Source organism: Dreissena polymorpha, chromosome 3 (genome assembly GCF_020536995.1).
Source record: "Dreissena polymorpha isolate Duluth1 chromosome 3, UMN_Dpol_1.0, whole genome shotgun sequence".
NCBI classification, from domain to species: Eukaryota; Metazoa; Mollusca; class Bivalvia; order Myida; family Dreissenidae; genus Dreissena; species Dreissena polymorpha.
The window spans coordinates 141,169,844-141,314,022 of record NC_068357.1 but is presented as its reverse complement, the minus strand read 5'-3'; the positions used below and the strand labels follow the sequence as shown (position 1 = coordinate 141,314,022).

General features: G+C 33.1%; 5 protein-coding genes and 1 non-coding gene across 6 annotated transcripts; 4 read left to right on the top strand and 2 right to left on the bottom strand.

Annotated features, from left to right (window-relative positions):
• Nucleotides 1–42,539: 42,539 nt before the first annotated feature.
• Nucleotides 42,540–42,917, bottom strand: LOC127872648 (uncharacterized). The gene has a single exon (XM_052415977.1). It carries the CDS (start codon nt 42,915–42,917, stop codon nt 42,540–42,542), a length of 378 nt encoding a protein of 125 aa, XP_052271937.1.
• Nucleotides 42,918–52,474: 9,557 nt separating this feature from the next.
• LOC127871707 (protein jagged-1b-like) lies at nt 52,475–122,463 on the top strand. The gene is given in 24 exon segments (XM_052414845.1): nt 52,475–53,044; nt 73,752–73,803; nt 82,396–82,498; nt 82,893–83,041; nt 99,358–99,418; nt 100,089–100,222; nt 102,916–103,032; nt 105,726–105,811; nt 105,813–105,840; nt 106,193–106,420; nt 106,718–106,764; nt 108,418–108,591; nt 108,915–109,053; nt 109,484–109,648; nt 109,786–109,899; nt 110,592–110,705; nt 111,921–112,034; nt 112,497–112,641; nt 114,078–114,163; nt 115,536–115,774; nt 116,332–116,595; nt 117,183–117,314; nt 120,857–121,022; nt 121,390–122,463. Coding segments are annotated over 24 exon segments (3,708 nt in total). The 5' UTR covers nt 52,475–52,690; the 3' UTR covers nt 121,887–122,463.
• An 862-nt stretch (nt 122,464–123,325) lies between these two features.
• Nucleotides 123,326–126,926, top strand: LOC127871715 (uncharacterized). Its single transcript, XM_052414858.1, has 5 exons — nt 123,326–123,587; nt 123,802–124,014; nt 124,619–124,711; nt 125,048–125,127; nt 126,018–126,926. The coding sequence occupies exons 1-5, from the start codon at nt 123,494–123,496 to the stop codon at nt 126,135–126,137; spliced, it is 600 nt and encodes a 199-aa protein (XP_052270818.1). The 5' UTR covers nt 123,326–123,493; the 3' UTR covers nt 126,138–126,926.
• A 1,201-nt stretch (nt 126,927–128,127) lies between these two features.
• LOC127871719 (uncharacterized) lies at nt 128,128–132,574 on the top strand. The gene is made up of 5 exons (XM_052414862.1): nt 128,128–128,642; nt 129,340–129,516; nt 130,587–130,676; nt 130,922–131,046; nt 132,202–132,574. The coding sequence occupies exons 1-5, from the start codon at nt 128,558–128,560 to the stop codon at nt 132,253–132,255; spliced, it is 531 nt and encodes a 176-aa protein (XP_052270822.1). The 5' UTR covers nt 128,128–128,557; the 3' UTR covers nt 132,256–132,574.
• A 3,598-nt stretch (nt 132,575–136,172) lies between these two features.
• Trnay-aua (transfer RNA tyrosine (anticodon AUA)) lies at nt 136,173–136,254 on the bottom strand. Its single transcript has one exon. It is a non-coding gene; the product is annotated as a tRNA-Tyr (tRNA).
• A 1,698-nt stretch (nt 136,255–137,952) lies between these two features.
• Nucleotides 137,953–142,675, top strand: LOC127871706 (uncharacterized). The gene is made up of 5 exons (XM_052414844.1): nt 137,953–138,189; nt 138,805–138,981; nt 140,356–140,445; nt 141,230–141,354; nt 142,150–142,675. The coding sequence occupies exons 1-5, from the start codon at nt 138,105–138,107 to the stop codon at nt 142,201–142,203; spliced, it is 531 nt and encodes a 176-aa protein (XP_052270804.1). The 5' UTR covers nt 137,953–138,104; the 3' UTR covers nt 142,204–142,675.
• Nucleotides 142,676–144,179: the final 1,504 nt, after the last annotated feature.

Genomic DNA, 144,179 nt, shown 5'->3' with positions numbered 1-144,179 from the left:
TAACATAATAACAAATCTTTTAATGTATATTTTTCCCCTTTCAAGTTGAATTTGCCAATTGCAGTACATAGTGAAAAACCCAGACGATTGATACAAGCCAGAAGACAAACGTGCGCACGCGTTATTTATTACCTGTGCTATCTGCAACCAGTTCATGTTTATGAGAGCGGTGATTAACAAAAAATCGGTGCATTCAAACAAATATTTTCTTATCATTTTTTTTTCTTGCATTTGAATTAAATGCTTAATATAAAGCTCATTGAGTTTTATAGAATCAAGTATATCCAGCAATATGTTGTTGATACTTTATATATTCAAATACTGAACGACACCAGGTAAGGCATGATTAATTAATTACTTTTATTTTATTATTGTTAACACAACAAATACTTATTTCTGTCTAAACTTTGAATGATATTTTATTCAGATACAGCTTACATACATATTCAAGCGATTTCGAGTGTTAATGTAGCAAGTTATAAAAATCATATAAACACCATATACGGTTCGACAAAATAGGTATGATATGCATTACCCTTAGACATGTTACTTTTGCATAGTCCTCATCCTATTAATACACGATTTAAAATGAATGGCACTCGGTATACCGAACAGAATATTTATTCACGTACTATGTTTTTGCTGGGTTTTTACTGTCGAAAATAAATCAAGGCATTTACGTTGACTGGTATGAAAACACAACATTACGATTTACGATTTTCGCATTTAAATGAAAACATTTTGTAATCTTGTTTGGATAACAAGATTATCACGGCCTTTCTTTACATTGTTAGGTGGTGATTGGACTGAATTTCCTAATACCGACGACTATTTGCACACGTGCTGCGTAATACGGAATGTTCATCTCGCATCGCTTTCCATGTGTTAATGGCAAAAGACTTACTATTGCTCACGCTTAAACATCGCGTGTTGCTTCAGGGCATTTGTGTTCTATGTTCGAAAAAACCCGAACCAAACACATTATTCCAATTGCAAGACCTAGTAAAACACAATTTATTTGACAAAGATTTTTATCATCAACTCTCATAATGCATGCTATTTATGCTATAATAACAGAAAAGAAAGCATGACTATTTTGTTTATAGGCCTTTCTATGATATCGTTTTGAAGTCGAAAGTGACAATTGTTAAAACCAGGTTTGAAAATACTTTATCTAATAATACATTTGTTTGATTGGAATTGGTTGATTCCATCTACTTTCTTCATTCCATTTTGGTGCATTTAAATTACTTAATTTAAATATCAAACGCATACTTTGATAATTAATGATATATTGGTATGTCCACTTAGTTGACTAAAAAACAAAAGCATTTTAAAACAAAGTATGTATTCAACATTGTGGGCGATAAGAGGGAAATTATTGAAAGCAGTTTTCATTTGTCGACGGATGTAGCAGAATTATGATCAAAAGAAATTCCCACGTGAATAATATACAGTTTATTCATATTTCGTATTTAGCGCGACATTGTTAATGTTGTTGTCCACTTTATTCAAGCATTCTATCCGCGCCAACATATTTATAACAGTAGTTATGAGTATGTACCTGCGGTTACATGTATGCATATAATTCCAGTAATACATCATTTGTCATGGGAAAGGACTGTCGTCATAAACCTATAACCGCGGTACACTTTTTAATATGTCTTTTATTAAGCGCATACGTAAGAAAAAGGTAAGTTTGCGAATGATAAATCAATTTACATATATATATGTCTGCTTCTGTTCGATCAATGCAAATACTTAATGTTTTGAAGTTTAAACTAAGAACGAACAAGGTGCCATGTTGTTGATCAATTATATTGCTAGCAGGTAGGTGGGTGGGTGTTCGCAGACTGCATACTTAGAAAGTGTAAACATTTATCAACTAGATCATTTCGCGGAGAATTGAAGGCTATTATACGATGAACCTGAATAGCAATTGTTTTGCTAAATTGTCTATGGTGAATAGAATCCCAATGAGTTGTTACACCGTAGTGAAATACTTACTAATCAGCGCAGATTCATTAGGCAATTATGAGGAATCAACCGTGCAAGCAATAGGATTTAATGGGTATATAATAATTTCCCATTTTAAATGGATAATATAATACACGTTTAAACGTTAACGTTATTATTATAAATTAAATTGCATACGCTAAAGTCATACAAAAGTATTCAATGACATACCGGTAGAATGTATGACAAAGTACTGACCAAATACACGAAGTACTGATGATTTGTTTGCAGTAGCGATATTGTATATAAACGCAATAATATCAATCGTAAACACACATTTAAAGCTAATAAATGCACATATCTGGTAATTTGATTTGATTTATCGAGTTTCAAATTAGGACAATACACATTGTAAACGTTACTAGAGTAAGGGCGTTCAGTTTGATGCTCCTGAAAAGCAGTGTATATTTTCTTATCTGTAAAATATAAATGGTAGGGCATATCTACTATTGCGTCCCCCAAGGCTCCTGTGTTGGACCAGTGATTTTCACTCTGTATATATCGGCCCTCAAAAAGGTGGTTCAGACGTATCCAGCTGATCTGTATGGCTATGCAGACGACCACAAAATTGCCTTCAAGATTCAGGCAGGAAATCATGAAAATGAAGCATACGTTCTACAACAACTTGATAAGTGTCTCGATGATATATAAACTGAATGACAACTTTCAAGCTGAAAATGAACCAATCAAAAACAGAAATCATTTTATAAGGAACAAGGCAACAATTATTTAAAATGTCCATATCAAGTGTGAGTGTTGGAGGATGCATGGTTAAGTTAGTAGACCGTGTGAGAGATCTTGGTGTTACAATGACCAACACTCTTAACCTTGACCTTCACATCACGAAGAAGTGCCAAATTGCCCAAATGCAATTGTGTAATTTAAAAGCTATACGCAGGCATTTGACACAGAAGTCAGCGGAGATGTTAGTGCACGGTCTTGTGCACTCCCATATTGACTTTTGCAATGGTTTATTCACCGATCTACCAGCATATCAAATTCAAAAGCTTCAGTGGACTCAAAATCATGCCGCAAGAATGGTCCTGAATACGTCATTTGATCAACCAAGTACTGAACTCATGAAACAACTCCACTAGCTACCAGTAAAAGCTAGACTCATGTACAAAGTCCTGGTTATGGTATTTCGTGTTGTCCATGGTTATGCTCCTGGTTACGTGCAAGAAATGTTTGCCCCAGCAAGCAGTCGGTATAGACTTAGATCCCAAATTGACTGTAATCTTTTTATTCCCAGGAGGCAAACTAAGATGGCGGATAGATCTTTAGCTGCTGTTGGCCCGAAGTGTTAGAACAATCTACCAAGCCACTTAAAAATCATTGACAATGAGGGCTGTTTTAGATCAAGACTTCAAACTCATTTGTTCAATCTTTTTCACGGATAACAAATGTGCAGTGTTTGTGAAGCGCAATAGAATATTTTTATAATAGTTTTTGCGCTATATAAGTGACAAGTATTTGTATATATTTGCATTTACAAAGAAAGAATGTTATTAAGTGACAGTCAACTGATTGACAAAATGAAATCCGTTGTTTCTAACTAATTTACATAAAAAGAAGACATATATTTTCACCAGATACGTATATCTTTAAGTGAATACGTTCGGCTCTAGGGTGTTTGTTCTTCGTTACTTTGGTAATATTTTACTGAACACAGAATATTGTGTGTATCATAAGATGAAACGATAACGCAACATCAACTTTCTCAAAGGTGCCCCAAGTGAATAACAGCTTTGTGGAATGTTTGCTTTCAATACCTATTTTATTCAGTTCCGAGTACTACAATCTTGAAGTGAAACTCCGAGCTAAACACGAACACCGTACGTGAGGCTGAATGGGTGTATTCATGTTAGAGCATTTAACAATATGCAAATTTGCTTTTCAGGTTAACATTTACGTCATTTCTTACAAAAACACAAACAGTTGAAACCAACCTTACTTAAACACAGTCATCCTCTGTACACTTATGCCGCCCAATCATACATCTTAAAATTTCGTTTGTCAGATCAAAGAATATGACGTTGCTGTGATCTGAAAACAGCAGAACATTCATTTACAGATATTAAAGACAATAGTGTAGTGATAAATTCAATATATAAGAAAAGCGAAGTTAAGGTAGAGACAGCTAATGGACGGGCAATGTAGAACCTGGTGTCATAATTTGTCAGACTTCTGCAAATTGTCTGTTGCATAAACAACTTATAAGTTTTATTGACTTTCAGATGATGGATATGAGAGTAAATATGAATGAAATTATCAACTCTCTGATTTTACGATGCATGTTGTCTGCAGCATCCTAAAGGAGGTCGAAGTGCATCCAGAAATATTGTTTTGTTTTTACATTTTAATATGTAAGGAATTGTCAATACGATAAGATATAGAAAAATATTTTTGTCTAATCATTTACTATAACAGTTACGTGAATTATGAATTTACAAAAAGGATAAATGGATGACCCAATTTTGTAGAAAAAAATGTACGTTACGTGTTCCGACGGATAGTGGTTTCATAAATATGTTTTTCAAATTTTGTGATCATGTAAGCCAATATTGAAACTTACTTGTAATAAATATATTTTGATGCATTTTTAAGTATTAACTATAATTTTTCTTTTTATAAGTTAACTGAACGACGTGTTTTTAAAAAGATGCAAAATATGTTAATAATAGACAGGGGTAAAACTGGTAACTCGATTGAGGGGCCACAACGAGGCAACTCTGTCGTATTAGAAAAAAAAGCAACTAAGATCTCTAAGAAAATGATTATTAAATTTGCAGAATATTTGATCGCCGTGGACATGCAGCCTAGCAGCAGAACTATTCATCTGCTTGATAAAGTGGGCGTATCAGACCTCAGTGATACCAACGTATCTGCACAGACGCAGCCTTTATCAATATATTCGACAATTGATATTTTTTGTTGGGGCTATCTTGTTTAACCAATTATAAACAGGTTGGGATACCGTCGAAAAAGCGGGGTATATTTTTCAGTGCACATGTCTGTATATCAGCTAGGACAAGAATATTTTGTTCTGCGTTCACGATTTTAAAATCAAAAGACGTTAGACAGTATTTTCAAAATCTAAAGCAATAATGCAGATAAAGACCGTCATTTTATTAGATCTCATAATACGTATATGTTATTTATTGTGTCAACAAAAATTGTATGACGATCAGTTAGTATATTATGATAATCCTCCTTTCTATGATTAATGTGCAAGGTTTAAAGAGACAAGTTCAGAAAAAAAATATGGAAACAAAACAACGGGAGTTCGTAGAACACATATATTTTACATAGTTTGGTTTATGGTTGCCACGAAATCATTTGTAACTATACAAAACGCAGATTTTTCTTCATGTAGAAGTATAAGTAAACGTCTGTCAATAATATGTATTTTCTAAATAAAATAACGAAAATTCTTCAAAATAACAATAATGTATTTTTTACAACTGAAATTATCAACAGCAACGCATTGAAAACGACGTGTCGGAGACAACGTTTTAGTACGAAACATACACTTTTTGTTCAAGGTGAGTTAATCTAGACCAATACATTTTCTTGATAAACGAAAAGTAATTATAAGATTTCAAAACAAATAAAATACATATATTCCTTTTGTTTCAACGATATAATAAAGGCAAGTAATTAATGAACACTACAGATGCTTAATCTAGATACATACGAGCTTTCAATTAATTGTATACGTTAATAATGTCATCAGTGCGTTGATTTGTTTTTAGAGTTTTGAATGTTGATTGTTTGTAAATATTTGGCCCACATTTAAATGAAACAAAAATCTTCTTCATGCAAATATCGGTTTTAAACTTCTGACACCATGAAAGGAAATGTGGAAAATTTAAACTCATATGTATTATCTGAAAACATATTGATTGAAAAACATTTGATCATAAAGGACAAAAAGTATTTTAACAAAACATTTTTATGTTTTCAATATGAATTAAAACCAATTAATTCGTGCTATGTTGAAGTCCTGTTTTTAAACGGATCTAATCTGCAATGTATGTATTGACCGTTCCAAATAGGTGCTTGGATTTTAAATAATGTTTATCTTATTATGTGTTTTAGACATTTATTATGTTGTAAAGTCTAGTGAATACTAGGGAAAGAAAAAAATCGACTATTTTTTTTGCATAGTGTTGAATCCTTTACCTATATTTGTGTTTTTTAAATAACGAGAGTTTTTATAATTGTATCTGGAGACTATCTTGTTTGTTATAAAACTGGCTATATTTAACATTGCTATAATTGAAAGCCAAACACATGATCTGGACAGTATTTATTGCTACATTCATAAACTGAAATAACAAAAATTCTCTGTTTTCAACACATGCATTGGTAACAAATCATATATTGATCTGTCCACAGTATGATTTGCAACACTATTAAACGGAAGTAAAATCATCGAATGCAGCACAACACGGATGGAATTTGAACATAATGCGCGATAATTGGAACTATAATGTGATCAGTTTGTGAATCTAGTATACAGATTGTTGTAGCTAATTGATCAGACATTTAATACGACCAATATAAACAATCAATGCAATAATATATTTTTATTCAGAACTTGTTTCTTGAGTCTTTGTGTCTTCGTTATATTTATGCGTGCGGATGCGTTATTTACTTTTAATAACCACTTAACTTTTTGAAAGCACGATGGTAATGGAAAAAAGTATTAATTTAAGCTTATTTTAATCGATAAGACAAAGCCTTCTTAGTCAATTAGACACAAAACGCATATATAAACAAAACGCCGACGAATGAAGAGGACGGGATAGCAAGCTTAAAAACGAAAGTAGTGAACAATTTAAATCTTAATATAAAGATCAAGCGTAAGTATGTATTTATGTTAACAGGTGTTTCACGTACATTTACACTTTATAATTTATGTAAGCTCAATTGCATTGAAAGCCTTAGGCTTATTGGTGTTGTCTTTACTCCGGTTCTTGTGCATAACCAGTACTCGGGGTCTGAAGAGAAGATTGACTACGCCATCGCGTTTCATGTTGTTGTCAAAACAAATCTACAGGTGTAGCACGTCTTATACACATACATTGTATCTCATCTATGGGCATATCACCATAACGATACCCGATTTGTTCAAGTATGCATAGTCAAATAGTTTATAATATCACGTGTTTATTATAACTATATGTTATATATGCATCGTGGTATATATATCGTGCTAATTTAAAAGCAGATTGATGAATCAATTCGTCAATAAAGAAATTGAAAGTGTGTAGGTATGTATTTGAAGGTAAATTATCAAAATTATGCATTCAAAAAGGCAAAACCATACAAACACAGTTCTCACTACATATTTGACGATGGCGACAAGTTTCTAATACTCTTCAGTTTTAATAGCAGTGCCAGACGAATGCATTATCCATGTTTTCACATCACCCTAGAAATTATCAGACGCCATGGTAGATGGGTGTTCACATACTGCAAACTCTGAAAGTATACACATTTATCAACTAGATAATTTCGCAGAATTATACACTCGGGTGATTATGTAATAACGGAACATCTGGGTTGAAATAATGAAAAACAATCTATTTCATACGCAAGATTGTTTGTCCACGGTGCATTAAATCTCAATGGCATGTTACGCCGTTGTAGAAAAATTATTAGCGTTAAAAGGTGAATCAGGTATAGTTCCAAGAGTGTTTGCATGGGATTTTAATGATTTCATATGTTATTTGCATACAGGAAACCGACATAAACTCAGTCAACTTGAATACTAATACCATGATAATAATTGTTTTCATTAGAGCCATACTTATACTTATTAATATAACTTTTATCAGGATTATTATTGCAACAGAATTAATCTAACGCCGCTCGTAAATATAACAACATCCATAACAACATGAACACAGCAAGATAACTGTCTGTAGTATTGACTAACATTTTGTACAGATAAGAACCAACCGCAGCAAAGTCTTTATGTGCCTTTAAAAATATAAAACGCGTATGTCATGATGCTGTTTTTAGTTATGCACTTTATTAATTAAAGGTTATTGTATAAGACGTGGTAGAAAGAAAACATAAAAAGCATCAAACAAACAACAACAACGACAACAACAGTTAATAAATTGGTGCAATTTTAATCCGATATAAACGTTTTAAACTTTTCCTCCGAAAAAACTTTCATAACGAACTATATATGCGTGTTGTTTCGCAACACTGGAACGAAAACCAAGGTATACACCTCAAAAGACGCCCATGAACATACACTCGATTGTCTAAAATCCCATTTGCATCTTGTGTTATTGTTGGCTTGTTGGATAATCTTTATACAGTTTATCCACCGTAAGTACACAGTATTTAATTCCTGATAATCGATACAAAACATGTCACAGTATATATGTCATTCGCCAGAATTTTGTGAGCAGCGCCATTATATATTATTACTATGCACAAGTTGTGCTTGATTTTAACATTAAATAAACTTAGTGCTAAAAATGAAGAACATGACAACAGTGACTATCGTTTATTAAATGATCCTTCAAATTTGGTTCGCGTTCGAAGTAAATATTCCTAATTAAAAGAAGCGATGCGCGTATATATTGTGTAAACTGTTTACTCAGTTGTTTTAATATTGAGATGATATTGAATGCATTTTAATTCATTTTTTGGGGGTAAGATTTCTTATTAAATGAGTAATGGCATACTAGAACACACTTTATTACTTCAGGACATTCAAGTTCTCGAACAGATGGTCTTTAGAGCATATGGCGAAGACGGTAGACATAATGTTAGGGAAGCATGTGGAGATATATTAAAACATATAAAGACGGATAACTGCCATTAAAAGTCACTAAGATCTACAAATCTAAAATATATCTCTTCCATCGATTATTGTTTTTGACTGTCTTTTTACATCTGTCACTATGAGTGAATCAAGCATATAAATCACGGTTGCGAACACATAGTGTACATATCATATCCGATACTGTTGACACTATGAGCATGTGTCTGACCCGGAAATAAATACTCAGACCCATTATCAATAAATAAACATGTGTATTTATAGATTTTTGCTCAGACGTTATTTGGATAAATTTACTGTATCTCGCCATAAAAAATGTCATAAACCTATATCGAAACTTCTGATATTAAATTGTCCTTTTGATAGTTCTGTTTATACACAAAAAATTTAATTGAATTACCAATTATTAAACGTGAAAAGTATTTTTTTCTTTTTGTTCTTTTTTAGATATCAGATTGAGAAAAGAATCTAGGCACGCATTTAAACAAGAATTTATCATCGGTAAATACGCTTTCATTGTTCATCGGATTTGCATGCAACTTGCATGCCTGGAAATAATATTTTATCATGATCAGATATATTTCTTGTTGTTAACACTTTCTCTTAAAAATGGGTAAGCCTAGATGAAATTTTGGAATTTATTCATTTGGCCGATGTAAATATTTGCAACATAACTTGGCTTGTATAAACTCTATAAATCTGAAAAAAAACAGAAATTGAATTTTCGCTCAAATTATGGGTATCTTTTTTGGACGTTTGATTAATGACTCAAGTGTAACAATTTGTCAAACCCGTTATGTACGAAGTCTGTTCACAATCATCATATATTCATTTAATTGGCTTAACAATGATTCATACATCGCCTCACATGCTAAATGACGAAATGCGGTTTATTATAAACCCTAAGTACCAATAGTATGTGTAATTGTTCATTTTGTATATAAAAGCGAAGAAGGAGCGTTTAATTCTTTTTATTCAAGTATGAATTGGTCAATTTTGATGATTTTGTATCTTCAAGACAAGAATACTTCATAATAATGGTGGTCTTGGAGAGCAGATGATGCATTAAAAAATCGACATATCTTTTAAACTTTGGAACATGAATTTGACATATGTTCAAATAAAGTAATGTTTAATAATGCTATGCTCAGGCAGTTCCTTGGCGGGTATCCCAGACTTTTAAATCCCTTTTCGTGTATTTTGGATGCCTTACTTATAGAGAATAATAGGTTGGTGACGTGGATGGAGAATGTTTATCTGGCAAGTCGGAGGAATTTTCGGCTCACCCGATCAGATCCTCCGACGAGCCAGATAACCATTCTCCATCCACGTCACCAACCTATTATTCTATTTATCCTGTCACATTTACAACATTCGTTGAAACGTTTCTAAAATATCTAGTTTTCGAGTAATGTGTGTTTACATATTTAATATGGGAAAAACACGCGCGAACAAAAACAGAGTGACGTCACGTCATGCAAAGCGCTTAGGCTAGCTTCCATCTTGTTAAACAACACAGAAATCGAGTTACCGGTAATCGTTATTAATTCAATACACACAGACGAAATTATGCTGTTTAAATATCAATGTTTAAACAAACAGTACTTAACATGTATTTGGTATTTTTTAATAAAACAAAGTATATTTTATTAATAGAAAATAGTAAAGGCATGCGCATGCGCTGAGAGCAACTGACGGATATTCGAGGTCACGTGGTCATCTAGCCTAATATTTTTGGGGATATTAGGCTACCTGGTTATCGGGCTGATTTAAAGGCATATGACAGGATAAATGTGTATACTTGTTAGGTTTATTATTGGCGTCGCCCTGGAGGGCGTCGACTAGTATGTAATGCATTTTTTTTTCGCTTATGGGAGGAGAAGTTATTTTACTGATCAATGTATATATTTTTGTTCTAAGAATATCATGTATAGTGGTGATTTTTTGTGTAAATAAGTGTAAATAAGTACTGCATTTGTGCCTATTACATTTATTATAACATCTATTGCCAAAAATGCAAAGCTAATTGTTTTAATTAATAACTGATCCACAACTGATCACAGGGGAAAGTTCACAGGGAAAGGCAAAAACGCGAAACTTTCTGGTTTTGTATAAAAACAAATGATGTTTTGTATAAAAACAAAACATAATCAAAATATATTTATTTTGTGGCTTTTCTTATTTGCTTATTTAGTGGAGAATTAATGTAGTACGATATTTGACGACCTATCGCGCAAGCAAGTTTATTGGAAGGCGTAGTGGTACGAAAACGTACAATGTATTAGTTTATTAATAGACATATAATAACGATCGCTATACACAACTTCACCAAATAGCAGTACATAAGTGAATGTCAGCCGGAATAGCTCAGTTGGGAGAGCGTTAAACTGAAGTTGTTTACGCAACAGTCATCTAAAGGCCCCCTGTTCAAGCCCGGGTTCCGGCACGAACGGAACAGTTCGGCGGCTGACAATTATTTTCCGTCAGGTTAATAAATATAATAAAGCTTTATTTTAAGTAGACATTTTAAAATCCATTTTACTACAATTGAACATTTTTATTAAAATTAATGGATGCAACGTGGTGACAACGTTAATTAAAATTTCTTACATCACTTAAATATCTTATACAAAATAAACGTGATTTTATATTAACAAATAAATGCAAACAACACATTCTATTATCCATGTATTTTTATGGTTGTCTATCATAGGCCTTTCCCTACCACATATAGAGCGCGAAGCGCGACACGTATTATTGATTGTAACAATGAGTCGCGATAAAGGAAGCAGCCGCTTATCAAGGAGGAGCTGTGTCCCAGCAAACCGTTTCCCTAGAGTCAAGCACTCCTCGGAGTTTTTTTAAGAACCACATATAGAGCGCGAAGAGCGACACGTATTACTCTCTAGGTGGTATGGGCCCTTTAGCATTATCCGACCATAACGTCCATAGTTATCTTCCTTAAAATTTTAGAAATTTTGAAATCCTTGTTCGAAGTCCAACATTTCATCCGATTGTTCCCAAACTTACACAGGTTTTTTTTTATCAATGAGGACCCAACCCAAACTCTATATGAGCAATATCGGACCATAATTCCAGAATTATGTCTCTTTGAATTTAAAAATAAAAGTGAAAAACTGCCTGGTTAGGTGATTATGTAAACATTTTTCATCAGATTCTTTCCAAACTTACAGTGTCTTCATATCAATGAGCATTTTTACCTCATTTAAAATGAGAAACATCGGGACAATAAGTCCAGAATGTTTTTCTATTAAATTTGACATAATAAACAATTTTCACTTGTTTAAAAGATTTCACAACTTTCGTCTGAATCTTTCCAAACATGTTAAGTGTTTTTATATCAGTATTACTCGAACCCTATTGAAAATGATGAATATCGGAGCAATAAATCTATAATGACCTTTTACTGAATTTCAAAGTATTGTGAAATGCAGCTTCTTTATACAGTTTACAGTTTTCATTCAATTTTATTTTTCAAAGTTTTACAGTGTTTTCATATCAATGAGTACTCAACCCCTATCGTAAATGAGCAACGTAAGAATAAGTTCAGAATCATTTCCCCTTGAAGTTGAGAAAAATATGAAATTACGCTTACAAGATGAAGCAGATTTTTTAAAACCTACACAGTTCTGTTCCATAAATGAAAACTGCACACGGATACCAGTAAAAAAAGGAAACCAGTGTAAATAAAATGAACCATGCAATATTTGGGAGTTACAACACAAAATCATAGATAATGGTTATTTAGGAGTTATAACTCAACATCATAAATAATGGTTATTTGGGGGTTATAACACAAATCATAGATAATGGTCATACCAGTATCTTTTTCTATTTTGTTTAATTAATCGGCCAATATATTAATATTTACAGAAGAAAAAAAATCGTTCCATGTAACTTCATTGAGTGCCTTTAACACTGAAATTTCCGACGCCCTTTGATGCTTTGCATCAATACTTATCTTGTCACTTTCTTTGAAAGAGGAATCTGTGTTGTAATGGTTATATGTATCTGGGTAACTCATGCACGTGGTGTTTCACACAATTATATGCTACAAACGGATTTCGCATAATTTAAATGATTCAGGCAGAAACAACAAACAATTAATCAGTTTTTAGCACTGTCATGACATAACATCCGTTGCCATTCGTGTTATAAGCAAACACATATTTCTGTTATTATACCTTGACATTAAAGCACTTCAATTATGTCTAAAAAATAACTTACTTTTGAAAATAAAGTTTGGTGGGATACTATCTGAATAATTACTATTTAAATAAACGCATGTTATATCAATGCACATAAGATTCATTTTCTAAGACGATAGCACATAATTTATATGATATCACAGGATGCTTCAAAAATAATTTATTTCCTAAGAAATAAAACCGTTGAACACCAACAAACAAAAACACACCGATATTGATAATGAAGCATTTCTCGTAATACTCTGCATTACTAGAGGTCACGATGCTGTACTGCCTTGGAACAATTTGTCGTTTGCAGCTAATTAATATCGATTTTTTGAATGATGTTAAAGACGTATTGAAACCAATTGGATTTTCATTGAACTGCCCATATCTGAAAGCGGCAGCTGAACAGATAAGACCAGTTAATTTGCAACAAGCAGATTCCAGAAGACAACGCCGCGGGTCACCTTGGTTTCATCATCTGATTATGGTGTGAACAGATTTCAGTAATTTTCTTTCTTGTTTTTCATTAAGTTGCGGCACACAACGTCCAACCAGACAAGTGTGTCGTGAAATACACATTTTATTTGCCTTATTTTGATACTGATCTGTTTCCGATAAATATTTTTTTAAGTGAGACCTTGAATGCACAATTTTAAAATTCGATTTAAATCGAATGGTTTACAGTTGAACTCACTGAATTATAATGACTTGTGGAGAATAGTTTCCTAAATAAGCTTTACAGGTGTTGTGGACATTTGCATTTTCTTAGTCGTGTCAGTAAAATATTAAATGACTTTTAACAAAACAACATTGTGAGGATACTAAGTGGTATTAAAATGATATTGCGCACAATGTATACAATTTTGCAATAAGCTAAAACATTTCTGTATCAACGAATAATTCTTCAACTTCACTGTTCTAAATAAGGAATACAAATGATAAAAAGGTTTAAATCAACGCTAGCAAATACTACATTTTGATTATTACATTTTATAAGATATGCATCCTATTTCTTAATTCTGATTGATATTAGATTAATCGACAGCCGAATATGTTAAACATCGATTATTCTCTGTGTTTTTGTTGCCGCTAGCTGTTATCAGTTTTCGAAGAAAATGAAATCCTGGTTAGTATTCGTTTTGCAGTATGACTTAACCTGAACGCTTTGTATTGTTTAAAGAGATAGGTTTGATAGTTTTCAAAAAAGACTTTCCATTTAAATAAAAGAATCCAACTTGAATATATAGAGTCATATATACATATGTAATTGGTATGTTTTTTTTAGTTTCAACACATTTATTCGGATATGTATACTATTGCCGTATAAGCTGATTGCAAATGGAACCACCATTTCATAAAAAATGTTGTTCAAGTTGAACTTAAGGTTTATGTCAATTTAATAGGTTTTGTTTTGTGAGTATGAATTGGTTTTGTTTGAAATCCGATCTTTAAGTGATTTAATGTTTTGTATCGATAAAGGCGGTGGTGCAAGTTTACATGTTCAGTTATTTTTAGTGTTGTGTTTAATGCATTTTCCTGTGTTGTCAAAAAAGTTGTCAGTTGCATTTAAAAAAATACAAGCGGATAGTATCAATAACTGCGCGCTTGCTTATAATTAGTAAGTAACTTTTTTACGCAACAGAATGAGGCTTATAATATTCGAATCGTTATTTGTTCGTCTTTACATCCGCTTGTCTGTCCTTCCGTCCCATCTCTATGAATGGTATTGCATTTCCGCTTAATGTGTAAGCATATTGTTGACAAATGATAAGTTTCTCTCGTGTCCAAATTGTTCTTAAGTTTTCTGTAAAAGCATGTATTTGCTTACCTAGTTCAAAGAGATGCATACATTGATGCGCATTATAAGTGAAGAAGCGGATCAAATTTTAAACCTTCAAAACTGTTATTGTATGGTGTTAGATTTTGTTAGCTGATACATAACTGAAACCGACGGAAGGATTAAAGGTACCATTTCAAAGATTTTGAAAGTATAGAGCTTTGTCGTTAAATGCTTTTAATTGATAAATTTAAAAACCGGACTTAAATAGCTCCAGTAATAAAAACAATTATACAATTAAAGAAAGAAAAAAGTAAACCTCAACTAGGCTCAAACTACTGACCATTGGAGTTAAAGTCTAGCGCTTAAACCACTAGGCCAACCGTGCTCATAATACTCATATGAGTGATGTTTAAAAAACTCTATATACGCAATCTTCGTAGTGTCACAAACAATAACAACAGAATTCTCCAGAGCATTTTATCGTTTCGCGTATGTAACGCTTTATAATTTTCAGGTTTTGAAATAATAAAAAATCCATAAAATAGATACTTTAGAGCAAGGTAAATGATCAGTGTTACTATCTACAATGAACATTTTTGCGAATCTGACACATGTTTTTCCTTTTTTTTCATTTTACCAAAACGTGAGACGGTCCATTTACGACGTGATTTTGGACATTTCGAAAATGAAACAATCGTAAGCTCAATATTTTTTATGCTCCCCCCAAAAATTTGGGGGTAGCATATAGTTAAAGTCGCCGCTTCGTCTGTCCGTCCGTGTGTCCGTGTGTCTGTGCGTCCGTGCGTCCGTGTGTCCGTCCGTGCACAATTTTTGTCCGGGCTATTTCTCAGCAACTAATGACCGGAATTCAATAAAACTTTATGGGAAGCTTCACTACCAAGAGGAGATGTGCATATTATCAGCGGGTTCTGGTCGGATGATTTTTCACAGAGTTATGGCTCTTTGAAAATTTCCATTAACTGTACATATAGTGCAATTCTTGTCCGGGCTATTTCTCAGCAACTTATGACCGGAATTCAATGAAACTTTATGGGAAGCTTCACTACCAAGAGGAGATGTGCATATAATCAGCGGGTTCTGGTCGGATGATTTTTCACAGAGTTATGGCCCTTTGAAATTTTCCATTAACTGTACATATAGTGCAATTCTTGTCCGGGCTATTTCTCAGCAACTAATGACCGGAATTCAATGAAACTTTATGGGAAGCTTCACTACCAAGAGGAGATGTGCATATTATCAGCGGGTTCTGGTCGGATGATTTTTCACAGAGTAATGGCCCTTTGAAATTTTATATAAAAAATTCTTGTCCCCCCAACTACTGTGCCCTCAAGACGTTTCCTTTTATCTGAATATATAGTGCAATATTGTGACAAAAAATCCTTTGGGGAGCATCACCCGTCTCCGACGGTTTCTTGTTTAAGAATAAAATGTATGCAATAATGTGTTACCTTATGTCAAATAATTTCTTAGTTAGTAACTTGTATTTCAACGATCCCGAAAATATCCTTACACATTAGACTATTTAAAATGCCTCCGTGAGTCACATTGAAAGCACTTGGGGATCAAACGTTCAATTTCTATGTATTCACGTTTCTGTTATTTTCTAAACAGATAAGTCGATTTCAAATCCTCAGTGTGTTATGGAAGGTCCATGGTGTTGCATTTGCGTATCTTTATATGCCTTGACCATAAAGAGATAGAATGAAGAGTCGAACAGCTAAAATGATTGCATTAATAATTATATATATCTATTACCATACACTATTATTGGATATATTTTCACATAGAACGAATATTAAACAATGATTTACGTTGATCCTCACAAGAATATGATCCCGTGTTTTATTTAATTTGTCTGCGTGTATGTCATGTCGTTTTGTCATGTGCCGTATTGTTTGGACACTTGTTTGAGATAGAGAATAAATAAACTTGTATGTGTGTTGAAATGTGTTTCCTGTTTATTTAACTGTTTTGCTGGTTTATATATTGAACAAACTGATTGCATGTTAAAAGTGTGATTCATACAAAACAACGAACAATAAAGCTGTTTTTACGATTGAAATGACATTACTCCCGCTATAGCTCCTGTAATAAAATCAACAATTATTAATGTTATCATATGGTGTATGGCATGTCTGACAAACATTAAATTTTATTAGCACGAACAATCGTCTGGGGTGGGATGTCACTTTGCAGTATCTGAAATACTTGTAAAATAAACTAGGAACAAATGATATAAAGATTCCTGATCCGGATATCCTGCGAGATGCTATCATAAGAATCCAGTTGTACATTATTCGTGCATCGTACAAGTAATACAATTTTTTAACAATTCTAAATAACTTTATTTTAAATTTACATTTACGCATGAAAATGAATATGTGCGGTATTTTCCAATAGATTTTGTAAAATGTGTTTTCGATAATAAAAAAAGCCGCGCAATAATTAACACATATCAGCATACTGTTTTTATTTTTAACGTCGAATCATTAAAAAAAAATGATGGCAAGTTTATCTTTGCAAAGTGCTCCACTTGAATTTATTGCTATTCATTGTCAAAAATGTGACATTTATCTAGATTTATATTCCTTTTTTCATATCGCATACTGGTAAAGAATTTGTGTAAACCTGTAATAAAACTTTTGCACTTGAGATTCAGCTTAAAACCGAATTTCTAAAATCACTTAAGTTTTCAACCCGAAAAGGACAACAGTTTTACATTAATTATTCACAGCGGTAAAAGACGCACACAGAGTGTAATTTAAATAATTTTAATGCAATGCATACAGCCGAATTTTGATAATGTAAAGTGATTATCCTTCTTTCCGTCTTTTTCAATTGATTATTTCATGGTTCGTGCGGAAAAAAAGTTAATGTGGCGATTTGTCCGCCAGTGATGCTTGAACGTATTTGAATTAAGCGTGCATTTATATTTATAAACATAATTAATTTTACTATACTCCACTGCAACCTGAACTTACCCATTCTTAATCAGCTTTATATTTTCAAAATTAACGCCACACTCTCTACAACACTTTTTTTAAAGACGATCATCCTGAATAAACATGCAAGTACGATGCCATGCGCCATTTCAAACAGTGTGTAGAAGCCGGATTTATAAAGAATAATAGGTTGGTGACGGGGATGGAGAATGGTAATCTGGCAAGTCGGAGGAATTTATCGGGTGAGCCGAACCAACCTATTATTCTATTAATCCTGTCACATTTTCAGCATTCGTTGAAATGTTTCTAAAATATCTAGATTTCGAGTATTTTGTGTTTAAATATTAAATATGGGAAAACCCACGGGCGAGCAAAAACATTGTGACGTCACGTCATGCAAAGCGCTTAGGCTAGCTTCCATCTTGTTAAACAACGCAGAAATCGAGTTAATCGTTATTAACTCAATACAAAAAGACGAAATTATGCTCTTTAAATAATAATGTTTAAACAAACAGTACTTTACATGTATTTGGTATTTTTTAATAGAGAAAAATACAGTTTATTAATAGACAATAGTTAAGGCATGCGCCTGCGCTAAGAGCAACTTACGGATATTCGAGGTCACGTGGTAAACTTACCTAATATATTTTGGGATATTAGGTTACCTGGTTATCGGGATGGTTTAAAGGCATGTGACAGGATAAAACTGTATTTTTAATCTAAATGCACGGGAAGAGGACAATTACAACGAGCGAGGCATTGTATAGGGGAGATAGCCATGGGTTATGGTTAGGTTAGGGTTATGGTTAGGGGTCGGGTAAGGGTTAAGGTATGGGTTAAGGTTAACCCTAACCCAAACCCGACCCCTATCCCTAACTCTTACCCTTACCCTAACCCTCTAACCCCCATGCTTCCCCTAACTAAATACACTGATGATTTCGTAATGACTGGTCTTATTCTGCTAAGTACATATTCTCGTAGAAGAACTGACGCAAAATAATATCAGATTCTGCAAGTTGCACGTTGTCGTTAATAAAACTAGTACTTGTAAAATAAGTTTTCCTGAGATCGTCCGTTTACATACGATTTATAAAGCATTGCATGCATGTATGAGTTAAACGTTTTTTCTTGTTAGAAATTTATTCCATCATATTAATGTGATCGTGCATTCATAAGACTTCATTGCTTTGGAGATTACTTAGACACGTGCACCGTTATTATTTGTAAAATATGTATGTTCGTGTAAAGCGACTTATTTTCTGTAATCCGTGATATCTTATCATTCTTGCGCGCAATCATTTGCGACAATTGAATGCAGATATACGTACATAACGTTTGCCAGTATGACCTGATAGAAATATTTTCCATTTATACGAACAGATGAGTAACAGGGACGTGAAGAGTATTTCTTCTGACAAAGTCTAGACAAACAATTGATATCCCTCATTAAAATGAGAGTTTTAATTCGTGAAAAGTGTTATTTCAAACTGGACTTGACGGAGAAATCTAAACTCAACTTTCTGTCTCAAACAAAATATATTGAGAATAAACGTATATTAAACACCCAATTTTGAATGAGACATATGCACAATATAGTCATACTTTTAGTGACGCTTTCCGATACAGAATCTTGAGTGTCTTCCACCAATTGCATAACTGTTTAAAACCTGCTAATAATTATATTATGAAAGCCCTTATAACAAACGCAACGTTGGATTCACGAAGACTTCAGTGTTATTGTTAATTTAAAAAATGATAAAAAAACTAAACAACCGTATTACAAATAGTGTCTTTGTCAATCCATAGTCATAAGGTATTTCTAAATATAACGCTCATGTTAAACGCATAAACAATTACATTCATAAGACTTATTTTTCAACTATTAATATCCATGTTATTTTTTTTAAGTACTAATTTATAATTGAATTATATGTCATTAAAACTATGGGACAAACGCCTATAATAAGTGCAGATTTATAGTTGATCTACGTATTGATAATTTGAAGTTAACGTATATTATAATACGTAATATGTAAAAATTAACCTAATGCACAAAGAATAGTCTTTTGCATAATACCTATCAATTGACTGTTTAATTTATCCTTTTAATCATATGCTTGTAAATGTAAGCACCCGTCATACACTTAATAAACCTATACATTTTCGGGCGATGGGACTGTTATATAGAACATGAGTTGCATGGTTATTGCCCATGATAATACAAAGATTTATCGTTGAAAACTACCGTGAACGAAATTGTGGAATCATCAATCCACAATTACCAAGTACTATATGACCCGATATTTCATTTTTGATATATCTGTCTTGACCAATATATATATATTTATAAATGTGCAATCAATTTTATTAAATACAGTTTTTGTCACAAACCAATATGACGTTTATTGTAAGAAAATGTAATCTGCCATTTTACAAGACAGAAGACTTAAAAGTTATCGTTAAGCGTTATTCGATTGAAACAATTAATTTATATCAATAAAAAATTGTATTATATTTAAGAGAACAATTTATGATTTCATCAGATTCAAGAGCCTTTTAAAATATTAATTATTTACTTTGGAATGTAAATGCTACCAGAATGCATTCGTTAATTAGATTCGTTGAAAAGTATAGAGTTGCTTCTTCATTCTGTGTTAGCGCATTACATTATTGTTTTGTTATAGTAACGTAATTAATCAGTTGTTATGGAGATAATGTTGCTCTCATGACTTTTATAGTTGTTGCCATTGAACTAGATTGATAGAGCGGGTCTTTTTTCAACGTAGAGAATTGATATCTGCCTTAATCGTAATAGAAGTTATGACCCGTACTACAATTCGTCTATCAAATCAGGGTCGTACATACTACACATGTGAATATAATCGAAGGTCTCATGTGGAACAAAAGCGACACAATCCCTTTAAATATATTTCACTTTGGATGCTATTTTGAATATATATTTACACGTATTTGCATCGATCACGATAAATGAAATTTCTTAGCTTATTTAATATTAAAACACGAGTGGCTCGTGAAGCTGACTTTTTGGGAAGCTTAACTTGTCTTTCTCTGGATGCAATCGTTGGCAGCTAATAAATAATGCGCGCCTTAATGCTATTAGAAGCGTAGTCTAACACATTGGGGTTTTATTGAATCATCGTTATCGTAGAGTTGAAGGAAAGTGACAAATACGGGCTAATTGGTTTTCATCAAGCATACCAATGCATTATGTCTTCACATAACTCTATGTGAGGACAGTGAGTATAAGACCGTAAACGTTCTAGCAGACCTAATGAGGGATATATCAAATATGATATACACATTATTATAGAAATAATATATTTGATATATTCTACAAACTCAAGTTGACTTTCTTTACATTACTAAAGACAAGTCTGAGCAAAACAATATTCAAAAATTGACGTATGTCGTCTTGTATTGAAAGGTTTAGTTTTCTTAGTCATAACATTGAATTAAAATAATCTAAATGATGGCTTTTCTTTTCTATTTCCGTCAGTTATTTTGTATATTGCTTTTCTTTTACTTCATTTTAAAATAGAAATCTTTTTACATTTTCCGAATTGTTACACTCCACTGAGCTTGACATGCTTCATTTGAATATAATCGCTCAGAGAAAACATATTAAATTTAACTACTTTGATCAATATGCCCTGCTATTGCATAATGTCTTAATTTGTAAAGTACTTTTCCCACAATAAAACTGAAGCGTTTTAATACTTCCAGACTTTGCAAACTATGTTAAGCAAACAGCCTTTACATATTTATCTAAATTATCTTGAACAGATATTTGAACAGTGGAAAATTCGTATTCGAAACAAGTATTTAAATGACTGTGCTAATCATGTCACATGGTTTGTGTGTGTTTATTTGACTACTTCTCTCTTCCTGATAATTTAAATTGTATGCTTTAACCTGTATTTGTTCATATTTTGATCTCTTAATGAAAATTAAAATACTTATTCGTGTAACTAAATCGAATAATATCTATTTAACATACTGTGGCGTTTTATTTGGTGGTATTTCCTCAGCAGAAATGAGTATTACTCCAAATAAGAACGTCATTTCATCATATTACAATAATTAATCTGGTGCAATCTCAAACAATACCAAAACATGAGTTGACCAATTATATACACACAAATATATATATTTACATTAATTGTTTTAAAAGCCAGTTATAGAGCTGAATAGAGAAAGCTAATGAATTAGTTACAAACTGATTCCAGAAAACAAGGCCGCAAGTAAAAGTTTCATCATTTGATTAATGTGTGATTGGAAGTTAGCTATGTTTTAACTATTTTAATGCAATGCTTGAAGAGCAATTCATTTTCTAAATTATTTTGGTAGATCAAACGTTTAAAACTAAGACAATGAGAAAACATGAAAGGTTCTGTTAAACCGAATACATGTTCACATGTTTTTTTAAGTAAAGAGCGGGACATGAAAGAAGTTGCTTTAATTAATTTGATATTTTTGCACAGCGTTGTTTAGTTTCAATTTTGTGACTAAAAAACAATAACACAATTTGTTTTAAACGCCAAGTTAAAGGGATCTTTTCACGGATCGGTAAATTGACAAAATTGAAAAAAATTGTTTCAGATTTGCAAATTTTCGTTTTAGTTATGATATTTGTGAGGAAATAGTATTACTGAACATTTACCATAGTCTAATATAGACAATATATGCATCTTTTGACGATTTAAAAACCTAAAAATTATAAAGCGTTGCAACGCGAAACGATTGAATAATTTGGAGAGTTCTGTTGTTGTCGTTTAAATTTACGAAACTACGAAGATTGCTTATTTAAGGTATAAAATACGTCCTGCGTGAACACTCGGCAGAATAGCCGAGAGGGCTAATGCGTTTTTACTCCAGGACTCCGGGGGTCACTGGTTCGAGCCCCGGTGCGAGTTACATTTTTTTCCCTTTTTTAATTTTATTCTTGATTTTTCACTGGAGCCTTTAAGATCAAATGTTTACATGTATCAAAATAAAGAGCATTTAATGACTAACTTCAAAATATGCCAAAATCTGTGAAAAGGCCCCTTTAAAGCTTTCTACATCTTAGACCACCTATCACATAAAATATGTCGTTAAAATATATATTTTCTCTTTAGATTGTTGAAAAAAAATATGATTATAAGCTATTTCATGCTTTTATCCTTCCACACGTATGATGTGATTTTAAAAGAACAACCTCAATTAACAAGCAATTGCGGCTGCAGCAGCGTTGAGAAAAAGGCTAAAGGAACTGTAGTTTTCAAACTACATGCACTGATAATTTAATAATTACTGATCTTATTCTGCTAAATACACAAATCTCGTAAACGACCTGACGAATTATAATATCAGAGTCTGCAGATTGCGAACACTCGCCTGTTACATGGAGTTTGTTCAGTGCTTTTTACGAAATGAACCCTTGGACGTAAACTTTCGGTTATTGGGAGATTGGAGGACAACCGATTGACGGACAACGACTACCCGTTGAAATCCTGTAAGACCAAACAAGAAATCTTGCATGTTTATTTCTAAGCTAAATTTTACTATTTTGCATAACCGGATTTCACCAAAGCAGTTTCGTTGTTCGACATCCAATTGACCTAAAAAGCACATAAAATATTATACCATTGCAAACACATTTATTCACTGAATATTTAACATTTTATTTTGACTAGACTGTCTTAATTGTTCCCCGGTTTGGACTTGTGGCCATGGTTTCCGTACTCATCTTGTTGATCACAACTTCGATCTAACAGGTCGTCGAGCAAATTATGCATTTTAGGACAACCTACCAGCAAACAGTTAAAGCCACAAAGGCTAACTTTAAAATAATATGCCCAACTGAGGCTAACTTCAAATTTAAAACTATCCTAAAAGGCTAGCTTCAAATTTAAAGCAACAGAATTTCAGTTAATGCCACAAACACTAGCTTGAAAATAATATGACAAAACTGAGGCTAACTTCAAATAAAAAACTATCACAAAAGGCTAACTTCATATATACGGCAACTGAATTTTAATTACTCAAATTAGACCAATATTAGCTAAATTGCAGAATGATAGTTTAATCCGTGGCTGACCCTGGAAGCAGGCATCAATGCCAATTTAAACTATTAGAATATCAACTTACGTATAAAAAAGTAATGTTGTGAGGTCGCTGGTCGCTGTCCGCCGCACAAGTAGGAACCATCACTTTGGTGTAAGCGTGTATGTGGGAACCACGACGTTCCAACTCCATGAGCATAAAATAATGGTAGTTTTCAAACTACATGCACTGATAATTTAATAATTACTGATCTTATTCTGCTAAATACACAAATCTCGTAAACGACCTGACGAATTATAATATCAGAGTCTGCAGATTGCGAACACTCGCCTGCACCATGGAGTTTGTTCAGTGCTTTTTACGAAATGAACCCTTGGACGTAAACTTTCTGTAATTTTTACAAGCCTTTTTAGATAACAAAATAAGTGTTTAGCGTATCCATTTTCAAACGATTAATAAAACAAAGCATAGCTACGAAACAGCAAAACGTTTATTCATCGGCTTTTATTGTTTTCTATATTACTGACACACGTGCAATGTAGTTATGTTGGTGTCATTTTACTTTTTTGACTGCAATCTGTGTCAACGTATCGTCATTGCGTGCAACCATTTGCGACTATTGAATGCATACATGAATACCTAACGTCATTATGAACTAAAAAGAAATATCTTCTCATTAATACCAACATATGAGTATTAAACAGTATTGAGATTGACGGCGTCTAGACATACAATCGATATGTACATGTATCATTAAAACGAGTTTTAGTCGTTGAAAAATATGCTTTCGAATTCCCTTGACACACATATCTAAACTCAAGATTTTGTCCAAAAGTAAGATATTGAGGATAATGGTATGTTGACATAACATGACTGTTGAAAATCAAACTGAACGTGTGATATGGGCACGATAGGTTCATACTTTTTGTGACGCTGTCCGATACGTCATCTTTATTGTATTTCATCAATCTCAAAATCACTCACACACGCTGATATAATATGACATTGAATTGAATTAAACAATGTGGGATACATGATGACCGCTGTCATAAAACACGAAGTTAATTTCTCAAATTAATGTGCAAAGGTTTTCAACAAAACAACCGTTTACAAATAGTTTCCGTGTAAAATATCCATTAGTCTGTGGGATTTCCATATATAATACTTATGTCAAACGCATTATCCACACTATGAAGAAGCATAATTTTCAAACATTTGATATCCAAGTTAAGGGGTGTTGCTGCAGTTTTGATGATTTTTTTCCATCTAATAACTTTTGATCAAATTTTTTATTCAAGTACTACATACAAATACTAAATGAAAAATGCAATAAAAACATAGGGTCACCGGCTTTGTTTGGATTTTATTCACCATTATATAATATGTACTTTTTCATTAAAACTGAAAAATCTCTAATTGCATAATAATGATTAAAAACCTATGAAATTGGAAACATGTAGAGATTATATAAGCTAATATATATCATATACCATTTAAGTAAACCACAAACAACCAAAAAAATGGAGAACACAAATTAAATTTTAAGAAATTTAATTTTTATAATTTTTATGTCACCCATAAAACGTCATTTTTTTACTGTTTTTACCACAAAAATGGAATTTAAAGTTCTATCTAATAACTTTTTGCGAAACTTCTCAAATATGTTCATCTATGTATTGTTATCATGAAACAAAAATAAAAAAAGGGGGTCACAGCACTTTTAACAGAGATTTTTTGTTTTAACTATCCCTACCGTCTACGTCAAATTTTATAAAAAAATACATCAATTAGGCAAAACCCATGTAACGGTACATAGATTGTAAGAAATATGCATAAACATAAACATTAGAAATTGTTTACAATCTTAACTGGGATCACAACAGCTTACCAAAAGACATTAATAAAAAACAATATGTAATCACAAACATAATACCATACAGTATCAAACTCGACCTTAATCATTAATAACTTACATGTACTTGTTCACAGATTTCGGCTTGTTTTGAAGTCTGTGATTAAATGCTTTAAATTGATAAATTTAAACGACATAACTAAAAAGCTCCAGTATAAAACAATAATGAAATTAAAGAAATAAAAAAAAGTAAAAAAGAAAGTTTACCCCACCTGGGATCGAACCACTGACAATTGAATTATGAACCAACTCGGCCATTTCTGATGATACTGATAACAAAAATATTGAGTTGTGATAATAGCATCATCGGTGTTGCTATAAATATATTCTCGGTTAAATAAACTGCCGCAACACCCCTTAATTATTTCTTTTGAAGTAAAAGAACCAGTCATCAATCATCAAAACAATGGCACAAAAGCATATACTAATCGCACATTTACTTGTTCGTAAACGTATTTCTACTTTCGAGCAACGTGCATATTAAATATTTAAATGACTTTAATTTGTCAATATTTTATGCTTATATATGCACGTCCCATTCGTACACGTTGCAAACCTTAACGTGTTTGAGCAATGCGACGATTATTTAGAACATGTGTTTTAATTTGTTTCTGATGATGTTTTGTTGAAAAATACCATGCAACATGGCGGAAACATTCAACCACGCTTTTTGAGTATTATATGATCCGAATATTTCATTTTAAAATATGTGTCAGTGATGCGCCGTTCATACAATTGCAACGAAATGAATTAAATGTTTTCGTAAAAACTATAACGTTCATAATTTATTTTACAAGTTATTTTACAACTCAATTTCGAAGACGGATCGGTTAATTGCTGAGCAATGTTCTTGAAATCAGAAACAACAATTTTATGGCATAAGCATCCGTTGACAAAGAAGCCTTTTTAAGTGCCCAATCTTCTAAGCGTAACAAAGCCTTATTTCATTAAAACTGGCCATTCATATCAACTAAATAATATGTCTCCCACCTTCAGTTTAAGAGAATAACTCTAGATTTCATCATGATCAAAGCGCCTTATAAATATTAATTATTCCCTTGGGTATGTTAATGCTTCCGAAATGCAAGCATTAATTAGATTTGTTGAAAATGACTACAGCTTACATTTAATATTGCTCATTTAATGTCTGCAAATACTGAGTTACCGCATTCCATTATTGTTTTGTTATTTAACGTAATTAATGAGTTTTTATGGAGATATTGTAGCTCCAACGATATTTATAGTTGCTGTCATTGAAATATATCGATAGAGCGCGACACTTGGCAGCTTTGGACATTTGCTCTCTGCTTTAAGCGTAATATAAGTTATGACACGTACTACTGTGAATGAATGCATTTTATACTACAGTTTGTGAAATTTTGAAAAAAGAATTGTTTCCGCTTGAACAAAAATTATAATTTCACATTTTTGTTGACTGGTATTCTATGTAATTAAATTATAATAAAGCAGTTAATGTATGTATAGCAAACATCTTATTATGTTGTGAGAATTGTGGAATTCTCCAGACACCACCTGTAACGAAGCTACGGACACCTGAGCCAACACATTATATCCAATTACATAATGATTAAAGAGCATAGATACACGCGAGTTTCTAAGATAAATATGACAAATGGCCCAATCAATTTTGTGCGATATAAATCTCTCTTACGTTTTCAAAGTTCTGAAAACATACTGAGGACACCGAGATGTGTTCGAAATCTACTTAGTTCATCAAAACGATTATTTAGCATAAGCATGTACTAACATCTTATGTAATTTAATGCGTCGATCCAAATGCATTCTACATGGTCAAAATGTGATGTATTGCTAAAATGATTCACTGTTTTATAAATAAATGCACATCCTCATAAACACGCATTCAAAGTTATACTTCGAAAGGCAAAGTATATGCCAGTGTAAATTGCTTTTCAAAGCAAATCACTTGTATCGAAATGCAATAAATACGTTAAATGCAAACTTGCTTTTTTGAAATGTTTTATGTTATGCACCTTAGCCATACCGTTTGAATGCATAGACTCTGGCGACATGAAGATGTGAAGATAATCGAAGCTCTCTTGTGGAATAAAGGTGACACCTTTTGATACATTTCAATACGGAGGGTCTACTTAGTATGTGTATCGTTCACGATTAGTTCAATTTCTTAACTAATCCATTATTGAAAAAAAACGAGTAGCTCTTGAAGCTGGCTTTTCTGAAAAGCTTCAAATGTCTGTCTTTGCATGTCATCGTTGGTAGCTAATTAATCATGTCCGCCTTAATGCTATTAAAGGCCTATTGTAACAAATTGGTTTTTAATTGAATCATCGTTATCGGGGAGTTGCAGGAGAATTGATTACGATGGCTAATCGGTTTAAAACAGACAGAAGGATACTATTATGCCTTCTAATTCAACTGCATTATACAGCGAGTAGAACGTAAACGGTAAAGCAGATGCAATAAAGGATATTTGTTAAATATGATGTCTACGCATTATTATAGAAACATCATGTTTGATAAAATTTATAACCTCGAGATAAGTTATTTTTTCAGTCAGTTCCAATATTCCTTGCAGATGCGTATTTGCAGAATGAATGATGTTTTTAGTGTATTTTTCGTATGTTCCGTATTTTCTTTACTGGCAAATTTAGAAATGATTATTTACCACGTTGTCACTTTCCTTTGAGCGTTTCACGCTCCATTTGAATAAAATAATTCAGAGAAAATATGTTTAACTTATTTACTTTTCCCACAATCGAACTTATGATTTTAATACGATTAGAGTCTGCAGAATAACTACATCCACCTGCAAAAACATGGCTGCAGAGAAGTTCTGTGTAGAAGGTAGCACTAAATATTTATTTATCTTTATCATCTGACAAATCTATTAAAACAGTACAAAAATCTTTTTACCAATTGAAACAAGACTTTTGCCGAGCAATATATGTCCCCTACCGACTTCACCATTGTCAGAATATTTTTTTTAATTGTTGCCATAACAACCAGAATTTTTGACGTAGGAACAAAATGAAATGACGTGCATAATGTCCATATTGCCATCTATCCATGTTTCAAGTTTTATGAAAAATATGAAGAACTTTAAAAGTTATCACAGGATCCAAAAAAGTGTGACAGACTCAGACAGACGCACAGAGAGCAAACTATAAGTATACAACTCAACATTAAACATATTTTTTTTAAACATGACAACATCTTTAATATTTTGATGTTCACTTTTTTATGGTGTCTAGAAAATGTACAACTGAAACTAAGGTGGGTGTTTATATATATCACATCTATCAAATGATTCCCCTTCTTTTTTATTGCATTATCAATGTACGGATCAGTTTTTATTTGCAAGTTGCATCACATTTTATTGCAAAGAAAACGAGGAACTGTAAAAAAGACATAAACAACTCTATGGCAATAGATCTACTGCACGAATTTATTGCGCACTGAACTCTGTACTAGCCCTTCTGAGATATAAAAATGTTACGAAGGCACCCTTTGATCAACAAAAATACGTTACATAGTGTTTAAGTGTTATTTAATAGCAAATATATTCAAACGATAGGAAATTTTGTTTTAAAAAAGTCTGATAAATGTAACTAACATTGCTCTGATGATGTATCTGTAGAGTTCGAAAATGGTTTTGATTCGTCAAAAAAGTGGATGTGACATCTATATGGTATGGAAGCGTATATGGTACATCCTTATGCTGTGATTATGTCAACAATCTATGACGGCATGATATGAAAAAAGTGCCAAAATAACTCATCGTGTCGACTAAAACTATGATGGCAAGTCATTTTCACAAGAGCATGACGCCAAAAATTATGTTGATTTGTCGACTTAGATCATGTCGACCAAATATTTTTACGGGAAAAGCCGGAAACATTTACGTCGAGACTTTAACTTAATGTCGTTATGTGGAGTAAAATTAAGTGGGGAAAAGCTACAAAACTATGTCGGCATACCATGTTATTTCACAGTAAGTCGATATAAATTAATTCGGCATTACCATATTATTGGGGTATACCATATACGCTTCCGTAATATGGCGATAGTGAAACCTTATCAATACTCTACAGTCACATTTTTCCAATCTTCCTGAAGTTATTTTAATTAAGTTGCCTTCCTTGAGAATTTTTTTATACGCAGCATATAAGGGAAAATGTTTTGAAACAATAAATACTTTCAATGACATGTATAAAACAAATACATTTTAGTGGTCTATCAATATGCACAAGATACACAGTTTCAAAAGAAGTGCCTGCTTCTGTAGGTAATTGATTACACAGATAACGCAATAGCATAATGTACACCAATTTAATAAATTACAATGTAATAAATACGAACAAGTTGGTCTGTTAAATTTTACGATGCGGTACACCAGAGTATTGAAGAAAGTTTGAAACACGTGGCTTACAGATTGTGATATTGTATTGAAGAAGGCTTGAAACACGTGTCTTACAGATTGTGCTATAGTATTGAAGAAAGCTTGAAACACGTGTCTTAAAGAATATGCTATAGTATTGAAGGAAGCTTGAAACACGTGTCTTACAGATTGTGCTTTAGTATTGAAGAAAGCTCGAAATACTTGTCTTGAAGATTGTGCTATAGTATTAAAGAAAGCTCCAAATACGTTTCTTACAGATTGTGCGATAGTATTGAAGAAAGCTCGAAATACTTGTCTTGAAGATTGTGCAAAAGTATTGAAGAAAACTCGAAATACGTGTCTTACAGATTTTGCTATTGTATTGAAGAAAGCTAGAAACACTTGTCGTATAGATTGTGCTGTAGTATTGAACAAAACATGAAACACGTGTCTTACATATTGTTCTATAGAAGTGAAGAAAGCTTGAAACACGTGTCTTACAGATTGTGCTATTGTATTGAAGAACGCTCGAAATACGTGTCTTACAGGTTGTGCTATACAAAGCACTACATGATTATTTTGGAAACAAAGCAAGTACATTTTGATAATAAAAATATGATAATAAAATATATGTTTCTTGTAATGCTCATCGAAGATGCGAAACAAAAACGCTTTTGCTATTATGTTTTTATATCACATTTCACACACGTTTACCGTTCGAAAATAGCTTTATTACAGCAGTTTAAAAACTATAATATAATTAACTTTACATATAAACCAATAATTCATCCTCAACTTTATGAAGTTGATAAAACATCGAATCTCCTTTTAATTTTATTTTGTTATATACTTTCAATAAATACACTAAATGATTGTGATACGCCTACACGCCTTCATGCTGATACGCCTGTTTGATTACAAAACACATGGCTCCCACTTTTTCACGGATTTCTGGCACAAGCTATCTACGATAATGCACTCATTATAGGGTCGGACAGATTAGCTTGTGTTATTGTGCTACGTGCAAACATGATAAATAAAGTTCCAGAAACATTATCAAAAGATAAACACTTGTAACATAAACCATGTTAATTTGATATTTTAATGGATATTGACAATAGCCTATTCAATGAAAGTCAAGACACCAGACACAACATTAAACTTTGTAAATGAGACATTGGCGGGTCTCCGCCATGCAACAGTCAATGAACAGCTTTCCAATTTTTGTCATGTATACTTTTTTATAAAAAAAATGAAAAAAGTTATTATTTATATGGACGTTCGAATCTAGAGCTTTTTTGTTTCAGCAATACGACCCATAGTAAATTAATGGCATCACAAAATCATGAAGGAATTAATAGATTTCATACCATACAAAATGTTACTTCGAAAGAGTCATACAACAATTATTCCGGTCAGAATTAAATGCAATTTTATTAAGCTCATTTATTATGTTTATCATTAAAAAATGTAATTTCATCTGATGCAGTGGAAATAGATATACACGAAGTGAACATGAAGCTGCACCAGCAGGAGATAAACCAACTCAAAACTCAAAAAATACTCAAATCGTATCGTTATAGGAACGTATTGCCAAATAAAGGCACACTAGTAATATGTAGACAACTACACACAAACACGAACACAATTTTAGGTCACCGAATTTGAAAGATTAATGCCAAGCATTGAGGGTTACATCCTGTTTTAAGCAGCTATATATCGCACACTTGTCTCATAATCATGTATTAACATTTAAGTATACATTCACCTTTTGTAAAGGATCATTTTTGCATTAGTTTATAATGTATTGTCATAAACAAACTTATATATTTTTTCTAAATAAAGCGTCTATTTGTATCGTTGTTCTGACGTTTTGTTAATGACCATATGCAAAGACCGATGTTTTGATTATTAAACCGAAAAATAATTAGGTCGGTCACGTGACCGGTCATGTTTGGTTGCCACTGTCTAGAATAATTGTCATAATGTCTATAATGTCCATAATGGCTAAATGTGCGCAAGGGACTTCACTAACAATATTTAATTATCCATATAAGCTTCAACTCCACTACCGAAAATGTGGAGGTTACACATACCTTATATTTAGGTTATGTACACCCAAATAATTTGCCCTCAACTAAACTTCAACTCTTGTCTATATTAAAAGAAAACAGACTCTTAGGGTTATTAAATAGTTTCATTTAACAACATAAGTGGTATAAATACAATGTACATTTACCTCATGACCATTCGAATCCTATAAAAAATTCTCTTCATTCATTCTTACCGAATAATGCGTATTGAAATTCTGTATACAATAAAGAGTTCTTTTTTAATAATTTAATATTATATTATGTTTGGTTAATCTATGTATATATACAGTCCATGAATTTAGTAGTTCAATTAAAAAAAGTATTGGATTTAAAAATTACTTTTTTAACACATGTATTGCGATGCACTTTAGATTCAACTTTCATAGACAATAGTGATATCAAACGAGGAAGCAATATTTGTTTCATTATTTGAAAGTGCAACGAGTTCGTTTCTAAAAAAGTTCGTTCATAACGAGCAACGTCGCTGAAAAACAATCAGCGACCAATATCCGATACCGCAAATAAAGATTTTTTCCTCTTTTTGTTTTGCTATTTAACGATGACATAATTTTGTTTGCAGTTAATACATACCTTCTGAGTGATATTAAAGACAAAGCGGAACCGATTAGCTTTTAATTGAACTGTCGTTATCCGAAGGCAACATCTGAACTAATAATACTGGTTAATTGGTTGCAAACGAATTCCAGAAAACAACACTGACGCAGATCAACTTGTGCCATCATCTGTTGTGTCATTCGATTTCAATTATTTTGTATTGATTTTTATTTGTTTACTTATGAAATAATCCATACACTTTTGAATTTCTTTTATCAAAGAAAAATAAAACAGGAAATCTTGTAGCGAACAAAGACATACGGTTTAGCTTTACCGTTGTGTCCGTTTTCATATGTATTGCGGAACAAATCATTTGATTAACATCTTTTTCCAAAAATGTGTTATGGTTATTTCCTACAGATGTTTATTCATCACAACATCGTTGTTTTGTTAATAATGTGAAAGTGCATTGTAGTTGTTTGCGACATTTGTAAAATTCGAAATTTGCGTCGCCTGTTTATTGTTTTTGTCTGCCATACGTGCTAAAATCACAGAATGTGTGCTATCATTTGCGAACATTCACAACATAGGTTAATATGTCATTAAAAGAAAATATATCCTAAAAATATAATGGACGTAATATTTATACCCTTCTGAACAGCATGTTGTTGGACGACGTCTAGAAATGTAATTGATGTGTAGGTTAACAAAGAGATTTGTTATTCATATACAGGTGGACTTAAATGTACAGTTCACTCTCTGTTTTAAAGGAAAATAAATGGAACCGTCCAGAGTATTACTTACGTACCTCGCAACGTAACTAACACATATTACGAGATGCTTAATTAAACAACATGTAATTGTTTATGTATACTTTTTCGATGTTCATATTATTATGTTTTAATATGGAAAAGTAGCCTGTAGATATACGCATTTACATGTATGTTTTTTTTCTTTTGTAAATGACGCATGCGTAAAAAATGTTTTTAACCCTGCACTTTTTTGTGTGCTCAACAAATGCATTGTTGAGTCCGAGCGTTTGCAATATTGTGTAAACATGAATCATTTGTCGCGCCGTATATTTGATCCATTTAACTATTTTGTAATCAATATTCCTATCGACTTGCTACAATTTCAAAGAACAAAATTAAGTTTTCTGTACAATGGATTCATAGCGTTCATTCCTTACATCTGTCATTTCCATGTGACGGATTATTTGAAAAGAATCACAAAATGCAATCACTCTACATCTCAATTTAGAAAACTTTACTGGCGAAACGCTTAACATTATTCTTACATTTACACGTGATATGTTTTAAAAACAACATTCATTTGCAAATACTTTGTGTAACTGACCAATGTTTTGGAGCAACAAACTGTAACGCAAAGCGTTATCAAATTAAAACTGTTCATAACCATCAATAAAATATTTTGATTCGCACCTCCGATTTCAGTTTTAGAGAGCTGTTCTAGATTTCATCCCGATAAAAGCGCCTTATTAAATATTAAATATTCACATGAGTACTTGAATGCAGCCACAATGCAAGCTTTAATTAAATTCGATGACAATGAATACAACCGAATTTATATAATGCACATTGAAAGTCTTTTCATTTCGCGATTCCGCAATCCATTATTGCTTTGTTATTGACGGGTAATTATTCAGTTCTTATGGAGATATTATAACTCCCATGATAATTTTAGTTGTTTTCATTGAAAAAGATTGATTTGAATGTGGCTTCTTGCAGTTAAGGGATTCCTGCCTTATGCGAAGCAGAAGTTATGACTCGTAATACTCGTAATCTAGACACAAATCATGGCTCTTTTATGAAACAATTCTCTTGTTGTTGAATCACAATTTTTTATATTTCACAGTTCGATTAAGTGATTAAACAATCGTGCATATATGAAATATTTATGCACATATTTATGATTTAAGCAAACCTATCATTACGATATTTAGAACAAATAACATTTTCCCTGAACCACAGGAAACGAAGCAACAAACTCATTCTATCTAATTTCATAATAATTGTAATGTACATATATAAACGAGTATCACATATAAAGCCTATATTATATATCGTTACTATAAAAAGTAAAATCGCGAGCGGGCCGTTGTTCGTATCCGTCGGGCCAATATAAGTATTTCGGCCCGCCTAGCCATGCCGATTTTTTTTTATTTCTGAAAAAGATTAGATCGGGTGACTTATACTGAACAAAGTTGCGTCAACATTCAGTCTCAGCCAACGGTGAGGATTTAAATTAAACCACACATTTACGAAATTATTAGAAAAAAATAATGATAATATAACGTAGAATACATTTAGAATAATTCAATTATCAATTGCATCTGAAACCGAACTGTACATAAGATTTATGACAATCTTTGAGATTTATGGCAATTCATAAAAAAAATAAAAATACAAAATTTAGTAAAAGACACGCTGACCTCTATGACAACTTTAATCTTAGCAATAAAATTTCATCGATATACACTTGCATAGTTCGTTTTCCCTTTAATTAATCTAAATTCAAACCACACTATATATTGGAAACGTTGTATTGAATTCTGGCCAACGATTTACGAGATACGAAACATCGGACCTCGGACAATTCCAATAAAATTTGCTGAGGTCCGGTATTATTCCCTAAACTTTCGGACCTCGGTCCGAGACAAAATAAAATAAAATATGTAAACATTTTATTTGTATAAAATTCAGAACGAAACTATGAATATTAAAAAAAAAACGGACTGGTCTATATTCATTTTGCTTCGATATGTAATTTAACTTAAAAATAAAAACCATTCTGACTTTTTTTCATAGTTGCTGGTGATGTAACAAACTCGTAGTGCCATTCTTAGAACCAATAACATATTGGTCTTTGTTTCATGAGAAAGGCGATACAACAAGTTTTTGATTGTTTGAATTGAATTTTCTGTTTATCGAAAGCGGGGAACCACACGACCGTTACCAGGTCCGTGTCAAGATTTGATGCGAAAGTAAGCAGAAGAAGCGGCTGTTTCAACGATCAAATTACTAGTTATGTTTTTAAAAGAATCACAAAGCTGTCTTCGCTTTTAATTTTAAGTTGTATCATATGTTTAAAAAGAACAGCTTAACGTTAAGTATTTTTATTGTATTTTGTTTTAGTTATAGGAACTCATGACCGGCAAGATGTGTGTGTCTTTCGCAATGGTTGATGTAGGTACTTATTCAGTTATATGCACAAGTTTAAACAATATATCATTGTGTCAGTCTAACCTTATCTTCACATACAGAAAATACCTTGTATGTATGATTCTTAAAGCGGACTTTTAACAGATTTTGGTATGTATTGAAGTGTGTCATTAAATGCTTTATATTGATAAATGTAAACATTGGATCTAAAAAGCTCCAGTAAAAAATCAAGAATAAAATTTAACAAGAAAAAAAGTAACCCTCAATAGGGCTCGAACAAATGACCCCTGGAGTCCTGGTATAAAAGTCTTCAACTTAGACCACTCGGCCATCCGTGCTCATACAATGAGTGATGTATTTTATACTTTAAATAAGCAATCCGTGTAGTTTCACAAGATATAACGACACATTTCGCGTTGCAACGCTTTATAATTTTCCGGTTTTTAAATCGTCAAAAGATGCATATAATGGCTTTTTAGAGCATGGTAAATCTTCAATATTACTGTTTCCTCACACATATTATAACTAGAACGAAAATATGCGAATCTGAAACCACCTTTGTTTGATTTTGTCAATTTACCAAAATGTGAAAGGGTCTCTTTAAAGCTTTCAATATTAATGAAATAGACTTACGACCAGAACCTCTAAAATACAATATTGAAAACAAGAGTCGTTTGTTTAATCACCCACGTTGGATGTCGTCTTAGCTATTTTATCATTAGCGCCTAAATGCTTTTCAAGGCTTATTATAATAAATTAGGCTTTAATAGATTATGTAATATCTGAATGCTGCAAATTGACGGATAAAACTGGTAATTGGTTTCAAACAAACAGAAAAATAGGCAGTGTCTTCAAAAATCATTACATTTAGGACACCGAATATAAATGCAGGTTACTAAGCAATCCCTTCATAGTTCACGCAGATGCAAGAACAGATATGTACAAAATAACATTAACTTATTATTACTCGTGTACATTATTATTTGATTCATTTAACATATTTTAATTGCGTTGATTTAATACAGACATTGTTCCCATGTTTCTAGCATGTAACAATTAAAAATCAAAGAATCTTTATGACACGGATTTTTTTAAGATATCATATTTGGACAAAGTCTTCAATATGATACTTTTTATCGTATTGTTTCAAATTTTCGAAAGTTTTTATTTCTTGGTCGATATATATAAATGTTCTTTTATAGTGAAAGGACTTCTCTTGGAGAAATGTATTCACCATATGACTATAATCTATCATTTTAAACTTATTAAATTTATAAAGATTGATTCAAAAAACATGTTTTGCATAATGTGTTGTCTTATTCTGTGAAATACGTTACCCATTTTAGAATCAAAACGTTTTTATCCTTCCAGACTCGACTGTATGCGTATGCTCTTGCGCATTTACATAGCTTCTTAATAATGCTGTATATGTTGTAGTGGTTGTGAATTTAAATGATCCGATCATTAACATAGATAGTGGCGAAATCGGCTACAAAAATAGTTAGCAATATGTGTCATTTCACACTGGTTTTGGTTTTTTAACATCATTCATCTTCCATTTAAATGAACATGAAATGCACAAAACCGTTGTTTTTTTTAACTCGACAATCTCTTAAACACAATTAGTTCTGTTTCTTATTAATTAAATTAATCGATCTGTATCGTGCAGACGTTATAAATTGTATACTTATAAGTCTTAGTCGTAAAAAATAAATGATTTGAAACAGCTTAAACAACGGAATTAATAACAAATCTAGTCTAACATAAGCGCAATCTGCCGTTTGTCATTCTTTCAGGAAGACAAAGCGTGGAAATGTCAAGAAAACGGTATCCTTTAAATGGAATTAATTGTGAAAGATGGTGCAAAAATATTTGATAAAAATGAATTGCCTTTTTTTTTAATTACTATGTTCCTTTTTGCTAAGGAACTTTTGTGGCAGTAGCAATAATTGTTCATTTTAAAGAAAATATTGACGGATACTAATCCACCTGTTAAAAGATTATATAGAAAGGTGTTTCATATTATTTTCAGTTTCGCATCTTTAATTATGTCATCAATAACGTTCATATAAACAAGTGGATGCATGATCAAGCATAAGGTTTGCTTCAACTGTTTACGATAATTAGGTTACCAAGACATCAAGAAGCAACCTTCTGCGACCTATCATTTTTCAGCTGCATGTTCATTGATAAAGCAACTGTCTGCTCATTCATTTACTCCACCTCTGATAAACTGTTATCCTCTGCAATCATGATTTCGATCATGTGTGTGTGTGTGTTACAAAATCAGTAACAAAATAACGAACAGCTTTTCATGTGTTACCAAAGTCTCTTGCCTTATTTATATTGATCAGAACAAACATTGCATTAATTTGATTGTTTTGTAATTACAAATGGAACACTTTCAATAATATTGACACATTTTAATTTGATTCGAAATGTTTAGAGCTACTTATTTAATGTGGGCAGTGAATCTGTATTCACAAGGAAACTCTGTTAATATTGTCTTAAAACATTCTGTTCATTATGTTGCATATTCAAATGTGTTTTAAATGCTCATTTATTATCGGAAGAGTGTAATTTTAAAAGTAGTGTTTTATAAATAACATCGCTTTGTGGTGAAAGTAAATTCATTAAATAATAATGTTCTCTCGTCTTTCCATCATTAGCATACAAATGTACGTGTGTTAATTTCGTTTCATTCAATAGCCCAAAATCTTATTTAGTTTTTATTGTTACATGCTGATATTCACGTCGTAAAGTAGTAAATGTATGATGTAAAAATGGAGTCAGTTGCTATCTTACCCTCAGTGGCCCATCATCATTCGCAGTTTATTACATTTTTATGATTTTATTGGAGGATACTTTGAATTTTAAAACAATGAATCGTTTCATTGAAATATAAAACAAATAACATAAAGTGCGCTATCATTATTAACAATATATTAAGTTTCCACAGAAATATTTGATTATTGTTTTTTTGGTAAGAGATTAGACCGGGAACTCCCAAACACAGTGTGAGGTTTGTGATATTTGATTGTATTAACATTTCGTATTTATAAACAAGCACATGTGTAAAAGTGTAAGATACGCTAATCTTAAACATTACACATCTGACGAAATGTCTTGTTCATCGCGCAAAATATATCTTGAAAACAACTTGGCTGCCTGTCATTAATTAAACTATCAATTAGTCTTTATATTCAACTAACAGTTACATCAAACGACGCTTCAAAGTCTTTTGTAACACTCAAATTGTTACAAACACTCAGTTGCAAGGATAACTTATTCTCTGACGTCTATAAATATGTGCTTTAAATATATACATTATTTGATAATGTTGATCAATATATATTTCATTACTATTATAGAAAATGTCATTTTTTGTCAAATAAGTATATTATGGACCCATCCATTCTTTTTTAAATGACTCACGGGGTGGGGTGGAATTACTGTCTACACGCATTCATGTGGTTACTGATATGCCTGTCGGCTTTCGAAACAATTGACTACCAACCAAGACCAGTCTGGTAGGAGCTATCTTTGACAACACCTTAATTGTTATTTCGGAGACGTGTACGTGTATTACTGCGTACAGTGCAAATATGATGAGCGAATTATACTCATGAGTGCAATTCGTGTTAACACCTGCCAAGAAGTTCTCTGAGACCAGTGGTAAATTGCTTATACAATACAGAACAATAACTGCGGACGCAACAGTTGACATAAACGATGATATTCACATTTGAGTACTCCCCATAGAATTGTTCATAAAAACACTGTTGATTTAAATCGGTGGTATATGTATTGGTTGTTTTTTTGTTTGTTCATAGTCATATGTGATTCTATACAGATTCACATAGTCACTACTTTCGACAGGACATTTCAGTGTACGTTAATATTAACGCATATGTAACATACATTGATAAACGAATAAACACTTTCTTTATGAGCTCCATTGCTTTAATCAAACTTCTTCAAACATGTTCATATAGATACACAAATTTTAAACAACTGTGTAGCATGTCATCTACCTGACATGGAATCATTAAAATAAAAGCGCAGACGAATAACCAATATGCTGTCAATATAGATAATAAATTGAATGTACTTGTTTTATAAAAAATGCAATTAACATACGTGTAAAAAGTTTATTCATTTATCAATTTATTAATTGATGTTGCCTTAAGTTACGAATCCCGTTTGTTCTTTACATGTCAAACCTCTTGAAAGTCTACACATCTTCTCATATGTGATAATGGAATCGTTGACGTAAGTCAATCTTTCCGTCGCATCAAACATAATGCAAAGCCTCTCAATTCCCAAACACGCTTAATGCCGTAACGTTTAAATCGCGAGCACCTATCGAATGCTATATTTCAATGTGAAGAGGAACCATTATATAATACTATCTGAATTCTCGATTATCGAATTGTCAACATATTAATCTATATCAAAAAAAAATAATTGATCATGTTATTTGTAATTTTATTGACCGTAATTAATAAAAACGGATCTCATTCTGGACATGCCCATGATTGCTTAATGTCTTTTGTACATGTATATAATAAAACGTTAAATGAAAACTCGGTAGTATGAAGATGTTTTCAAGTGCATTTTGTTCTTTGCATTTGAGTTGTGTAGCTGTTCTGGATATTTCGAAATTAGTATTTTTTCGAATAGAGCAAATTCACGGTGAGGTCTCTGATAGTTCATGTTGTGCGAAACGTAACCAGTCTAGGATCGACGTAACATGTTACATGTAAGACATTATTTAAGGCGTGTTTGAAAGAATATCATTAAACCTCGCGATTTACCGGAAGTTGTACTTTAAGCCATTATACTACAGATGGTATGGGTGAAAATACATTTACATTAGGAGAAATCAGTTGAAATATAGTTTCACTTATCCAGCTTTTATCCCGATTTTCTTAGACGGTATGTTGAACTATTGTTAAATACTGGATGGAAATGTTGCTTCAACTAAGTGACTTATATTTCATATTTTTGCGTTAAAAATATGCGTAACAAAATATTTGAATGATAGAAAAACACTTTTGCATTTTAGAGATTGATTTTAAAGTTAAAGAAACTCAAACATATGAACACTTGCGTGTAAGTGTAACATGTTATGCATAATATGTAATATACGTCTGTAATTAGTTTTTCCAAACATTTCGTTGATTTTGAAATGAATATAACATGACATCGTCGGTGGTTGTATCAAACCAACATGTGGTCGGATAAAAGAAAATACTTCTTTTCTTTAACAAAATCGGCGAATCAATATTGACATGCCATCATTTGCCCTATATCTAATATAAGATAACCAGAATGATCGATAACATGACTTCTCGAGAAACAGATGTTTGTTTCAGACTAAGGTGACTTTGTTTGTTCAGGCTACAAAAAAAACCTAATCAAACTAAACATTAATTTCAGACAATCTTGATCAGTGTACAATAAAACAAGATAATACATTTGAATAAATAGAGAGAATAAACCAACCAGCGATGAAATAGCCTACTTTTTAATAACGTATGTATTTTTTTTAGTAACACACGCCTTTCCGAAGTGAGTACTGGCAAGTGAGATTCAGAAATCGGTTACAATTTTGCAATGCCATTCCATTTTAACACGGTATACAAAAATAATTAAGCTACGCTTTTGCAGGCAAGCTTAACAGCTTATTTAGCTACCTGATCATTGCAATGAGTTAATGGTTCATAATGATGTTCACTTCTAGAAAAAGCATCTATGATGCGTGTATAATCAATGCAGGGAATCACGTGGTCAGAATTGAGAAAAAAATGCGCGCCGATGCCTCGATTCGATCGAAAAATCGAGTTTTCAAACAGGTACATCTTCCTTATAACTAACTTGTTTTTAATCGGATGACGCCTATCATAGGGCCAGCCGGAAGTGGTTTCAGCGAGTATCAACCGTTTTCCTCTGGTTGGTCTGAGTGTGGATATAAGTTAAGGAATATTTCGCGATTTCCTGAACCGTCAATTGTAAGACCGTCAAGGTAAGAAAGGATTAAGAAAAGTATAGCTAAGCTATTTGATAGTTTCTATTACGTTATTTATTCATTATCTCATCCTCGCCTGTGGTCCCGCCTACCAGCTTCCTCCAGGCGTCTCGGTTCTGGGCGAGTCTTTCCAGCTGCCCCCATGTTTGGTCTATCTGCTTAACATCTTCATCAAGGTCACGGCGCCAGGTGTTTCTAGGCCGCACTCTATTTATTTTCCCTTGGGGGTTCCATATAAGGGATTACCTTGTCATATTGGATGCAGGGTGTGAAGGGTGTGGCCTAGCCACTGCCGACGTCTCTGAAGGATGTTTTCTTCAACTTGCTGCTGCTTTGTTCTTCTCCGTAATTCTTCGTTGGAGATCTTGTCTGGCCAGCGGATCTTCAGGATCTACCTGAGGCAGGTATTGATAAAGACCTGCATTTTCATTATGGTGGTGACAGTGGTCATCAGGTCTAGTAGTGGCTGGCTTCACGATGATATTGAAGAGCCTAATCTTGGTGGTGATGCCAATTTCGCTGGATTCCCAGATGTTCTTCATCTGATGGAAGGCTGCTCGTTATTACCGATGCGGATTCTGACATCTGCATCCGTTCCTGCCTGGTTGTCCGGATTGCTGCCGAGATAGGTTAAGCTGTCCACCTCCCCCAGCGCCTCGCCTTGGACTGTGATGGGTGTATTGTTGTATGCGTTGGTCTTAAATACTTTGCTCTTCCATCTCTTGATGGTGAGTCCCAGTCTAGATGAGTTTTCCTCTACCATCTTTGTCTTTTCCTGCATCTCTTGTTGGCTGTGGAAGAGAAAAGCCAGATCATCGGCAAAGTCGATGTCTGTCAACTGTTTCCAGATTGTGCACTGAATTCCATTCCGCCTCTGCTCCGTTGATAGCTTTATTAACCAGTCTATGGTCAGCATAAACAGGAAAAGTTAGAGTAAACAGCCACTTTCTCTTCGAACGCTTCCGTGAGCTGTCTGCCATGAACAATTCTGCTGTCATTCCATCATAAGACTTCCTGATGATGTCCGTTGTATTTCCTGGCACTCGGTAGTGTCTTAGAAGTCTCCAGATGGACTCCAGGTCATCACTGTCGAACACCTTTTCATAGTCGATGAAATTGACATACAGGGGCGAATTCCACTCCAGGGATTGTTCCAGAATGATGCGCAGGGTTGCGATCTGATCCTTGCAAATATATGCATTTTCAGTAATTTTTTTTTGAAATATGTATAAACATTTTAATGAATACATTTGAACTACTGTAGAATACAAGTTCAGAAGTAGTTGTTCAAAAAAATAAACGAAATGAGCGAGTTATACTTTTGAAAACTAAACATTTCGTTTGAACATCCGAAAAGCATTACTGTACAAAATAATTAAACATTATTGGAAAATCCCCCCTATTTTTTGTTGATCTGTAACACGACACATAGCCTCAATTTTGGTTTACCAAAAATGAGAGTAAAAGTGTCGGTGTGGGGGTAAACATTGGTCCTTTTAAGTTGCCGTGGGTTTAACAGAAGTTTATTAACGGTACCATTATTAAATAACTTAATATTGTATTAGGCATTCTCCGCTCATATGTATGTACTGTTTAAAAAGACAAAATGAAACGTTGGCATTAAAATCGCTATACTCGCGTTAACGATTAGTCATTGTAAAACTTCAGCTTCGTAGCAAATATTATAGTTTCTAATACTAAGACTACACATCGGTAAAGCGACATAAATCAGTGATCAAACACATCAATTTATTTTGTTTTAAATACCAATGCATTTTACGAGATATGCTGACGATGCTGCACAGACGATAAGTTTTCGAATTGTACCCTAGTTGCTTATACTCTTCATGCTGCTTTGTTCTTTGTATTACTGTTCTGCAATAACTTCTTTACTCGAAAGCCATTAAATGTGATATGCCGTTTTGTCAGTGGTATTATTATTTTAAAATGAATGACGGTGAATTGAAATGCATTGTGGAGTATGAAACACCGTATAAAATATTTACACGCCACACTCAACCACGTGATTTTTTATCATTTAAAATAATAACGTAAGCAGTAAATGCATATACACTGAAGCCGTATGTTTACCAAACGAACACCAGAAACCCTAATAACAATATGTTTTACTTCAAACATATACAAGAGTCCAACTTCCAGTCAAAGCAAATACATTACACAAACGTAAAAATAAGTTAAAAACAAACTGTCATTAAGACCGGTGATCATAGCTACATTGAAACGATCAGTGCAAAACATTTGCGGCAAGGTACAATGCGATTTTATGTAGCACTCTGAATTACGCATTTGACTAAAATAAATCACAGAACAAGTTATAAAATGTCCGATAACATAGCTTGAATATATATGTACACTATTTTTAGTTTGTCTATTCGAAAGAAGAAGTCTATTTTAATCAAAATTGGTCACGTTTAGAGTTTTCTTTTTCATATACTGTGTTTGCCTAAAACAAAAAGATTTGGATAAAAGTTAATAGATAAAGCACTACCCATGTCGTTCATATGGCGCGAATTTTGTAAAAATCAATATGAAAATTGTTTGTGTTCATAATGAAAATTGAATCGAACTTTTTACACATCTTTAGTAATTATAATCAAATAAACTGCTGCACAGAATGTTAGGGAACGTTGGAAAAAGCTACTTGTTGGATTTCTCGTTATTCTGTTGTAAATTCAATAATACTAAGTAACTTATACATTTAAAGCCAAAGTTTTATGTTGCACCTTCAATTTATATTGACACTGCACTCATGTTATTTGAAAAAAAGTAAAATTGAAACATTTTATACATTTAAAATATTTTATCTCTTAATGTATGTGTATACTCTGTTATTTATTTACATATTATTAATGTTTTTTTCCCTCAATATTGACGTTGACTCATATATGTGAATTGATTTGGTAAAGCATTCTTTAATTTATGAAATATTGCATATCCCAAAACATTTATGTTGTATAATACTTGTTTTAAAAGAGTGTGTGTTAATTTTAAAAAGAACTAAGAATTGATCATCAATATTTGATGAGTTGTTGTGTTTCACATAAATCACAATAAAAAGCTGTAACATGGGAATATATTCAATTGTGTGAAACAAAATCCATAATTAAAATGAATTGTCCTTTCGTGCTGAAAATCATAATTAAATAATTATGAATTATACATTTTAGTGAATGAACTGGCAAACAAATGCAGAGGCTTTACAATTGTGATGTTTTCTTTTATTTTTTTGCAGTTTTTCATTAAAAATTATGAATTATATTTTCTCTTATGATTTTGTTCCAGTCCCATCAAACTACTGGCCCTTTGTAATTATCAAAATAGACAACAGTTACAGATCAATTATTTCAAAATTACATTCAACCTAAGCTTTAATTTTGGGTTCCATTTGATTTTATTCCATGAATATTTCGAAAAATATGCTAACAACAAATTTCATTCTCAAATTATTTTTAAACAATGCAGCCAATCTCACTCTATACTACCCATTAGTATTAAGTCATCAGTCTAATTTCATGAGCCGTATGTCAAATGTGTTATTCTAAAAGCGTCATCTGTTTTAATGAGTTCATTAAACTGAGTAAAAACTATGAAAGCCACGTAAATACTCAAAATCAAGGAATATGTCTTTAAATATTTCGTGAAATAAGGTTGACCCATAAAAAGTCAGTTTTTATTATAGCAATGGCCAAATTTCAACGCTAGATGTGGTTTGGTAAAATAGATTTAACGAGATACAAATGCTCGTTTTTATTTGTTCTGTCTCAATATATTCCTTGTGAAATTCCCGCGACTACATCCGATCATTTTACAGGCAAACTCAAGATTGGCTTCGGGCTGCGTCGGAAGGACGACGTAGTTCTCATGAGAAAGTTTTCAGTTATTTCACGTTTTATAAAATGCCTCATAGTTCGGCTCCCTATGAAGGCATGGGCATGCGAGGCCTGAACATACATTCATCATATTGAAGTGTCATAATGGGTGAATTACTGTTATGGAGTTTGTTGAAAAATAGAAAATATTGTTTTATGTGCTTGTCTTGGAAGAGCCGTCCTTGAAAATCCTGTTTATTTAATCAGCCTGGTTATTCGTTGCAGCAGTTCCCTAGAGATGTTAGTCTTGTGAAAATATTGCATCTCAATTGTTTAATTATTTAACATAAAAGCTAATTCAATATTTCATTGTGGATACCATTTAAGAACTGATATATGAAAAATGAATTATTGAATCTTCTATACATCTAAAGGCATGGTACTGAGCTCTTATCTCGGGGATATGCATATTGCGCCATCATTAGCTCTTGACAGATTAGCTATAAAAAAAACTTATATCGCTATCTCGCCCCACATGTTGCGATACTTTTCTTTGGTTTTGATAGCGGTTTCAGTAATCTTTCACGACCATTAAAACCACATCATAGGCGATATAAATGGTTACAAATGTGTGCATCATTTACCGAGATATAACCATATCGTTTAAACATTGTGAACAATATGTGTTAATTATGAAACAACATTATACGGAGAGACAAGATTAACAGCTATTTTTATGTAACGCAAATTACAAATTTCATATGCAATGCAACAGTAAAATGAATGTATGTCTGAAGCTGGAGTCACCGTCTCAGAGAAGAGATGTCTGCGCATTTGTATATTAAGCAAAATATGGTATAGATAGGTGAACACAATGAAGCGAAAATCCCAATCGCTCATATAGGAAAGAAATGCTTCGCTTTCTAGATGTCACTCTCAATGCTGCAGTTCATATTGTATCGATATGTGTGAATACTTTATTGACATAAGATAATGTGTGCTTTGCGGAATGGTACTGACTGAAGTAATTGCAGCCCAATTGTTTCATTACTTCTTGTACACAACGTCTAAATACATTATATATACATGTACATAGCATATTAAACGTTATATGCAAATATTATGAATGAATCCATTTAGTTTTAATATCTCCTTAATATGACAATTTAATATACACTTTACACAGGCGTTTACAAAAAAGACCAAATATGTTTACGTTTTTAACAACTATTGAATGAAACCAGATTTTTTTCTAGCATTTTCTGATTGAAACATTAAAATATAGAGCCGACAATATATGTTTTACAATTGTATTGCATGTTTGTACTTGAACATGTTCTTTGTTTGATATTCTGACGCATGCGTGATTATTTGCTTTTGCATACTGCGTGTATATATTTAACGATAGGTTTAAGTATTTGTAATTAATACATACATTTAATTCTTTATTCTGTTTAGTGCTGTTCTGTATAATCTTTAACATACTGTACTGTTAACGCAATGTTTGAACATTAACCAAGTTATATCTTTACTTAAGTCTATATATTGCTCGATGTCTTCCGAAACACGTATTTACCAGCAGATATGTTCATACAAAGTATCTAATATGTACAGATATTTATGTAATTATTGAAACCCATGTTACAAGTTGGCTTGTTACTGCATTATTTCCTATCTTATTCTTCAGAATACATTTTCCTCACGGCACGTAATACAGTCTACGTGCGCACTGTGGAAACACCTACCTGTTGTTACGTGGCTTCAGACGAGTGTAATGTGGAAAGTTCACGCGTGTATTTCTTATTCCTATAACGAACGCAGTATAGATATAACCAACTTTAATTCTTATTCTTCTTAAATATGTATGAAATTGTGACTACATAATAACGTTTAAACTCTTGTAAAATAAATGGCAAATGTAAGTTCTGTTGTTACTAGATGAATGATTGCAGTTTATTATGATATTAGAATAATATAAGACAATATTATAAATATACGAAGCGTTCTCTAAACCTGTAAATGTTCTAATTGCAGGGATAATCAAAGTACTCAAAGTACTGGTGGGGCGATTTTTCGCAAATTTTGTGGTCGTTTAAACACTATACACCGTGATGCCAACCAATCACCTTCTTGAAGCAAACAAATGGAAGTAAGGAAGGATGACAGGCTGTCAACATTATATGATTTAGCTATTGGGGTTAAATGTAAATGCTGCTTTTTAAAACAAGGCATTGTCGTATTTGCCAATTAATAGCTAAACTGCGAACATATAATCCACTTACCCAGTTCCAAACTTGACATAGATTTGATACAGGCAGGCATTGCAGTAATTTTTTATAGTACAGTAAGGTCTTTGAGGATCGTTCTTGCCTAAGTGCACGGGCCTCCGTGTGTGTCAAAGTATAAAGTAAATCAATGCAGTATCAAGTAAGATACGGCAAATAGGAGTTTTTGAGCAATTGGATACTAAAGGTAAATGTCAACCAGGGGTCAAGGCAAAAAAAGTCGACAGAAAGGCATTGTCCATAGGGGTGTTCTGTCCATTAATTAAGTGAATCCATTCAATAATGGGGAAAAAAAGTATCACCCGACTCGCACCCCGGACCCCGAGTTTATCAGTCTCGTGCTCTACCGACTGAGCTAGCCGGGCGGACATGTTCGTCTCCGCAATATGTATTATTAAAAAATAAAACAATTTCCGATAGCTTTGACATCTTCTGATTGGTCAATTATTGCAACGGAATATACCAATGTACTGCATCACAGCGTTTTGTGGCGCATAAATACTAATACCATGCGACCGGAGCTATTTTGTTCGCGAATGCAGAATCTGGATGCTAAGTGGTTAAATGCAGTAACGGACTTTTTTCTTCGGTATACGTACATTGTGTTACCTATGGGGCGAATTGTAGAAGGCAATCGCCCCAAAAACTACGGTACTAAATACAAATTAGCATCAACATCGTATGCAGACATTTTCGGTTAAATAATGCCGATTTGAAGACAAAACGTTCATTTACAAGCTTTTTAAGAACAAAAACACTGACACTTTAAAATTGTCTTAACAAACTAACAATCTTCAACAAAGCTGTATATCTTGATGTAACATGATAAATAGTTGTAAAATATTATTAAATTATAGTAATATAGGGAAACTATCAGATATGCTGTTTTCAAGGGTATTTCGGCACCCATGTATTGAATTCAAAACCCTGATTAAGAGATTATTTTAATCCAATTAAATTGTACATACATTTAAAGTAATCACAATTTACATCGCCAATTGATGTATACTGAAAATGCGTTCAACAGGTTGGTTTGTAATTGGTTTAATAAAATGCGTCTGTAAGCCTTGAACCCTTTGTTCCCATGAAGTGCATTTGTGCCTCTCGTATTGCAATCCCCGTCGGATGGCAATTCCGAAACACATTGTGACGGGAGAATTATTATCTGATTTGAGACCAATGTACTCTAGATAAAAGCTAATATCTTGGGAAACCATCTGATGTTAACTGTGAGCCGGGACGAATAAACATTTCATCACAATGATTAATCGGTAATTACAGAGTAAACACCCTTAATTATGTTTACATATTGCTCTTTCGAATGAAAACTTTATACAGTATGTTAAATGGCTTGTTGCAAAATGAAATTTTATGTGACGCTGTTTATGCATGTATTTCGAATAAATTCAATGGCTTGGTTTAATTGCGCAAACAAATAATCGAATGATTAATCCAGTATTATTAATCTAAATAAAAGGTTTACAAGTTGTGGCTCAGTGGATTACACTGCAGCATCTTGTGGTACCCCCTCAGAGAAGTGAAAAGAGGGTTGATCGTTAATAGGTGTTACTGTTGTCTTTGTCATGTTATTGGTTTTTGTCCTTTGATTGGCGGGTTGGTTGATCATTTAACATGACATATCAATCAAACTCCTAAGTCATTTTTAATGGCCAATTTTGACAGTATCCTAAATAATGCTAAATTGTATTTATTATGATTTAAAGAGTTAATGCCTGTGTAACTTCAGTACTTTGTTGCAAACAAGCCTTCTTCTGCATTGTTTTACAGATTTTGATGACTTCATCTACATTGTTTTCAATACAGCGGACTTAAATACTATGTATATTTATAAAACGAAATGTCTCATGTAAGAATCATCTACCATAAAGGTTATACTATGTTAGGGTATTAATCGCATGAGGTGATTTCGTCTAATAGTCAAACATGAGTCGCAAGATGACAATCACAAAATCTCCGAAAAGAGCTATTCAATCGTGTACTAGGTATTATGAATTTCACGAAATACTTTATCTGATGTCTTTGTCCTGCTAGTTAACAATATCTAATGCTTGCATTAATAGATATTCGTGTTTATAATACATGCCATTAAAAACAATGAAGCCTTTTGGAACTATGCGATTCAAACTGTGCTAAGTGTATTGTTGAGATTCCGATAGGAATACTGTTAACTGCATTAAAGATACGATATATTTTTATTTATTGTTAAATCTTAATAATGAAAAAGACCCAAATACAAAAACTATCAGATATTTCCCCAGAAGCATAATCTAGCGAAAAATTCTTGTGCGCTAGTCGTTAATGTATAAACAAACGAAAAATTCCTGTACACTTCAAGACAATGCATGGCACATAACATAGTATGTGATCATGTAAGATGCTAATGAGCACATTTAAAATTAGATATTTAGACAAAGTAGCAGGTTCAGGTTTAACGCTTTAATAATATACAAACATTTCTCAGACGATTTTAGCACAGCCGGACCGCGGTGCCTGGACTTCAAAATAAATTTCGCGGCGCTTGATTTTCCGATTATGTCGCGGCGACGATTTACAATTTCACAAGTACTTGAAGGCTCAGATCCTAACACACAATCGCTAATCAGCTGTGTGTATACAAGGTGCTTTGATAGGACGCGAGAACAATTTACTGATAGTTGATGGTGGGTCAATTGTGATGCTGGTCCCCTAATCATGGTCGATAATGATCGATTATTACCGGTACACGTGGTGTGAGAGCAATAAACGGTATGCGCAGTTTGTTATACTTATTTTAATTGCATACGACTATTTCAGCGGTGTTTCAAAAATAAACAGTAACTGTTGTTTGTTGCGACAGTGCTTAATTGAAGTTATAATTAAAATAAATTAGAGTAAAAAGCCTTATGGGATTGCTTCCGCCAACGTTTAATGTTTTCAGGCTATTTTCTCAAAGGCGACTTAAATATGACCAACATTTAATGCATCGACATCCAATAGTTTATATGATATTAACGAAATACGCTATATACACGCAACAAAGTGCGTGTATATAGGGACATGGGGCATGGCAGAATAATAAGATCTAAAAAACGACCAGTCCCAGTGACTGGCAAATCTGCAATTACTTATATCTCGGTCAGTACTACTAATGAATCGTCGCTGTTAGCAAGTTCAACAAGTCAAAGTCAAAGATTTCAGGACGTTGCTTGGGATCCTGAGAACTCTGACCCACCAACCAAGCGATTCAAGCAGCATGCCAGTAGTTCGAAGCAGTATTTATGTACTTACCTAAACGCATTTTTTAAGTCTGTAGTGAAAGACACACAAAATGAAATCGCAAGTAAATAATGCATTGAATTGTTCGCAAAATCAGTTTATCGGTCAGATATTGTGTTGTAATAAAGATTGACCACTACAGATAAAAACATTTCAATTTGAAAGCATATAATAATGTAACTTTATAAACATATAATATACTATAAAATAAATCAATTGTTTGATAATTCTTCCGCCGTTTGTAGAAATGATGTGTTCTTTGCGCATTCGTCACATGCGCAGACCAGTGCGTTCAGTAGTCGGCACTGCTCCGTGGGTACTTGATTAGGCTGGCATGAATACAATTACAAACGAAAGATGCTTTTTTTCTTCAATATACTTTTGTATTTTAATCAGAGCGATTTAAATGATCTTATTTATAGTAATTTTAAAAATAGTGTGTATTACATACTGCATGACGGTCTTTAGTAGAATGAAAAGGGTAAAAACAGAAAATCGTGCTCGTCTTAGTTCTGCTGTATTCAATGCTCTGGTGATAGTCAATTAAGCCTGGGACTTCGGAAGAAGGTGGATGCCTGAAGCCAGGAGAAGCCTCGGAGAACAATTTTTTGAAGTTAAGATTGTATATCATTCAATCATTTTTTTTGTGTTCTAATGCCTAGTGTTATTTCGCTTGTGTTTGTTTTAAATTATAATATATAACATAAATTAAATATATTAAGGAAAAAAATAAATAAGAAAAGAAATTGAAGTGTTTTAATAGCTCCCAAGAAGTGTATATTTTGATAAAGAACATTTATGAAAGAAATCGACGTGAAAAAGGGGGGATGTCTTGACACGGTGTCTGACCCAATGCTTGGGGATATGTCTGATAAATAATTGTTATGTTAATACGATACTATATTACTGATCACCAAATCTATCTGCAATGCCATGTGAGGACTCAGACGAAATGTCCCTTTTGTTGATATATGATAATGGAATGTTAGACGCCAGCCAATGCATTCGTAGCAGCAGAAATAAAGCATGATCACTCCATACCGATACGCGGTAAAGCCGTAACGATTTAATCGAGTGCGCCTATCACATGCTCAGAAATGTCTGCGACGAACCTGCCGATCGGTCCAATCTTCTATTGCGCGGACTAATGTTACTTAAAGCTATATCTTCTCTTACCGTTATAGCGTTTTCAATAGATCAATGTACTTTGGCGGTTAATCTAATACAATTATTCAGGAAACGATATAGATTGTTAAACTTTGGCTACAAAGCCCTATATAAAAGTGTACAGTATCACGATGAAGATATTTTCATGGACTTTGTTTATTTTGTGCTTTGTATTGAAGTCATGCACATGTTCCGGATACTTCGAGATTAATGTTGTTGGAATAGAAAACATTCGCGGCGAAGTTTCTGATGGCACATGTTGTGCGTCACGTGACCATTCTAGAATTGACGGAACATGTGTTAACGCATGTAAAACTTTCTTTAAGGTGTGTTTGAAGGAATATCAGTCACCCGTGCGATTTACCGGCAGTTGTACGTTTGGTCATTACATTACAGAAATACTTGGTAACAGTACATTCCGCTTTGATGGCACCAGTGAGAATTATGGTTCATCTATCAAATTACCATTCCAATTTTCATGGACGGTGAGTGTTGCAATAATTCTAAGTTTGATTCGTTTTACTTATCTACAGTCTTACTTTGCTAGGTTTTACAATAATTATCATTCACCATTTTTTCTTTAAAATCGAAAAAATACTTGTGTTATTTAATTACTCAAACTTTTTTTATGCGATTAAGATCTTATTCAATGTTACATGACACATTGTGACTGATTGGCTATCACAAAAACACGGTTGTTTACTCATATATAAGTCTGGTATACATGTCCGTCAAATGTATCTTGATTTGAACAAAATCATATAAAAATGACATGATCTCATTTAGGAATAAACAAATCAAACTTTACATTCAAACTGTGTATGTTTAATGTGAACTTGTGTTTGTTTCTTGACATCAAATAGGCGTCCATGGCTAATGTTCGAAAAATATACGCTGTTAAACACTTAATGCCACTGTTGTGTCATTCAAAACACATTACTCTATACCTTTTGTGTTTTTGATTTAATACCATTCAGGATTGTAAAACAATATTAATATTTAAACGAAATTACAAACGATGGTGTGATATTTTGAAAAGAAAATGAAAATGAATACAACATGCAAGAACTGAGTTGTGTTTATAGTTAATATTTTATTTGAAATAGGAACTTGTTTAAAACGCAGATACTATAATATTTAAATGCATTATTCTGTTAACAATATTTACTGGTATATTAGCGTGCAAAAGCAGTCTATGTTAAAATAAACATTTTGTAGATGTGAGTTTAAAAATAAGATGCAACATTCTTAGTTGAAGTTATATGTTACATTATGCATTTTTATGAACTTCTAACAGAAAACATGCATTTTTAGTTGATGCGTATGATAATCGTTTTGAATTAATGCTTGATAATGTCGTGTTAAATCGGTGTTTAAGCCCAGTACTTAGACATTAAACAAACGCGTACATCTAATAATGAAATCAATGAAATCATAAGCACGTGTTTGTGAATGCAACAGTGTGTCCATGATACATTTTAATTTGCGTTCAAATTGTTCAAATACAGCGAAGGCTCTAAACGCGTATTTTAAATGCGTATCAATCTTTAAACAAAATTTATACTTGCCGATTCGTCCTGTTACTCAAATTGCCAATCTTCATACACACTACATAATATAAGACGAACCTTACACACGGATGCATGTTTTTCATAAGAAGCATCCAGTTATAAAGACTTTCTGTATTCACATATTTTGGAATAAAAGACCGTTGCGGTAATCAGTCTCTAATTCAAAGTCATGGATTGTATTAAATGAAAGGTTTTATAAATTATCAAGTAATTATATTTTTTGTTGGCATCTGTTTTTCGAGCAACATGTATTTTGTACTGTTTTATAAGCGTTTCGCTTCTTTATTTCATAAAATGCTCCTGTTATACATAGTTATATCGGTTATATATTCAACGACAATATTAATACTTCAGGCATTTTTGCACGATAGGCGATATTTGTAAAGAATATTTTTAAAATAAATAGCTATCTTTAATTCGGTATTAAGAAGGTAGAATGTTTTGTGCAAAAATCGTTGCAAATTTTGAAGTTCACATTAATAAATATCAAAAGAAGTGTGTACTTTCACAACATGAATCCAATAATGTTGATAAATATTTTAATACCTCTGGACACATTATTTGGAATGAATAGAAACATTTATTTGCACAGACGGACAATGACATTGTTGCGTTATGAAGTACACAACTACATGAAGTGCGTTACTGAATATTTTAAGTCATTTAGATAGTTTATTCCATTTTATCAGCCCCTCTGATAACAAATACATACAAGCAAATTCAAATACTAGTAGTTTAATGTAAATATGTTTTCGGGATTGGCATCTGTTTCCAAATGATTGCAATTAAGTTAATTTAACACACATTGAGGTTAACTCAATACAGTATGGTATTTATTAAAGGGGCCTTTTCACAGATTTTGGCATGTTTTGATGTTTGTCATTGAATGCGTTCTATTGATAAATGTAAACATTGGCTCTAAAAACCTCCAGTAAAAAATAAAGAATAAAATTTAAAAAAAGTAACCCTCAACAGGGCTCGAACCACTGACCCCTGGAGTCCTGGAGTAAACAGTCTACCACTTAAACCCCTCGACCATCCTCGTATAAGAAATCCTCGTAGTTTCACAAAATATAACGACAACAACAGAACTCTCCAAATTATTAAATCGTTTCGCGTTGCAACGCTTTATAATTTTCGGGTTTTTAAATCGTCAAAAGATGCATATAATGGCTGTATAAGAGCATGGTAAATGTTCAGTATTACTGTTTCCTCACAGATATCAAAACTAAATCGAAAATTTACGAATCTGAGACAACTTTTTAAAATGTTGTCAATTTACCAAAACGTGAAAAGGTCCCTTTAAACTTGAAATTGACTAAATGTTAATTGCTGTTCCGGATATTGATTATTGTTTTTCTATTCATTGTAACGGGTACGCTGTTTATATGAATATCATGCCATATATTACTAAATCCATTCGATTATGAAAATAAATAAGGTAGTGAAGCGGGCATTAAAACAGCGCAAATGATCAAATGTCAATGTTTGATATTAGAGCTATTGTTGCTTTTGAGATCAAATCGATTGATAAACATGTAAATGCAAATAACTATATAATGTATCGTTTAGATAGTTAAAATCTCGATTTGTATAAATTATAATAAAATATTTACCATAAGTGATTGCTTTTTTTGTCTGTTGGAACGATCTTAAACGCTAATTGGTAAAAAAAAAAACAATTGAAAAAACAACAACAATAAACACGTTTTATTCAATGCTCGATATTAGCAAGAATGTTTTAAATTTAGCGCAAATTAATCTTGAAATGGTAAAAAGCATTAAATAATCGAACATTTACTATTCCACGCCGGTAATGCGGACACTTTGATAACGGATGACACTTTGATAACAGAGAACAAAAAAAAGCCACGCGCGAAAGGTCGGTTCTTAAGCTTTTTTGCTTTTATGTTCTTTTTTGGGGGTTCTCAGAAACGGAAATTTTTTGATAGAATAATGGTATAGAAATTGAAAGTAATTCGGTTGATTATATGATAAAAAACGATACAATTCCATCGAAAATCCGCACGAATTGGATTATCAGTAAATATTTCAACCATATACAAATTCATAGAAATAAACCATAAACGTGATGACTTTTTGAATTGAAAGATCAATGTTTTTATTGATGTTTCAATATATTAAATTTTAAGTTCACTGACGCATTTTAGGAAATTCAAATTTTTAAACAGTCGGATGCCACATTTTCATGGACTCTTCTTTAGCCGGGCATGTCAGTGACAATTACACTTCTGTTCCCGATTACCCGACACTGTTTAACAGATAAAACACACTGTTTTTAAGGAACCAGAATGTCAAACTGCGTTGTTAAATAATGTTATTGTAAGCTGGAAATATTTAACTATTTCTTTTCTGACGTTAATAACAAACGATCACCGATGATTTGTTTCTTTTTATCTTATCCCTTTGGCGTATGAGCATGCTTTTGTTTTTCATGGTATATTCAATTAAGACATGACATCTTGGGGAATAAAATCTAACCAGATTGCCGTTAAGTTTCAATTCATTTTTATTATAACGATTGTTGAAATTAAAGCTTTCATACATTCACCTCGATTTCTACTTTATTGGTACTACACCTGTACTCTCGTCGGTCTACAACAGAGTTCCAAATTTGTTTTAAGTCTACGTTATCCGACCTGTCCGTTATCGGGAAATCAAGTGTCTAAACCACCATGCATACCACCTATTAAAACATGTTCTATGTTCGTTCATTTTCATTGAATATTGTCCAGAGGCGTATTCAGAATTTGTTCAGATGGGGGGGGGGGGGCTCAACTGGGGAGGGTGCGGGAGGGGTGTCCCCTCCTGTTGACAATTTTGTTTTTGAAATGGCACCTTGAAATGATGCAATTTCCTGCTATCTAATCAGCCCTTTGCATGATAAAAATGCAGTAAAACAAACAAGTACTTGAGTTCAGACATGAAGTGTGACAGACACACAGAGAGACACACACACAGGGGAAATCAAATGTCTCTCAAACCACTAAAGACAATTTGGTGGGTGGCATAATTTTATTACCAGAAATTGTTTAACAGTGTTTGGTGGGTGGACCTCCTATTTAACCTTGTTGGATATCCTACTAGGTCACCCTGATGGATGGGTGGATATTAATCAAACTTGGTTGTAATCATATTATGTATACCTTGTTGAGTCTTGTGGTTCAAAAACTGTCAAATAAGGTAAGTCATTGATAAACCTTTTAACAAAATAAAAAAACAAACATTTTAAGCAACATCTTTATTTCAAGTTCTATCAAATGTAATGTCATTTTGTAACAAAAACAATAGAAAAAAATCCATGCACATGTATGTTCTTACAACTATTTAACTTATGTTATGATATTTGTACTTTCTCAAAAATAATAATTGAGATAATTCATATATCTCTTAGTATTATCAATGGTTACAATCTACAACTCAGACACGGTGTCAGGAAGATCCATCCGCCTAGGATGCTTCCGAGCAAACTCACGTACAACATTGCACATGTTAATGACCATGTCCCTATGAATAGATAAAGTAATCGAAGATAATTAATGACTCCAAAGTTTTCAATAAATTTTGTTTTCATAAATTAAAAAGTACAATTAAAACACAATCCAATGTTATGAAAGTACCTGATAGCAGCAACAGACTCATTTTCAGTTGGTTCATTGGTTTTTTGTTTATTGTTCCAAATGGATTCAAGTGTTGCCTGTTGGCGTTTCATTTTTAAAATGATTTTGTTTCATACTAGCAAAGTTATTCTTCATATTTGAGTCCCTTTTAATTTCTATAACTATGGATGAATATCAAGGTAGTTAGCCCAATTTGTAAAAAAAACAACATTAATTGTCATTCATTACGTGTGCTGTTGAATTTCACTGGCAACAACTTGTTTCTCAAAAGGATTATCACTCTCAAGAGCTTATACCAGTAACATTCATCAAAGAAAGTTATCGAAAAATTAATGATGATTGTCCATTGCATTCGTCTAATCTCTTATATTTCTACAAATTGAAATATTGTCTTTCAAAAGTCCCATCCTTCAGCCAATCAAATAGCGGCGTTTATCACATACAATCAATGAAGCGTGTAGTTTAGCTGGCGAAGGTTAGATCGTCTGTACACATGCCTGGGGGCTAAATCACACAAATCGACAGCTGTCTATGGCATAATTAGGGGCATATGACAAGAAATGCACAAGTGGATATGTTTGAAACTTTAAGGGGCTCATATTTTTTAAATCGTATCTAGCCAGCCAGCTGGGGGGGGGGCTTTAGCCCCCTAGCCCCCACCTAAATACGCCTCTGTCACAATTTCAGCATTTGAAGAACAGTAATGCATACTATACGTTCTGTAAGATACAATCATTTGGTATTAATACTTACAAAATAAAAGTACAAGATAAAATTCGGATATCAGAATGTCCAATGTGTTGAGAGATTTCGTTATCAGACGTGTCCTTTATCGGGAATCAACGTGTTTTCAACATCATGCATACCACATTAAAAAATGCTCTATCTTCGTTTATATTTCTTGAGTTATATCAATTTCAGTATTAGAAGCACAGTAATTACTCTACATGCTGGAATAGCGGACACTATAATCCAATATTTCGAAGTATGTTAATTTTAATGAAACGTGTATTGATTATTCAGTTTATAATGTTTTTTGATAGAATTTTTGTCAATGTTTGAAAATATCTACTTTTCTTCCTTGAAATGCTTTCTTCCCAATACAAAAGAATATACCATTTATCAACTCCACCGTGTACAGTAAATCAAAAACTTATATTAAAGCTATAATTTCCTTCAAATCTGAAATATCGAAGTGTCATCCGTTTTCGAAGTATCCGAATTACCAGCGTGTATTCTGTTCATCATATGCTGATAAACAAACACACGAGTAAAACGTCGAGCTATCCCAATGAAGACATGAATAATAGAACCTAAATCATATTATAGAAAGTCAATTTATAATTCGTAATTTAATACAATGCAGCGATGTCAACACTACATCGTTTACATTAAAACGCAACTAGTTTGTATATCTAGTGACAAAGTTGTACTAAATATATTGATTAATTGCATTTTAGATGAGAAACAAATGGTTTTAAATTACTAACACAAGATCGGTTTCACGAGGAAACAAAACTAGTATGAGCTTTAATTCATTACAATACGTGCAATTCAATAACATAACGTGTCTAAATTTACATTAGTTCGGTACATGTTGTATATTGCAATTTTGTAAAGTCGAAGATGATGATAATTCAAAATAAAATATAATAAATCTTACATCAAGCTTAATAGTATCCGTTCAAAGGGAAAAATAGTATGAGCTGTAATTCATTACAATGCGTTAAATCCAAAAACATAACATGTCTAAATTCGCATTGGTTCGGTACAAGTTTTATATTGCACATTTTATTAATTTTTTTGAAGATAATGAAAATTCAAAATAAAATAGAATATATCTTACGGCAAGCTTAACAGTATATTTGTATTCCGTTCGTGTATTTAGTTTTCGTTAAGTTTTATTCAAGTGCATTCATTTAACAGTGCGGCAATAACCAGTTGGTTCTATTATAACATGGTAGCAATGTATTACAATAATTGAAACGTGAATCCTCTTATTTGAATCCACATAGTTTGATGCATTGAATCATGGAACTTTAAGAACAATACATGCGATGAACAACACATTAAGGGCAATTTAAAGCTACTTATTTAAAACCGGCTGCTTAGAAAAACGATGTAATTGAGAACATTGCTCGTGTCCATATTCGTCCGGCGCATCCGAAAACTGTTAAGAACTAATTGATCAATGATTGTCTATGACAATCGTCATGTTTGGATAAGATCAATATGTATGGTTTTCATCCTTATCATTACAAATCACTTTAAATCCAAACTTGTTTGATTCGAAACTGTGAACAAAAGACCCTTCTTGAAAATGAATAAAGGTGCAAAACAATATTACAGTTAAAAGCTTAATGATTAAAAAGACACTGACTTTAAGAGTATTTTAGAATTCATATCATGGATATGTATTCGGAGAATGTTATCAGATCTAACGAATTTAAACAAATATTTATGCAATAGGTTGTTGCATCGTACTACGTATTTATCACATGCCATACCCTTTTTCCCATGAAATATAACCATTACGAATATTTTTATCTTACACATTCGTAATATACTTTTGAAGCGTTTTCATTGGCTTAGTTTTCGTTCGATTGACCAAACGCATTTTGTTATTTTGCTGAAATTACGTTGCAACGTCAAACGACGTCACGAAATGTAAACAACATTCGGGATTTTTCATTATGTTTGCGTAAATATTTATTTATTTTGCTCATTTAAAAGCATGGGATAAAAAGATCTGACACTCGTTGTCATTTCATACCATATTTTGTTTAACTCGTCCAGGAAATTCGTTAGTAAGCTCGCCAAAGGCTCGCTTACTAACAAAATTCAACTCGTTTAATAGAAAATGGTATGATATGACAACTCGTGCCAGATCCTATATATCCTTATAATGTTTAAGTGATTATTTTATAAATGCATTGGGTTTATATTTTATATCCAAGACGAAAGTGAAGCATTTGCTGTGTAATTAAAATGATTAATAAACTTTGTCAATTTCGAAATTCTGTAAGTTTAAACATTTTTATCTATAAAATTCCATCTATCAGAAGCTCATATCTCTCTGAAGTTGTTTCAATTGTTCAAGTATTTTATCATCTTCTCTTTACAGCTGTTTTTATTTATATTTTGAAGTAAAAACAGAAGTTTGGTCAAGACGACATATATCTACACTGAAAATGTATTTTAATTGATAGACATAACGATTTACGTCAGGTGAAGGTTGTATGTGTTGAATCCTGTCTTGTTATTGATAACTGTTCTTATTGTACACATTTGAGTTCAATATTCTTTATAGTCATGTGATTATGTGAAACAACAAACGGCTTTTACGATTGTCTCTAACACTATTACTGCATTTTCATAGCGTTTTAAGGAAGTTTGCACTTAAATTACAATTTCATCAGATTTTGATTGCATTTATATAATTTATTGGCAATGAAAATATGGAAAGTGTAATTTGGTTTCGTTTAGGTCAAACGAAATGTGAATTTATTTCAGTTGAAGTTAAATTGCACTACTGCAATAGCTTACATAAGTAAGTAAGCACCCTTTTGATTGTCAACTTGCTATTGCTTCTTTTTGTTCAATGTTAATATTCTTCGTTATGAAATAGTCTGTATGTTTTATTATGGGGGATGATGGTTCCCCAAAAACGCTCTAGTTTTGTAATACGAGTTAATTGCATGAAATTATGTACGCTCCCCATAGACGCCTTAGCGAGTTCATTTAGAAGAACTAGAAGTTCTTATTCTTATGTAATTGACGATTAATTCCACCAGACGCACATATATATTATATAACCAAAGTTGAAACAAGAATTATAATAGAATCAAGATTTTTTTTCAGACTGTTATCAGACTGGAATAGTGTATTTAAGTTGAATAACTAAAGATAAAATTTGCTCAAACTTGTTTATTGAAATAATCGTTTAAAGCAAACAAACGACAAAACGGTTCAATAAATTATTACAATAACACAGAGTTGTCGACGAAAGACAGAAAACCCTTATGCTATGCGTCTTTTGGGATGTGTTCTAAATGAATCAATAATTGTTTGTTATGTTAATTTTTTATTGCAACTCCTTTACTCATAAGGTACCCTGATAACGGAATAACACACTTACTTTTACTATTCGCATTACATTTTATATCATACAAATCAGCACATTTACTTCAATTATCATAGTCATATTGTTGTTATAATGACTGTTTGAAATAGGTTTATAAATCCGTTGGATATATGTCGTACTCTTGTATTTATTTGGAAAAAAAACACAACAACAACCCTTTTATTGCAGACACTATTTTAAAACGTCATGTTGATAAAAAGTAATTCCCAATTACCTGATAATATTTTAAAAGCAACCATTCTTGTAAGATATAAAACTAAACACATATCCATCATCATAATAATTGGTTTGGAGTTGAAAAGGGTGTTTTCTGAAACTGGGCAGTTTAATCCTTATTGAGGTAAATATCCGGAACGGTAGCTAAGTTGAAATGACAACATTTAGACAGAGTATCTCTTATTTTATGTTTTTCTCTGTATTGGTGACCAGCAATCATTTTGAATTTAGGATCTAAATCTCCTACGACTCGTTAGTTGTTAAAAAATATGGTTCGCAGCTGAATAGTTGGTTTTAACCAAGACAATTTATATGAAAGTTATTCAATTTGTTATTGTATTCAACTGCAGATAACAGTTGCAATTGCACGGCGATTATCATTGTTCATATCTTAGTCTACCTTTGTGATGGACAGTTATTTTATAATTGTTCAGTTTTTAAACAAACATGTTTATATTTTCTTTATAATTAAAAACCCATGCAAAAGACAAACAATCTTACAATACAATAGGTCTGATAACTTTTAAAATTTACAGGACCTCAACAGACCTTACAAGACCTTATCCTTCTTTCACCAAACAATAGAAAACATATATTTTTAGTTTATTTGTACCATTGTGACGCTTTAAATGTTAAACAATTATAATTGCAATAAGGTGCAATATTTGACTGATTTAAGAATCGCAATAGGAGTTTGTTACGTCATCAGCAAAGATAGCAAGCTCGACTGGTTGGTTTAATCCCTTTGATTTAAAAGTTATATGACCTAAGCAAAAAGTAACATAAACAAGTCAATATTTTGTTACGAATTGCCCGTTTTATTTCTTTTTTAATCAAAGAAAAGTTTAACATATTGTTTTTGAGATCGGGCACTAGGACCGACATTTTTTATAATAATACCGTACCGTACCGCTTATTTTATCGAAAATGTCCGATCTCCGACATCCTTCGCATGGGCTGATAACAACTTTGCACTGCTCTCTGGTAGAACACCCCGAAGATACCATTATAATAGAAACTTGAAGAATTTTAATAAACATTTTAAAAAAGGAGCTTTAATCGTTTTTATAACACTTCTCATCATAGGTTACACTTGACAGATAACGCCTGAGTGCTAGCATATCCCTGCAGCACGATTATCTCTATCGCACCTCGCATGTTGCCAGGTCTGGTTGATACATACAGCGTATTTGATAGTTCTATCAGTAATCACGTAAAATAACTAAAACAACAATACGTCTTCTTTGTCCCTTAAGAACACACTCTCTTCATTTTCCTTACTGGAGGGCGAACTTATGGTATGTGGTAAAACTAGTTCAACTACTGTTGTTGTTTTTTTGCTAATTATATTAATACAATGAAGGGGTTCCTCTATAATAGCTTATTTCTGCATTGGTTAAAAACTATTTTATTGATAACATAACAACAAAATATGTCACCCGAGCACGTGGAATCTCAAATAAAAAACATATTGTCTCACAATTCTCGTCATGATGACAGATGTGGATCTGGTAAAATGCATTAGCTTGACATGCACATTGTCATTCGAAATCACACTTCAGACGTGTTGAATCGTTACAGACATTTTTAAGCGGACAAGAATACAAATATTTAATTGTTCCGGAAATTTTAAGTGGAAGTTGTTGAAAAAAATGTTAAATTGTTCTGGACATTTTCGAAGTGCAAGCGGAGATGGACCATTTTTAAATGTTATGTCAATAAATACAAGCTTTTGTTTAGCAATACCTGACATACTATTTACGTAAGATCGCACATTATATTTGCTTTAAATGTTATTATTAAATCAGATTTAGGCAGTAATACACTAATTGCAATTAATAATAAGCTGAACAATAATGCAGCACTGACACTTCTGCTTATATTGAAGTTACGTGCTCTCTATAGTGATACATATGATTGTTTAAAATTTAAAAAGTGCATTCTTAACCAAATGAATTTTACATTACATTCCTTCATAATGTACTTGCTCCAGTTAACCTCTTTAATTTTATGATGATTTATTATTTTATTTTCGAAGAGTTTTTCTCAAACAAATGAAGAATGTTTCAGATATGCGAAAGCAAGTACGTGGTCAGTCCATTTCAACAAAATATATCGTGTTATACAAGATTTCATCCATGATTTATTTCAAAGTTTTGAATGAGAATTTAATATTTTGCTACTCAATTTCACTGAAGCGTTAAAGTAAAACAGCAATATAGCATAAACACAAACTTCAGAAACTGGAGAGAAAGCGTTGTTCTTCTCTACACATTTTCTAACGGAACACCTTCCAAGATTAAAAACTGAATGAAACTGGGATCATCGCCTTGGAACGGTCAATACAACGGATTTGAGTAAAGAATTAAAATGGTATGATAGGACTAGACAAACCTAACACTAGCCCAGTATTTAATCACAACCTAACAAACAATATTAAAATCTCCGTCTGTTTAAAGGTCAATAACATATATTCAATAAAAACAAAACAAGCAAAACAAGAGAGATCGGAAAAAAGAAACACATTTTCATATTTTAAATTAATTTATTGCATCTCTTGAATACAATGAATGTCTTATCCTAGATATGTTACGATCGTTTCGACCTCGAATAAGATCGTATAAAACAAACTAATTAAAATATTTGAAATAAAATGGAACTCTTGAACACGAAGCGTTTTTTATCATGCCACCGCACTGATATCTGTCTGATGTAACGTTGCCTAACATATTTGTTATATCATGGTAAACAGGAAGTTCTTATATTAGTCGATGATAGGGGGTAAGTCGGAATCAACTATAAAGTAATCAGTTTTAGTAAAATCGAATCAGATTCAACATAACAAACAATTTGATGCCAAGATGTAAAATATTTTTAACACAAAAGGCAACACAAACAGCAAAAAACATTTTTTGTTATATTACCCGCGCGTGTTCATGACGTCATTGATAACACGTTAACACAAAAGTAATATTCTAGCGTGTTTTTTTATTATTTCTTTCAAATTGGGGACGTAGAAGTATGATAAACAGGTTACTGCCTGATCGTTTTGTAATAACTCAGGCTCGGCACAAATAAAAGAACGCCTTGCCTGATATATAACAAAAAGATCAAGCAGTAACCTGTTTTTCTCTATATATCCTTGCCTTGTACAGGTAGTTTTGAAAGCATAAACAGTGCTTTACAAATGCATAGAAATAACCTAAACGCGTCACCACCCTTAAATCTCCCATGCATCGTAAAAAAGGTGTGTGGTATGAAATATATAATTGATGCAATATCGACCACATGTCAATTAGTTATCAACCAGAAGTGTAGAATAACATGTATATTTCAAGAAAAAAACAGGGTATATTACATTTATTACTATTTGTTATAAATAGAGATATACATTATGATGCCAGAGAAAGAACATGTGTACACAACCAGTAAAAACAGAAAACATAGGGTTACAATAAAGGGATTTTCTTTTGTGCAAAGCTTAGTAAAATAAAATAATTTCAATAAAATCAACCCTTTCTCCAAGAGCGGATAGCTGCCTTTGGTTGCTTATCACTACTTGAACATGTTATACTTGCAGGTGTGGATAATAAACTAACGATTGGTAAATATGACACACGTTACGGAGTGGGATTTATTTGTGACTTAATTGTTAGATCAAAATGAAAGGTCGTTCAATATTGGTATTAAAACTAAATGGTGGTTTACAACATGAACCATATCATAGCTGTATCAATGATCTTTCTCTCAATACAACCGGTTTCTAAGCGGCTAACTTATTAAACATTTTCGAAACAACGTTTTACAAGCATTATTTTCATTTCAGTGACTATTTGTTAAAACAAAATTAAAATGTGGTTACTGAAACTTATCGTTAATTAATAATTCAACAAGAATGTGTTTTATTTCAAAATAAAAATCCCTATTAACACTTTGGAATTAGTGTACTTATCTTCCCTATAATTGTAATTTTATTTGAACAAGGAGTGCGTATCAATAGTGCGCTGTTCAATGACGATTGAAACTATGCAAATAATTATTATTTTCTTCAATGTCTGAGAATGCAACACGTGTTCAAACACGGTCTCTTATAAGTGAGAGCATTTTGCAAAGATCAATTGACAAACGAACGACTTGTTTTTGTAGACCCATGCACTGTCGTAAATGCTTACCCCAAAATGTAACTATATATATATATATTGTGTTTGTAGATTATGACCTTTCGTTTGGTTGTTTTGTTTGAGTGACTACATTTAAGAAACCTTCATTCATAAGCAATCTACGAAAAAATTATACTGTTTAACAGAATGCAAAAGTTAAACTAGTTCAAAGTTAATCGTCTATTAAATTAAATTTTTTAATGCACAGTGTATGTAGTTAGACCACAGCTTAAGTACCGACTTGGTTGAACCAAAAGCGCAAGCATCAAGTATGACAGTAGCTAAACAGAGGTCAAGCCTATTAAAAAATCGGTTGACAGCACATGTAGTAAGGTAGAAGCTGAACTGTCGAAAATGAACAGCTGAAGCAAAACCAGACATGATATCAATACCTCAGGCGAATCACTCTGGGAACTTGATGGTCAAAGGAACTGGATTGTACCTGAGGTGTTGACACTTATTGTCTATTAGAAACTAGAACAACGTTCCGCTCAGTCTTATGGCCAAAGATTTTTTCAATACACTTTGGCAATGTTGTGACTGTCATTTAGTTCGTTTGCATCAACGATCTTAAAAGATTTTAGTTATGTTTTACCAACAAAATAACGCGGAGTTGCCAGTCGCCAATGATACTTAGATTATATAATGCATGTGGGAAGTATTGATGACGAATCAATAACAATTTATATCGATCATGCTGTATTGGAACCTCCGAACTAACTCCATAACTTAACTAACATATTAATTGTAACGATACGAATTTTTCAGCTTATTGTTGAAAACGATGTGTCACATAGTGCATAAGAAAGATTTGTTTTGCATCCATTTCAATATCGTGTCTACCTTAATGAATAAACACAGACAAACTCGATGGGGAGAATGCACTAAGTTATTGCCGATTGCGTGTTTCACTAATTAGTCATGTCTTGGGTAAGCACATGCAGCCTATTTATTATTGCATAATTTCATGTAAATGACATACTAACTTCCATATACGTCCGTTGCATACGTTATATAACGTCGTTACATTTGGACACGTGATGTTGCACACGTGTCCGTCAGACATTGCACACGTCACTATTGAGTGTTTCAATGTACAAAAACATATTCACGTCAGAGGGGAAGTCGGTATGCGTTAAACAACCGCGTAGGTCACACTTACTTGTTGTCGCGGGGCCGTTAAGCTGCCGCATATATCTTTTTGTTCAGAATATTTTACGAACATTGGAAAACGCTGTGTTAGAGTTAAATAAACAAAAATAAATTGAATCTATTGGTACGTTTGTCTTTGTTAAATAATCGAGTAATCGACGGGATTTTAATCAGCCGCTAAGTAAAAACCATAACTGTTAAATTGATCATTTATTAATTCGCTGTGTTTACGCAATAACAACTGATTAAGGGGAAAATAATCACCTCCTTACGAAACTTATATTTGATACAATTTTTTAAACAAATTGTTATGTTTAAATGTCCGCATTTATCGCAATCTACCATAAAACTGTACATAACAGTCTGCATGCACGGCGCAGTTTGCACATTCTGTCTCTGGTATGTACAGGTGTGCTATAACCAATTTACTGAACAGATCAATGGTTTGTTTACGCATTTCATTGAAGCATGCCTCTCTCACATAAACCATATGCAAGGAGAAAACTGCATCTGTTGAACGGCTTAGTTGTTTTTATACTATATAATTTGTTAATCATGTTAAATTTCAACTGTATTTATACCATAGGAGAATGTAGAATATAATTGCATAAAGTAGAAATTAGTTTTGTTCGAGATAAACTTAACAAACTATTTATTATTAAAATAGTTTTTCAATTAACGTTTTTTGTTTTAGGAAATTGTGCAAATTAATCAATTTAGACACGAAAATTTGTCAAGAACTATACCGCGGTTTTGAACTAATACATATAGACGGAGCATACTTAAAAATACATTTCCACTGTATTGGTGACCAATCAATCAAATTGCACGAAAAATTCATGGCTTCAATTGCTTCATTGTATTCAATTTTCCTGACCCTTCTTGGAAGAAGCAGACACAAATTGATTTGGTAAAATAAGGCTCGCATCTGAGCAAAATAGCTTTTAAATAATACCAATCTCTGTGTTGAGTCATTTTTGTGTATTTGATTTGAATACTGCATTATTATAATTGGTGACCATACCTAAAAAAACACATATATATTAATAAATTGCATGTTGTAACATTTTTTTTAAATGTTGCCCAGCTTCAAAACACTTTGTATAATTCTCGTGCTCTGCCTTTTGGTAGTGTATAACATGACATTATTACAGAGTTTTGTAGGAAGTCATTAAACTTCGTTTTAAATAACGAGCATAATGTTTTCTAAGTACATTATTGCATCATAATTTTCACTTTACAGATTACGTCTAAGAGTGAGCCTACCACTGAAGCACGGTTATCGCTTCCACACATCACATGTTGCCAGCTCTGGATAATGCATTTTATCGCGTATTTGATAGCTTTATCAGTCATCTCGTCTAATTATTAAAAAAGACGTCTTAAAAGTCCCTGAGGTTCACTGGTGGTATCTTCAAACCTCTCGTTAACGATCTTCTTGTTTCGATGAAATATTTAATAAGATACAAAACACTTATCCTTTCGAAAATGTTAGAAAAACATACGTTACCTTTGTTATTCTGAGTGGGCGAACTAAAGGTATGCGAGTACAGTTATTTTAATAATATATCATGAAAATGTTACGGTAGTGAAAGAAATAGATTTCCCAATTACAACGCAAAATTTAAGTGTATGTTGTATTGGAAATAAAATTTCAAACTCTTTGGTCAGTGGCGCGTTATATATTTTGCATACTTTATATGTTACAGTTAATGCACATTATAAATGTTTTCATCTTTAATAGCGAATTTTTATCTATCTGAATAAAGGTTTCCACTACAAAGTTATTAAAGCGCGCAACATTAAAATTGATTACACAATGTAACTTTGACACTCGTACACGTGGAAGAATTGTTCAACCCATCTTTTCTAACGATATTCGTAATGCTGAATGACAGATGTTGGATTTTTTTTAAATGTATTAGCATGACACGCTCACTGTGTACGGAAAGCACGTTTGACATATTTTTAAAATTGTTACCAGACGAAGAAGAAGCGATACGAAAAATATTATTGCTCAAACTGTCTGTGTCATAAAACACTTAAAATTTACCTCGAGTAAACATATTATTTGCAAGACACTTCAGACATGAATGTTTACGCAGACAAAACTATACTAGTTCAGATAAATAACTGTTAAAGAAAATGCAGAAGAAAATACCGAGGGAATTTAAGAAAAATTAACATATTGAATAATTGCACTTAAAAAATTCGATCAGGCATTTTCGTGTTTTTGCAATAACTCGGCAAGTTACAGTATTTTATCGAATCTTCAAATACTAAACAGTTTAATAAAATATCCCTGATGGTATCAAATTTAAATTATATTTAATTTAAATACAACCTCGTGGTACAAGCCTTTTAACAGACATTGGAATATGTTTTGTTAAAATCTTGAAATTATGTGTGTTTTTTAAACAACATAAGCCAATCTGATTAAATCATCACTAAATAGGTCCGGAATTAACATTGTTTCTATGCGTTCTATGAAAGTTTCAGATTATTTAATTCAATATTTATTGAAATCCGGAAAGTATAAAAAGAATATGACCAATAAAAAAATATGGATAAATGTGAGTATGAACAACACAAATTCATTTTTGTATCGATAACGTAAACTGGGTCTCTGGGATACAAACTGATTTGCATATACGGAAAATAACAGTTTATAGTAGTTTCCGATTAAGCATATTTCAACATCTGTTACTTCGTTTACGTTAGGTTTCATTTAGTCAGAAGGAAACGCAATCCGGAACAACACCCCATGTAAACTCAGTCTTTTGATAATTATGTGCCTTCATATAGAGTCAACAATGCAATACGTTAAAATAAATTAATAAACATGAAATGTAACCGTAAGAATTTAGGACATTCATCATCCGTGGCGATCGATTTGTGCGTATTTAAGTTCCCAATTAACGATTGGTTAAAACCTTCATTAAGTAAATATTTATTTGATAAAAAATATGCAAATAAGAATCAACGTAATTTCAGTTTGTTTCTGTTTTTAAAACTAGGCTGATTTGCAACACTTTTTTTTCTGATGGTATGATTAAAATCGAGCTAATATTGATTTGTACTGATTTTATTCGTTGCTTTATCCAACAAGTGTGTATTTTTGTATAATATAAATGGTCTTTTGTGCTATGTGATTATTGGTTCGCCTCACTTCGTAGCATTTATTTATGTGTGGAAAATTGCCATTGTGTGTTTACTTTATTTTGATGAAATACATGGCAGGCATTTTGCACGTAGAATACGTGTAAATGCTTCAATATCATCAATTAACATATGTGGTGATTGATTTACCCTTAAATTGAACCCAAATTGCATTAAATTATATCAGCAGATTATGCCTTCGGCCCGTGTTTTATGATCAAAGCCTTCATGAAGCACCAGCATTTTCTTATTTTTTTATTTAAAAGGGTCTCCTGTTTGTTGTTAGTGCCTGGAACTCATGAATTAATCCTAACATTGTAAAGCACTTAAAACATAGGATTACGTAATATTTGTTGTCTTAAAGTATTGGTCTAACATTAAATGCATACATTTTATTATATTGATAAAACATAAATACCGTCAACAATATTACTATTGCCCAGTGAACTTTAAACTTGAAACACTAAAGTAAAATATTAACAGTTTTTTAATACATTACTTAACTTTCGTTTTAATGTCATCGTTCACATTAAAACATCTTTCAAAATATAATTAATATAACTTGATTATTCAATTAAGTTAGTTCAAATGCCTTTTCTGTAACAAAAAAGGCTTTATAGTTACATCTATAAAAAGTTGTTTAAATGCTCGATTTAAGCTCTATGTAATTACACACAATATATTTACCGTTTATTTATGCCATGTTTATAAACTATTGATAAACAATTTTTTTTAATATGAACACATATTTAAATTCACATCTTTAACTTTTTAATAAGTGACTTTCCGTTATTTTGCAAACTTTTTAGATATTAAAGAAGATATATATATATATATATATATATATATATATATATATATATATATATATATATATATATATATATATATATATATATATATATATATATATATATATATCAGAAGATGACTAACAGCTATACATTTCAAATTATATTATGTTATGGCATAATACCTATTTTCTCATGTAACTGGTCATTTGTAGTCAACTGAGTCCAGTTTGCAAAGCTTTTGGAAGTGGATCCATTGAGGCACCTACTTGGTGTATTTATTGGTGCACAAAGTGGGAGGCAATACAAAATACTCAACCATAATATGTTCATGGTACGTCAAGAAATTTGTGTTTTGATTTGCTCTGCTTGGAGGATTTAGCTTTGATCTGATTAAGATTTTATAAATGTTAACAGGTACATTAACTGCGAAAGAAATGAAAATAATGCATACATAACTGTATAAAGAATATATCAATAAAAAGATGTTAAAGTACGTATTGCATCATCATTTTCAGTAGACGGATTACGTCCCAGCATGAGTATATCTCTGTAGCACGATTATCGCTACTGCACATCGTATATTGCCAGAAAATGATCATGCATTTTATCGCTTATTCGGTAGCCTTATCAGTCATATCGTCTAATCATTGAAACGACGTCTCAAAAGTATCTGCAAGACAAAAAATCTCAATGGCTTTCATTTATGGTATCTAAATTTGCTGCGTTGACAATGTGCACAATCTTATGAGGTATTTAATACAATAATATTTTGTGTGTGAACCAAAGTTTCACCATTTATCTATGCCTCCATATAAACTTTTCCTTGCATAACCTTAATTGCTCAACCCAACATCAAAGTGAGTTTGAACACAAATTGCTAATGTGTTTGCAATTTTAACATACCAACGAAGTTGGCATATTTGGATGTGCTTTTAACGAAAACTAGTAAATGAATGAATAAATGGGGGTTATCTATAGACGTTTATTGGATAAATTATGATATTTGTCTGTCAGAACATATATCCATTTGAAAAAGCTCAAAACGTTGTCATATACAAACGCGAAATAGTAAAGACTATTTACAGTAAAGGATGCAGACTAGAAACAAGTGATGGGCAAAAGCACATTTACTTGATAAAATCTGAACAATAATAATTCAAGAAAAGCCGATCGTCCTCATACTTTTGCAAGCCATAATTTGGAAAAACATACATTTCATCGCAATGTCTGACTCTTTATTTTTTACAAATAATTTTATAATATACTAAGTTGTAAAAATACATTGTGTTCGTCAAAAAACCCTCATACATAATCTACGTGACGTGGTAAAATATATTTTATAAATCCCTTTTACCAGGAGCACGAGGTTCATTTTGTTTACTGATCGTTATTACAATAAAGTGGTACACGTGTGGATAATAGGCTAACGATTTTTAAATACAATGGAAATTAATTGTGTTGGGTAATCAAGGTATTTCGGCCAACGTGTATCGGTCTTTTTTCACAGTTGTTCATTTGTTTTTCTTGTTAATTATGAAATCTAACTTTTTAGTTATAATGCTACTCATCTTTGTTAATCCACGTTTTACTATAAATAAATTATTGTATTTGCACTTTGTTTTAACATCAATTGTATATTTTCACGGATTGCATTTTTAAACATGTATACTTTTCATGCAGTTTTACTTTTGATCAGTTTAGTCCATCAATTTTAAAACATATTCATAATATTGCCAAATGGATGTATCTGAAATATTTGGATATATGAGAACGAATACTGTTTTACTTTTGAACAGTTAACTCAAATGTTTAAAAATCCACGTAACCCCACATTGAATTATATGAAATCAAAAAGAACTAAGCCGATGTCGTATTAATTTCGGTACAAAGTATTGACTTTTTAACAACTGGTAATAACATTATCCCAATGCACCTTATATGTGTTCAAAGATATGTTATCAAACAAACTCAATATGTTACGATCTGTAACAAGTTGTTGAAATATAATGATTATCATTACTGTAGTTATGCCATACAGGCTGAAACGATTAAAGTTAGAAAAAAATGTTAACTCAATGCAACACTTTTTTATATCTTATATCTAAATAAGGGGCTTGAAGAATACATTAAAATTTCATATGTTGTTTTGTGAGAGCAGTTTCATAATGCTCTCAAATGTGAATTACAGCTTAATATTTTTAATGTTTTTCCCTTTCTACTATTGCCTGATGACGATCGGTTTCAAAATAGTCATGTGTTCAAATATCTGCTAAAAGCACATACTAAATACCATTAAAGTATCTTATATACATGTTTGTGTTCAAATTTGATTAATGTATTTGTTGTATTTTGCAGATGGCGTACACACTTATAGTCACTGCCTGGGACAAAGGTGATATTTTTCAAGGTAAGTCTTTGTTATGTTCGATTTGCACTTCTAATTAAAAATCTTCTTTGGTTAAGGTAGAATTAATAAGTTACACAAACAATGGACTCCATGTATCTTTTTCGATTTCCTTGATATAATTTTAAGCATTCACAAGTTTTCGTAGAGCCATCAATGTAATTGTCAACATATGATTTTTAAATAATCGTTTATTAAAACTAATTGTGAAATTGATATGTATGAAACATATAAGCTTATTATGGTTTTATATGCACTGGTCATTTTGAATGTGTTGTTTTAGAAAATATTATTGGGCATTAAAGTTATTAGCAACGCACACTTTACTTATGTTCGTATTATCAAGAAATCTTAAAATCATTTTAGGCTACAATGTCAACAAAAGTATTGATAGAAAATCATAATGTGCACTCAGTTTATTTAAAGTAACAAGTGATGCATCTTTCAAATCTATTACAATTGCATGTTGTCAGCCACTGAAATTTAGTACTCGTGCAAAAACACAATCAGAAGTGTGCATTGTTTCATGTTAAGTTCACAAAGCACGCCGCTAAATTGCTTATGAGAGGGTAAATGAAATACAAGTGCTTCATAGCTACGATGCGTCGTTCAGAAAAAAGCACTTCCTTCCTGATCGATGTCCAAGCTATCACTGAATAGAGCAAAACAGCGCAATCGAATTGCGGTCCGATGTTTGCCGATGCTGAAAGGCAATGAGCCATGTGCGCACATTAAGCCATAAGTCAGCTGCAATTAGGAGCGCGATGATCGTTGGAATGTTAACGTGTCCTTAGCATCCGGTCTTCAAAGTGAAGCATTTTAGTCACAGGTTGTCATCAGTGTCCTTTAACTCTGAACCAATATTTTTATGAAACACAACGACGACATAACATCAACTTTAACTTTATTGTGTGCATGATTTATTTAAGCCATTGACAATATGTTGATTTTTTAAATATGGCTAAATGGACGAGTAATTTTTTTATTCTTCTTTCATATTTACTTCAAATAATGTTCCGAACACATGTAACGAATTTGTAAATAATAAAATAACACATTGCAGGATACTCATTACATAAAATCAAACATTACATAAATTAAACCGATTATAATCGAATACATGTATACTTATATGAAACTTCATTTTAATGCTGAACTATTGTATATTTCAACACAGAACTGTTTTATAAAACCTGGTTACTTTCACATTGTTTTACAAAATATTATCCGTTGTTTTTTCGGCGAATGCCTGTTCGTGCGAATGATTTTGCAATACATAATTTTAATCATGAACATTTTGATATATCTTCAAAATCATAGTGCATGGTTTTCTTCCAAACACGCATCAATGTTTAATAAGATAGCACATGATGTCAATGAAACACGATAAAGAACAGCGTGATATCTTGATAAGGGTTGGTCAATTGCATCGACCTTCAGCGTACATGCATATCGTGTTCTTAAAAGATACCCGTTCTAGGGCACGTTGTTATACGAACATACTTTATTGCTTAATTGCCTGGAGAACAAACTTAGAATTTGATAATAAATAACCACTTTTTATTAATTTAAGATCTCCACCAGAATTTCTTTTCAAATCAAATATTATTTCAAAACATTATTTTCTCAGTTTTAAACGAACACATGAATATGACAGTTATCACTGATACAGACACGTTTATTCTAGTTGTTACAAAACTTAAAATAAGTATCAATGTGCTGTATGAACAAGTCAAATCAGACTAGTGTGGCTTTTTCTACAACGCACATTTTGATACATGAATGGATTTCCGGTTGTACGATGTTCTCTGTTGATATTCTCTAATCACTTCTTTTGAACTTTAAAATTTACTTCGATATTCATCAACGCTTTGAAACGAAACAAATATGGTAAGATCACATGAACACGCTTAAAAAAATGCCCATTTCAGTATATTTGGACCAGAATTGAATATTTAGGATACACAACCTGTTTCAGTTTTGTCAATATATGTTGTCAATATTTATTGTGATGCAATCTGGCGTGAAAATATGTGTAAATACATTAGCAGTAAAAGAGTTAACTATTTTTGGAGTGACTTTTTACTTGTTCAGATATGTGTCAGAGTCTGAACTATATGGAAGGTTATATGTATTGCATCTTCTTGTTCTTATTTATCGCGTACATTACTGATGTCTGGTCACAGGTCTAAACAAAAAACGTCGGTTTTATATATTACCATCAGAAAACTTAACATAAAGGCTCAACTGAAAGTATATGGCCATATCGACATAGTGTACCAAGTTAATCATTGGATGATCTCAAAGATGTCTGCGTATTGTTGTATGATTATTGTTCATTACCGATACCCAGACAACAGACTGGGTAAGAGTTCAGTGAGGGTTTACAAACTAACCATAATTTTAAAATTTCATTAAGTTTGAAAAGACGTTCTGAGCTTTGTGTTAACTATTTAAACACAGTATTTTGATTATGTGAACTCCGTATCGTATTTGTTCAAGGACAGTATTTTATTGATTAAAACACACACAAAACATAGCATGCATATTCAAAATACAAAATATCTTTAATTAAGTATTATGTAGAAATCCTGTGTGTTACAATATGATCAACATTGGGTCACAATAGTCATAGCAGACAATAGTAGATGTTCCAATGTAGTCTCAACATGTCCAATTGTACGGTCAGATGTAAGTAAGATTCATTATATATCAAAATACTTTTCAACAGAAACATTAAAATGCAACTGTCTATTTGTATAGTTTCGTACACGGAATAAAAGTAATCTGGTAGTGGTGCATCTTTCGATTTAATGTCCGAATCGCATGCAGAAAAAAAGACATTTGTTTAACGGCAAACTTATAATTGTCTCGGAAGTCCACTGTTTGTCATGTTGATGCGTTTTTACACAACACAAATCAATAGCTAATTAGAAGGTAAAACAAATACACTTGTTACAATGTCATGATGTGCGGTCCAGGAAAAAGCACGTCTCTCCTATTTCATTGGTGTCATATCAAGCAATTAATGCTGACCCGCGCCCACACACGTTGATTACTTATTTAACAATTGCCTATCATCAAAGCCAATGAGCAGCGTGCCTTCACTCCTTGAGCTGAAAGTCAGCAACTTTAGTACCGGATGTTGTTTGAATCATACCCAGTTCCCTACGTTTTATATATATATATATATATATATATATATATATATATATATATATATATATATATATATATATCTTTCGATTGGCTAAGTCATATCCCTGTGTTTTAAACGATGTTGGCTGCTAAGTATGTTATAACAAATCGCTTTATGCTTTGGGCGGCATAAAAATATGCATGGGCGTTTCATTTTTTATTGCCAAACTAAATAACGGATAATAGCACGCTCAATTTTTTGTGCGTAAAACAGGCAGTTTCACAAACTTATAATACAATAATGTATATCAAACAAATGCTATCCGTACGCTTCTTACCGACGGATTTTTGTGTGTAGATGATGTTGCCAGACTTTTGCAATACCAAGATAAACACTGTTATATTCTCAATTATAATATCGCATGATGTTCTTCGAAACATCAATCAAGTTGTAATAATATTAGCAAATATAACCGTTCGTCTTGATGTGCGTGTACACGATGACAAACAACGTCCTCCCTGATTAGGTTTAATCAATTGAAAAGGCCTACGGCGTGCAACCATATCTTGCTCAATTAAGTTACACTGCTAAAGCACCGAGTTAGTTGAGTAAATTGAGACTTCCTGTATAATAGATGGCGTCATTGCGTGACTGTCAAATGATGCAGTAATTTGAGCATAAATTAACACTTCTTGATTGATCTTAGATCAAATCAAACTTGCTCTCAATCAATAAGACCAGAATTGGTAATAAGAATATTTTCGGTCTTAGACTAGTGATTTGTACAACAGATGCCACTAACGACCGCAGGAAATATTTGAAAATCAAATTCAAAACACTAGAACTTTATTAGACGCTTTTATCATACTTTAAAACAAATATTTTTCGAAAAATTCTTTCAAAGATTCTGATTAACACAGATCAAAAATACGAATTAAATAACAGAACGGTAAATTGTGCTCTTTCTCGGAGAAAAGTTGATGATGCTTTTGTAAATAGATGACGCACACCTATCATCGGGAATGTTCTTAACAGAATCACAAAGGAATGGTTCACATATACTTGTGCTGTTAAATACATAAAACAAAGAATTTAATCAAAATGGGATAAAAGTATCATACATTATAAATTTTAAATCCTATTAAAGAGCACTGTTTATGTTTTTATATGCACATCTAACACTGCCATCGCTTTGTATTTTGCATTTATGTTTAAAAATACTTGTTATTGTAAATGTTAGTGTAAAGTTACAAGAACTTAATTTATATGTTTGGATACATGTTACATACGTTTTGGACGTAGCAAATAATTTGATATTCAAACTTTTTCTAAGCTTCTGCATCACTTTTATTTTAATTAGCAACATATATTTTGAAGAACAATCCGTTTTTTATTCAAAGACATTCAATGGAAAAACGTCATTTGTCCAACAATAAACGTTTCATACAGATGTTATTCATTCGATTATCCAAATGGATTTATATTGATGTTTGCCAAAACATGTGTGAAGAGGCATATATCCTACCCGGACGGAATAATATCAAAGAATAAATGGGATGATGTCACCATCTATTTAATGTAAAAATCATTGGTTCGTACGCGGACGGGATAGTGTCCAAGTTGAAAGATGCTAGCGGTAATTTCGTTCATAATTAGTGTTTACACGGTATATTCGTAAAATGCATTTGTACTTTAAACAAAAATCATATAAATAAACGCCATCAACCGTTATCAGTACCTAATACCATTTAAAACAGTAGCTCTGAACAACTAAAACAGAGTAATACGCATGTCGAATCAGTTTTTTTTTCAAATCTTTAGAACATCAGCATTTCATCTTGATTATATCCCGAATAGACTTCCTCTGAAATGGGCCAGATTTTGCAAACCTGACTCGTTTAAAATTCCTTCCAAATGGCAAACAGTATCCACCGTTATTATTCAAACGAAAATATTATTGAAGGTTATAACGATTTTTTATATACTCACTGTATATTGGATGCAGTTTTTTTCAATGTTGAGCAGATACGTATAACGCCTTTTCTTGTCATCAATAAAATATGTTTCCTCGTGACAACAAAGATGCCTCGTCTGTCCTAGGCATCGAATTGTTCGAATGAAGTATTTATTAAGATTTTTAATCTTTTTGTGTATGCGTCTAAATACCTACCATTAGCAATAAAGCGGCTTGTTATGTAAAACCATTTCATACTTGTAAAGACTAGTATCGTAAGCAAAGTGACGAAATATACGGATGGATAACGTGTTTAAATAGGTTACAAAATAAGCTGGACACTATGTTCCCACTTTACCATTATAGTGCAACATTTTTACTTTAACACGTTTGTAACGTGTCTAAAAATAGTGCAAAAAAGTCCTATATAATAAGCTAAATATTCCTGTTAAAATACCTTATCTTATGTTTAAAAAAATATGCAGTCTCATATGGTACTACTTTTCTTGGAAAAAGAGGCAAATGAGATAATAATGATCACGCGTAATAATGCTATTCAGTCAGTTTGTTCTTGCAGTTTTCGGCATCGTATTTTGTCTCAGTTCACTCAATGTCTCGTGCATGTTCCAGTTAACAACACATACTCATCAACAGCAAACGTTAAAACACGTTTTCTGTTCATAAATGTCATAACCAATATTATTTATATTAAATGAATATTCACGCCATATTCAGTCACTTCTCAGTGAAATACGATGAAGGACAGCTTCCTACATGATAAGGTAAAAGCAATCAACTGCCATCAGTGTGCCGGTACGAAGCTCTTTCTAAGTTGCATGTGATAGAGTTTGTGTTTAGGTGCATATTTAATTGACAACAAGATTTAATTTATGGACCTATTGCATGAGCAACTTGCTATGGTGTGTCATATCTTTATTAAACACGTCCGAATGATGATTAGTACTTAATCAAGCAGCAATTTCCTAATAAAATGCAAAAAAATAGAAGCACAATGAAAATGCTATATATGGTCCTAATCAACATACATAGAGGAGAGACCTTATTTTGTAAAAAAAAAAATATTATTATTCTACCCGAAAAGGTCTACATGGAGTGACGTGTACACGTAATGTTAATTAGGAATATATACTAAAAGGAGCTTTAATATATTATATCCCATTTTCATTTTCTTTACCCAATTATCTTCCACAAGAAAACGTGCCTTTTTCGACACACATTAGAAGAATTTATTTCGAAACACAAAGTCTAACACCTTGGGTGTTCATTAGTCTTAGGCAAAGAAGATTATTTGCGGTCTTAACGTATCATAATGGTTTCAACCCACAGTTTAAAATGTACACATACGGACATACAATTGAATTGGTTGTCTTTATACAAAATATACTGACGTAGCCCACCGTAATTCCATAATATCAATAATATCGGGTTATCTATTAACGCAATTCGATATCGTTCCCCGATTTAACTGCAATAGTTTGCGCCAGTACATTTACACCATGAACGATTCAACGGCCGATTTAATGATGGATAACTTAGCTTCAACAAGAAGCGCATGATTTATGCAATCAAAGTCACATTACTCTGACAAAAATATTGAAATAAAACGTCCTGGTAATATGAGCCCATAATTCAATTATTAAATAAAATAAATTGTAATTAAGTAAACTGTTGCTAAGGGAAACTCCGTAAACAAAAACTTGCGGAAAAAAAAACTTCTGGACGAAAGGACTGGCAGAAAGAACGTCGACCCAATTCTACCCCTGCCCCACACAAAAGCGTGAACATCAATAGCATTGATGTATATATCTATTATATGAGAAATTGCATGCTGACAAACATTAAAAACAAATCAATTTGTTCCGTAGTTCTCCTATGTCCCGCTGATGAGTTCACAAAGCACACAGATCAATGGCTAATTAGAAAGTAAAACAAACACAAGTGCTACGCTGTAAAGATGCGCGATCCAGCAAACAATTCTTCTTTCCTGATCGATGCTTCGTGAATCGGTCATAGGATGTCAGTGCATCCGGATCGCTTTTTCACTGTTTACCAATAAGACACTAAACCGTATGCGAACGTTGGCAACAAAAGCCTTAAATCAGATGCAATTAGATACCCGGTGATTTATAGACCACATTGGGTGCCATTTATATCCGGTTTTGAAATGAAGACAATTTATCAATCTTAATTGTTACCATAAGTTATTAGTTAATAAATTAACAAAACGTGTAATAGGGTAAACAAACGTCAGGATCACTATAACTGTTCAAATTAAATGATATGTCTATTGTGTAAGCATAATATAATACTTAATGTTTAGATTCATTCCTACCTGTTTTCGGTAAGACATAAAGTAAAACAATATTTATCTTTCTTTACAAGTTATTGGCGTGTGTTCTTTTCTGTTTCATTACTTTCGATACACTAGTAAATTTTGAAGAACAAAAAGCGCCAAATGCAACAACACGCACACTTCTGAGTAGTGCAACAACACGCACACTTCTGAGTAGTGCAACAACACGCACACTTCTGAGTAGTGCAACAACACGCACACTTCTGAGTAGTGCAACAACACGCACACTTCTGAGTAGTGATTCACTATACAGAATAGCGTCTTACTTAATTATGTTAAATTGTATTGGTTGAATCCGTGAATATATAACATGATCAATTAAGCTGCACGTGTAAGGCTTTTTGTACATGTTGACAACACGCAGAGTCCAATATTTAATTAATGGTGACATTGCGTGTCTCACTGTGCACTGAACATGGCACGGTTTGGCATGGAATTGAATAACTTAATATTCCAAACTTAATCTAAAATTCAAAAAGAAATTTGTCGTTATATAACGAGATACACCATAAGGATAAGACAATAATTTATTGCGAAAAGCACAGAGTTAAAATAAATATTTTGTTTACAAACTTACATTTGTAGCGTGGCTTTGGACAATAACTTTGGACATAAATTGTCAACATAGATTAAGTTTGTTTTACGTCATCCGCGAAAGCAAAATGGGTATCAGCCTCTGACTTTTATGGTATGGATCGCTTCTAATCATTCGCGAGCTATATCATATTTCAATGTCATCGATGTTTATTGTGAAGTTACATACGCACCATTAGCGACACAAACGTTGGGGATGACATGACACTCTTATTCAAGCATTGGTGAAAGAATGTTTACATGCCACAGGAATCTCCACATCAATACAGGTATTCCGAAGTCAACAAGAAGCTGATAAATCTTGTGTTAAAGTGTTGGTTAAACATTTACGATATGGCAATACGTACATGATCACTCAAACAACTTAAGATATACATGGCTTTGACAACGTGAAGACTTTAGTGATAGTAAATCTTTTGAAATTTACACACACTGCCCTGCCATATACATTAAACTACATCCAGACGCAATGATTCAACGTTTTATATACTTTGAATGTGTGAATTATGTTGTTATATGTATGTTTTTTGTCAGGTGACCGTCTGATAGACGTTTCTTCACATTCCGGTGTCATCCTTCCTGGCGACGCTTGGCACACCTTGACTAACAACGGGCACACCGCTACACTGATATACAAGTAAGCACAGACGTATTATACGGCATTTGCATGCATGTAGATTATATGAGCTTTAAGTTGATGTAAAAAGAGCGATAATATCATATTCCTTCTTTTACGACAAAAATGCATGTTAATGCTTGACTGTATAATAAACTTAAAACAAGTCAAATATATATGAGAATGTTATTGAAAAATAACATACTAGTAAAATATATATGTGAATGTTATTGTAAAAGAACATACTTTTAAATTTGTGATCACCGAATATATGATTATACATTGTTGCCACTGTATTTCCGTTCAAACTAATTGCAATATGTATCACACTAACAGTCCTCGTTCGCTTCGCGTCCTTTGATTCGCGCTAGTGTTTCAGAACATTGCTGATACAATGATAGTATGCACCTTACAGGATTCGAGTTGTCTGCGATACGAACTACTTCAACACCACGTGCTCCAAGTACTGTAGACCACGTGACGACAAGCTTGGGCACTACACGTGCAACGGAAACGGAGACAAGGTCTGCATGGATGGATGGCTCGGAACGGAGTGTGACATAGGTAAGAAAAAAAGAAAATATAAATTAAATTATCTTAATATACAGCTGCCTGTACGGGCATTTCTTAGGCAAATGCAGTTAACTTTCATTTGCTTTACACTGTTACAGAATTGTTTATTGATATCACAAGTGGATTATATAAATGATAAAAATGATGGTCTTAAATTACAAGATACCAATATTTCGAACATTCCATGTGTTATCTGCGAATGGATCGGATCGATAGTCTTGGAAAGTATAAAAAAGCACACTGGGATCAACTTGCGATAAACTCGGCAAACGCTATACTAACAATAAAATAGCTTAGTAATGGTTAGTGTCATTGAAATTTCGGTCGATTGAAACACTTTATTTTTTTTATTTTATATTATGCTTAACATATTTCGTGATATGGTAAGTTACCATTTATTGAAATCGAAACCATTCTATGAACATGATATTTTTGTGGTATAATGAATTTAAATTTATTATATTACGTTCAAATTCATCGATTAGAAAACAGAATTAATTGAACTTTCTTTTTTTTTTTAATCGTAATAATGTGACGGAAATTTCACATACCTTCAGCATCATTAATATGGTGTGTTCAAACCAAAGATAATGTAGTTTACAAAGCAAGCTATGATTTCATATAATATTTAGAGAAAAATATTGTTAATGATGTCATTAGAAGTATCTACACAATAAACGTATCTTTGGCCCATACCAATATCGAAACGCGTGCTTTTAAACGTTTTGGACACTGATAGGAATGTTGCCTGATTCGACTTCACTAGTAACAAAAATATTTATTTTTTGTTCGAGGAAGAATATCAGTTCATTATGCTTTACGTGCTTACATGTTAAGAAACGATATGCAATTGAGTGTTTGACAATAGAGTACACACTGTCGTGAACAATGTTATGCTCAGACTGCAGAATTAAATTGTTAGAAATATAAACATGCGACCGGACAAACAAATAAAACTTAAACTGTTATCTATGTCTGCTATAAGTTACAAAAACAGGCATATGCATATCACGATACTCCTAAGGCTACAATGTGATTGATTCAAAGACAGACCAATAAACGTTTTGTTTAAGTTCCTCAAGACTTTCATGTACATTTTTTTCACATGCATAACAAATTGTTTTTCTTCTTATATCAATGTGTTTTTGCTAAAGCTTAGACTTTAATTTCATCAAATAAAACTTTATTGGCAAAAAGTGCGCGGACTTAGAAAGCCCCAGTTGTCAACATTGCGCAGCAGGTGCATCTGTTGATGACGTGATCGTGTGCGGAATCCGCGCAATGTCGAGTTTCACCGACATTGTAATGGCGTTCTTTGAAATGCTACATTTTGCCATTAACACACTTTTCAACTTTGATTAATAGTCTTTAGACTCGTTAGATTCCCAGCTGATTAGGACCAAGAATCATTAGGGCTTCTTTGCTCAATGATTGAGTTACATCAACCAGCTGTCTTTTAGTCACGCTTAGGCCCTCTAGTTGTGTCTTATAGTCACACTGTAATTTTAACCTTCAAGTTGTGTCTTGTAGTCACACTTGGTCAGTCTATTTGTGACTTGTAGTCACGATAGTTCAAATAAGGTTAAAACCCAAAAGAAGTGTCCTTTAGGGTGACAGGTGACTAAAAGCTGTGGGATCCGACAGCCAAAGTGCAGAAATATCCTTTTACGTATCCTTTTAGTTAATGAAAAACGGTGTCTTTATGTTGCCAAATATTTGCTCATAAAATCATTATAATTATTGTCTTAACCCTAGTTATATCAATTTATTACATAATATTTTACTTTTACTGTGTTTTAATAGTTTAGCCGGTATTGTTTCATTGCTTAAGTTTTTTACAGCATTATTATTTATATCACACATATTTAGATCATTAATCCTTTAATTAATGCTGCATAATATTATCAATACCTCTTATTTTTTATCAATATTATGTACATATATATGTTTTGTACAACGCCATTGAATATAATTTTATCAAACTAAATTGATAAAAGTTAAATGCATTCTTTATTATTAATGTAATTATAAATATATGTTTCCTTCTTTAAATTGAAGAATATTTATGAATATATTTTACTACATGTATTTTTACTTAAAGCAAAATACTGTTCGGTAATGAAACTGTTTTGGCTATTTGAAACGAAGATTGCAGTTTTCATCCGGCAAAAACTTAGTTTATGTTTCCTGTAATAAGAATGGGAATAAATGTTCTTTCTTAGGGCGGCATTTCTGTATACAAACTATTGCATTAATAGTGTAATATGCCTTTCAATGGGCGAGGTGTTTGTAAAATTATCTGTCACGGGTTGAATAACAGCCCGTTTATTCGAGGGGATTGCAAATTAAGATTGCAGGCTTATCAGTATTTTGTTAAAGGAACAACATTCTTATGTTGAAACATAATGGTTTCGAGGTTGGTGATTCATTTGAGTTTAAATTGCGAGTTCAGGCTCTCATGCAATAAAAAAACAACACTATATACATTCATATGCGATTTTTTTTTCTGTTACTTTGGGTTTACACACATTTTTTTTTAACTAAATGATATGTCTTTTGTTCAGTGCTGTTGTAAAATATATCTACTATACTATTCGTTTCACAAATTAGTGAAATGAAAATTATTTTAATATTTCAGATTAAAATTACAGTTTCAAATTGTATATAAATTGTTTATGTATATGTTTGTTCTTTTGATAACGTGTGTACTATCATGGCTATGTCCAATATTTGATGATAAACTCCATTCGATTAAGCTTCGCAAATTCATATGTGTTTTTATCTCAAAGAGGCGCAGCGTGATTTAGTCAGTCGTTAGTCGTCCCTCGTGCGTCGTTTGTTGTCCTTCGCTCGTCGTCAACATTTACCTTGTGAACACACTTAAGACATTATCAACATGATACTTGGCCAGAACTTTTATCACAATTATATATCTGTAGCAGTTGAAACTGAATTAGATTTGGTAAAAACCTATAGCACAAGGTCAACTTAAAGATAGAAGATGTGAACACTTCAGAAGTCAAATGTTTTCCAAAATATAATGAACTGTTTTGTACTAATAGTTCAGCCGAGTTTTAAAATGGTTTAGTTAGGTCCGTTGAAAAAACATGGCCCTCGGGGGGATGGGGAGGTGGAGGGAAACAGTTTTCCCCATAAAGCTATTGTAAACCATATGAATTTTCTGCAAGTCACATTTTGTGTTCAATATAATTAAACTTTTTCTTTCTTAATCGACTTTGAAAAAAAAGTTCCAGACCGTTGAAAAATAGGCCCATCATGTGGTTTGAGCAGTTTTCCTTATTGCTGTAGTTAATCTTGTGAACAGTCTAGAAATCACCGTCTTTGTCCGGTCATCATGAACATCTCCCAGAACATTGTTTTCTAATGATTTCTCAGCCGAATTGGTTCATGGTTGTTGAAAAACATGACCGACAGTTTTCCTTGTATGGTTATTGTGAAAGCACTCTCGAAGTCCCTTATTTTTTAATTGAATAACATTTTATCGGAACATTTGTCTTAATAAGATCACTGCAAAATTTAATATTATTTAAATAGAAATGCTGAGGATAATTGGCAAAATGTATAATCAAATGAGTACTTACAAAAAGCAAATGCAAAGACATGCTTAATCATGTCATTTTTATTTTGAATTTAATGCGCAGCATGCACACGAAGATATAAGATAATTCTCCAGACGACTTTTAAATGCCGCGGCATTTTTTACATCCCATATTTTATCTGGCCATAAACGCGATTGTGTACGTATAAACTCAATCGCTGCAAAATACGGCTGTCTGGGAATGTTTGTGTTTACAGTTACAGCCGACGAGGAAATCGTACTTCATGAGTGCACAATACTTTTTTTCAACAGTGTTCATTAAACAATATTCCTGTTATAATAATACATTAATTGGCTTAGTGATCAAAGCTTCGCATTAAGCGGCAAGTCTATCATTCAATAAAATTGTGCTTCCAATTGTTTATATGAAGTCGACTATACAATACGATTAAGATAATAAATGTAAGTTTAATGTTTACTTGAAGAGTTTTCAAAAATCTTGTTAAGTTGTAAAATATCAAAGCGATAGAGTAAACATTTATTCCCAAGATAATATCATTCAATGTTATCACCCACATGGGTTGAAACGTACTGAGCATAATATATTGAAACATATATCAATATGTTTGTTTTAAATTAAAGAACAACAAATGCAAATAACGTTTCCACTCCGGTTAAGTCAATATTAATTATGTGCAAAAACTTAAAATGCAAGTTTTAATTGTGCGAAAAACGGAAGGGACACGCAACGGTGCCACAGGAACTTGTTTATATTTTGCAATCAGATAAAATTTAATTGTTATTTAAATGTATCATGATTCCACAAATATTGATTGTACACCTTTGTGTGTGTATCAGCAAATATTTAAGAAGATCATGGTTGGCGATCAATATAACGCAATTAAAGACTTATACGAAGAATCGCAAACCGTTCTAATTAATTTTAATGACTGCGTGGTAGATCTATGTTCTCAGGAAAAACTATTAAAACAACATTATTCCCGTTGGTTTCATTAAAATTATTAAATAATTGCATTGTTTGTAAATTTAATTTAATGCCCAAAGTAAAGATAAGTAGATTTTGATGATCAAACATTTTAGTTTCGGTATATAAAATAATGCATACAACTATGCTACACAAACGTCATAATAATAAAGCATATTATGGCAGATTTATGTTAAGCAGTAAGCATTTGCCTTTTACAAATCAGTTCAGTTGTAATCCGAAAGACATAAAAGTTTTAACCATCGTGTAAATCACATCATTTAACAATACATAACGGTTAATTCTGAGAAAACTAGTTTCGAAATATTATTTATTAAATGCCTGTAGATACGTTTAAATGGGATCCAAATGCGTACTTAATCTCGTAACTGTTTTATGAATGGGATTGTGGTTTTGTGCATGCATAGCAGACGTCGTTCTGTTTTATGAATGATCCATGTTAATCACCCACATGTAAATTTCACAAACAATAACACTGGTTCATGGACTATATATTTTAAATCTAGAAGATTTCGGTCTGTTTAATTGTGCATCATAAAGAGAGTGTCACTATGTTATATCCTTATGGTTGTGTATTAATATATAAAAATAAAATCATAAACAAAGGCTTGTTCTTGGTAAGAAGATAATTTAATGAATGTCATATCAAATGCGAATTTATTATGATTGTAAAAACTTTGATGATAAGATGTTAGACATGTGTTGGTGCAAATCTTGACGGAAACATTATAGACAGCAATTACCATCTGGAATTGCTGTCTAAATTTCAGCAAAACAAATCAAATCTCCATAAAATGTCGCAATCGGTCTTTTTATGTGTTTCACACAAATGCTTCCTGACGATGGGAATGAGAAAGGCAGCCGTCGGTTTATATAAACAATTTGTCGTATATGACGTCTGCTGATCAATTAAAGTAATTATATGTTCTTGTACATCATAAAACTTGATAGATTACTGAAGAGGAGTTCCAAATAGTATGGTCTATGAATGGCGATGCAAAGCAAACTGAGTAATATATCAGGTACCTACGCCTACAATTGAGGTAAGTGTATGGTTATTGGATTGAATCGTAAAGAAGCTAACCCCTGAGAAGTTTATCGAACTTGTTCCATTACATACAATATTAAATAAAGTGTTACATATTATTTCATAGCTGCTACTTTTGCTGCTGCTGCTGCTGCTGCTGATGATGATGGTGGTGGTGGTGGTGGTGGTGGTGGTGGTGGTGGTGGTGGTGGTGGTGGTGGTGGTGGTGGTGGTGGTGGTGGTTGTGGTGGTGGTGGTGGTAGTGGTGGTGGTGGTGGTGGTGGTGGTGGTGGTGGTGGTGGTGGTGGTGGTGGTGGTGGTGGTGGTGGTGGTGGTGGTGGTGGTGGTGGTGGTGGTGGTGGTGGTGGTGGTGGCGGTGAAGATGATGATGATGATGATGATGATGATGATGCTGATGATGATGATGATGATGATGATGATGATGATGATGATGATGATGATGATGATGGTGGTGATGAGGATGAGAATGATGGCACAGGAAAAAGGAAACGGTTACAATAAAGTTTACCGAAAATAGTTCAAGGTTCTAATGAAGATTGTTTTCGGATGTATTTTTATTTTATTTTACTATATGATCAATTTCAATAAATCAAGATAAATCTTTTTTTCTCAAATATGTCATATATTTTTTTATATCGGCAGTAACAGTCACACATAAATAAATGTGTTTATGTTTCATGCAGCTTGTGTGATCGTTTGCCAATGCTATAAACATGGTACTCATAGAACCATTGTTTACATTATCATTAGCCGAATCGCTGTTATTATGCATACCTATGCTATGTATTTTTTAACATTTTTTTTTATTTCTTTACATTGTTTTGGCATTATGTCGGTCGATTGACCGATTAAAAGAAGAGACTGATAAATCGATCATCCATTCATCGTGTACATTGAGAGTGTGAACGAAATATCAGCATATCGAACAAACGACCAACATAGCTATTTATTTAAATAATATGATAAGTTTTCAAATGTGTCTTTTTCTGTTTATTACGAAGTGGTTTTAGTACTTTTGCTGTGTGTGTGTTTGGGATACGTATCATTGAGGAAATATAAATTATTTCTTGCTAAACTATTTAATTAATTTAAGTATGTTTCCTAAGAACATGTGTTTATTCTGTATGAAAGAGATGCAAAACACGTGCATGCACGTTGAAATTATGTTTACAAATTTAATGGACGCACAAAGGTGCGCCAATAAATTGTTTATATGCAGCAATAACACAAAATAATTTTTTTATGAAATATAACGCTTGATTTCCAAAGGAATAATGTGTATTGAACTGTGTATTTTTTATAAGAACACGCATAGGTTAAAAGTGAGTTTTGTTTCATATTTGCAATTTCACATTTATAGGAACATACATTCAATCGATTCAAGAGGGATTACTTCGTTGTTGTTGTTTTTTAAGTTCCGGAATTTTCTCGATATTTTTTCAGGAAACAAGCTAAAAAATGCGATTAAAGTTGTTTTTTAACTATAAAAAATAATTTGTGTTTGTTTTTCAAATATAAATTCAAAGTATGACTAAGGCAATGATGTTTTAGATACAAATTGGAGATGATATTGTGTTTGTGTTCAACAGTCTGAAGAACCTGCACCTATATTTTCAGTTATTATTGGTTTGTTTTTATCTATTAGCCAATTGTGTTCACAGCACGGTGTGCAACCTGAAATTGAAATAATGATATAGCCACATGACTCTTTCTTTGAAGACTCATACTACAGAAGCGCTCTCTGATGACCAGGTGACCTTCTGTGTAGTAAAATATTAAATAAATGTGTAGATCAAATACTTCTAGGAGAAATAATAAGCATGCTTATTGAAATGAAACGGTGTTATAAAAATGGATAAAGCATCTGAAAATGACTAAAGTCGTTGAGTAATTCATTTTAGCTCTGACCTTACTTTGACTTTATGGTATTTGTATTGCGTAACAAGTTGTTATAAATGTTATGGTTCAAGGCTCGGCGGATATGATGTCAGTGATCTATTTCAAATCGCTTTAAAATATCACAAGATGTGTGTGAATCCGTTTCACACATTCACCTTCTTTGAGAATAAGAATGGCAGCAGTCTCTTATAATTAACTGTTTACTCTCAAATTTCGTCGATTCCCATTGTAATGTATGATTCTTAAAAGCTTGACATAGTATTACAATTGTGTTGAAAAACATTGGTTCAAGCATATCGACGAAAATTACATTAAATCAAATCTATGTGTTATGAAAGTAGTTTATGCATCCCTTTTATCGTCAATACCCGTACGAAAGTGATTATTGTATCGGAATGTAAATTTGCCCTAAATGGTTATCAAACGGAACCAATGACATTTAACTTTTAAATTATAAATGTTATGATATATCTAATGATAACTGTAATTCTTATCCAATAGGTATGCCTACATGGCTCGTAGTCATTCGTCGCAAGGACATGTTTTGATGTGCAGCTGGATATATATTTGGTATTGCTTGATACCCAAACTGAGAATACATTTCAAACTAAACCGATACAGTACAACAACGCAAATACAGATGTGCACGTGTGTATTACTACATCAAAAATACATCGTGAATAATACCTCGTCTTAACGTCGATCAACAAACATTTAAATATATTAAATTTCTTTAAAATAAATGCACATTTTTACCAATATCGATTAACTGGACGTAGCTATTATTACTTTAACAAACTCGGTCAGTGTTTACAGTTGAACATGCGGTATCTAAATGGGATGGTAAGATGAACCATCTGTTATATGTTCACAGAATGGAGCATAATTATTACTTCGCATATTGTCAGTTAACATCATGAATCGGGGAACATGTTTATGTTTAAAGATGTTATATAAGTGTTCTTCCGAATTTGTTGTGCTATTATTATACAGATATTTAAACAACCCTAATTATATTCAAAGCATTATCAAAGTGTGTCTGTATGGCCAATATATTATTAAATGCGTACAAACATTATCAAAGTGTACTTTTAATCTGATTTTAATTTATAATACTTCTAATACGTGTAATACTTTTTGTTAATGGCAGATAATTGATTATTAGTATTATATTATTTATATTGAAAATTAAATTAAATAGAAAGATTGACTATTGTTGACGGAGAGTTTAACGTTTCAAAATCCCTTTCACGGTGCCTTTATCAAGTAGAAACAGTGCTTTTTAAATTTTAACAAGACATGGCAAGTTCAAGTGATTAACGCAGACCTACAGTAAGTTCTCTTATATATGTGCACCCACATAATGCAACACAATTGTTAAATAAATCAAGAATATTATCCTTATATGCGAGAATGCACAGTTTGTTTGAGATGTGACATGATATTATAGTACATAACGGTATCATTTTCTGAAACATGAGTTCCCGAGATTTTAACATGAATACTCAGAAACATATCCGCCTTTTTTCCGATTCATGTCTGCGAGGGCTACATTTAATTAAAGCAACGTTTATTTTAAAAAAGATGCATTGTTAAAAAAACAGGTGCGCATAGATTGTTTTCGAAAGCCTCGCAGGCGCACGCATCAAATGTTGACGTTATCACGCGGAAATTAGGCTATTTAGAGTCAAATCGACAATCCAATTGTGTACTCGTCCGATTTATTTTGTATGTAAAACCTATGCTGCGTAGTTTGACGCTTAACTTAAATTTAAATTTTAAATCTCTGCATTGTAATCTCGCTATATTAAACTGCATCCACACTATACTTAATGTGTATAGTCTTGACGTTTACCTTAAAATATCGATCATATAATTTATAAGCTTATTTATCATAATATCATAATCAGCTTTCATTAACAAGCATTTCTGTAAACAAACATGTTGTAAATAAACTATTTGCATGCAACACGTTAAAAAAATGACACGTTATCAATACAACTTCTATGAATCCAAGATTTTATTTCATATTAAAACAAAATCTATTGGCTGCATCTTTCTTATTAAACAACACGGTCTTAATGCTACATTGTAATATCAGGTGTATTCTGTTTTCATTTGATTGCGTATACAAGGTGGTGAAGTTGTATGCTTATCTATCACGGTTTTAACCCTTACAGCGCTGGAACCGAATTTTAAAGGCCTTTGCAAACAGTTTGGATCCAGATGAGACGCCACAGAACGTTTGGATCCAGATGAGACGCCACAGAACGTGGCGTCTCATCAGGATCCAAACTGTTTGCTATACTGATAGTATTCTTTGAAAAAAATCTAAGAAAATGCTAATTTTATAAATTCAGCAGACGACATTTTAGCAGACGACAAATTTCCCAGCATGCAAAGGGTTAATAACGGAACAGTTGTTCGATTGGCTTAGACCTTGAGATTGCAGGCGTATGAGGCGTTTCTATAACATACAATACTCTTTATGTTTCTATAACATACAATACTCTTTATGTTTCTATAACATACAATACTCTTTATGTTTCTATAACATACAATACTCTTTATGTTTCTATAACATACAATACTCTTTATGTTTCTATAACATACAATACTCTTTATGTTTCTATAACATACTATACTCTTTATGTTTGTATCAGGGTGGTTTTATGGTTTTTATCAATTTATTTTAATCAACGCATACATGTTTACAGCCATGCACAATGTCTTCAAAACAACAGTAAAGTGGTTGATACAAGTCACTGAATGACTGAATATATTACTCAGTTCACTTAAAAGTCACCTTGCTAATCAACGATTAAGTTTTATCTGTACTGTTGGGAATTTTCATAAATGTACCATGCATATATATTGACCTTACGGCGAGATAATATTGACGAAAATTATATATAAATGTAGTTTTTGTAGTTTTCTGTAGGTTTAATCATTTGGGAAATAAAAAAACAGGAAAACAGCGCAATATATTCTCCAGAGTTAAACAAGTCTTCGATCTTCAAAACATCAATCACGGCCAAAAGTAAAGGGTTAAAGTAAAGTGTATAAATAAAAATATAGCCCAAAATATTTCTTTTAAAAAGGGCTACGTTTTCAAAAAGTTTCATGGTGTCTGGAACTATATGCTAGTATTTTGTCTGAAACAATTCGGCAGAAAATCGTTCACGTTTCATGTGCGCCATGACGATTTACACCTCACTACAGTTATTTTGACATGCTCGACTTTAGTAGAGGAAAACACCTATATATAGGATCTGGTACGAGTTGTCATATCATACTATATTTTATTAAACGAGTTCAGGAATTTTGTTAGTAAGCGAGCCTTTTGCGAGCTTACTAACGAATTTCCTGGACGAGTTTAATAAAATATGGTATGATATGACAACGAGTGTCAGATTTTTTTTATCACATGCTTTTAAATGAGCAAATTAAATAAATATTGACGCAAACATAATGATAAATCACGAATGTTGTTTACATTTCGTGACGTCATTTGAGGTTGCAACGTCATTTCAGCAAAATAACAAGATGCGATTGGTCAATAAACGAAAACTAAGCCAATGAAAACGCTTTAAAATGGTGTATTACACATGTGTAATATAAAAAAAAATATGTAATGGTTGTATAACATGGGAAACAGGGTATAGCGTGTGATAAAACCTACCTATGTTACTATTGCCAAATGCAGCTTTATCTATAAAAAAAAAACTTCAAACAACGGAATATACTTAAAAAGTATACATTATGACAACGTACTTAGATAACCGTAAACTGTTATCGTACTTGAACCACTGTTAAACACAGCCCAGTGTGTGTAACTTCAAGTACAGTATGTTATGTTATAGGCCTGTCATGGAAACTCATTAATCGGAGGTTTCCCGTGGTGACAACATTGGCCTTCTGCAAGGAATATATTTACCGAAGATTTCGATCAAAGGCTTGCAGAAACACCACCTGCGCTTAATTCAATTCTACGCTTTCATGTCAATATGTGAAACTAATCTGGCATATGTGCTAAGGACAGAAAAAAAATCTTAACTTGATTAACTTTGATATCATGGCTAAGAAATTGTATGACGATATGTTAGACAATTTCAAAATGTTTCCGGCTTTTCCCGAAAATATATTTGGTCCACATGATCTTAGTCGAAAAATCAACCAAATTTGTGGCGTCATGCTCTTTTGAAACTGACTTGCCATCATAGTTTTAGTCGACACGATGAGTTATTTTTTACGCCATAACACCTTTTTCATATCATGCCGTCATAGAATATGGTACACCCCAATAATATGGTCATGTCGGATTTGTTTATATCGACTTACTGTGAAATAACATGGTATGTCGTCATAGTTTTGTAGGTTTTTCCCTCTTAAATTTACTCGTCATAACGACATTAAAGGGATCTTTTCACGCTTTGGTAAATTGACAAAATTGAAAAAAGTTGTTTCAGATTCGCAAATTTTCATTTTAGTTATGATATTTGTGAGGAAACAGTAATACTGAACATTTACCATGGTCTAATATAGCCATTATATGCATCTTTTGACGATTTTAAAACCTAAAAATTATAAAGCGTTGCAACGCGAAACGATTGAATAATTTGGAGAGTTCTGTTTTTGTCGTTAAATTTTGTGAAACTACGAAGATTGCTTATATAAGGTATAAAATACGACAAGTATGTGTACTTGGCGGAATAGCTCAGTAGGCTAAAGCATTTTTACTTCAGGACTCTGGCAGGACTCCAGGGGTCACTGGTTCGAAACCTGCTCCGGGCAATATTCTTATCCTTTTTTAAATTTTATTCTTGATTTTTTACTGGAGCTTTTACGATCCAATGTTTACATGTATCAATATAAAGCATTTTATGAATAAGTTAAAAAATGCCAAAATCTGTGAAAAGGCCCCTTTAAGTTAAAGTCTCGACGTAAATGTTTTCGGCTTTTCACGAAAAAAAACATTTGGTTGACATGATCTAAGTCGACAAATCAACATACTTTTTGGCAACATGCTCTTGTGAAAATGACTTGCCATCATAGCTTTAGTCGACACGATGAGTTATTTTTTACGCCATGACACCTTTTTCATATCATGCCGTAATAGAATGTTGACATCATCATGGCATCAGGGTGTCCCTTATACGCTTCCATACAAAGGAGCTGGTTCCTAATTGAGAAAAGAAAATGTAATTTTCTGAAAAGTTGTATGCCCGAAAAAAAAACACTTCATGATGTGTTTATATCAAGTAATAAAATGTTTTGTTCTTCGAATCCGCAAATATTTTTTTGACAGTTCATGACGAAATGGTTGGTATTTCAGTGGGCGAGAAAGCTACAAGATTATTTATCAAAAACAAAATTGCTTTTGTTCGATGCGCTTGACAATTAGGATTGCGTTCTTATCCGTCGTTGGTTAAAGACATAAAACGCATAGTGTATAATGAGCGACATTATTTTGTTAAACCGGTTTCATTTTTTTATTTGTCTACAGAATAGGAATTGAGTCATGAACAAAGGTCTATCAATTAACGACGGAATCTATTACTCATCTGAAACAATAAATTCATATTTACTCCCCAAATATGTTGTACAGAAGGGATGCCCAATACGCTGTATATAGTTTGATGTGATGTGTATTTGCTGGTAAGCTTGGTTTATTGTTTGTTTTCCTCAAACTTACAGTATTTCAAAAGGGTATGCATACGACTAGCGTTTCTACGTAGGTTTTACCAAAAGTACTTATATGTCTTAATTGCGCGTTTATTCTTATTCTTATTCTTACATTTTGTTAAATGGTAATAATTATCCAATCGAGGTTAATACGTCACATACGTTATGTGACATGTGGTATATATTCAACTGGGCCATGCAGTGGGTATCAACTTTTTTTTAATTATTTTTATAGATTATATTAGTAATAAGTGAAGCAATATACATATGGTAAAACAAATAATATTTATTTCTTTAATGATGTATTTATGATGTATGTTAATGGACCGTTCTCGTTGGCACGTAACTGCGAGAGTCTCTTATGCCTGTAGATGAACAACAACACACAATATTTCTTCAACAAAAAGCATGTCACAGTTTACGAGAACATTGTTTATGTTAGTCCACGGCTGCTTTCCTCATTCCGATAACCAGGAAGTATGTATGCATAAAACGCATTCCCAGACAGGTTGCGACATGTTTTAGACTGTAGATTCGATTATATCAAAATCTGCAGATCTGCAGGCGGCAGACAGCGATGCCAGATGTTTAACACATGTCTAACAGCTGTTCGTGCAATATCTAGGTCATCGTATCAGAACAACTCACTGTTATTGTTGTTAATGTATTGCTAAATATCGTTAGCATTTTTTTCCGATGGTTTTTCCAAGGCATGGGCTTGAAAGGCGTTGCAGCAAGGAATCTTTGATCTTGACCTTATATAACTATTTTCTTTTAGACGGTTACCTTGACCACACAACTCGCCTGTGCTAAATGAGTTTTCAAAACAGAACCATAAAGATCTTACGAAATTGAAATAACACAAATTTCGAAGAACAGACGAAGGTCATATTAATTGGTAAAAATAATTGACAAGGAGGTAAAGTTTCTTTCATTTTTGCAAATAAAATCAATTACATATCTAGATAAAGCTAGTCGTGTGTCGATATTTACAAAATGCTCAAAATAATTACATAATATTTGAGATCGCATTGCTGTATCGAAAGCAATATTTGCAAACATGCCATTGATAAGCGTGTGTGTTTGTAGATGAAATTTTCCGTTATATATCATAGCGTGGTCAGCATAAACGAAAATAACAAATCATGTTTATGGATGCAATAATTTATTAGATCTGTTATTTTCTAAATTCACGAACACACATATGTACTATGGTTTTCGCCCACATGTTATTGTTAAATGTATGTGTTATTTATATATTATTAATGATTTTTAATGATATGTTAATATGTGATATCCTATGTGATGTCTTAGAGATTCAGCATTTTAACGGGTTCATGGACTGATATATGAAACATGCTTTTCTTCCATATATTATCTTTGTTTTTTGTGATTATTTGCATTGATAATGTACTTTTCATTTGTGTGTATTACATGATTCGCGACTTTTACATATATTTACTGTTTTAAAAGAGATCACATCACACGCTTCGAAGGCAGCCCATTCTTGTAACATCTAAACTGTTATTGTCGATTTGTTTGGTATTTGTTCTGATTGTGTTTTTCAGTTCAACTGTATTTCAGTCGTATTAAGGCGTCGTAATGTTATTCTAGTTTAGTATTTAAAACTTTTATTTAAAATTCAAGGACACAATTTTAAAATGAAATGACAAATGTATGCTTGTCTGCCTAATATACACAAAAGCACACATTCACGAACAAATGGAACCTTTGACGAATTGCAATTTTTATACGAATTAAAAAACTATGAAATTGTCGAATACAAACAATTTGCCGATGTTCCGTATTACGTCCATTAATTTTGTAAACACATTCTTAACTTGCCAGTTAAATGTGTGCTTGCTTTGCATGTAGACTAAACACGGTGAGATTTAGTCTTAAAGTAATTAAAATGAATTTCTAGAGCTGAGCAAAGAAAGCATCTCGATTTTTTTCTCCATGATATAAAGCGCAAAACTCACATATAAATATCCACAACTTTTTCACTCTACTTTGAAATTGGCAAAACTTTCAACATAAATTTAACAGGTGTTATATTGGACTTATCTACATAAAAAAAACTATATTTATAAACACGTTTTGAAAACGTTTTGCATCCTATTAAAATGCTGTTAACAATTTTTTTTTAATAATGTGGAAAATATTTATTGTAAGATCTATTAATTTTTTAGCGAATCGCTCAAAGCAAATGGTCTATGGAGCGGTCATTGCTTTTGCCGCAAAAGACTGATTCAGCTATCAATCCAGTTAACATCGTTCGATCGATTTATACAACACGAAACAATACAAAATATCCAAGGATATACATAGAAATAGCATCGTGAAAGTAAAAGAGATAAAAAATTCATTCGTTTATGCATTGCTTAAAGCCTCTGACCTTGAAATGAAATACATGTTAATCAATACATTTGCAATTTGAAAGTGTGCAAAATTGTCATTAAATCTATAGCCTAATTAGCAAGTAATTTATTATTTTTCAAACGGCACCGCTTTTAAAAACGAAAGTAGGACTTCTATACGTATACGTCCATTTCGACAAACGCAATTATTTTTAAGTTATAAAGCGCAAAAAAGACGGATTTCAACCTTGCAACCCCCAGATATATTCTAATTGGCATAGATAACATATGTGTCTTATTTATACTTTAATTAACTATGCCAAACAAGTTATGTGGATTTAAACAAGTGTGAACTTAACATAAGTGGTTCATATAATAAATATTTTTTAAAGGAACATACTTTAACATAAACATGTTTGTAATTCAATCGCAAATTGCTCAGCTTCAACAGAAAATGCAAAAATATTAACAGACAGAAGCATTCTGCAGATATTGAGTTTATACGTAAAAAATCGCCTTAATGACAAATTGAAATACAGGTGTCAAAAATGCATAAAAAAAATAATGCTGTGTAGTTGCTTATATAGTATGATGAGTCTGTTTGCTGTTGGAATATATTAAGTGTTCTGTATACGTACACAAATTCTGGTTAAATGTGTTCATCGAAGTAAAGTTACATACGGACAATCATTAAGAACAAAGAGAAATCTAAATCAAGCATCATCAACAAAACCGGTACATATATTTCAGCTATTTGCAAACCCGGATGTCATGCTATCCACGGGACCTGCGATACGCCTGGCGAGTGCAAGTGAGTAGTGTGTAACCGAAGTGCATCTGCAAGGAAATAGTGTTTTGCCTCTGCAAATAAGCAGTGTGTAACCCATATGTGTCTGCATGTAAGTCATGTGTAACCGCTATGCACGTACAAGTTAATAGCTTGTATATTTTTTACGTCAGTATTTAGTGTGTAAGCTTTCAAAGTCCGCCTTTTTGTTATGTTCACCCGTCGAATAAAACAAAAATTACACGTATTTAATGTGTTATCTCACTTATATCATATACTCCAACATTCAAACCTGTTCATTCTGAATTTTCATCTCCACATTCGAAGACTTACGAACTAAATCAACCATTATCCTTAATATAAACATGTTATAGCACGGACGTCACTCAGCCAAATTAAATCATCTTCATTCATTCATAATGAATTTTAGAATTTTGTAAAACGTGCAAGTATTCTTTTTTCATAATTAAATGAGACAGTGAATTCAGAGTGTTCTTCCTGTAATATTTCATCAATTATTATCGTTTTAATTGAGTTTTTCTTTCTTTGTTTTCTTAAGTCTATGGTGGGTTTCATAAATGTATACCACTATGCACACTTCTACTCATATTATTTGTATGAAACTAAATGTGTTTTCAATGCTCTGCGATGTTTTATAACACGGTTGCTTGACATCGGCTCTGACGGCATTCAGGTGCGGGTACGGTTGGCGGGGCCCTCTATGTGACGAGTGTTCTCCCTACCCCGGATGTCAGCACGGCACGTGCCGGAACTCACCCTGGACCTGCGACTGTGACCTCAACTGGGGCGGCATTCTCTGTGACAAAGGTATCAATTAAAATGTTTGTAAATTATAATCTTACCCTTACCCATTAAGGGTTCAACAGTTATGATTAAGTATAAACATTTACTGAACAATATCCTAACTCCCGTCTCCCACCGTTTGTTCTATTCGCTTGACAAGAAGGTACTCCTCGATTCGACTCGTTGATTGGTAGGCAATGGACCGTGTCAGAACGTGCCATCTGTAAGGATCGAACGTGAGAACCCACGTTTCGTACCCTTAGACGGAGACTACTTCATTCCGGACATTTTTGATGCGTGAATGCTTAAAAGGCGTGTCGTAGAAAACCTTGCATAAAGCTGATCCGGAACAGTATATTCCAGGGCTCAACATTAATGGTATTGCCCCTGGCAAGTAAAAGTTGGGTCCGGGCAAGTTATTTTACAATCTAGTTGTCCGTCCAGGCAAGTGCAAAAAAGAACAAAGAGCATTTAATTTAGACTTAAATTAGACTTAAATTGCTGTAATCATTTTGTTAAATGTGCCAAAAAAAAAAGGTTTTGTGGTGTATCATTTTGATCTTAATTAAAAAATATGAGGTTCACAGTTAATGTGATATTTCATGTTTGGGCAAGCGGCTTTACGTTCAGGGCAAGTAGATTTTCTAAGTACTTGCCCGGAAGGGCAAGTTGGATTTTAGGTTAATGTTGAGCCCTGTATTCTTCATGCCGAGAATTTCAAAAGAAATATAATTGGAACAGAAACGCTAGCCGGATATTCAGTCACAAAGGACGACAATCAGTACAACTTGTTGAAAATTAAAATAGTATGATTGCCTCCCTTTAATTATCTTGCGCTTGTTAAAGGCACACACCTTGAAATGAAATACATGTTAATCAATACATATAGATGCAATTTGAAAGTGTGCAAAATTGTTATTAAATCTATAGTCTACTTAGCAAGTAATTTATAACTTTGTTTTAATTTTAAAACCGAAAGTAGGATTTCTATACGTATATGTATATTTCGACAAACGCAATTATTTTTACGTTTTAAAGCTCAAAATGGACGGATTTCTACCTTGTAACCACCAGATATATTCTAATTGACATAGATAAAATTAAATTTATAGCCAAGATAGCAAGTCATTTTTTTTTCCAAACGGTACCGCTTTTAAAACCGAATGTAGGATTTCTAGACATATACGTCCATTTCGACAAACGCGATTATTTTTAAGTTTTAAAGAGCAAAAAAAGATGGATTTCTGCCTTGTAACCACCAGATATATTTCTAATTGGCATAAATAAAATATGTTTCTGATTAATCCTTAAATTTACTATGCCATGTATTTCATTTCAAGGTGTGTGGCTTAATGAATTCCTATATAAATTTTCGAATGATTAATAAAAACATATGCATTTTATAAGTGTTCATTTATATATATATATATATATATATATATATATATATATATATATATATATAGGCTAATATCCCACATAGTTAAATACAGTTAGTATTAGCCTGTCTTTCCGTGGTATCGGCCCTCTTAATGAAAATATATGAATTTTGGAAGTGAACAAATGCAAAAACACGCATGTGCTATATGTCAATATATATAGTTAAATGTGTATTCTTTGACATAACAACGAAAACTGCATTTAAATCGACCATGTTTTGACAAAATACTGGTTAGACTTAACTCCCTTTAGTAATCTGTTTCATCTACACATTGTCTCATGGTATCGTCACTTCCTGATTGGTTGTTAAGATTTGTTACAATGTGCACGTGCTTGTTCTAAAAATAGTATTTTAATGGAAAACCGAAACTCTTGCTCATTTTGTTTTTAAAATACTTTTACACTTTATTGAAAAATACGCGACATATAACACATTTGATAAAGCTACTATTAATCCATTAACAAGTTACTTACTTGTGAGTTACGTAATTTAAAAATCATAGCATCACCCTGGAATAAACATGACCTACTTTCCAATAAATACCGGAAATCATGAGAATGATCGTCGTAATAGTCATGGATAACCATCGAATACATTACAACTTCTAAAAATTGAAAAACATTAACTTTCCAGCACATCATAAAGGTTTTTTGTTAAGGGGACGATACAATGAAAAGGGCCGATACGATGAAAGTAAGGGATACTTGTGTTCAAGTTTATATTATTATAGTTCCTTTTTTCGGCTTCGCCTTTGTAAATACGTTAATCAATACGTAAATGTTTTATATAAAACGCAACCATTTACAAATGAACATTTAAAAGCCGTTGAAAAGAAAAGAGTTTATTGGATCTAGATTGATTATATTTACGCATGTGATCGATGCTTTTATAGAACTATCTCATGTTCGTTAAGGACGCTCGAGAGACATGAGCAAATTTTTGTATTCTATAGATTACATGAATTTGCAATTCATGCATTAAGAAATATTGTTGACGAAATTCGGAATAATTGAATGACCCATGCATTTAGGTAAAATATTGGATATAAAGTTGACACAATAACATATTCATATTAAGAAAGCGTTGAAAAATAATCATTAGCCATCATTTTGTTCCGCCATGGGGGATTATTTTCTATTGGCGACTCGGCTGTATTTTTTCGAACTCGAACAAGTTAAACAATTCTTTACACATTCTCATACTGCTTAACGGATAAAACCCCAAATCGACACTTTCTTATGTAAAATATACTAAAATGATTAGATATTCGTTAAAGACTTAAACAAGTGTCGCTACCATCCGTGCAAGAACAACGGGCTGTGTATGAACAGTGAGCCAGACAACTACACCTGTCACTGCAGCCTAGGATATGCCGGAAGGAACTGCCAGATTGGTACATGAAGATTAGTCGCTACTTCCTTTTTGCTTCAGTAGGAAAAGCTCTTTCCCTATCAGAAATTCTTTGTTCTTCAGTTCACAAATTTATGTTCAGCTATTTTGAATACATTTATGCATATTACAAGCTTTTGGGAAACGAACTTGTCCTATTGGTCTACAGGTATAAATTGTACTCTCAAGACAGGGGCGGCTTGCAAAAACAATTTTACAGCCGTTAATCACGGTCGCCACCTCATTTTTGCGGTGCATTGTTAAATGAGCCAATGCTACTTCCGAGGTGGGGCTAAGCATCGGCTGTTTTGAAATGTCACGAATAATTCTACAGAGTAAGTAGGTTTATATGTATTTTTTAACATATTTCGTATTTTTTTTTAAATTGGTCAATGTAGTGCGCTTCAGAGAAGATTTATTCATCCACATATGTACAGATACATATAATAACAACTATTTGGAAAGGAAATGACCTTTATACGTTGTTACATGGTGAAGTTTTAACAGAAATCGAAGTTTTTTTACTGTGTGACGAGCAATTTTCCACCCAATGAAATCTCATCATAACAACATCAAACAATGGCTCTAATATGTATACGTTGTTCCATGCATAAAAACATTGGCTTTTTGGCGATCTAATAGATATTTTCATATTTTTGCAAAAAAGATGGAGCAAATGCGAAGGAGGGGCGCAAATGACAGGAGGTGTACATTTTCAACTATTTTAATTTCCGGTGCCGACCATGCACTTTTTGTGTCGTATTCCAGGTTGAGTATCCGATCTTGATTTCTTTATTCGATCATAATGAAATGTAATCCAAAAAGTAAAGTCTTCATAATTATAAAGAAACGTGTGTTGCATAGAGATTGTGAAGATTTCTGTCATTGAATATACACGTTCTATCTGTCATTGAATATACACGTTCTATCTGTCATTGAATATACACGTTCTATCTGTCATTGAATATACACGTTCTATAAAACTGGAGAGAAACTTGAACCTTAAAAAAAGGTTAACGAGTAAAGCCGGAGCTATCCTAATGTTTCTCAGATGTGAATAGGAACAAAGACATAGTTTAGCCTATTTAATATTCGTTGACCTTTTCCTTTTAGTACATTAAGCCATTGGAATAGGGGACACAACTCGTCGCTTTAAGCCGAAATTATTTCTAGAATTGTGATAATGTACAAACACATTTATTGTAGAAAAAATATTTGTATAATGTTGATAATTTTGTTATTGGATTAATTGAATATTGCATGAAAAATATGATATCGTACAATATGGGTTTTTCAGGTTATTGACTTCTTAATTGAGTTGGTAACTTATATATTTACATCTTGGTTATCTATAAAATGTGTATATGTTCTGTTCAGATTTGGGTTTTATTAGCGTAAAATAAAAAGGAATATGAAAAAGGAACATAATCTATCAAATGAAAGTCATGTGAGGATTGATATATCGTGCATTGGCGCCACCTCATGTCCTTAACGCCACCTTCTTGGCATTAGCTCCATCTCTATTGGAAAAATACAAAATTATCTGCAAAAAGCCAATCTGTTTGTGCAGCTGAAATATGTTAAAGGCAATCGTTTGATCACGTTCGCGAATTATTCGAGTGAGAATTTGCTCGTCACACAGGCAAAAGACAGCGAAAGATAACTCGAACAGGCCACAACTTCTAAAAGGTCCTCACGTTCCGAATGTGTTGTGATTGTTTGTTTATGTACATTTGTGGATGAATTAATATTCGCGGAGTCGCACTACATTGTCCGATTTTTTAAATAATGCGAAATAAATGTTGGAAAATAATGCAAAACCTCGTCCTGAAGAATTATCCGTGAATTTTCAAAACATCCGGTCCTTAGCACCACCTCGAAGGTAGCATTGGCTCATTTATTAATGCATCGCTAAAAGAGGTTGCGCCCGTGATTAACGGTCGTCAATTGTGTATGGCGAATTTGAATTGAGTTTTTCTTGAATTTTCAAAGAGCGAAGCGGACAACGACAACGAGCGAGGCCTGGTATAGGGGAAATAACCCTGGGTTATCCTAACCCTAACCCAAACCCGACCCCTAACTCTAACCCTAACTCTTACCCTAACCCTAACCCTCTAACCTCCCCATGCGACTTACAATACCAGGCCTCGCTCGTTGTCGTTGTCCACTTCCCAAGAAAAGTTGAGGCCGTGTCATACAGGGCCTCTAGAAAGATACGCCATCTCCCTCCAAATTTTTTTTTTTTGCAGGCACACGTTATAATTTAACCCATTTATGCCTAGTGGACTCTCCCATCCTTCTAAATTGGATCAATTTATTTCCAAAATTAGGGATTTTTTGGTATATTTATTTCTATATTTAGAATATTTCTTACAGAAATTCTTTTCAGCAAACAGCGCAGACCCTGATGAGACGCCGCATCACGCGGCGTCTCATCTGGGTCTACGCTGTTTTCCAAGGCATTTTTTTCTATGCGCTAGGCATAAATGGGTTAAACATTTGATTTAGTTATATGACCTGGTTCATTATTATGATAGTATGTGTGTAAATTGTAAAAGAAAACACATGCGTTTGAGATTTTGTCACTTTTCAATGACGCAATAAAAAAAATACATTACCGTTTAACATTCTTACAAAATCCATCGTTATCGATGCAATTGACAGTTTCGTCTACATGTTAAATGTTTTATCCCACAGTCGTTGACCCATGTACAGACGACCGCTGTTTGAACGGGGGTACGTGTCAGCACGTTCCTTCCGGTTTCGTGTGCACGTGTCCTTCCGGGGTGGACTGGGGAGAGATGCGAGGAGGGTGGGTAAATGCACGTGACAGTTTCAGTAACGTTAAGAACAGATTAACATATTAACATATTTCATTGTGTAAACACAATTGCTGATAGATTCACTTACATAAATCTCTTATTGTTACTCCTGTAGGCATGAAGTCGGTATTCTGCAAATAAAAAAATATCGAAGAATCCCATTTATGTCAATTGTTTGGAATATCTAACCGCTTGATGTACTTTCCAGATAATGTAATACTGTTATAAGTTATAACCACCGTTTTCATGGAAATCACGAATCTTTAAAAGGATATACAAACACTTATGTGTTTTAATTAATACATGTACATTGATACTAATAGTTTCTCACACGTGTTCCAGACGTGGACGAATGCCTCTCCCGCCCGTGCCAGCACGGAGCCACGTGCTTGGATCGCGTGAACGGCTTCGAGTGCACGTGTTCCGCGGGCTGGCAGGGACCGCAGTGTCAGCTGGATGCAGACGAGTGCGCGGGTAGGCCGTGTGTGCACGCGCTCACGTGCAGGGACCTCGTGGGAGACTACACGTGCGAGTGTCAGATAGGCTGGACGGGGAAGAATTGTGACATAAGTGAGCGAACATCTGTTTGTTTCGTTGATTTAAATATCTGTTTTCGATATTAAAGAAATATAACTTTACATATAATTCGTAATGGTTGATATAGATTTTCTTTTAACCAAAGAGTACAATTGTAATAAGTTGTGTATTGCCTCATTAACAACTTGGAGATAATCCAGGATCCACTGCAAAGATTAATAAGAGTTCTGATTTTAAATGCTGAATGTTTATGAAATTTAGAAAGCCACAGGCAAACAACCCATTCCAGGTTTATATCTCCTTTTAAATGTTCTTTTCCTTACATTTCAGATTTAAATGACTGTCACCAGCAATGCATAAATGGCGGGACATGTTTTGTGAGTAACTTAACATTACAACCTATTGTAAGTTAAAAATATCATTAAATTTGATTTATGTAGCACTTTGTTTTGTGTCCAGAAATAAAAGACAAACAAGACACAAATTAACTTCCATTTTAAAAAAGAGCATGGTATTCTGAAAGCTCGTTACTAAAGACATGAGTCATTAGATAACAAAAATAATCTTCATATGCAGAAGTCAACACAGCAAACCGTTGTGTGCTTCTGCCTCCACGGAATGATAGGCAATAAGAATTGCACAGGTGTATATCGGTAGGTACGTATCGCGGTCTGTACGTATGTACGTATGACCCGAGTGTTTTGAACTCTTATCTTTATCATGGATCGCGCTCAGTATTTCACAATAAAACGATCTTATTAAGTACATTTTTGTGACGAAATGAATTCGGGCTTCGACGATATTTGTCAGTGTTATTGCCTTTGTGTGTTTTCTATTAAATGATATATTAACACCAGAGGTTTGTGTTTTCAACTCTTCTTAAATAATGTGTGGACATCTCTGAAACTGGATTCACCTTAATGTAAAGATGATCGTAAAGAAATAACATTTGGCTCCACCCATCTCGGCAGAATCACATCTTTGACTGATTGTTTCTACTAAAAGATATATTTCCCTTAATTTTGTGTTTCCACCTCCTCTTTACTGGGTTTATCTCACTTAAAATTTCACAGTTGAATAACCTATATGTGTATATGCTCGTTAAGAAAGGAATATAGGCTTAGACGAGTTTTGACAGAATTTTAGACCTTTACTTTTTTCAATTAAATATATTATATATAGAGAGAGTCCCACAACTCGCTAAAATGTTCACAATTTGATGTACATGATTAAAATTAAAACATTTACGTTATATATTAAGTAGAAATAATTAAATACAATTTATAAGAAAAAGCTTTTAAAATCATAAAATGCAGGTTTATCCATAGGAATAAATACAATTGTAGGAAGCATACATATAGGATCTGGCAGGAGTTGTCATATCATTCCATATTTTATTAAACGAGTTCAGGAATTTTGTTAGTTAGCGAGCCTTTGGCGAGCTTACTAACGAATTTCCTGGACAATTTTAATAAAATATGGTATGATATGACAACGAGTGTCAGATCTTTTTATCACATGCTTTTAAATGAGCAAATTAAATAAATATTGACACAAACATAATGATAAATCCCGAATGTTGGGTACATTTCGTGACGTCATTTGACGTTGCAACGTCATTTCAGCAAAATAACTAAATGCGATTGGTCAATAAACGAAAACTAAGACAATGAAAACGCTTAAAATGTTGTATTACACATGTGTAATATAAAAAATATGTAATGGTTGTATTACATGGGAAACAGGGTAGGGCATGTGATAAATAACTGGTTGCTGTTTCACCATTTAATATCATATATAGATCTATTAAGGCGGTAAGTTAACTTCGTTAAAATGTTTCCCGCGGACAAGTTTTGCTTATATAAACGGTTGACGATTACAAAGTGCATATACGTATGCCAGTAACTGACAATAGCCACATTCGAATCAGGTTGGGGAAGAATGGCATGACAATGCATCCAAAATTTCCGCACATCTATGTGACCCACCGTCCCCGTATTGACCGTCTTATATGCCCCGCCTGTTTGCAGGATAGGGTGGGTAGCTTCTTCTGTCGATGTCCGCCGGGTTTCCAGGGTGAACTATGTGAGCATGAGATCAACGAGTGCACGAGTACCCCGTGTCGTCATGGAGCCACGTGTATAGATCACGTGGCTGGGTACACGTGTCAGTGTCCCGCAGGTTTCACTGGATTCGACTGCGAAGTGAGTTGGTTTTAAGGAGACATCTTTATAATAAAATATTAAAATAAAATAATGGAATCAATATGGATTTGTTGTTTAATAGTCTGAATTTTGAAGACGTCATAGGTTCGATTCCCCAATTTCTTCTATTTAAAATATTTTTCGTTGACAAGGAATTAATACTCTATTTTTAGAATGTTGTGTGTAATTAAAAATTAAGTGAAACTTTGGCAGTTTTTATTTTATTTTCGATCATTAACAAAGGTGCATTTTTTCTCTTTATTGAAACATGTTTTGAAAGCGATATAATGTTTAGTTTGCATTTGGTTACGTACTTTTTGCAGACGGACGCTGACCCGTGTCGTCCGAATCCATGCGCGAATGGAGCCACGTGCTACACCACAGATGGGGACTACTTTTGCTACTGTGACGAGTCACACACGGGCAAAAACTGTGAGATGAGCAGGAACGTAATTGTTCAGAGTAAGTCTCAGTATTGCGTTCAGCCGGGAGTTCACTAGGACTCTACAAAAGGCGACGAATTATTTAGAAGGTAGTACATGGTTCACCTTTGGAAACCAAACACGGCATGGGCTTAACAATGATGCGAAGGCCCTGTCGCACTGCATTGAATAAGCCATTGAGAATGAGAACCGCATTCAAATGACTAAATTATTTTGTTTTACCGCCACTCAAGCGCGGAGATCGCTCCGAAATCCCAAATGCTTGCGATTGTTTCATCTAAATGTACAACAAAAACGTACATTTGGCATTTATCAATTATTCTAGTAAAAAAGACGTAAATGGATATTTTTAGACATTTCAGAAAATATTGCTTCGCGTTATGCAGCTATACATTCTTAAATAATACATAAGTATGCAATACAATAGCATGCCATAATTGTCCGGCCAGGTGTGGACAGCTGCACGCTCCTCTTACCCAGCCCTGACGGTCAGGGCGCGGCCATGCTAGTATCCTCAGGCATATGCGGCACCCACGGACTGTGCATCTCAAGGCCCGGGGGTCGTTTCGAGTGCAGGTGCACCCATGGATTTACGGGGGAATTCTGTCACGAAAGTAAGTTGTTCTTTTTGTCATCGCGCCACAATTTGCGCAATTCTGTTTTTTCCAACGGTTATCCTCCGCGAACTTATTCCACCAAATAAAAAGCCAGTTTCAATTACACCGCCTTAAAATGTTGTTGTGTTTTCCAGACGTTAATGACTGTGGGAGCGACCCGTGCCATAACGGTGGCACATGCGTGGATCTCGTGGACGCTTACCAGTGCATCTGTACAGAAGACTGGGAGGGCACACTCTGCCACATAAGTACGAATGAACATCGTTCTTCCAACCCACTTACTATTTGTGTTATGCTGTCCTATAGTTTTTAGTGAAATATATATGGTTAACAACTGAGCATAGACACTGTAATGACGTCATTCTGTTTATGTTACGATTCCTGTGGTTTTTTCCACTTTAAACAATTTAAATTTTACCAAACATTGAAAAAAGCATACAGAAAAAGACAATGTATTGACTTTGCGGTCATAGAGAAAATTAAATTATGGATGTTTTTTTTTGAGTGAAATGAGACTTGAGATTATAAGGTTTGTTCGACAAACAAACTAGTGCAACTTTAGCATATTTTAAGGACATTTTTTTTTGTCTCGGTCGAACGTCTGGTATCTTCGGGCGGCAATAAAAAATATTTTTAAAAAACCCTAAAGGATGGATTAAATACATTGGTACATCTGAGGTGTCGTTTATAACCATTCTTACATTTTTTCGATAATATGATTTGTTAAAAACATAACCGTCAGTAATTGATGCATGTTTTTCCATGTTTGATGGGCCAATTTTGAAACATGTATACAAAAAAGCAAAACAGTACGCCCTTGTGTTGTTTGCTGTTTTTTAAATCAACCATGTCTTAATATGAGCAAGAAGTCATACGCAGAACATATGACTTTACGGAAATATCGAGTTCAATCAATCCAAATGATTTCTTCCACTTTCAGACAAAGATGGATGCGCGCCCAATCCGTGCAGAAATGGCGGAAAATGCGAGGACCTCGTGTCCGGCTACGTGTGTCAGTGCACGGGAGAATGGAAGGGAAGAACGTGCGTACTCAGTAAGAATATTTTCGCAGATTATGTTGCAAATACCGTTCAAACAAAACTAAAACAAAAATTAACAAGAAACGTGTGAACTCTATTAGCATACATTAGTCGCTTGTCCTATATCCACCACCGGATTTATTCGTGCACGAGTGTCATGACATAAATACCATAATATAGAGTATTCCGAGATGGATTACGTTATCATGGTGATAAAAAAGATCAAATATGGCGAGCTTTTGTTTTTCGGGCCAAACCGGGAAAACCCTCTCAAACTCGGCACCTACCATATATTCAATTTATCCTGCTTCGTTTCCATTTCGTTAATTACGGGCAACATAGTAAACTGTGAAAATGTGTTAAACCTAAACAGAAGCTGTGCCTTTGAAGGTCCTCTTACATGAACACCATTCCTGACGGCAGATTAATTTCTTGGGGATGCTAGCTTCTTTACGCTGTTGTTTTTGTTTTCTCAAAATAGTAATCGAACACGAAGCCTTTTTAATTTCCTGTTTCATACAATAATTAATGCCTATACGTCTTCATTTTATGCATTTTAAATGGCCATGACCGACACGTTTTTAAGCCTTGATCGATTTATTTTTCAAATAAAGTAGGGCCTATCGCAGTATGTATATGTGCTTAAAATTGGTTTGCATGTTCTCAACAAAAAAGTATAGAGCCAAATTAACAACCTAAAAAATCAAGTGTAACGATGAAAATCCAGCGCAACTCTGTCACCTTTGCTTACTCAAACTTCGCGTCATTTTCGTTGTAAATGCATTGTAACCATTAACACTTTGAAATAACAATATGTTAATTCATTATTTGGTGCACACACTGATTTATATATATATAATAGTGTTTATAGTGATTTAAACCAACTCCGAGTATAACAGTCAATGAGAATGTGTCATCTTGTAAACAGGACACGTCTAAATAAAGCTGTACATCTGATGCACTTATTCAAGAGTAGGAAAAGCTGATTATGTCGTTTTATAACTTTCGTTCGCCTCAATTGACATTACCAATTTCGGATATATTTTATGTTTAAGCACGATTTTAATTTATTTGTAAAAGTCTACATTTGCTATTACTGCTTGAGGTATGTTCGATCTGTCCTTTATAGTATCAAATTCAACAACGTGGTTATCTTAATTCCTTCAAAAATATAAACCTATTACTGGACAAATACAATTTACATTTTGTATATTTTTACTCCTTTTCAGAGGAAGGTCATTGCGACATTTCAACGTGCATGAACGGAGGCACGTGTATTGACTTGGGAGACACTTTCACGTGCAAGTGTTCAAGCGGTTGGGCGGGAAACACTTGTCAACTGCGTAAGTGAACAGCGCGATTGAGCGATTGTTATAATGCTGTCATACCGCATGCAAAGGCCTAATGACAAATGTATTAACGCAGATACGGAAAATTCTTTGACAGTGTTAAAACTGGTAAGTGCGTAAACAGTTCATCACAAAATACCGTGTTTACCCAATATCACAATTCCTGTATAACTTAATTTTATCATTTAATAATTAAAACCCCTTAGCATGGAGTGAGCTTTAGACGTCCTCGTGAATTAAAGTTAGTTTATTTTATTTGTTAAAATAAACAGTTTTTGGCTAATTCTTTGACTAAATTGCAAGAGTAAGACTTTATTTACATAACTGACGCTTTAAAAAGACTCATTCGTATAAAAGAAGAATGTGGCTTTAAGATCATAAAAACATGAAACTAGGAAAACATCTTATGGCATGTTTAAATCCATGTGTACTTGAGACCGTATCACCAATTTTCAGCAACACGGAGGGCGTGTGACTCAAGCCCGTGCATGAACAATAGCACGTGCGTGAACAGCGGCGATAGTTTCACGTGCATCTGCCATCTTGGATTCGAAGGGCGCTCATGTGAAACAAATATCAACGAATGCAACCCGTTTCCATGGTAACGTGTGTGCTGTTTTGTTTGCGTTTCCTTTTTTTTGTTTTAGATATCATTATAATACGAATTCGAGAATGATTGGTTACTATATTTCATTTGTACATGATAATATATTAATATTGATACACATATTAATTGAATTCTTTTTGTATAAAAAATACTTCGATTTATAGATAAATACAATAATCCATGGACCTATACAAACTCTGTTTGTATAGGTCCCTGACTAATCATTTAAACGAGCGTTAAAAAGCATCAAACCCTTTGACTTTTTGCTTATGTAGTCCGCAGAAACGTTTAAATTGACTTCTGATTCCAAGTATTGTGTTTTGCTCACAAACATAACAGTGAATGTACCTACTGACTGCTTCCGTTAACCTACTTGCGTGAAAATTTGTTTTTTTTCTGACATAATTATAGTATTAAGGAGTATGCTCTTTTTAAGTCGCATTGCTACTGAATTCAATAAACAATTACGGCTTGTTATCTTCATTAGATGTGAAGTCTTCTGTATCAATCAAAACGAATTATGATATAACGCAAGATACAAATGCCACTTCCCAAATTATGATCGATTGATATAATTTTGTATTTATCGTTGCAACGAAAAAGAAAATAAAAATTATCAATTAGCCTATTTTACTATGTACATCATTTAATTTACACAAGAATTGTGTTCGTTTACAAATTATCAGATAAAGGATCGAGCTCGTTATCGGGTAAAACATAAGGTGAGGTTTATATGGGTTAAATTCGCAAAACGGTCATAATATTGTATTGCGCGTTACACAGATTGTGTTTTCTTGATAAATACTGAGAGGTTTTATTGAGATAACGACGCATTTAAATTATGTAGGTTGTTTAAAATGAACGCTTGAAGATAGATTGATTGGCATGTGTTCATCTCAACACGGTGAGAGGCATTTAGTAGTGCATTTGTTCGTCCGTGCGTATATACGTACAGGTACATCTCGAAACCTTATCCGGAATGTAGAATAATCATGTATCACGAACACAAATTATCCATGTGGAGTCACCTTGTAAGAAGCTGAAACGTCATGGCACAAATAAATGTCAAGGGTTAATTAGCACACATGTATATTCATCTATTTTCAAGCAATTCTAAAAAATTTAACACATTCTTACCGTATGGGAACGGCGTGTCGCGTTCAAATCTTTGTGCCAAGCCCAAATGTAGACCCTTTGTATGCGTCCATACAGATGAATACCGACGAATGCGCAATTAAACGTTAACCTGGTGCAATTGGCTACAGAAAAAGGAAAAATGCAAATATGGTTTTTGCAATATTAAGAACATTTCTTAGAAAACAGATTTTGTAGAAACAGTGGTGTCATAAGAACGAAAGTCGACAATGACGAAGTAGAAGGGAAGGAAGATAATAATAATAAGTACATTTTCAAGATAATTATGTTTCCAGTTACAACGGCGGGAGTTGTGTTGACGGCATTAATCGGTACACGTGCGTTTGTCCTACCGGCTTCTCCGGCCCCGACTGTCGAGTCAGTGAGTAGATAACGGAGCAAGTTTTATATGGCACTAAACTAATATTTTTTAAACATAGTGCGTTTTTTTCTGTCTAAGAACATAATTATACCTCGCATAAAATGGGTATTCCGGGTTATTCATGAGTCAATGTCTGTAAGTATTTTGTCGTTCGCTTGTTTATTTTGTCCACATGAAATGTAAAAAGTATTTGGATCGAACTACGTCCAGGCGATTGCATTGAAACAAAAATAGGTGGCATACGAAAATCCGTACGCATTTTTCGCGTGACATACGTTATATATTAATAAAATACTTCATATGAACAACAGAAATGAAAAGTATTGAAGGGAATTAAGATAATAAACATATTGATGTAAATAACTATTTGTTGCTTAAAATGACTTAAAAATGAAAGATAAAATTCTGGTATAAATATGACCTTTTATTGTAATCAAATGACTGATCCGTTTGTACAAATGATTTATTCTTGCGTTTTAATTACATGTGTATTGTGAAATAACTTATCCATTTCATATTTCTTACTAATGTGTGTGAATGATATGTTCATCCATATTCACAAATCATATAAGTTTAAATGACGTTTAAATTAGTATATTATTACTTGCATACGAGTAAATTTCAAATTACAATTAACATGTTTATCACAGAATTAACGACTGGCATGTTAATTCCTGCAGCTTATTCACTAATTTAATGGGGGTCTTTTACATTTACACAATGCTTGCTTGCAAATGGTTATCTACAATAGCTTATTGTAAAATTTGATTCGCAATCTTGCTTGTACAATTTAATTCGCATAAAGTCGGGGACCAAATAACTCCGTAGTTTTGTATAAACGCCTTTATTTGCCGTGTATAAGCAAGCGTTACCTCAGACTCTAACACAACGCGCTGAGCCTTATTTTTTAAACAAAAGTTAATAAGTTCAAACGTATTCCGGCACATTTTGAACAGCAAACTTATATAGATGCGGAACTTTACGCACGTTTATAAAACAAGGGTTACCTGGCCTGCCTCTGTTTTGTGCGTTTGTCAATTACCAATGCCCATTAGGCTTTAATAGTTAGCCGCCTGTTTGTTTTGGAATACACGAATATAATTACATATTTCGACATACATTTTTACAGGCATCTTATGAAACGTCGTATACTATTTATATTCTATTAGAACTTGATAACTAATAATTATTGGTATAATACATATAATATAACGTATAATACATTGTACATCAATTTATTTTTATATTAGCATTTTGTTTTTATAGGACAGCTTAGACGCAGATAAATATTTAGCGCATGTACGTCCGAATTAGTTAATGAAGGTCAACACATACATACATGATATTATCGTTTTGTTCGTAACATTTGTAGACATAAACGAATGTGTATCGAACCCATGCACGTTCGGGAGTACCTGCATTGACGGTATCGGCCAGTTCCAGTGCATTTGCCCACCCGGACGGACGGACGAACGCTGCCAGACGGTCATCGGTCAAGCGCCGCCCGCACACCCATGCGTCCTCAACAGGCGGACGTTCGCCGCCGGAAGTAGCTGGCAGCACGAGTGCCAGGAGTGCAGCTGTGACGACGGAAAGGTCACGTGCACAGAGGTAAAATGGCACTGTGCCGTTCCACTTCTAATTACATCAAATGCGAAAGACGGAGTATTAAAGGGTTTATCAAATCGCAGATGCTCTGTTCATTTACGGGTTTGTCAAACTGCAGATGTTCAGTTTATTAAAGGGTTCAACAAATTGCACTTGTTTCTTCGTATAATAGGACAGAACAGACTATTTTATTTTAGCTTAAGCATACAGCTCATCGCCATAAACATACATATGCAATAACAGCATGCGTGACAACTATATACAAAACATACATCATTTTGAGGAAAGATCAATTAAAAAAAAGTAATGACATACAGCATGTTTTAGTGAGAATGTCACATGGATGGGGTAAATACAAAGTGATCGTATAATGTTAACACGAAATTTAATAATTGGTACAAATATAACATTATTTTAAGCTTATTGTCTTTGTGGAGGATATATCATTTATACACATATAGCACATCTTCTCGTAACTTTTCTCACCCGCATATCTTTTAATGACATTTTAATTACTTTTAATTACTACGTCATTTTAATCTCTGTTCTTTGTTATTCAGAACATGTGTATCCCGGAAAATTGCGCCAAAATTCCGAACGTGACCAGCCGATATGTTCCCTGCGCTCCCGGCGAAGTCTGTGTACTGCCGGCGGAAGTAACGTGCTTCACTCTGCCATGTCTCCCATGGGGACGCTGTGAGAAGGCAGATCTAATTGTCATGGATACATCCCAAAATGACAAGTTATGTTACGAAGGAAGCATGCACATACACAGCGCATGCGCAAAGATTGTGTTGACATTTGACAAATCAAAGATGCCACTAGTAAGAAAATATTGTAATTTTACTTCAATTTAGTGATGTTGTTTATAATGTCATTAAAATTGCAAGTAGTCGGCACATATGTAAAAGGATGGAAACATGTAAATCAGACGATTTAAAGATAAAATTAGCAGACGACTGCAGCTATTTGCAGACGAAAAGACGCATGTCTTCTATTTTCTCTTTATGTTTTATATATCTTATTTCCAAACCTATGCATCCGCTTTTGCGATGACATGCGTGATGACTTCCAAACCTTACAGTCTTGAACTAGTTTTCTAGTATTGTATTCGATACGAATCTGTAGGATTTAGGTTAAATCAACATGGTACAAGAATATCGTTATTTTTTGTCATTTTGGCTTTTTGCATTGTGTTAAGTTTTGTTTGTATGTTGTTGTTTTTTTATTTATTGTTGCTATTGTGTGTATTTATTTTTTTATTGTTGTTTAGTTGTTGTTTTTATTCATTTTTCGGATTTTTTTTTTTTTGGGGGGGGTATTAATTACTATAATTGCATATTAAAACATATAGCGTTTGCGGTTATGGTACGGGTCAATGGCGTGTGAATTGCATCTGAATGTGCTTCAGGGAGTCACGGTTGAAGAAGTGTGCTTCAAGATCAGGCAATACGTCAGAAACGATCCGCAGAGTAACTCGTCCGATTACCTCATTTCCTGTCGACTACACGGCGTCTTCAGTAACGCTATTGAGATCGCAACGGTAAGCTGGGAATGGACGTGGATATTATTTGCTTTAAAACGCCCCATAGTCACACTAAAGCATGTACATTTAGACTTTGGTATTGATAACTGTTCATACCATTAAATGGACACAAATATTTATTTATAGTAATGCCCGCTGTTCATTTTGATTTGTTAATAAAATATGTAAACAATAATCGCAAATAAGCAATTAATCCTCATTGCGCCGAGGGTCATCACTTCAATCATTTTGTTTGTGCGTTGAAAAAAATCCCCTAATGAGCTCTCGTTTGTGAGGATATACGCAAATGCAGTTCGAGTATTTTGTCGAACGCCATGTGATAATGACACCCCAGAAAACCCGAAACCTTGTGAGCAGCATAATACCATCCGAGCAGCTTTGTATATTTTAGCGTGAACTTACATAGGGTAAGTAATTTTTACAAAATAAAAAATTTCAAAGTCCAATTTCAAACAACTGTGTATTAACATTGATAACAAAAGTATTGGCCTACATGTAGAAAAAATCCTGACAATTTTTCTTAAAAAATGAGCAAATTGTGGCTCCCTGAAGTAGAAGATCGGGCAAAATGGGCCATGTTCAGGCATTAAGGGGAGAAAAACTGCTTTAATTTGTTAGCCACTACAATAATTAAAGGATTTATACACACTTACACATATCTGCCATAACCTCTCAGCAGGGTTTCTCTGGAAAATATTTTTGTGGAGAAATCTGCGTTTTTAATGACCATGTTGGGAAAACATGGAAACCATCTGGAAAATAATAGGAAATCTTATTGTGAGCAGCAACTTTATAATTCTTTTTCGTGACAAAAAACTAATTTCCAGCCATTTGTGGCAATTTCTTTGCTTTGTAGAGGCCTATAGTAAGTGTTTGTGAGTAAATATGCATACGAATGTACTTTTAATGCTTTATAATACATTCTATGATATTCTTTGCATTTCATCCAACATCATTTCATAAACTTGAATCCTTTGTCTGATATATAATGTGGTTATACTATGTCCACTTTTAATAGATATGTAAAGCTGATAGTTTTATCTTAATTGCTAACTCGTTTGCCAGTTTGTGCTAAAATTACAATGTATCACAAGGCTAGTGTTGCCCCCCTCACATATTATTATACACCCACAAACGTTGTTTAGGGGCTATATGGGAATCAGTTTGTTGTCCATCCCGATTTTTTGTCCGTCTGTCCGTCCCGATTTATTTTCATGAAAGAACTTTTGAACAAATGAACATACAATCTTCAAACTTCATATGTTGATGCACCCTTATGAGCTTTACATATGCACTACATCGTCTTTTAGGTCACTAGGTCAAAGGTCAAGGTCACTGTGATCTCTTATAGAAAACTGTAGCATAGGCTCCAGAATTGAATTGATTCCACCTACAGCCTTCAAATTTCATGTGTAGATGCACCTTGATGACTTTCACACGTCACGCCCTGTTTTAGATAACTAGGTCAAAGATTAATGTGATCTCTTATAGAAAACTTTATAATTGACTGTATAATAAAAGTGTTTCCACATACAGCCTTCAAAATTCATATGTGGATGCACCCCTATGAGTTTTACAGGTCAATACCAGTGTCAGATCACAAGGTCAAAGGTCAAAGTCGCTTGAACCTCTTATAGAAAACTTTAATGTTGGAACCAAAACAAAACTGCTTCCATACACATTCTTCAGACTTCCTATATACATACACCTGACCTCAATGAGTTCTACATTATCTTACTACATAATTTGGCCATTAGGTCAAAGGTCACTGTTTTCTCTGATAAAGAAACATAACATTGGCGCTTCCTGGGTTCTACACACCTCATATGTAGACCCTTTAGATCATAGGTCAAGGGCACTGCATCCGCGTTAACATTAGCTCTAAAATAAAGAGATTACAACCTTCAAACTTCATTTGTAGCTGTACCTTTATTAGTTCTGTCCGGCATATACAGTGTGCGTTTATATCAAGTGGAAATCTCTTTACTATAATATCACATTTTCAATCAAGGCTTATGGTGGGGGTATGACTCTTCTCACTTTACTTTTTTCTCATTCTTACTTTATCTTCTCACCACCCGTCGAATAATTGTCAAGCTTGACGGCAGCGACGTACGATGTAGATGTAGATGAATTCCTTCCATGGCCAGTCTGTGCCGATTTTTATATTACTTAAAGTCTCTATAACGCTCAAAATCAACGAACATTTCGTAAAGTATTTCGTAAAATAAAGTTAACACCTAAACAATCAGTGTTCCTTATAGCAATAGCCACAATTTCAACGCTAGATGTGGTATGATTACATAGATTTTTGTATATACAAAATGCTCGCTTTTATTTATATGTGACCACAATAAATTCCATTTTAATTTCCTGCGAATATATCTATTGATACGACACACGAACATTAAAATGGTACCATGTTAAAACCATAATAAAAACGAGCATTTTGTATCCACAAACATCTATTTTACCAGACCACATCTGGCGTTGAAATTTCGACAATGGCCATAAGATCCAATGAGTTTTAATTGTTTAGCTTTATTTTACGAAATATTGTACGAAATTTTCGTTGATTTTGAGTAGTAATGTTACTTTAAATACGCTAAACAATTAAATCACAGAAAACATTAGGCAATCTAAACAAAATTAAGCGCAAGTTTAGCGACGTCATTTTAAATGAGTTTTTCTCATTATGACGCTTGCCGAATTAGTACCAAAAGTCTCGTAACACGCCATAATTAAATATTATACATACAACCCCCACATACACTTATTAAAACATAATTCTATGTTCCTAACCAATTAATTTAGGTGACAAAGTAGTCAAGTCTTTCTTTATATTTTCCAAAACAGTGTTGGTAAAATGAAATAAAACTGGCGCATGTTGAAAAGGCACTATTGATAATATATAAGGCATTAATAATACATTTGTATGCATATGTGCTCACAAACGCTTAATACGGGCCTCTACAAAGCAAGGAAATTGCAACAAATTGGCCGGATATTAGGGTTTTTGTCACGAAAAAGAATTATAAATTTGCTGCTCACATAAGGTTTCCTATTCTTCTCCAAATGGTTTCCATGTTTTCCCAACATTGACAATAAAAACGCAGATTTCTCCACAAAAAATAGTTTTCCGGAGAAACCATGCTGGGAGGTTATGGCAGACTTGTGTAAGTTGGTATAAATCCTTTAATTATTGTAGTGGCTTGCAAATTAAAGCAGTTTTTCTCCCCTAAATGCCTGAACGTGGCCCATTTTGCCCGATCTTCTACTTCAGGGAGTCACAGTTCACTCATTTTTTAAGAAAACGTGTCATGATTTTTTCTTCATGTAGGCCAATACCTTTGTTATCAATGTTAATACACAGTTGTTTGAAATTGGACTTTGAATTTATTTATTTTTTAAATTACTTACCCTATGTAAGTTCACTCTAAAATATTTAAAGCTGCTCGGATGGTATTATGCTGCTCACAAGGTTTCGGGTTTCCTGGTGTTAATTAAACACAATTTCTTACACAATCAATCATTTACAGTCATTAGGGACACCATCGGACGAGTTTTCAAGCCACAATTTGTTCCGGGCTGTGAAGTCGGTTGCTCACGTCATCAGCAAAAATTATATGACCGACCCCGCATTAGTTGCCGTCGTAGAGATTAGAGTTGACACGTTTGAGGGCGATCGGCTATTCATAGAAAGAGGTATACTTTGAACATATAACAAATATTATAAAAATGCTTCTTTGTAAAAACAAACAGTTATTTTTAACCGTTTATATTATAATAAGTAAATTAATTAAAAATTTACAACCTTACTTTTACGGCATCAATCCATAAAATTATTAAAACAATTACCGTCTGCAAATACTCGGTGCATAATAATATACACGAAGCTTTAGCTGCATGAGAAGAGGAGAAAATGTTATTTCCTTAGCAATTGTTCAATTTTTGCATGTTGAAGTGCATTGTTAAATTTGTGTTTTCATCGTATACATTGCTTTAGGAAATACCTAACTATTGTGTTCCCGTCATTATATTTTTACTTGAATAAGCTTTAACATAATTACAGAGCCCGCGTTCCTTGTACCGCTGGTCTGCTCCCTTATTCTAATGCTTGGTGGGATAACAGTGGCACTTCTTGTCATTTATCACCGGAAACACAAACTTGACGTCACAACATGGCGGAGTTCATCTGGCGCGTCCGTTGAAAGGACAAATAATGAAAATATTGAAAATTTTCAAAATCTCCGTCGCTTTAAAAATCCGCTTTACGAAAAGGATAAGATGGTTGGCAGCAGAAATTACCGGCAACAAAATGGATATCAGCAAAATGGCCGCTACGAAGAAATCGATGCAGAGGCACGTGCTAGAAGTCCAACGCTATTGTTACGACAAGAAGAATTTTCGCATGGTGACAATGAATGGACAGAATCCGTGCAGTCAAAGACAAGGATCAAGGATATAAATCTTGAAATCAATAAATCTCGAATGCAAACTCGGTGTAACGGATTCGACCGCAATCTGGGTAACCATAGTGACATTGACGATATTGAAGCGAATCTGTAAAGGTTTTGTGCAACCAGTTTTGGATTTATTCCATTTTTTTTCTGATAACTGGTGAGACAATGGCATATCCTTTTACGAAAAGGCAGCATTAAATGTGCTCAAAGAGCAAAACAAAGTCGAATTTAAGACGGTAAATGTTGACTGTTGTTCTATAGTGTGAGAACCAAACATGTATGTACATTTGTGTGTTGTAATGGTTATGTAATGGCACTTCTATTTCTGTATTTACTATGTTTCCTGATAACGTTCCATGTTTATGCTATGTCTGAACCCAGTTTTAATGTTTTGTATGATACAAATATTTGCTAAACTGTTTATCATTATGCATTGATCTTTTGCATCTTTTACCATAAGGTCACGCGTCAGTAGTATTTATTATTTTCACACTGTGTGGTATTTTTTATATAATAATAATTATTATCTTTTATGCCATTTCTTATCATTACATTTGAACGTGTACGTCTGATGTTGTTTTTAATGAATAAATTGCTACAGATGATTTGCCGTTAATATGTTCGCTGTACCACTTACAACCTGTGTTTGCTTTACAAAAGGTAAGAACTAATCAGTTAGACAAGTCAAGGGATTCATATCCTCTGAAAAGTTCAGAGAGATGGAGAGGGAGGGAGAGAAAGAGAGAGAACGAGAAAATAATAAGTGCGCTTAATATCGCACTCGGCGTTTGTAAAAAATTCACTGCCGAAACCCTGCCAGTGTCTACATTTATACGAAATTAATCTTCTCAGACGTAGCATGACTTTTTAATGGCACAATCGTCTTTAAATTGACATTTGCACATTCTTAAATAAAGGAAAGCCTAGAGAATGTCTTTTAATTCTTGCAATTCTGTATACGCATATTGCAATTATTTATATGTATATTGCAATTCTGTATACGCTTATTGCAATTCTGCAAATGAATATTTCAATCCTGTATATGTATATCGCAATTATGTATGTGTATATTGCATTGATGTCTATGTGAATTGTTTCCCTTTTCTCACATCATGTTCATCTTAGATACGGTGTGTGCTTTGTTGTCGATCAGTTTTTTTAGTTTGCATTTCTGAATAATTGTTATGTTTTGTAGAAATTCGGGTGAAATTCCACATTTCATGTTCCAATAAATATTACACAAAATTCTAAATGAAGTGAGGTCATGTAAAGAAGTATCGGCATAGTATAACGAAATATTGACTTACTTTATTCACAAAAAAGCTCAATATATTGCTATTTGGAGAGAACAATCTTCATTTCGTACGTCTAAGAAAGTCGATGCTTTCTATTCAGACGTACATATCCTCTATATTCTGACGTAGTAGATGTTCGATTCAGCCCGTTTAACGTTGATTTTGTTTTGGCCGGAACTTCTCGCTTTGCCAAACGGAACCCTTCAGCTATACGCCATATCCTGCACATCAATACTTTTACTGCACCAGGTTCAAAACAGGATCTGACGTTTTCAAAACGACACATACGCACGAAATACCGAAAGATTGCAGTGTAAAGGGATATTGACAATTGCATACAATACTCCTATATAAAGTGCTATTCGTATGCGCGTTCTTATGTGCTTAAAAGGTAATTAGCTGTGTAATCAGCAGAATAATGATTGTGAGGCTTACACTGGCGATAGTTGCAGTTATGTGGGGACTGGGTTGTACTCACATAGGCACAGGATCGCTCACCAAAGACGTGGACGGTAGGTTGGGCGTTGTGATTTTTTACACTGTAAATCAAAAAATGTAGCAGATTTTTTCGACATGCACTCATTTCAAAATCAATCAACAGTATTGACTTAGTTTTCACTATTATAACTTTACATGCCGTGTGGTCGGCGGATAACCGTTGCTCGACAGTCTATGTTCTGAAGTTCGCAGGACATATACAACATTTGACATCTGTATATTTTCTAGACCCATTTCTGCCTAACCATAGACTGTATTACCGACGTCATCTCAAGATACCTGCATACTACTATTACGAAGACAACACTACTATATCGGTCAAGGAGACGAACACAATACCTGTTTCCTTCGGTACAGACAAAACATGGTTAAGAAGAACAATGGATGAAAAATGCTGCGATGGCTCCTGCAAGAGCTTCTTTTGGCTTTGGAAATTTAAAGGTCAGATTTATTTATTCTTACAGTATAACATACATAAACAAATTGATACACACTAAAATAGAAAACGTTTGACGTTATGTTTTTGAGGTGTTGCCAAGCAAGGATAAGATATTTTGCATTTCTTTCAGGTCAAATGTTAGTTGACTGTCAGTAAAATTAAAATTCATCCATCCACTGCAGTATTTCCATACCCATGTTCGATCCAATCCGCTCCTCTCCATGCATCGATAGAAACACTGGAGTTAACGGGCATTATCAGTCTCGGTTTTCAGACAATGGAATCTAAAAAAAGTATACAGGCCATGACAAGCAATGGGAGGTTAATACACAAACACAATATATAAGTTTCACCAGAGCTGAAACATCTGGTTAATATATGAAAAATAGCTCTCCTGTTACATGGGGTTTCATCATGGAAGAACCCTTGTGCGCGGATGAAGGGTATTAATTATGAACGTAGCGCATGATTTTAAACGTATGAGGGGTCTCATAGGCAAGGAACTACCAAATTGCCAGTAATACTATCAAAGTCTGGTTGAATCAAGTGGGTTTTTATAAAACTTCAAATATCATAATTAAGAATGAGCCAGTGATTTTGTTACAGGCTCATTGACGGTGGAAATGCTATCAAAACCTCCAGCAGTGCGTTTGACATTGTCCATGTGCGGTCGAACCGTGCCATCATATATCGTGAGCAGTAAGTATTTGTTTAAAAAGAAAGAAATACTCGTACAACTACTAAAAACAAAAAATATATACAGTAAACAGATATTCATAATCACGTATTTCCGTTTTTTTTCCAAGGGATTACAGTAAGCCGATTTGATAATGAAGCCATGAGCGTTTGTTTACCACTTTGTATATAAGAATATGATTGGTGAAATCATGTATTGAATGAGTGTTATCCACCTGTCATTTTAGCAATACAAGACAGGTTGATAAGGATAAAGTATGTAGTTTGCATAACCATTGTCTAGTTCTTCCAGACGTTTATTCTCTATGTATACTGATAAAGTAATATCCTTGTTGCTAGATAACCAGATCGTGGAAGTCGAGAAATCACTTCTCTACGATGACGTGGCCAAAAGTTTGAGGAGAAACATGGAAATACGAGTGGGTATACAGTGTATTTCCGAAAACGAAGTTTGAGAGTTGGAATATTAAATTCATACACATATACACCCGAAAACAAAGTTTGCGAAAGAGTATATTTGAGTTCACCTGTCGGTCGGTTAGTCACTCGATTCCTCTGTGCACATTGACTGCAACACGTATTAATAGGGAAACTTTTCCATATTCTTTTTTTAGTGCCGTTAAACATAACTGTCAGAGCGTTGCGGGTATAAGTTTTTTGTTATTCATATCTCGTAAAAATTATCTAACATTTTCAACACCTGCACTCATTTAAATTCCAAACTTGACAAATACAAAACAATTGATGTTATTGTTACCGGTGTATTAATGTAAATGTTCATGTCTGATGCCTTTGCAAATAGTAAAAAATATCACCATAGAATACTGATAACAATTTTGGGCACGATGGTAAAAACCCGTTAAACACGCATATCCGTAAATTCATAATATGTTATAGTGTTCACAAGTATCCATTCGATACATATAATTGATAAGACCAAACTCTTATGTTTTAGCCACGTGAAACATACTTTATTTATTAGAATAAACGAACGATGCTTTAAAACATACCAAATCCTAAATAACATAAATTCCTCATGAATAGTTACTAACAATTGGCCAGAATGAAGTAGTGTATGCGTCTTATAAAGTATCAAATGAATTTTAAAGTATTATATAGGTTATGAAGTATTTCCTGTTTATAGAGTTGTATATGCATTTTAGCGTACGTTATATATATTATAAAGTTGAGTATGTCTTATAAAGTACTATATCTATTGTAAAGTATTATGTTTATTATAGTAGCAGTATTGTGTGTATCATACGTGACCTACGATGTTATTTACCAAGCATGTTATGGTTGTTTTCAGGTCAGTGGTCTGCAGCTAAATTCTCAAAAGGTTTGCGTTCAGGTACAAGCTTTGTTTCTTCTTCAAGACGAGTGGAGCAAATGGCCGCGTGACAAACCAAGATGTTGGTGTTTTACTTAAAACAAACCTTAGTCAAAACTTGTTCGAGTTGTTGTTTACGAGGTTAGCTTTTTAAAGAGACACATTTTTGTTTAAATGTTTCTGGTAATAATTTGACACAGACAGAATTTGGAAGAAAAGCAGAGATCATGAGAGGAAATAATTGTTTATTAGTGCCATTTGATATGCATATGTTGAGAAATAATACTAATTACTTTTTTGTATGATGTTCTTTTGCGATGTTTGGGAGTATATTAATAATCCAAAACTCTTCATAAAATAGGTCTTTTTTCAATAACTATCATTGCTAAAGAAACATAAATACTCAAAACCAACGAATATTTTCGCAAAATATTTCGTAAAATGATTTCAACCCATTTAAAGATCAGTGCTCCTTATAGAAATAGCCACAATTTCAACGCTAGAAGTGGTATGGTAACAAAGATTCAGCGAGATACAAAATGCTCGTTTTTTATTTTTGTGGCACAATATACTCCATTTCAATTTTCTGCAACGATATTCATTCATACGATACACGGACAATAAAATTGTACATGACCATGTGTTCCACGAACAACAAAAAAAGAATTATGTATCTTGTTAAATCTATGTTACCAGACCACATCTAGCGCTGAAATTTTGGCTATTGATATAAGGTACACTGATGCTATATATGTTAACTTTCTTTTCCGAAATATTGTAAAAATATTCATTGATTTTGTGTTGGCTTTAAATAATGTTGATTTTCTACAATCAACAGCAAAGTATTCAAAGATAAGGTGCTGAGTATTAATAAAAAGTAAAAACCCTTTCCTGTCTATGCATTTCTAAATACAAATGTATCTCGTATTATACATTTTAACAACAGCATGTGATATTTTTTTAAGATAATTTATTTAAGAAACGTTTTTCAAAGTGTAAAGAATTTAACAATATGTTTAACTAGGCAAATTAGTTTCATTTTCAGTTAGTTCATGTTTACAATATAAATCTAACTTACTAACTAACTGTATTTTTTCAGTAAATGACATGTATAAAAGAAAAAAATATTGAGCGTTATTATGTAATATCAAACAGCCGGTTTTCAAGAAAAATAAATCTTGTACATCTTTGTAAATTGCAACCAAGCAACAGCTTTTTGATGATTTTGCTATTTTGTAGCACATATGATAATGCTCTGCACAACATATTACATCGTTGACATCCACGATATAAAGTACTAATGTATAAAAAAACAATCAAAAACACACACATAATATACTAATAGATGACACAATTGGAATATAGATATGGTACAAATCACCAATTGATAAAATACTGAAAACTTGGCACTTACTTCAATTAAAACTCCGTGAAGGGTGATCGGAGTTAGATTAAAATTGTAAGGAAATCGGCATGATGAAACCAGGGAAGGAATTTATACAAGAAACTGTCCTGTTAAGTTACACAATACACCCAAAATGTTGCTTGACCATGCACACATCAACCCTAAACGGTGCTAGCAAAATCACCCATACACCATCAACTTGCTCTTAAATTCAACCGAAGAAGCTAATTTTTGCAACGTGCATGTAAAATCACTTATTCACCATAAAAGTTGATTCCTAAATTACACGACGTCAATTGCGCTTACCAAATCTCCCAGTCTCCTTAAACGGCGTTGGTAAAATCTCACTCTTTTTTCGTCGATGCTTGTACAATTAACCGAGCAAACTCAAAGTAAAATTTCCAAAACATCCTGAAAGACGCTTAAACATCACAAATGCACCTTCAATGGTGCTTGTGAAAGCACACAAACACACGCTCGTACGCATGCATATACTCATACACAAACACACGCACGTACGCACGCACGCATATACTCGTAAACAAACACATACACGTACGCACGCACGCATATACTCATACACAGACACACATACGTACGCACGCACGCATATACTCATACACAAACACACGCACGTACGCACGCACGCATATACTCATACACAAACACACACACGTACGCACGTTCGCATATACTCATACACAAACACACGCACACGCGCGCACACAAACAGATACACATACACCTTAGTAGAAATATCCGAGAATGAGCACGAAAAGAAGTGGGAACATGTTTTTAATGTATAAGGTCATACTTACGTAACGAGGCTATTGTTCAGACTAACAAAATGTTGAGCCCAAATGACTACGTAATTGCCGATAGATTAGTCTGTGTAATAAGCTTTTTGACAACTTAACTGATTCGCTTACTTAAGCATGGCATATAATATTTGAGAATTGACCCTGGTAATTAACATAACAACCATTTGTTACTATCATCACCGCGCGTACGGGGCATCTAGGAAATAAGAGCTTGAGATCGAATATATGATAAATGCGTAAAACAAGAGTTGGCTTTATAATATCAGCGTTCGTTATTTAACTTTTTCTGGAGGATGGCATTTCACCGTAAAGTGATCTTTCTTGTGCTAGTCTTTGTTTACACGGTGGATGTGCTGACGTTCCAAAGGGAACCTGAAGGTAAGGAATTATTGTTAATGCATCAGCATTTAAAAGACCTGCTTTCGAAATACGCATTTAATCGGACGACGTTTTATGTATGTGTATAGCATTTTGCTGTGTCAACTTGATTGCTTGATTATAAAGCGTATCGGTTGAAGTTGCTGCACATGTACTTATTTTAAAGCAATTGTAATGGTATGGCCTGTTGGGTTAACGTATTTTTAATTTTATCTGGTATTGGAAGTAAAATTACAAACGTCTTTTTTTTATTTAAAAACATGGTCTGTCGTCAAGTGTAACTTGTTACACACAAAAGCCATGTGAGTCTGCGCATGCATTTCACGAAACAAGTTCATAAAATCCTTACCAAAAAGCAGCTTCTTAAGCAAATAGGGCGTTTTCACTTACCCGACATACCATATTTTGTGTTGCCAAACCTAGATTTTTTTCAAGTTAAATATTCGATCATATTTTTTTCATTTAAATAATATTCGCAACGATAAATTTTATTGATAAAGAAACATACGTTTGGAAGAGAGTTTCTGTCATAAAAATGGTAAGTAACGTGTACATAGCGCCTTAAGCTTATGTTATTGTATTCATTTTGCATGAAGTGATACAGCCGATATTGATGAATGCATACTACAACTACAAGAATAAATATCTCATACTGCTTATGGTAAACGAGCAAAATAAAACTCGCGTTTGTTTGTAGACATATCTTCAGACGATACCAATCGGGAGCGTCCTTCAGTTGAGGACGCGGCGTTTCAAGACGGAGAACGTTTTGAGGAGGTGGAGCCCAGACAATGGTGCCAATGTGTACGTTCGTCCTGCGTGTGCTGCGTGGACCGCCTCGTTACCGCGGGTGGTCAAACCGTTCACATGAGTGGCAAGTCATACACTTTATCAACACTTAAATGGTGTTTTTTCTCTATAATTTTGATATTTGGGCACCCTTTATCGCTTTTTAAATAATAATTATGTGCCAAATATGAGAGTCGGTTACCCTAAATCCGGGTAAAAATCGGAATGCTTTGATTCGCATTGACCATTCCAAGACAGAAACCCCAGTTGTACTCATTAATGTTTGTTTTTGTCCTGTGTACATCATTTGCGGACTTGATGTAAATAAAGGAGTATTAAATAACTGGCCTTACAATTTACTGCTGATGCAACGGAGAAATCACAATGTTTGTATTATACTTAAAATATTAATGAACACACTGATATAAAATAAGGTTGTACATTAATGTTTGATGAATTATTTCTATAGTTATCACTTTTAGCTGTAAATAAATAGTAGTGTGGTGTACAAGCTTGTTTGATACATATGTTAATATATGTTTTGGTTGATAATGAGCGCTTGTGCAGAGAAAGGTCAGCAATTTTCATTTGAGATTGTTGTACAATTTATCAATTGCAATACTATTTAATAAATATAAGTCTCAAATGCACGCGTTAAACCACATAAGACTTTGTCCATCTACAAAGAAAACTGGTAAAACGGGTACGTTTCACATACAGTGTGATGTAAAACTTTAAGGATAATATAAATGGATTGAATGCTAAACAAGTAATGTCAAAAGCCCGAGACATTTATAAATTTGAGTGAAAAAAACTAGGACAATGTGTGTTGCTCAGGAAACAATATAATTTTTTATTTATGGTTTTTGTTTATTTATGTAAAACGTACATATATTGAGGTTTTGTGATCACATATTGTTAGTTGTCCTCGCTCAAACAACTGGAAATAATGTAACAAGCAAATCCAGTGATGCGCGTTGCATGTAAATATTTTATTTTAATATTAAATAACACGGACGCATAATTAATAGAGAGCTATATGGCAATAACATGAACGAAAGCAACGTGTCTTAAACAATGGTAGTTCATTTGCATATTCATATGGATCCGTATGAATAAATGTATTATTTGTTGTAAAATTTTATCTATTTGCAGCTTCCGTAGCGATCGAGCGTTGGTCTTCAATAAGCTATGATGTCTCATTTACTGTCAACGGATTACGCCTGTATAAAAAAGTACAAAAAGGTATGAAATGAATGTACACTATTCTCATGAGAAAAAGGTATTGTTGTTGTTAGTGTCGATAGAGCTATGTTGTTTTTCTCCAAACAAGTGATATTATTACCCGATTTTAGTCACATATTCACATTTGCCAAACGTAGTAACTTAAGTTTACAAACTTAAAAAACCGGTGCAAGTCTGGAAACATTATATTCAACGACGATCACGTCTACTATAACTTTGCATTTTGCACATGTTGTCTATTTCAGTTGATGATGCCATTAGCGAATGTTTTCCGGTCAGCGGTAACAAACAGGAAGAGATCTGCTTTACGATCGAGCGCAATTGTGACTCCAAGGAATGCGTTACACTCTCGGGGACCTACGTTGAACGCGTAAGAGTTTATAATAGCTCAACTTCTTTGATTGAATTAAAAGGAATTCACTCAGCGTTGTTATCGATAGTGATAATAAAAGGTCTTGTTCACAGTTTGGTAAAATATATTTTAAAAGAAACCTTGTCATAGATTAAAAAAATAATGAATACATTATGTTTAAATAAGCTAAAGTCCCAACGAAATGTATCTTAATAACATAGCGTGTGTATCAAGCACAACATCTTTTATTACAGCATAAGGTGTTATCGCATTTGGGTAAAATAACTTCGGTGTACAACTCAAGGTAGACCAGCAAGCTCGTATTTCTTAAGTAACACCTTATGATTTCAACATATTTGTATAGATATACATGTATAAGAACTTTGACATAAGATACGTCTTATGACATCAAGATATATTGAAATATATATTTATTTGTATCATGCCTCTTCATGCTTTTATAGAAGGAAACTCTACTTGTCCGATTAACATATAGCAAGGTGTATTTTACAAACCCATACATACTCTTTGGATGGGCAACTTTTCCCACAAAACTCGCGACGTCAAGCATTAGGTATATGAAAGTCTAAGAAGAAGAAAGTTGTTTGTGTTTCTAAAGATAAGCAAGTTTTTAGATATCATTTATTACCACAAATTACCCCTGAATCCGTGGGTGATTCACTGATTGTGTATGGTTTATCCTTGTGTTGTGTTAGTTTCCAATATTTCCTTTCAATTGTACTATTTGATATTTAAGTTAGTTGAATGTAGAATTTGGCAATCGCAAAAAAGCTTGTCAATATTCTCTTTCAAACCTTTGCCTAGACTGGAATAAAACACTGTTCACGAGATATGCTTGAGACAAATTTTAATGTATCATTTACCACAATAATTTGAAAAAAAAAAAAATTTGAAAACCACTAAAAGATTCATCTTATTGATATGGATTTAATTTGATTGTGAATTTGTTTTAGTAATGCTTAAATGCAATATTTCAGTTGACATTTTTTTACAATAAGTTTAAATCGTCAGCGTTTTTGTAGTTGATGTTATTCTAAGCCCTTTCTTTCAAAGAAAATTATATGTTTAATGAATCCAAAAACACAATATGTTTCAATTAAGTATTTGAAATGTGACGAATGAATATATAGTTGACATTAATTATTATTTCAGGGAAAAACCAAGATATTTGAGCAAGATGTGGGTTGCTTTATGTTACCAGTGTAAAGATCGGATAAAAATAGTGTCAGTGTCCAGTGATAAGTGCGGAGGTTTGCAATGACATGTCCTAACTTGTAAACTCTAGTTCATTTATGATGCTATTACATAATTTTAGTTTAGTTAAACAATATTTATTCAGTGTACCATAAATAGGCATTAGTGCATACATATTCAACTGCATGTTTTAAAAAAACACTCTAAGTTATGTATTCCTATGTAAGTGAATGTCTTTACGTGTTTAAAGGACAGCTTTAAGCATTGAACACTCAAATGTTGTTCTTCATGTTTATCATATACTATGCTATGTAATAAAAATATTTCTCAATTCGTTTCGTATTCATCCAATACCCTAAGAAGCCTAGTTTCAACCGTAACCTTGATACCCGCCATCGTAACCCACGTTCACCAAAGGACGCTATGCTTTTTTATTGATGTTAGAATGTAAGGGTAGAAAAAAGTCGTAGTCATGAATAAAAAATGAGACATATCATTAGTGTATATGCCTAATTTGACTCAATACAAAAGTTACGCTGTATTCACTTCGTTATGTGGACCTTTATCTGTTCGCATTTGTAATATTAAGCATTATTCGCTCAATTGATCATTGATTTCCAGCATTCGTTCTTAGGGTATCGTAACGTGAAGTTGGCTCATCATTATTTATGAAAACGGAATTTGACAGCCGGCCCCCCCCCCCACACATGGTATATACTTTGTAGTGACAACATAATATATGTACGGTGGGTTACACAAAAAACAATCTTTATTCTTTCATTCCAGGAATGTAAATGAAGGCGAGTACAGAAGTTTAAACCTTGTTTTGTGTGTAGTTTATAATAGTATAAATGCATAGCAACTCAATGAAAATATTTTTTATCATTTTGAAGTAAAATTGGATTCGTAAAACACGACGAACTTTACTCCAATTGTTTTAAGGTAGCGCACCCCTAATGGGCACATATCCAAATATAATCTAATTAATTATTTTCTTAATCAGCATCATTTCACTGAACTACATGAAAATTTGTAGGTAGGCTTTCCGTGCTTTAAAAAAAAATATACCGTTTTTTTTTCAAAACCACCCCCACGCTCGGCTTTTGTCCAGTTTATTTTCACCCCTGGGGTATATAAAAGTTCCATAATTCATTCAAATTTCCAAATATGGGCATGCTGTTGGTGTGTACAGATGCAGTAAAGGTGTTTGAAGTTTAAACAAGATGAAATAAGTATTCTTTTACAGACATTTATTTTTTACAAATTTTTATCTATGGAAGAGCGCCATGAAATGTAAGTGATTTCAGCCAAGTAAAAATTGGGACGGTTAAAAACAAAGTGTCATAAAATTCAAAATAGTATCATTTAAGTTATTTTTAAACGTAGTTTTTATAGAAACACTATATACAGCAAAAATACCGAGAAATAGACAGATTTACCGTTTACTTTTTGAAATAAAAACCTGACGAAGAAATCAAACAATCCCTATTTGCTGACGACGCCACCTACTTTTTAAACGACAATTACGATTCTTTCCATAACCTAATAGAGTCGCTAACCCTTTACGGAATGACATCGGGTCTTAAACTAAACAAAAGTAAATGTACCGTGCTACGAGTAGGTAAATTAAAACAAAGTAATGTTCTATATAAAAAAGAAATGAAATTTAATTGGACATCCGATGAAGCCACAACGTTAGGAATTACTTTCACAAATAATGAAAAGGATACAGTTCTTAAAAACATACTACCTAAATTACAGAATTTTAAAAACTGCTTAAAATCATGGCATCATCGTAAACTTACACTAATCGGAAAAAACACAGTATTAAAAACGTTTGCACTTCCTAAATTAATATATGTATTAACAGTTCTCCCAAATCCACCAAATGATGTTATTAACGATATAAAATCAACAATATTTAATTTCATATGGGACGGTAAGCCTGATAAAATAAAAAGAACTCAGTTAATTCAATCTGTAGAAAATGGAGGTATCCAATTAACGAACATTGACTCATTATTGAATGCAATCAAATGCAGCTGGGTTAAAAGATACCTAGATAATACCAATACGAGTAAATGGAAATTATTCTACCAGAAAATCCTAAAAAAATATGGTGACTCCTTACTCTTTGAATGTAACATCAGCAATACTATCTTACATGAAATTGCAAACGAAAACATATTTCTGTCTGATGTTCTATCAGCGTGGAGTGATGTCACTCATAACTTAGAAACCCAAACCAGTAGTAAAACAATTTTATGGAACAATAAAGACATAACTTCAAACAATAAGACGTTTTTCTATAAAGATTGGTTTGAACGAAGCATTAAATATGTCGACCAATTATATGACTACAGAATTAAGGATTTCTACTCTTTTGATAATATATGCTACATATACGGAATACCTTCAAATAATTTTCTGAAATACTACACACTAATCAAAAGCATACCCATACATATTAAATCTGAAATCAATACAAATAATACACCATGTACTCAAACAATATTTGTAGAAAACATACTTGGAAGAAAAAACAAAACAAATAAAATATTTTACAAACTACAAATTAAAAACCCTACGGAAAACTCCAAAATCCAAAATAAATGGCAAGTCCTTTTTGGAGAAAATGAACTTAATTGGAAACACATATTTACCATGCCATATAAAGCAACTATTGAAAGCACACTGAGAAATTTTCAATATAAATACATCCATAGAATTATAGCTACAAATAAATATCTCTATAAATGCAAATTATCTAACTCAAATCTGTGTGACTTCTGCAGTGAAAACATTGAAACTATAGAACATCTTTTTTGGGAGTGCAAACACATCCAGCCTATTTGGAATCAATTAACATCCTTTCTTGAACAACAGCAACTAAACGTTAAACTATCTTTCTTAAATGTAAGTTTCGGAATTAACTCATTGAAATCAATAGACGGTAATAATATTGTGAATTTTATGGTTATATTGATGAAATATTTTATCTTAAACATGAAGTACAAAAAACAAGTACCAAATTTTAATTGTTTTGTCCATAGTCTTAAACTAAAAATCCAGATTGAGAAAGAAATAGCCCTCAGTAATGACACATTACAAATCTTTGAACAAAAATGGAATCGGATTAAATTCTCATAATGTTTTGTCCACTTATATACATTTTCACTCTGATGTTAGTTTATCTTTCTAAAATAGTTTTGTTTATGTCTATATATATATAGTTTTTCAATCTGACAAGATCATTGTGAAGAAACAACAAAACACACAAATACAGTATGCTTTCTTCCGACTTTTTACAACTCATCATTTTTCATAACTATTCCTCTGTTGTTCTTTTCTTTTCTCGCTAAAAAAAAAATAAGAATAGAGAGAGAGAGAGAGAGAGATAGAGATAGAGAGGAGAGATAGAGAGAGGGGGAGATAGAGATATAGAGATAGAGATAGATATATGGATAGAGATATAGATAGAGAGATAGATATATAGAGATAGAGATATATAGATATATAGAGAGATATATATATATAGATATATATAGATATATATATATGTGGTATATATATATATATATATATATATATATATATATATATATATATATATATATATATATATAATATATGAGCATATCTTGTATAACATGTCTGAACTGTATTGCTTTAAACAATCACTGTGTTGTGTGACCATATACATGTTTACATTATATGTATGATATTGAATAAAAAATAAAAAAAATGCAACATGCATCATTCGTATTTTCAGCAGTAAATCACCCAATTTAGCCATAACGTTGTTTTAATTAAAAAAAATTGAAGGATGTGCATAAAAAATTCAACAAATTTAACAAAAAACATAGCATTTATGCTACATTAAATCAAAATAAGTTAGAAAAGAAATAAAACGCGTCGCAAAAAGTAAGCGATGTCGGCAGGATTCGAACCTGCGCGGGAAGATCCCAAAAGATTTATAGTCCATCGCCTTAACCACTCGGCCACAACTTCACGTTTGTGCATGCTTAAATTAGATATTCATAAGTAAACAGATAAAAAAGGCTCATCGATCTTTGAAGAAATAGCGAAATCGTATTTTTTCAGATGATATTTGGATCAAAGTCAATATTTATTGTGAAAATAATGTATTCTAAAGGAATTACGTAAACATATATCAAAATTCGAAGTTTGAAAAAAATAAAATGCATCGCTCGGAAATAACCGATCATTGAAGCAATGATCGTAAAATAAATCGCGGGAAATCATTAGAGGTGCGCTACCTTTAATCCTTTGTGCGTGGTGTTGGGTCCTAACTCGAAACATGAAATGGGGTAAAACGTATATATCATTCGCGCCGTATCGCTCACAAACATGTGGTGTTTCTTTGTTCATTCTGTTTTAATTTTTTTAAACTCAAACGAACATTTTAATGATAATTTTAATTTCTAATAAAACAATACGAGGATAACTCGACAAGATTTTAACTTCGAATGAAAACATTTTATTTTCGCTAGCAATTAGTGTTGGATATTGGTTGAGCCGTCCAATGTCGCAACTGATTTATTTTTTTCGCGAATTCGATAAATGTGTCAATAAAGTCTTTGCTAATAGCCGCCCACTCCCCAAGTTCGCTAGTTAAATTTTAGTTAAACAAAACAATAGTGCCAATTATCAAAACGTATCCCCAAAATCAATTGAATTTAATTTGTTAGAGAATGTTTCCTTTTTATGTGCCAACTTTTCAACTTTCACAATTAGAAAGCATAGACAAATATCTACGTATACTTATTTCAGACTTGAAACACATGAAATACATACGACGAACGACTAACGGACATTAAGAAATTTTACTAAATGCTGTTATAAGTGTTTTTCAGTTTTCACGTAGAATAGAAGGTCTACGTGACGAATACTGTCGTTATCCATACAATTCGTTTACGGAAGTAAGAGTAAGAATCAGGAGTAGCACTGATAATATAATTTAGTCTCTATTTCCGGTGATGATAACTTGCGATAATCATATCGAAAACAAACACACGCACATCCACCATATATTGGCGTTTTCAGATAATCGATACACTTACATTGTTGTTCTTTTCATCCGGGTGATCCCCTTAGCTTAATGACATACGAAACCGAAAACCTCGATTAAGGTTTTACTGTGTCACGTCAAACACTTAGACCTTTTAGACGTCTCCTTCTGAATTGTGTCTTGTTCTGTGAAAGCTGGTCATAATGCATGTGCGTAAAGTGTCGTCCCAGATTAGCCTGTGCAGTCCGCACAGGCTAATCAGGGACGACACTTTCCGCCTAAACTTGATTTTCGGTAAGAAGGGACTTTCTTGAAACTAAAAATACCATTAAAGCGGAAAGTGTCGTCCCTGATAAGCCTGTGCTGACTGCACAGGCTAATCTGGGACGACATTTTACGCACATGAATTAAGCCCAGTTTTCTCAGAACAAGACACAATTTTTAACAGATAGTGTGTGAATGGTAATTTGAATCCGTAAACAATCAAACACATAAGTATGACTATCAAAGATTAAGCACTTGACCTGAAGTACTTTATTTTTCGCTTCAAGAGAGAGAGAGATGCCTTCTCAACTTCCTAGTCAAGGCGGATACTATTTCGTGATTGTCTTTCCGTTCTCGGAGATAAATAAACAAAATGCAACGCGATATGGGAAAACCGTGCATTTTGCATGCACGTAAAATATCGTCCAAGATTTGCCGTTTCAGTCGTCATTGCGGCTTCATTAAAATCAGGAAATAACAACTTGTGATCGACAATTTGATACATTATTGCAACGCGCTTTGGAAGTTAAACTTCACAGTACGCTTCAACACATCGTCTTCAAAGATGGCCTTTCGCAGTGCCCTGATCTCTCTGGCGATTGTTGCTGTTTGCTCCTCGCATGAGCTGACTTTCCGATGGGAATCTGAAGGTAAGAAATGAGTCTTTCGGTAAAACAAACTGCTTACTTTCGAAATATTCTTTGATATTAATGAATTTAACTTAATTGTCTGAACAAAATGTTATGCTTATGGCATGTTTTAGATTTCGCTGAAAGTCTTGAACAAAAAGTTGTGTCCTGTTGTCTGTTTATGCTTGCCAAAGAGTGTCGTCCTTACTGCGGTGACGAAATTTAATGTTACTTTTTTGTTTACATGTGGTTTTTTTGCCATAGTGATATGTGACCAACATTTATTCTATTTAAATGCGTGTTAAACCTATTAGGTGTACACGCATCAAACCCCATGGTTACACATCAATATTAATGGTAGAAATAGTAACTGATTGAGAATTAGTAGAATGATTATATAGACTGATGTGTTTGTGTTGGTCCATTATAAAAAGTGACCAAGAAACGTCTGCTTAAGCAAAAAGTATTATTAAATGTTTATGTGCCACCCGAACGTCTTCGCGATTGTACGCGTGTCTTTCGCTGATATAGGCCTATATGTTTTATCTAATTGTATACATATAAAATGCGTAAATCCATATTGATAAATATTACAATTGGAATAAGCAATTAAAATTAAAACAAGTTTTTTTGTAGTCGCTCCTACCGATGATTTCAATGGACGGCGTCATTCAGAGAAGGAAGCGGTTTTCCAAGACGTCCAGAAGCTTATGGCAGGTGATGTCACACCTTGGTGCCAATGCTTAGTTCAGTCCTGCTCGTGCTGCGTCGATCGCACCGTCACCGTGGACGGCAAAAACGGCCGGATGAGCGGCAAGTCCCTGATAATAATAATTATGATTATAATAATCAGCAGCATCCTTTGATATAGCTAGCAATTGAAATAGCAACATCATTATAATAGTATGACTCGTAATACTAAGTGTAGTAATAATCATTATTAGTAGTATTATCCCGGGGTTGAATTCCTATATTGGCTTTGGGAGCATTCTTATTATTCTCAAAGAGACCCAGAACTGGTATCTTCCAGGAAACGGACCTGAGCATAATTAAACAAAACGGAATTTAGCTCAAATAAATATGTACAAATTACATTTAAACAATGACACAATGTTGGTATATAACTGATCAATTACGATGATGCAAATGATATTTTGATTCAAATTCCATCCTATTGCACATATGTTATACTTGTGTCTTCGTTTTGATTCGATAATATGTTGTTTCATAACGATATGTTGTTGTCTTTATGGAGGACGGTTTTCAAGTATCATGTAAGATTTGTTTATATAAGGTTTTATGCATAATGACAATCTACTGATAATACGAACACCGCACACATATTTCAATAGACATATATATAAAGACACATTGATCTGCATATAATGCAGATAGTTAATCAAAAAGCAAATTGATATAAAGGTGTACGTGCGTTCGGTATGCGTAATAATTAGATAAATGCTTGAGACGTAATGCTAAATCCGTTGGCCTTTGAAACACAATAAGCCCATCCCACGCCACATACCCTGCCACAGCACTAAGCCTGAATCTAGGTTGATCGAATAGGTGTGTAGAGTTGCATCAACATTGTGTGTTGTTGTTCTTGATCAAACAATATAACTTGCGATTTGTTTTAATTCACTTACGCACAAGGTCATCGCCTGTTGTACGTTGTCTGTCGTGCGTCATGCGTCAAGATTTTAGTTGGTGAATACTCTGAATACCAATTTAACTCTAATGAAACATTAAATTTTAACAATTGCCGCAAAGTTGATCTCGATCGAGTTAACACATGGGTGCGTTTCTTCAATAAAATGGCTTAACTTTCTGGGTGGGGAAGATTTCCATGTATTTGTATAGAAAAAAAAGTTGTGAAATCAACTCTTACAAGATGTATGCATGAATACTTATCGAATATAAAGAAAAATGCGTTTTTATTAATACGTAACGAGATGCTATATAATAATGTTTCAATAATATTTAAAAAATGTAACGGAATTAAGTTAGATTAACGTTATAGCGACCAGGGCGCCCTTATTGTTTCATACGGGCCGCTGTTGTCAAATAATATGCGTATAATTATAACTAACAACTCTACCATTTGCAAGAGATGACTGCTGTGAAATAATGTTTATATGGAGAAAATTTATTTATTGCTTTTTTGATTTATTTACTTTCATTTTGCAGCCTGTTTAGCAGTCGAGGTTTGGTCTCCAATAAGCTACGACGTCTCGTTTGGTATCAACGGATTACATCTGTATCAAAAAGTACAAAGACGTACGTAATGAATTTCCATTACTTTGCATAGATACATGTATTGACTTCTGTTGATGAAGTTTAAACTTTTTATAAACGTTTTAAAGCAATATTGTACGAGTTTGTCAACTATTTATGAATATATATATAATGAGTAAACAAATTATTATACATATTATTATACATATATTTCAAATTAAAATAAAAGTTAAGAAGAACATGTGTCGAAAAATGCGAAAAAAAGCCAGATATTTAATTATGAAATCGAAAATGTCAGTACAGTCTAATTCGCCAGCATGTATATCATGCATGTACGATGTGAATCTAAATTGTGTTTTACGGATCATTTTAATTTCCTGCAACGATATCTATTCAAACGACACACGAACACTTACTCCGATCCTAATAAAAAGACGAATGCTTCGGTTATTGTAGGAAAATATGAACGAAATATCTTCGTCACAATCGCCTCGGGGCGCTAATTTATCTTTGCTTCATTTTATGAAATTCGTCTTCAATGTTTATTTTTTCTTGCCTATTTTGTGTTATTGTAACATATTTTTGTCAATACATTACAATTCAACGCATATAAAAATCGTACAATCACACTTTAATTGTCTTTTAGTTTTCAGTGTTCAAACAACGTTGTATGTACTCGTTGTTTCATAAGTGAATTATATTGACAAAACAAAGGGGAAGTTTAGAAAACATTATGATTATGTTTAACAAAAAGACCAGTGTATTTAAATATGAACTCAACGTCCGTCGTAATAGATGTATCATCTAATTGCAATTTCGATTTCAGTTGATGCAAACATTCGCGAATGCTTCCCGGCCAGCAGTCAAAAACAATCCGAGATATGTTTTGAACTCTCCAAGAACACTGGCAAAAATTGGTGTGCTGCACTGTATGGCACACACGTTGATGGGGTAAGATTTTATCATTTCATAAACCTTTTTGATAATTTTAAGGAAAAACATAATATGTTTTTGTTTATTATATACCCGACATCATAGTACGTGCGTTACGCATTAAACATAGAAGTTTGCGTGGAAAACTGGCGTTGAAACCTTAAAACTAAAAAATATATTGGCACACATAATGGCACAATCTATGATTTTAAGCATGTATGTATTAATCGTTGTGTCATAGTGACATCAATATTACATTTATGATTAGTTTGTATGAACTATTACCGACTAATTGGGCTTTTAAGCGAAATCAATTTAAATTGGTTCGGATTCGGGCAAATATGCATTTTATACTTAATGCATCATATACCCATTAAAAAAACAATATATATTTATATGAACCTGGAAACCTAAAACACGTTGAATAAAAAATGAACTTTGAATAATCCACAAAATATATGTTTGTATACCTCTGACGTCCTCGATTGATTGATTTTTAATGGAGCAACGAATCTGTTTTCTTAACACAATTTTCTTGAATTTGAATTGATGAAAGTTTTCTAACAACAGGTGTGTTTAATTTGAGTTTATATATGATGTCTTAAAACAATTTAGTTAAATTTGAATTGATGAAGGCTGTTTTTAGGTTGCAATCTTCATCAAAATGTCTTGATAGGAGCTTTTGATGTTTTCACACTCAATGTTAAGATGCATTTATTTTATATTGAAGTATAGTTAACGTTATACGTGTACAAAGTAAGTATTCACATATATGGGTAGTTAATGTGTAGTAAATAGTTTGTATTATTTCAGGTCAAGAAGGAGACAGACAAACAAGCTTTGGGCTGCTTTGAATTACCGAAGTAAATGTACGATAGTTGATAATGAACTGGTACAGTGTCACATAATAAGGACGGCTGGTGCCAGTAATCGCACCGAACTTTTTAACTATGTAACAGTGTTACATTTATGATGATACTGCGTTATCTAAAAACCTTACACACAAATGCACTTTATTATAAACCTATCCTTCTTATGCCACAAATATTATTAGTACTGTTTTTACACTCTATTACGAGAAACCATTTTCGCTTCTAACATTGTCTGTTTCATATCATGGTAGAAATACAACTTCTTCATTCTATAAACATTTCCACAGAAATCATTATTATTCCTGGAAAACAAACATTATTTGCTTGACACAGGAAGTGACGCCATATTTTAGCGTAACGTTGTTCGGCAGAAAAAAATAACTTGACTGAAAGCAGGTCGTATCCGGGGAAAATTTATTTTGAGACATATGCTGAAAAAGATAATTAATAAATGGAATATTAGCTTAGTTGTATGTTCTTTCCAGGTGCACTAGTCTCGTCGATTGTGTCAATCAGCACCGTCTCGCGTGCATTCAAGCAATGGCAAATCAGCGACTACTCGTTCCGCTGTTATGGATAATTAACAAAGTTGTATAAGCACTTTTTAAGAAAGAGACCTTAACAAATATTGGCGTATATAGTTCTTGCCACCGAATTAAGCCTTCTTTGGGCGTCGGAAGTTGACAAACAACGAACCTTTTTCAATAAAGGAAGTGAGCAAACCCAATTACCGTTAATATTAACCCTTTCAGCGCTGGAACCGAATTTTGAAGGCCTTTGCAAACAGTTTGGATTCAGATGAGACGCCACAGAACGTGGCGTCTCATCTGGATCCAAACGGTTTGCAATTCTGATAATATTCTTTGAAAAAAAACGCAGAAAATGCTTATTTTAGAAATTCAGCAGACGAAATTTTAGCAGACGACAAATTTCCCAGCATGCAAAGGGTTAATGGGCAAAAATGGTGATGTAGTGAGCGCACACTAAGTAGCTGATAATCATGCAACTTGCAGTCTTATGGGCTGAACCATTTGCCTATTGATAGTTTGTCTTTATTAGCACTTTTAATACTAGCAATCCTCGACTTTAACATCTCATTAAGCTTCCAATCCAATAACTCAATTGTTATCATGTTTTCACCATTTACTTATTTTAGCCATGACAAAGGTCTATGGAAGCACGTTGATAATATGTTTGATGATATCAACTTCTTTTTATAACACTATTTATCGACTACTTAAACTCTATTTAATGGGGCCTTTTCACGTTTTGGTAAATTAACAAAAAAAAATTTTTTTAATTGTTTCATATTCGCAAATTTTCGTTTTAGTTATGACATTTGTGAGGAAACAGTAATACTGAATATTTACTATGCTCTAAAATATCCATTATGTCTATCTTTTGACGATTTGAAAACATGAAAAGTATAAAGCGTTGAAACGCGAAAAGATTGAATAATTTGGAAAGTTCTGTTGTTGTCGTTATATTTTGTGAAACTACGAGGATTGCTTATATAAAGTTAAAAAAAATACATCCCTTCACAGCATGAGAATGGGTGGCCGAGTGGTTTAAGCTGAAGACTTTTACTCCAGGCCAGGACTCCGGGGGTCAGTGGTTCGAGCCCAGTTGAGGGTTACTTTTTTCCCTTTTTTAAATGTATTCTTATTTTTTTTTATGGAGATTTTAGGTCTAATGTTTAAATTTACAATATAAAGCATTGAATGAAAAACTTCAACACATGCCAAAAATCTGCGAAAAGGCCCTTTTAAGTAATTATACACACATAATCGATGTAAAACATCAAGGTAAAAAAATCTATTTAAAATATGAAAATAAAACATATATGATGAAATATAAAAAGGATCAGTTATTTCGTCAAGAGTTGACTGGATTAAATGTGGTTTAAAAAAATCATCGAAACTAATTGGTTACCTTGAAAAATATACTTATGCGACAAAAATAACAACGTAA

Coding starts and splice junctions, on each gene's coding strand:
- LOC127871715 (XM_052414858.1), top strand. CDS start 123,494: ATGATTGTGAGGCTTACACTGGCGATAGTTGCAGTTATGTGGGGACTG. Junction 124,712..125,047: donor GCCATCATATATCGTGAGCA/GTAAGTATTTGT, acceptor CCTTGTTGCTAG/ATAACCAGATCGTGGAAGTC. Junction 125,128..126,017: donor GGAGAAACATGGAAATACGA/GTGGGTATACAG, acceptor GGTTGTTTTCAG/GTCAGTGGTCTGCAGCTAAA.
- LOC127871706 (XM_052414844.1), top strand. CDS start 138,105: ATGGCCTTTCGCAGTGCCCTGATCTCTCTGGCGATTGTTGCTGTTTGC. Junction 138,190..138,804: donor TTTCCGATGGGAATCTGAAG/GTAAGAAATGAG, acceptor GTTTTTTTGTAG/TCGCTCCTACCGATGATTTC. Junction 140,446..141,229: donor GTATCAAAAAGTACAAAGAC/GTACGTAATGAA, acceptor TTTCGATTTCAG/TTGATGCAAACATTCGCGAA.
- LOC127871719 (XM_052414862.1), top strand. CDS start 128,558: ATGGCATTTCACCGTAAAGTGATCTTTCTTGTGCTAGTCTTTGTTTAC. Junction 128,643..129,339: donor GTTCCAAAGGGAACCTGAAG/GTAAGGAATTAT, acceptor GTTTGTTTGTAG/ACATATCTTCAGACGATACC. Junction 131,047..132,201: donor CGGGGACCTACGTTGAACGC/GTAAGAGTTTAT, acceptor TTATTATTTCAG/GGAAAAACCAAGATATTTGA.
- LOC127872648 (XM_052415977.1), bottom strand. CDS start 42,917: ATGCTGACCATAGACTGGTTAATAAAGCTATCAACGGAGCAGAGGCGG.